Source organism: Vipera berus (genome assembly GCF_964194415.1).
Source record: "Vipera berus genome assembly, chromosome: 2".
Lineage (NCBI taxonomy): Eukaryota > Metazoa > Chordata > Lepidosauria > Squamata > Viperidae > Vipera > Vipera berus.
In genome coordinates, this window is record NC_138203.1 from 73,918,253 (window position 1) to 74,021,626 (window position 103,374).

At 40.5% G+C, this 103,374-nt stretch overlaps 2 protein-coding genes and 1 long non-coding RNA gene across 4 annotated transcripts; 1 reads left to right on the top strand and 2 right to left on the bottom strand.

Annotated features, from left to right (window-relative positions):
* Positions 1-18,699: 18,699 nt before the first annotated feature.
* Positions 18,700-21,518, bottom strand: LOC308664120. Its single transcript, XR_014025607.1, has 3 exons — positions 21,409-21,518; positions 20,669-20,824; positions 18,700-18,930 (listed from the first exon to the last, which is right to left on the bottom strand). It is a non-coding gene; the product is annotated as an uncharacterized lncRNA (long non-coding RNA).
* On the top strand, positions 19,786-26,563 carry MLANA (melan-A; the record flags this gene model as incomplete). Its single annotated transcript, XM_081321124.1, has 4 exons — positions 19,786-19,859; positions 21,474-21,570; positions 23,586-23,690; positions 26,495-26,563. The coding sequence occupies 4 exons, from the start codon at positions 19,786-19,788 to the stop codon at positions 26,561-26,563; spliced, it is 345 nt and encodes a 114-aa protein (XP_081177250.1).
* Positions 26,564-34,601: 8,038 nt separating this feature from the next.
* Positions 34,602-101,696, bottom strand: BRD10 (bromodomain containing 10). Of its 2 annotated transcripts, XM_081320849.1 has the most exons (8): positions 100,928-101,696; positions 63,929-64,129; positions 56,864-58,254; positions 49,055-49,131; positions 47,185-47,274; positions 40,076-40,191; positions 39,778-39,956; positions 34,602-39,178 (listed from the first exon to the last, which is right to left on the bottom strand). In XM_081320849.1, the coding sequence occupies exons 1-8, from the start codon at positions 101,557-101,559 to the stop codon at positions 35,580-35,582; spliced, it is 6,285 nt and encodes a 2,094-aa protein (XP_081176975.1). In that variant the 5' UTR covers positions 101,560-101,696; the 3' UTR covers positions 34,602-35,579. The 2 variants fall into 2 exon arrangements, with proteins under 2 accessions (XP_081176975.1, XP_081176976.1); XM_081320850.1 differs by lacking the exon at positions 63,929-64,129 and having other exon boundaries at positions 100,928-101,695.
* Between the last annotated feature and the right edge of the window lie 1,678 nt (positions 101,697-103,374).

Below are 103,374 nucleotides of genomic sequence, written 5' to 3' on the forward strand. Positions count from 1 at the left end.
ATTTATATTACTGGTCTAATTTCAAAGTTAGCTTACTACAATAAGCTATGCCAACTAGGCTATCAAGAAACTACACCCAACAAGGCTGTTCAAATAACTATGTCCAACAAGGCCACTCAAGTTGTTGTAAGTATTGTTGCCCAGCTAGGCTATACATTCACACAGTACTCATATACACTTTCAACACAGATGATCAGATGCTAAACCAATAAGCACATATTTATTATTGGTATCTTTCTGAAATAGAGAGGTAGGAAAAGCTTCAGGTGACTATGAAGGTCTTAAAAAGTTCTTTAAAAGAAAGGAGAATTGGGGTCCAGAGAATATAACTTAATGGATTGCTGAACCCCTAGCTTTAATTTCTCCAAGTGGTCAAGGAGGTTTCATTCCTGTTGTGTATGCCACATTAACACCAGGTGGCATTGGTCAGGCGACCTGATTGGTCAACCTGTCCGGCGGGAAATGTAGGACACCGGGTTGGGTGTCACCTGTCCGGTGGGAGAATAGAGCCAGCGGGTTGGCTGACTGCGGGGATGCGGGGAATCTATAAGAGGGCAACAGGAGGAGACGAACACCTTCAAAACAGAGTGATCACGAAGCCCACGGGGACCCTCCAAGAAGTGCTAGACGAGCTGTTAACATACAAGGTCACCAGCCAACGCGACTCCCCCCACAATAGCAATGGCGAGAGCAGGTCAATCCACCAGGAGAGCCTTGTGGAAGGTGGGGTGAGAGACTATGACTTTGAGACGGAGATAGACGAAATTACACAGAAAGTAGAAAGAACATCCGTTAAGAATGACCGCCACGACACCACAGACAGACAAAGGAGACTGACAACAACCGCAACAATCAGACCGCAGCGCGACGGGAACAACAGGCGAAGAGAGATGGAACAAAAATGCAGCAGCTGCGGAGGGAATCACCCCAGAGCTTCATGCTGGTTCCGTAACGCTAAATGCCGAAACTGTGGCAAGACGGGCCACATTCAAGTCATCTGCAGGAGCCGAGTCCAGGACAGCCTACACGACCTAGAAGCTTGGGCACCAGGTACTGTAACCCCTTCAAGTCGCGGCACCGAGTCCCTTTGGCCTCAGGCACAAACTTCTAACCAGGAAGGGGGGGTGCAATCCATCGGCCACTCCGTGGTTAATCAAATGCTAGGCCCAAAATTCAGAGTCAATGTCTAGTTGCAAGGAATTCCTTGCAAGATGGAGATCGACTCAGGGGCTTCAGTTTCAATAATATCAGGGGAAACATTGTCCGAAATAGAGAAAAGGAGGGGCCGGCAGATTCACCTCAAACCCACCCCCATTCAGTTAACAGATTTCTAAAGGGCACCGATTAAAATAAAAGGTAAAGTCACCATTGAAGTTTGTTTTAAAAAGTTTAAAGGCCCATTGGAACTGCTGGTAACTGAAGGCAGGAGAGCTAGTTTGGTAGGGCTCAACTGGTTTGGGGCACTAGGAATCTGGGTAGGGGGAGTTAACTCGATCCAAAACAAAAACCTTGAATACGTTTGCAAAAAATTTGCAGACGTATTCGATGGATCGTTGGGAAAATACAGGGGCTCCCCATTTAAATTTAATTTAAACCCCGCAGTACTCCCTATAAGAATTAAAGCTAGGAGAGTCCCGTTCGCTCTCAAACAAAAAATTGAGAACGAACTGGACAAGTTAGTGGGCCAGGGAGTACTGGAACCAGTGGAGGGGGGACCCTGGGAAACACCCATCGTCACTCCCCTCAAACCCAACGGTGAAATAAGAATTTGTGCTGATTATAAAGCAACAGAAAATAAAGCTTTAAATCAGGATGCTTACCCCGTCCCAACGGTGAAGCAGGTCCCCTCCGCCATTCAGAAGGGCGCCATCTTTGCTAAATTGGATTTAACGCAAGTGTATCAGCAATTACCAGTAACTAAAGAGGCTGCGGATGCACAAATGATCGTCACCCACAAGGGGGCATTCCAAGTCAACAGATTGCAATTCGGCATCGCAGCAGCGCCAGGCATCTTTCAAGAAGTGATGGAGAGAACAGTAAAAGGTATCCCTGGGGTGTGCCCATATTTTGATGATGTGTTAATTGCAGGGGAGGATGAAGGAGTATTAGCTGACAGGCTAGAGATGGTCCTAGAGAGGTTCAGAGAAACTGGTTTGAAATTAAAAAAGGAGAAGTGCTCAATAGGAGTGACATCCACAGAGTTCTTGGGCTACAGAATTGATGCTCAGCGTATTCACCCAACTGAATCAAAAATAAAAGCAATAAAATCAGCTCCAGCACCAAAGAATAAGGCAGAGCTGCAAGCATTCTTGGGGCTAATAAATTTTTATCACACATTCTTGCCACATAAGGCTGCAATAGCAGAACCTTTGCACAGATTGCTTGACAAACAAACACCTAAAAAAGCTATTCTCCAGTGACTCCACAGTCAAACATTTCATTGAAGGCAAGCCTATTTCCATAGCATGTAATGCATCTCCTTATGGGGTGGGCGCTGTAATCAGCCACCTGGAAGACAATGGGGAACAGAAACCCATTGCATATTATTCCAGAACCCTGTCCAGGGCAGAGAGGAATTACGCACAAATTGATAAAGAGGCATTGGCAATCGTGGCAGGTGTTAAAAAATTTCACGATTATTTATATGGAAGGGAGTTTACAATCTTCACTGATTACAAACCCTTATTGGGACTATTTACCAATGATAGGCAAACACCACAAATAATGTCCCCAAGGATGTTGAGATGGTCAATATTCCTCTCTGCATACACATGTAAAATAGTCTACAGACTCGGTAAGGAGATGGGACACGCAGATGCTTTAAGCAGATTACCATTACCAGAAACCGAACTGGACCCTGCACCAGTGGGTCAAATCTTAGCCCTACAAGAACTCCCTGAATGCCCTCTCACCGCAAAAGACATTGCGGCTGCCACTAGCAGTGATGCAACACTCAGCAGGGTGGCAATGTGGGTCCAATCGGGCTGGCAGGAAAAGAACCCTGGACCACAATTTCAGGCGTATTTTGTGAGACGGAACGAATGTCCTCACACAAAGGATGCCTATTATGGGGCAACAGAGTGATAGTACCTGACATACTCAGAAGTAGGGTTGTAAGGGATTTGCACAAGGGTCACCCAGGCATTGTGCGCATGAAGGCCCTTGCGCAGAGTTATCTGTGGTGGCCAGGATTGGATAAAGCCATTGAGGAACAAGTAGCTGGATATTATCAATGTCAGAGATCCAGACCGGAACAGACACATGCTCCAGTGCACAGGTGGGAAGCCACACACAACCCGTGGTCCAGGATACACATAGATTACGCTGGACCATTCCAGGGACAAATATTTTTAGTGGTTGTAGGTGGTTAGAGGTGGTGCCTGTGAAAAGTATGACATCTGCCAAGACCATACAGGTGCTGAGGGGGCTCTTTGCCACACATGGGTTACCTGATGTAATTGTATCTGATAATGGCCCTCAATTCACATCTACCGAATTTCAGGACTTCCTCAAGGCCAACTTGATTAGACACACAACGGCTGCACCCTTCCACCCATCCAGTAATGGTTTGGCTGAAAGGAACGTAAGATCAACAAAGGATGCACTGCGTAGGATCATTGTTGGCGATTGGCATCAGAGACTGGCTCAATTCTTGTTGGCTCAACACACCACACCCTGCACAGCAACGGGTAAGAGCCCAGCGGAGATGCGATGGGGAAGGAGGCTGATAACAAAATTGGACAGACTTCATCCAGATAGAGTGGCAGCTGAAGCAGAACAGGCCAACATAGCCAGAACATTGGCCGTAGGGGATTTAGTGTGGGCCAGGAACTATGGGACGGGGAGAAGTGGATGCAAGGAGTTGTGGTGGACAAAATAGGACCCTTGTCTTACATCATTGAGGGGGAAGGAGACAGGCAGGTCAGGAGACATATTGACCAGCTGAGGAGCCGGGCACCAGAGAACCCTCCACAGGAACAACAAGAAGGCCATACACATCAACAACCAGGGATCGGAGTAGTGAACCACTACCAGTGCGTCCACCGCCGTCAGAAGCTCAGGCAGTGGAGCCAGTTCCACATCAACAAGAAATAAGGCCAACAACAACAACAACAACTACACGCGGGTCAATGACAACAGAAGCCAACAATAACGCAGTACCAGGGAGGCTTACCTCAGACCAAGCTACCTCAGGGCAGTCGCGGGATGGAAATCAGACAATTTTGAGTGAAGCAGCTCAAGGGAGTGAAGTTGGGTCGGGAAGGCAACAGGGAAGGTACCCAGCCAGGACTCACAAAACCCCGGCATACCTGAGGGATTATGTGAGAAAGTAAAAGTAGGGGTTAGTAAAATTGTAGGTAGTATTGTTCACGTTGGGGGGGAAGGGGTGTTGTGTATGTCACATTAACACCAGGTGGCATTGGTCAGGCGACCTGATTGGTTAACCTGTCCGGCGGGAAATGTAGGACACCGGGTTGGGTGTCACCTGTCCGGTGGGAGAATAGAGCCAGCGGGTTGGCTGACTGCGGGGATGCGGGGAATCTATAAGAGGGCAACAGGAGGGAAGTTCTTCAGTTCCAGATTGTAATCAATAAAGGTGTAAACTCTGATTGTCGTCTCCTGGTCATTACACGTGGCACCCACGACTTAACAATTCCCAAGGCACACTCTTCTTCAGTTGGTGGTACAGAGGAGCAGTTAGTTCAGCATAATTAGATATGTGGTCTCGGACAAAACCAAAAGCACCTAAAAGGGTCCTCAAAGAATTAATATCAACAGCCACTAGCATGGAACAGAGGGCATGTGCTCTTTGCTCATCTATTCCACAGAGACCCTGATCAATTGTTAGTCCCAGAAACTTTACCTGTGGCTTTACTTACTGGGCTTTTTCAAGATTTACTTTAAACCCAGTATCATGGATCAAGCATAAGACTCGCAAAGTTCATTCCTGTACTTCCTGCTCTGTTTCTCCTTGAACTGGAATATGGTCAACGTAAGAGTAAACATGAAAATGGTCATCAGGTGGCAGTGTTTCTACCATTTATCTCACGTAGTTATGAGCTACTGCAGGCGATTTACGAAACCCTTGAGGAACATGACAAAATGTGCATTGCTTTTCTCTGTAAGCGAAAGCAAAAAGCGGTTTACTTTCTTCAGTCAAAGGTAAAGCAAAAAAAACACAATTGGCTAAATTGATCACACTGAAATATCTGGAACTAGTCAAAATCTGAGTCTTCAAATTGGTAATGTTGGCAACAATAGAATCCTTAAGAGGGGTTACTCTATTTACTTTCCTAAAATCAACAACCATTTGATACGTTTTCCCATAGATTTGAAAACTGGCCAAATTGGGCTATTAAAAGGGCTTCTTGTTTCATCTATAATGCCTTCAGCTAAAAGGCTCTCCTCCATTTATTTATTTTTATTTTATTTATTTTAATTCCATTTATATCCCGCCCTTACTGTCTTAAGGCCCCAAACAGCCGGATTCAAGACATACTGTCTTTGAGAGGGTAGAGCAAGTCATATAATTTCTACCATTGCAGAAACATGTTTTCCTGCTTGGTATTTATTGGTTTGATGGACCTGATTTTTCCACCATTCCAAGGTGTCTCCGTGATTCTCTTTTATTTTCACGGAATGAACCTTCCCTTTAAAAGGGGTTAATTTAAAAAGATACCCTTTTGGGGTAAACCAAAATCCCTTATTAAAGAAAGACAGCCCCAGAATAAGGTTTGCTTTACTCTCTCTGTCTAACAGTTGTTTAATCATAATCCTATCCCCCTGCATCATCAGGGAAAAAGATAAAATCGGAGTAAATCTGGGCTTTCCCCAATACCCTATTACACTCAAGTACCCCAGCCTCCTGCTCCTGGCGGCCAAAATTTAACTATACTGTAGGAAGAAAAGTCTTCATCGTAGTTTCATCCAAGCCGGGGATAAACAACATGGAGACTGCTTTGGGAAGAGGGTTACAGTTTATTGCAGAGGAAAGCCAGACAGGAAAAAAAGGACTGACTACATGTGGGTAGTAGGTTTTTATACCCCCTGGACTCTATTGTTTGGAGTTATTTCTGCTTCCTGTTTGAGGCTATTTCCTGTGTGTCCTGAGTCTAGGTGGGCCCCTCTAGGAATCTTGCTGGTTGTGAGTTTGTCCCAGCCCTTGCTTCCCTGGGGCTGTAGTATGTAGATGTCAAGCCTTTGTCTACCTAAGCTTCTGGCTCCAACCTTCTTGTTGGCTCACATTAGCATGTCTATAGAACTGGTTTTCTGCTTGGGGGAAAGGAGACCTAGACTATTAAGAAAACTGAGCATGCTTTCCTGGTTCTTCAATTTCATTTTAGGAAATATATTTTTCTGCCCTTTTAATATTTCCTTCTCTGGGGAGCTGACTTCCCTCAATCCCCCCTTTGTGCCATATAGTGTGGGTGACACACTTACTGGCACAAGATTAAAATTGGTCTGATCAGGGATACTTGGTAAACAACCTTTTAACTGTTAATGCAAAAAGAAGAAAAACACTAATGGAGGCAGCAGAAAAAGATCCCTGCCCATAAAGGTCTAAAAGTCAGGCTAAAAATTTGGTGGAAAAGAAATTTATAATTACCAATATTCTATGCCAATTATTTTCAAATGTTGGATGTCACCTTTAGCTACCAGTCAGGTTTGCACATTCCTCCCAAAATTCTTCACAGCCATGGTTTGCCTCAATACCTAACCACTGCCTGCCCATTTTCAAGAGTTGTTTCCTGCCTTAGCTTTTAATTCAGTGCATCCAATTTGTAATGTCCAATTGATGTTAGCCAGTATGCAAGCCAGGCTATTAAATTTTCCTTAAATTGCACATAGTGAGCCCAATCTGAGCCCACCAGAGCAAGATATGCAGGGCTTAGATCTCTTTCCTGATATCTCCTCATGGCATATCCCTCCCCCTTGGAATTTTGCTGGAGGTTGTTCCTACAGAGTTTTAAGGACACAGGGCAAGAATCAGGCTGGAGGTAAAGGTAATCGGAAGGGACAAATGGCGTGTGGGTGTGTGCAGCTACTAATACAAACAGGCAATACAAACATTCTGGATAAATTTTCCCTCCCCCCATACAGAAGTCCCAAGGTGTTCAGGACGTGCTGTGCCAACTATTCCCAAATGCCATCTCTCCGTAGATACATTTAACTGGCTTATTACAATACAAATGGAGCAAGAAAGAAAACTTTACAATGAGTTTCCACCCTCCCCCATAGTCCTATTTTTTTCTAAGGCTTCACGTGGGGTCCCATGGCTCCTTCCTTTAGCTTTTCACAGGTATCCGGGGGACTGTTAGAACTTGGGACATCCTCAGGTTGCAGGGTGGCTTTTGTAGAAGTCTGGATTCAAAACTCAATTCCATGGCTCCATGGTATCTGGATCATTGTGTGCTCTGCTTCCAAAGGTTGGGGGAGGGGGCTGTGTAGGGCTGAAAGACATGAGAACAAGAACAAGAACTCCTCCCCCCTTTCTGGGTGGACTCTCCCAGGAAAGGCAGACAAAGGCATGGAGCATAGGAGATACGAAAATGAGAAGTAGATGGGGGTGGGGTAGCTTGCAGGCAGAGTTTTGAAAAGGCATTACTACTGCTGTTATGTACTGGGCTCTTGTGAAATACCACATGGGTTGCTGGAGCAGCTAACGGCTCTCCAGCAACCCAGACTACAAGTCTCCTGTGCTGCAATTGGCTATCTCCATGCAGCAATGGTTGATTCAAACCTATTAGCTGCTGCCTAGGGGCTAAACTATATATTGCAGTTAGTTGCAGGCATTTCCCCAGTACAGTTCCAGCACGAAATAAACAATGAGTTACCCTGTACTCTGTTCAGCGTCTTCATTCCTGTGCCAAACCCCCCACTATTTAACAACTGCAGTTAAAGTAACAGGCAGATATGATCTCAGAACTACTGGACAATATTTTTCAAAGATCCTGGAATGAGGAGGAAGGGGATGTTTATCAAAAGCTAACTAGAACACAAGAGTCTAAGAAGAACACTGCTGGATACATAATATGTCTTTTTCAGTTATGCTCCCTAGTGGTATTTAGAGGGATAATCAAATACTGTCTCTAGCTGATTTTGGTTCATTGAAAAAGCAAATCAACAGGACCTAGGGATGGTCCTTGAGATATGGTCCTGGTGGAGCCTGCCCATTAGAGTCAGAAGTCATAAAATGCACCAGACTCATGTTTATAACATATTAACCTTGCTGATAAGTGAATCATCTGGGTCATTGTGTGAACAAAGATTGGGTTGCTGCTTGCTTCATCTCTGGAGGAACCACTTCTGCCCCCTCATCACTATTTTGGCAAGATGAGGCAGCCCTTCCCCTTCGAACTACAATGCCTCCAGGCAGGTGCCCAGACTTAAATTGGGGCGGGGTGTGTGTGTGTGTGTGTGTGTGTGTGTGTGTGTGTGTGTGAATTTGTAGAGCTCCCCAGTGTGGACCCTCTGGAGTACCCCTTCTTCTTACGGGTTCCTGCGTTTTCCGGATCCTGCTTCAGGCTCAGGGAATGAGTCCACTGAGCATGAGGCCACTAGTGTAGCTTGCTAGCTGGCTTTGAGGGGGGGGAAATACCTCTTCCCTCCGGCGTGTGCTGCCTTTCCCTCGTGGACTTCAGCTCTTTAATCAGCGAAGCAGGATCCCATCCTCGTCGCCACTGTTAAATAGCGGGTTCTTTGACACAGGAATGAAGACGTGAACAGAGTACAGGTAACTCATACTTTATTTCGTGCTGTGACTGTACCAAGGGAAATGGCTGCAACCAGCCACAATATATAGTCTACCCCTAGGCGGCAGCCAATAGGTTTGAATCAACCATTGCCGCCTGGGGATAGCCAATTGCAGTACAGGAGACTGATAGTCTGGGTTGCTGGAGAGCCATTAGCTGCTCCAGCAACCCACGTGGTATTCCCTCAATAAGCCTAGTACATAACAATGGGGATGCTGCAACACTCATAAGAGTGAAAAATGGCCATAAGTCACTTTTTTCAGTGCCATTGTAACTTCAAATGGTCACTAAATGAACTGTTGTAAGACATGGACTACCTGTACCTAGCATCAAATAGAATACATATAAAGACTTTTAAGTTTCATTTGATTTAGTTTACTTGATTTGCCAAGTCTCCGAGGATATTTTTAATTCCTACGCAGATCTAAAAAAGAAGCTAACCGGGCACTTCCAGCCCAAGATGTCTGAGATGGCTTGGCAGTTTAAGTTCGACCAAAGAGTGCAGCTACCCAGGGAGACAGCTTCGGAGTTCATAGTGGGCCTAAGACAGGTTGCACGCCTATGCAAATTCTCAAATTTAGAAGAACAACTAAGAGACCGGCTTGTCTGCGGCCTACAGGACAGAACACTTCAGCACAGAGTATTTGCTAGGCCTAATTCAATGTTTTCTGAAGCACAGGACGAGGTGATGGCCAACGAAGCCGCTGGGGGCACAGTGCAGACAGTTCAGCCCACCAAATCATCAAAGGTCAAAGAAACAGTCCATCTTGTGGTCTCCACATGCACTGGAGAATCATCATCAGAAGAACCTGAAATCAACCGACTCCAAAAGCAACCCAACGCGCAACACCACAACAGCCACCAGCGAGAGGACAGTTACAAGGCAGTTCTCTTACCAAGATGTAAGGGGTACGGCAGCAACCATCTTTGCACCAATTGCAGATTTCGTTCAGCCACGTGTAGAGCTTGCAGAAGGACAGGCCACATTGCGGTGGTTTGCAGAGCCTGCCAGAGAGACTGGCCACCCAAACAACAGTCGGAAGAACCGACTAGGAGAGGTACTGGGGCCCAGGGTCCAGTTAGTGTGGGATTCTTCAGAAGCCATAGAAGCGTATGCCGCACCGGGGCTTGACGCCCCCTCGAGCCCAAACTTAAGCTCATGGTAGAGCTACAAGGAGTTCCATGTAAGATGGAATTGGACTTTGGCTCTGCAGTCTCAATCATTTCTCAAGACACTTTTAACTTCGTGTGTAGGCGCAGTAACAATTGGGCCAAACTAAGACCCTCAGATATAATCCTAACGGATTTTCAGAATGCGCATGTTAAAGTTAAGGGTGAAGCCAACTTGTTGGTTAAGTTTAAAGGGTTTTGGGGGCACCTGGATGTAATAGTAGTAGGGGGCCAGAGAACGAGTCTCATTGGACTTGATTGGTTTGATGCCTTAGGTATTCAGATTACTAGCATAAACTGGACACAAACTGCAGACCTCATGTCAGTGTGCGAGGAATATGCAGATGCTTTTGATTCAACCCTAGGGACATACACAGGCCCGCCTATCTCATTTAAGTTAGATCCCAACATAGTTCCAATCAGGGTTAAGCCTCGCAGGGTTCCCTTTGCCTTAAAACATAAAATTGATTCCAAAATTGATAAACTTATAGAACAGGGCGTATTACAGCCTGTTGATGGGGGGGGAGTGGGAAACTCCTATAGTCACTCCACTTAAAGCCAACAGGGAAATTTGCATTTGTGCTGACTATAAATGCACATTAAATAAGGTCTTCAAGCAACACGCTTACCCGGTCCCAGTGGTCAACCATATTTTAGCCTCCTTGCAAGGGGGTACTATTTTTGCTAAACTTGATTTAGCACAGGCCTATCAGCAATTGCTGGTTGATGAGGCCACAGCCACGGCTCAAACTATCGTGACTCACAGAGGGGCATTCAAAGTTAAACGCTTACAGTTTGGAGTCAGTGTTGCACCGGGTATTTTCCAAGGGATCATGGAGTGTACACTCAAGGGTATTCAGGGCATCTGCCCTTATTTTGATGATGTTCTTATTGTAGGGGAATCCTCAGAAGTGTTGGCTAGAAGGCTCAGGGCTGTTTTGCAGAGGCTTCACGAAGCAGGCCTCAAATTAAAGAAGAACAAGTGTAGCATTTGGGTTTCTTCAACAGAATTCCTGGGTTTCCGCATTGATGCTAACGGCATTCACCTCACTGATTCTAAAGTGAAGGACATTAAAATGTCTCCTAGGCCCAAATCAAAAGGAGAGCTACAAGCATTCTTGGGTCTCCTAAATTTCTATCACACATTTCTACTTCATAAGGCAGCAATAGCAGAGGCCCTCCATAGGCTTCTAGACAAGAAAGCTACATGGAAATGGACTAACTTACACGAAAAAAGTTTCCAGGACTTAAAAGCACTACTGTCAGAAAAGTCCACTGTAACTCATTACAAAGAGTCTAAAACTGTATGTCTTGCATGTGATGCATCTCCCTATGGGGTGGTGGCAGTTTTAAGCCAAATAGAAAAAAAATGGGAAACAGGTTCCTATAGCATTTTACACAAGGACTTTGTCCTCTGCTGAGCGCAACTATGCTCAGATTGACAAAGAGGCCCTGACCATCGTTGCTGGAATAAAAAAAATTCCTGAAATGCCACAGGCTCCAGTTCACAGGTGGGAGGAAACGCACACTCCCTGGTCTAGGGTTCACATAGACTACGCTGGGCCTTTTCAAGGACAGCTCTTCCTTATAGTAGTGGATAGCCACTCCAAATGGCTGGAAGTAATTCCAGTTCCTAACATGACTACTGCTAGGACCATCCAGGTGCTGAGAAAACTCTTTTCCACACATGGGTTGTCTGATGTCTTAGTTTCAGACAATGGGGCCCAATTCACTGCTGCTTAATTTCAGGCTTTCCTCAGAGCTAATCTCATCAGACATGCAACGTCTGCGCCTTTTCATCCATCTTCTAATGGTCAAGCTGAACGCATGGTGAGGACAACGAAGGAGGCACAAGCGCATTGTCACAGGTGACTGGCATCACAGATGGGCAGATTTTTTACTCTGCCAGCATTCTACGCCCTTCACTGCCACAGGTAAAAGTCCTGCAGAACTACGTCGGGGGAGGCATTTGATTACTAAACTGGACAGGTTGCATCCAGACAGAGTGGCAGCAGAAGACTCTCGACCAAAACCCCCAAGGGGGCTGCACATGGGCGATTGGGTTTGGGCCAGGAACTGTAGGTTCCTGGTCAAATCACCAAGGCATCCGGACCCCTATCTGATGAAGTGGGGTTGGAGGGAGGGCGAGTTGTTAGACGACACATTGATCAGCTCAGGAAATGGTTTCCAGAATGGCCACTAAGCGTGGACTGCATCATAGGTCCCTCCCAAGGTCCTCAAACTTGCGGCCAAGCCAGCCCTCACATGGACTACCAGGACTTTCCCTTCTTAACTGAGATGGAACCAGAGGGAGAACCGGGGAGCTCTGGAGTGCAACATGGACCCCCTGAAGAAGGGGGTAAGCCAACCAAGAAGAAGTAAGCCAACCAAACTTCAGCAACCGCTGTGCCTACTCTGCTGAACAGACTGACTCTGGGGTGGGCCAACCTGGAGAGGCCAGCCAGAGTACATTGAATCCCCTTGACTCAGGAGCAAAAAGGGACACAAATCTACCCAGCCCACTGGGTAAGCTGGTAGACCACAAAGTGATGGAAACTCCAAGACGTTCCTCTAGGGCACACAAGCCTCCTTCATATCTTGCAGATTACGTTGTAATCTGCATGGCACAAAAAGGAGGCTTAGGGATTTTTTATGTAAACTTTTTAATGGGTTAGGGAGGGGGGAGGGATGTAAGTTTCAGCAGAAAGATGGGATTTTGCTGGATCTTTCTCAATCCAGGTTGGTAAATGGTCGTGGTGGTGGGGGGGAGGGTCTTGGGGCCTGAGGGGATGGGGTGGGGAGAGTGATACCCATGGTGATTGGGAATGGCAGCAGACGGATGAACAGAGGGCCATATCGAAACTTGGGATCGCGCCCCCGCTATCTCCAAGCGGTGGCACGCTCCGACCCTCTGGCTTCATCCTGCTTTTCCGGGGGTGGGGGAGGACAGGTACCTGAGCTCAGGCTGGTTTATTTGAATGCCAGGTCTGTGGTGAATAAAGCTCCCCTCATTCGGGAATCGATTGAGGAGGAAGACACAGACCTGGCATGCATCACTGAAACCTGGTTGGGCCCGGAGGGAGGGGTCCCTTTGATTGAATTATGCCCACCAGGTTTCTGTGTGCTTCACCAGCCTCAGGCTCAGGATAGGGGCGGGGGGTGGCAGTTGTTATTAAGGAGGCCCTTTGTCTGTGGGAGACCACTGCCCCTCAGATAGGCGGATGTGAGTCCCTTCTCCTGAGGTGGGGTCCTGGGGGTCAGTTGGATCTGTTGCTCACGTACCTTTCTCCCAGCTGCGTGGCAACGGCCCTGCCCGGGCTACTCGACGCTCTCTCGGGGTTGGCGGTTGAGTTTCCCAGGCTTATGGTTCTGGGAGATTTTAACCTGCCTTTCCTGGGTGGTGCGTCAGGGGTGGCCCGAGAGTTCATGGCTCCCATGATTAGATTTTAGATTTTATTAGATTTATATACTGCCCTTTCCCGAAGGACTCAGGGCGGTTTACAGGGCATTTTAAAATCACATCAATATAAAATACAAAGTTAAAAGAGAATTAAAAGATTAAATTATCCCTGAAAATATAACCCCAGTTAAAATTCTCAGCCTGGGTCAGAGAGCTCAAAGAGCCAAGTCTTCAGGTCCCGGCGGAATGAGCGTAGGTCAGGGGCAGTCCTGAGCTCCACGGGCAGCTGGTTCCAGGCGAACCTGGGCAAAAGCTCCCCTGGTCACGGTTCGTATATGATCTTCAAAATTGAGCCATTTCCCTTGGTACAGTTCCAGCACGAAATAAACAATGAGTTACCCTGTACTCTGTTCGTGTCTTCATTCCTGCGTCAAAGAACCTGCTATTTAACACCCATGGTCACATGATTTACATTCGAATGCGAGACAACTGGCTCATATTTATGACAGTTGCAGTGTCCCAGGGTCAGGTCATCAGTTTTTGCGACCTTCTGACAAGCAAAGTCAATGGGGAATCCAGATTCACTTAAGAACCATGTTACTAATTTAACAACTGCAGTGATTCACTTAACAAATGTAGCAAGAAAAGTCATAAAATGGGGCAAAACTCACTTAACAAATTTCTCACTTAGCAGCATAAATTCTGGGCTCAGTTGTGGTCATAAGTCAAGGACTAATGTATTGAAGCCCTTATACAGCATGAAAAAAAAGTTTCTTAGAAACCCATTACTTTATTTCTCACTAAACAAGTTATCAGTCTTTTTCTCTAACAACTTCATGGATGCTGTACACACATCTCCAATACTAGATATAAGTTGGTTGATTCATCCTGGTATGGTAAAAACTGCCAGACACTAATAGTGATGTATGTTAAATATCAAAAGCATTTCCATTTCCTTTTTTAGAATTAAAGGGAATATAATTTTTAAAAAATTAACGAGAGGCTGCAAGGAGATCTTTGCAGGAACACTGGTGCTCTTTGCGATCACAGGAATGCCTCCTTTTGATCTTACTGTAGCTTACCTTAAAATAGGCATGGACAGAATTACCTTGTTAAGCCTACCTAAGATCAGGTTCAATAATTCAATATTATGCTCCCTCTTATGAAATGGTCAACGTGGTTGACTTTGCATTGATAGTGATTTCTCACTGCACATAAGAAAAGCAGACCACTGACATTTAGAATCTTAAATTCTCTGAATGTTAAATCAGCCCCTGGCAAGAGATGAATGTATTAGTTATATTGTCACATGGGTTATTTGTGACTATGTGCTGTTAACATTGACAAAGAACTGTTTATGTATATGTAAACCAAATCTGGTCCACATTCTTTTAAGACAGTTATGAAAAAAAGGATACAAAAAACTTTCAACAGTACCACAAACACTCACCAATGAGGAAGTTCATTTTTGAACATTAATGCCAACTCCCAGAGCTTGCACTAAAAATTCAGGAACTGAAAACGATACCAATTGGCCACTCAGTTGTTGAAATCTTTTGTGCTTCCCTCTTATGTATGATCATCAGTGCAAAGAGACTATATAGCTTCCCAGAGTAACTTCTACAGGAAGTGGCAGCATGTAAATTGCATTGATTAATAATATATAGCTAATTCTACATTACAGAGAAATGTCTGTAGTTCAGTTGAATTTATTCCCATGCAGAAATGGACAGAACCATTGTCTTACAACTTAGATGTATTTGCTTATTTGTTTTGTATCTCACCTTTAATTTAGGAACTACTAGGGCAGAGGTCTCCAACCTTTTGGACACCAGGGACCAGTTCTGTGGAGAGAGGTTTTTCCCGCAGACCGGAGAGTGCATGTTTTGTGTGTTGCCTGCATCCGGCGGATGGGGCTTTGCTTGTTTGTGTGGACAAACACATGCCGGCATGCTGGAGCCCGGTACTGGTCCACAGACCAAGGGCTGGGGACCCCTGTACTAGGGCTCTCTTCATCTATTTTCCCTACAAGAATAGCTCTACAAGGTAGGTTGCTGTATCCACCTGGAATGAAGTCCAATATATTCAGGAAGACTTAATACAAGATAATGTGCACGATCTATCTTCCAGCTTCTTCCTTCCTTGTTGGATGACTGTTGCTTACAACATCCCATATCCATTGTTTTTGTCCAAACTAGGAATCTTGATATTGCTGCTAACTCCTTTTTAAGTTAAAATAGGCTACTATCAGATCATAGTAGCAAACACTAGAATTCAGAACAACAAGAAGAGCCAGACTTCCTTAATACTTACATGGAGGAATCCTAGGGAATGCTGGAGCTGGTGGTTGGAGTTGAACAGCCCCCAAAGAATGAACTTTTTCTTTGCTGTTGCCAAGAAAATGGCATGGCTTTTCCTCAGCTCCAAGGTATCTTTATCTTTTTTTTAACCTCCTCCAAATTGCCAATTAGGTTTATGATTTTGTTGTCTAAATTAGGAGCATGTGATATTTCAAAGCATGAATGGAACTGTGCGCTTGCAGGGAGAAGTAATTTTGTTCTTCGTCTTAGACCTAGATCGTCTTCTTTGTGGCTGTTAATTATGATCTGCTGAGAAGCAACTGATATGGAGAGAACAGTGTCAGATCACAGAACATAATTGTTTCTGTCTATCGATTGATCAGACCCAGTTGGAGTATGGCGTCCAGTTCTGAACACCACACTTCAAAAAGAGAGTGAGGAGCTGGAGCTGGAGCTAGTGGTTATAAAAATTATAAGGGGTCTGGAAATGAAGCCTTGTGAGGATTTAGATAAGTTCAATTTAGAGAAGAGACAACTGAGGGGAGATATAGTAGCAGTCTTCAAATATCTGAAAGTTAACCAAAGATGATGATGATGATGATAATAATAATAATAATAATAATAATAATAATAATAATAATAATAATAATAATAATAATAATAATAATAATAATAATAATAATAATAATAATAATAATAAAAAGTTGGAAGGGACCTTGGAGGTCATCTAGTCCAACCCCCTGCTCAGGCAGGAAACCTTATACCATTTGAGGCAAATGGCTGTCCAGTCTCTTCTTAAAAACCTCCAGTGTTGGAGCATTCACCACCTCTGGAGGCAGGTTGTTCCACTAGTTAATTGTTCTAACTGTCAGGAAGTTTCTCCTTAGTTCTAGGTTGCTTCTCTCCTTGACTAGTTTCCATCTGTTGCTTCTTGTCCTGCTTTCAGGTGCTTTGGAGAATAGCTTGACTCCCTCTTCTTTGTGGTAGCCCCTGAGATATTGGAACACTGCTATCATGTCACCCCTCACTCTTCTCTTTGTTAAACTACACATACCCAATTCCAGCAACTGTTCCCTATATGTTTTAGCCTCCAGCCCCCTAATCATCTTTGTTGCTCTTCTGTACCCTTTCTAGAGTCTCGACATCTTTTTTACATCGTGGTGACCAAAACTGGATGCAGTGTTCCAGGTGTGGCCTTACCAAAGCATTGTAAAGTGGTATTAGTACTTCACTTGATCTTGATTCTATCCCTCTGTTAATGCAGCCTAGCACTGTGTTGGCTTTTTTGGCAGCTGCAGCACACTGCTGGCTCATATTGAAGTGATTGTCTACTAGGACTCCGAGATCCCTCTCACAGTTACTACTATTGAGCAAGGTACCACCTATATTATACCTGTGCAGTTGGGCAAGTAAAAAACCAAGTTGATTCCTCTATACCCCAAAGCAGGGGTTCTTAACCTTTTTTTGTTCATAGCCCCTTCGTTTACCTCTATGACCATCCTTTCATAATTGCTGCTAGCCAGGAAAAGGTACTTTACCATCTGTTTATGAAGCTAAAATGTATCTCATAAAGACTGTGCCCCCCCTAGAAGTATGGCCCATCTTGAGAACCACAATTAATAATTTAAAACAACAAGAACATAAGCTTAGGCTAAAGAGCAGAACTAATAGATTAAAACAAGAAAACAATCTTAGGTTACTTGCAGACAGTAGCAATAGTGGCAACCATATTACAGGGTCAAAACCATCTTCTCAGCTTGTTTTCTCTAGATGTCCCCCAGAATGCCCAGACAGATCATCTGGAGAACATCAGATTAAGGAAAATGACTTAACATTAAGTTAAATTGTTTAAACTAGTGGGGGAAGAAGCTAGACTGAAGAATAAAAGCCATTTTATAGCTAATTCATGCTTATTATAATGATCAAAAGCTGCATTGCCAGGAATTCACTCGTGATAGTCATGAGAGTTAGCTAATCCTAAGGAAAAATGAGAAAAACTTTCGTCGCTCAGCCAGAACCTGGATGAATAGGAACTGGTAAGATTGAGAATGTTTGTTTACTAGGTTTAATGTTAAATTTCAGCTTTATAAGATTCCTTATTTCTGAAAAATATATTTGATGATTTTTTTTAAAAAAAAACCAATTGGTGGAGTCACTATTTTACTTCAGTGCATAATTTACTACTTTGCTATTAAACAATACCACACTTTTGTTTTTAGGCTATTTAGGTTTTAGTGTTTTAAAATTTAGTATTAAAACTAACATGCTGAGAATACTATGTACCCATAAATAGACAGTCATCAAAACCATTTTATGGTGCTTTTGTTTGTTTCTGCTTTTTAACTGTGTGATCTGTGTTTGTGTTTGAAATAAAGTTAAATGAATGAAAGCTGTTTTGCATTCTGATCTTGCAGAATGTCAGCCTGTTTACTGCCTTTAATTGGATTTACATAGCGTAACTGCGGCTAACTCAAGTATGTATATATTTTTCTAAGGCTGAAGTCATATAAATTAAATTAAACCATTCCGCTTGATTTAGTATGGATGATTAATTTTCTTTGGGTATTTATACAAACAACAACAAAACAAATCCAGTAAAAAGTTTGAGAGATGATGACATTAGAGAAAACTTATCTTAATGAAGCTCATTACTACTCCTTGATGACAGGATATATACAAAATGAAATGAGTGTATTTCTGTTCAAGCTATGGATTTTTTGTATGTTCCTTCACCACAGTTTCTCCTATGTCTCCATGTCTGCTCCGGCCACTTTCTGGATCAGAACAGAACATGCAAAATGAGAGAAATTGGTTCTGTTGAGAGATACCATTCTTGTAGCATGGGCATTTAATCTTGTCTACATGTATTTTTATTTCCCTATACAGACACAATTGTTCCGTTCCACATTAAATACATTATGAGATAATGGTTGTAAAAACATCAGTCTGGTGCACTTGCCCCAGATTTATCAGAAGCTTTACTCATAAGATCTGAAATCCTTTTATCTGTTATATCTGTTATCTTCAGTTTATCAATAAAAGGGGTTTTAAATTCAGGTACCATCAGAAACTGAGTAATCTGCTCTTGACAGCAAAACATATTTGCAAGATCCAACCTATAGTCTTGTGTTTGTCTTTCTGATACTGAGTAGAAAGCCTTTGTCCAGCAAGCTTGAATTGATTGGGAGCTGCTGCCCACCAGTTTTCTCGGTAAGTAAAGGCCTTTCACATTCTTCTGTGAACTGTTTCATTTTTAATTGAATTGTTGCATTCAGTGTGCAGATCATATGTTCTATGTGTCACCTCTCTGAAATATATGAACAAAATCAATCCTTGTTTGTATGAACAAGCTAATTATCACATAGCTTTTTCTTTTTTCAAAATGAAAACAGCCTTCTGGGCAGAATCAAATTAGCATTCTCTAAACAAGAGTGTGCAGTATAATGCTTTTTCAAAAGCACAGAAGCCGTCTTTATGAGGAGTCTGCACAAGATCTAACGAGCACTTCAGAAAGCACCGGGCAGAGATGATGGGCGGAGATCTTTCTGTGGAAGCTGTGTCTCTCATTTCTCCTAAGATTCAAGGCAAAATTACCATGAACCATTCTCAAGCAACTGGAAATGAAGAGGAGCAAAAGCCTGAAGTAGCTCTACCACCTCTACTCAAGCTTGCTAGCCGGCCGCTTAATCTCCTTTGTGTTGGGCAGGGCTGCCGCTCCAGGCAGCGGCATTGGCCTAACGGACCTGTGCAAGCTACTGGCGGCGTCGGTGTGCGTGCCCACAGAGAGGGCTCTGAGTGCCGCCTCTGGCACACATGCCATAGGTTCACTACCACTGCCTTATACCATTCCCACTCCTGACCACAGCACCAACCACGACATTGATAAAGCCTGCTAGATCATAACCCTAATAAAAGGTTGTTGGTGAAAAGGAGGAAAACAATACTTTTAAACAGAAACATCTAAAGAGATTGCCTCAAAAGGTTGAGGATGAGAACATGGCATGATGATCCTTGTGCTCTAGTTACATCAAAACACTGTTCATGCTGCTCAAAAGTAACACTGTATTTTTGCATTTCATTTCAAAAACCTTATGGAAATAGATTGTACAGACTAGGCATTGCTCTATTTGTTTTTTTTTAGGTGGGACCTGAAGAAAGCAAGATGCCTAGGGGAGAGCATTACCTAGACGGCAACTTTGGTAGAGGGAAGGGGTATACTTCTCTTTCTGCAGAAGAGTAAGCATTTGGGAAGATTTTTTTTTAAAATCAGTTTGAAATATGTGCTTTTCATTTGGGGAAAGGGCAACAGAAGTGAGTGCTTTTCTTCTTTTTGACTCTCTGGGACTACATATGGTTCACTTGTGGAATTGCAGAGGCATTTAACAATGGCTACCCACCTTGTTGTGGGATTGAAAATATATAGCAAAGTTTATGCTAGATTGTACTATGAACTAACTAGGGGTAAGCCACTTACCCAGCATTTCAGCACCAGGAAATACAACTAACTGTTAACCACATTTGTGTAGGATTACAGGCTATTTTATAGTGGTTAGTTGGTTGTAGAGAGTAAGAAAGAAGAGCCTGATAGAGATATGTGAGCTCTGTTACCAAAGCTAACAGAGGGAAAAACATGTCTTAAGCCCACAACAGGCTGACAGCATTTGTAAGCCACTTTCCTAATTCACAAGAATATAAGAAAGGAGAGGGGCTACAGCACAATCAGATTTGCAAGATTCTCAATTAAGGTAGTTTCAGCCTTCCTGTAAGGTTGATTTCTTGATCTGGCCTACCAAGGCACTGGTACACATTTCCTGATTTTTTTTAATAGTTGATAAATAATTCTATTTAATAAAATAAATAGGTATGCATATAATTTATATACCATCTCATTGGCAATTAACAGCATGTACAACAAAAATACAATAACAGAATATACAATATTATAATAGATAATATAATACAGTACAATAAACTAATACAATAGTCTGATCAAGACCAGAACTCCCAGACACAGGCTGAGTTTCCCTCCACACCTTGTCACACACCTTTTCACACCTTCCTGTAGAGCAGACATGTTAAACTCATGACGTCACGTGATGTCGCACGACGTATTGGAGCTTTTTCTCCATTGACGGCAATGGGGTGGGCGCGGTTTCCTGATGACGCGTCCCGGCCCACAGGTTGGCAGTTTGACACCCCTGCTGTAGAGTTATAGACAGATTAATAGAGATATCACAGCTAGAGGAATTTCAGTCGGGGGTTGCTTCAGCTTCCAGTCTCTATCTTTGAAGGACAGAACATGGAATTAATCACAAATTAACACCCCCTAACTGTGATTGATACATTGGACCAGGAAATAATAAATCTATGACAGATGATGGTTTGTAATTAAGATTAAATTTGTAATTATTAACTACAATTTAACGCATGGTTGGTCTTTGAATGTTGCACTAGTCCTAACTACATAATACCTTAGCATGTTATATGAAACACTGACAAGAATTTCACATTTATAAAGATACTTGAGTTCCATGCATGGACCAATTGCAGTTCCATGAACCAATTGCAATAATCAAAAGTCCATCTTTATTCCTTTGCTCCTAACTGTCGACGAGTTTCTGCATATATTTTTTCATAGATAAATGAAATTTCTGTGAATTCCTTTGAATATTAATACATTCCTTATAAAACTATGCATTTATTAATAACAACTGTTATGCTATGTCCAATTAAATGATAAAGCTATCTTTTGTAAGGTATGAGGTCACTTTTTCCCTGCATGTACCTTTGAAACATAGAGTAGTTATTCAGATCCTTAGCAGGAATTAGATCTATTTGTCTTTTTCACAGGGCTGCAGGTATTGCAATTCTAATAGTTCTTCTTGCAGTTTTACTGATTCTTGGCTGTTGGTGTTGTAAAAGGCACAGTGGTTACACAAGGCTTTTGGTAAGGATAAACTGCCTTCTTATTGCATTATTCATTAGACCCACCTGTTTGAACACTTTTTACTTTCTACAAAATACGCTAGACTCAAGTCTGCTTAGAATCCATACCGTCTGATGTTTCTATTTTTCCTTGATACATAAAAATATTCTGTAAGCGGATCATTGCCAAAGGAATTACACTCTGGAGCTGTTTAAGAAACTTTTTGTAATTACATTCATACAATGCGCTTAACTGGGTCAGTCACAATCTTGTTTGCTACATTTGGACAAGATGGGTAGCTCAGTTAGCATGAAACTTGATTGATTTTTGTGGAGAGCATGTTTAAAGTTACACACGCACATGGTGAATGGTCCATTTGTGTTATATTTGTGTGTGTGTGTGTGTGTGTGTGTGTGTGTGTGTGTGTGTGTGTGGAGCATGCTCCTCTAGTCAACCTGATGGAATTGATAGGAACTGTGGGAATAAGGCAGTCTCTTAAATCTGCTGGCCCCATCCCACATAGGAATTTGTGAATGATAACCAGTACTTTGAACTGCACCTGGAAGCAAATTGGAAGCCAGTGTCTGGAATGGTATAACAAATTAGATTCAGTCACAAATCAAATCTGATTTAATTAAGAATATATTGAAATGACAATTACTTCAATATACTCAATACTTTCTTGCTGCTGTAATATGAAAAATTATAGTTTGCTGGTAAATTTGAATGGCTCTCTGAGAGCTTCACCCAAATTTTAAAGAGAATTGAACCACAGGCCTTCAGGTTGGAAACATTTGATCCACAGCCATGATGCTGAGCCTGAGCATAAATGCAGCTATGAGTTGAGTTACTCAATAGCCATGGAAAAGTTAACCATTTTGCATTAACATAATCAGGAATGTATTATCCCTTCTTGCTGAAAAGCGTTTCTAAAAAATTAGTAAATTTAAAGCCCATCTTTCTTCTTACACATGAAAGTCCCAAGAATTCATCAGCCACAATTTAAAGTCATTTTAGGAGTTATAGTCTGACAACATTTGACTAGAAAAAGGAGAATCTGCTTTTGTATGTGGCACAAGGACTCTTTATGTTAATGTAGAATAAACAGTAGAAGAGAAATTGAATGGATGTTCCAACTGGGATTGTAGACAATCTTATATTTGCCTCACATGCAAAACCAGACTTAGCCTAAACCAGTGGTGGCGAACCTATGGCACACGTGCCAGAGGGAGGCACTCAGAGCCATCTCTGTGGGCACGCGCCCCTTGCTCTTTGGCTAAGTTTTTGCAGGGAAAAGCCATTTCTCAAGCCCCTTCCTGGCAAAAATGGAGCCAAAGTGTGCCTCGCTCTTATTGAGAGCAATCCTGTGGGGAAAAAAGGATGCCAAAGGACAGCACAGTTAGTTCTGAAAATGAAATCCTTAAAAGTGTGGAATTCTCTGCCAAATAATTTTAAGTCAAATTAAGCACTTGGGATTGCTTTCTTTACTTTATTTGGATCATCTTATGCTTGTGACCAGCTGTTTTCAGTTTTTTAATTATAGGAAATCTGACACCTGAAATAGATAACAGATGACCTGAGTGCTGCACGCGTTGCTCTCAAACTTACAAAATATGAGACAAGGTTAGACAAATTATCAGCATGCATACAACAGCAAAAAATCACATTAATTGTTCAAAAGCATGCCAAATGCAAACTTTTACCTTTCAGTAAAAAGTTCTTTATATCACTAAAAACTTTGTTATTGTGTTTTTCTTTCAGGACAAAAGATGTTAATGTAGGAGTTGGTTTTTTTTCTAAACTAAAACTTCAGTACTCAGGTTAAGTTGCCGTGTTGGCACTTTGCAATAAATAAGTGGGTTTTGGGTTGCAGATTGGGCATTTGGTCTCTAAAAGGTTTGCCATCACTGGCCTAAACTGTTCTCCTTATGTTACAATATGTTTTCCTCCATGCATTTCAACAACCCTTTTGTCTCTCCTTTTCTATTTGTTTTCTTAATACCCTGCCTTTTGGTTTATTTGTCTTTGTGCCAAAGAGTAAGAATTTTGGATTGGCCCCTCTGTCCAACTCAGCAGGCGGAAGCTCCTTCCGTGACTCCAAATTGCCTTTGCGCGACTACCCCAGCAGCTATACTCATGTGGTAAGACGATTGCTTATCACTGCTTTTGATAAATGCTTCAGGAGGATACACGTTAGATAGTCAGTTTGAAAAGAGAGTTAGGAGAGATACATGTCCTAAAATGAGAAGTTTGGGCTGGATATAGATTGGTAATAATAATAATAATAATAATAATAATAATAATAATAATAATAATAATAATAATAATAATAATAATAATAATAATAATAATAAAATTAAAATTCTGTCTGCATCCATTGCTCCTAGCAGGCAATACACATATATACCATGTTTCCCTGAAAATAAGACCTATCCCAAAAATAAGCCCTAGCCTGATTTTTACGTTTGTGCCTAATATAAGTCCTACCCCCAAAATAAGCCCTAATGAAGAGCCCACCCAGTCTGGCCCACCATCTGGTTGCTTGCTGCTGCAAAAGGGCAGAAGAGTGTGTGTCGCACCGGTGCCACTGCTACGAGTGAGGCCAGGCAAGTAGGAGGGATGGAGCAGATCCACACACACCACCTGTACACCTCAGGGCCCCTGCAGCCAGGGCCCCCTCGCTACCTGCCTCATCTCACCTTGTGGTGGGACAGAGTGGGCAGGTAGCCATGCGGGCTCCTGCCCTGCCTCACCTTGTAGCAGTGGCATCGGCTCCCCTCTGCGCCACTTTGAAGTTTCCTCCAGGCTGCCCTGAGCAGACCCATCATCAGGAGAGCCCCAGAGAAGAAGGGGCTCCACGGACACCTCTGGCTCCCCAATGAGGCACCCTGATTCCTGCAACCTGCATCTCCTATGCCCCGGGGCCAGGCCGGCACTCACTTTCCTGTGAAGTTCTCAAGGGTCTCCTCTATGCACCCTCTCCATGGCACCAGCAGCAGCAACGGTGGCATCCCCTTTCCTCCACCCCCTGCTTTGCAGACTGCCCCCCTCCCAAGCACCATCCATTCCTAGTACGGGCACTGAGGCGGGTCCTACCCAGCAGGCAAGCTAATGAGCCCCAGCCTTCTCACAACCGCCCCAGTGCATTGTCTGGCTGGGCAGCGGGCAAAGGTGGAGCTTGGGAGGCAGTGGCAGGGGGCAGTCCAGCAGCAGCAACAGCAACACCAGAATCTCCCCAAGACAGCCCCACCAGCACCAGCTGCACACTATTTAACCCTAAGTGCCCAGACTGGAGCCTTGACAGGCTTAAAGGTGATGGGCACTGCCTCCCACTTGCAGCTCCAAGGGGGAAGCGGTGGTGATGGTGGCAGAGCCGCTCCGGTCATTGCCTGCCCTGCCCGGTTGCGGCTGCGATGACCTCTGTTCCCAAGTACCCCATTTGCAAGCATTCGAAGCTTCCAGTCTCCATCAGTTCTCCGTTTGAGCGAAAAGTGTTTGGGTGCCTCTGGGGCATTGGGAAATGTAGCGATTGTTTGGGGAAGCAGGACCCCCCATGGAGGGTTTTCTTTTCAGAATATTCACACACGGTCGTCTTCTATATTCACAGTGGTTTCAGGACAAGAGAAAGAGAAGGGCGGGATGGGAAAAAGAAACAGATTTATCTAAGTAGCCAAAACTAAAAAGTAGTTAGTAAGTCAGACATCCTTGTATTGTCAGTCAAAATGTATAGGGTTTGTTTAATCTACAAGAAATTGTGTTAAATCTTTGAATTCTAATTCAGCTATCTACTGTTCTAATTCAGCTATGTAGTTACTAAATTCATTTTTGAAATTCCTTTTCTTAAGCTGCCACCTTGAGGTCAGTGACAAGATAGTTTGGGCCCTTGAAATATTCTATTGATTTCTGGGCTTCTGTCTTTTTGTTGTCAATTGCATCCAATTAATTTATTATTTTCTCTAGTTTATCCAGTTTGTCCAATGGAAAGCTTAGTAGCTTAGGCCCTCTAAATGATAAGAGATAGATTTGGACAGGGTCTCTATGATTGTACCATAGTGGCATTCTGTTGCTTGGTAGTTGGTTTAAGTTTATTTTACGCAAGCAGAAGTCTACTATCCAAGGCCCATGAAAAGGAAAATCATTGTCCCAGAATGGACTGTTAGCTCTACTGACGATAAATATGGTTTTATGTGGGACTTGTGGCAACTAGTGACTTCTACTGTTGGTTTATTCTGTAGAACAGCAGTCCGCGACCTTTCTGGCTTGGCAGCCTGGTGGGGGGGAGGGGATGGTTCTATATGAGTGGCAGGTGTGCTTGCTCATGCGTGGAGCTCCATTTGTTCAAGTGGCAGGTGCACCCGCCTACCACTCACACAAATGGAACTCCATGCGTGAGCATGAGCACCCGGCGCTTGTGCAAGTGGAGCTGCGTGTGCATGAACATGCTTGCATGGCCCAGTTTCAAACAGGCCACAGCCTGATAACGGGCCGTTGCCTGGGGGTTGGGGACTCCTTATGTAGAAGATTATTCCTGGGAATCATAGGGGTTTTATTTAAAGTTTGACTATTGAACAATGAAATATTTAACTTAAATAACAGAGAAGCATAATTTTATATTAGAAACCAACCAACGGTAGATACACACACACACACACACACACACACACACACACACTTCCAGCTACCATCCAGAACACAAACTATTTCGTACAATGAATGCTTACAACAATTGATGAATACGAATCATGAAATATATGCAATAATATATTACTTGCATAACTCCTTGACATATTGACTACTAAAAGGTAGCTCAGTTGTGCCTCTGGAAATTGATAATGGTGGAGGATTATTATTTGGAAACATTTTTATATTAGCATTGGGAATTTTGAAGCTTTATTTTTCTTTGCATATTATTAACTTGTCCCTTACTCAACTTTCATTGACACAGGTGCCAGATGCTCCACCAGCCTATGACAAGAGCTCCAGCAGCCTGTTGCCACCACCATATGCACCATAGGAGGAATTAATCAAGTGCTTGCTTACTTTAAGTAATTTCTAGAAGCATCTGGGAGGGAAAATGCAAGCTAATATGAATATTTTCGGAAATACTTGCTTAAGAAAATCTGTCCTCTTTTGCATGAAATGGCTAAGATGTTGAAGCTATAGCCTATGTATCTTCATTTTATGTATCTTCATTCAATATAAGATTAACAGTAACATATAATTTCATTTTTATACATGTAATAAAGTTTACAAAAACCAGTCTTCTTGAAATCCATTGTTGTTGTTGTTAGTTGCGAAGTCGTGTCCGACCCATCGCGACCCTATGGACAATGTTCCTCCAGGCCTTCCTGTCCTCTACCATCTTCTGGAGTCCATCTAGGCTCACACCTACTGCTTCAGTGACTCCATCCAGCCACCTCATTCTCTGTCATCCCCTTCTTCTATTGCCCTCAATCTTTCCCAGCATTAGGCTCTTCTCCAGTGAGTCCTTCCTTCTCATTAGGTGGCCAAAGTATTTGAGTTTTAGCTTCAGGATCTGGCCTTCTAAAGAGCAGTCAGGGTTGATCTCCTCTAGGACTGACCGGTTTGATCGCCTTGCAGTCCAAGGGACTCGCAGGAGTCTTCTCCAGCACCAGAGTTCAAAGGCTTCAATTCTTTGGCGCTCAGCCTTTCTTATGGTCCAGCTTTCACTGCCATACATTGCAACTGGGAAGACCATAGCCTTGACTATACACACTTTTGTTGACAGGGTGATGTCTCTGCTTTTTAGTGTGCTGTCTAGATTTGCCATGGCTTTCCTCCCAAGGAGCAAGCGTCTTTTAATTTCTTGGCTACAGTCCCCATCTGCAGTGATCTTGGAGCCCAGGAAAATAAAATCTGTCACTACCTCCATTTCTTCCCCATCTATTTGCCAGGAATTGAGAGGGCCAGATGCCATGATCTTGGTTTTCTTAATGTTTAGTTTCAACCCAAGTTTTGCACTCTCCTTCTTCACTCGCAACAAGAGGCTCTTTAGTTCTTCTTCACTTTCTGCCATTAGAGTGGTATCATCTGCATATCTTAGGTTGTTGATGTTTCTTCCGGCAATCTTAATTCCAACTTTTGATTCATCTAGCCCTGCCTTTCTCATGATGTGCTCTGCATATAAGTTAAATAGGCAAGGCGACAGTATACAGCCTTGCCGGACTCCTTTCCCAATTTTGAACCAATCAGTGGTTCCGTGTCCAGTTCTCACTGTTGCTTCTTGGCCCGAATATAGATTTCTCAAGAGACAAATAAGATGGTCTGGTATGCCCATCTTTTTAAGGACTTGCCAGAGTTTGTTATGATCCACACAATCAAAGGCTTTAACATAGTCAATGAAGCAGAAGTAGATGTTTTTCTGGAACTCTCTAGCTTTCTCCATGATCCAGCGTATGTTAGCAATTTGATCTCTAGTTCCTCTGCCTCTTCGAAATCCTGCCTGTACTTCTGGTAGTTCTCGATCCACATACTGCTGGAGTCTAGCTTGTAGGATTTTAAGCATGACTTTACTAGCATGAGAAATGAGTGCAATGGTGCGATAGTTTGAACATTCTTTGGCACTGCCTTTCTTTGGAATTGGAATGTAAACTGATCTTTTCCAATCCTGTGGCCACTGTTCAGTTTTCCAAATTTGCTGGCAAATTGAGTGTAGCACTTTTACTGCATCGTCTTTTAAGATTTTGAATAGCTCAGCTGGAATACTGTCACCTCCACTAGCTTTGTTGTTGCTCAGCTTTTCTAAGGCCCACTTCACTTCACATTCTAGGATGTCTGGCTCGAGGTCAGTGACCACCTCATTGTGATTATCAGGGACGTTAAGCTCATTCTTGTATAGTTCTTCTGTGTAATTTTGCCACCTCTTCTTAATCTCTTCTGCCTCTGTTAGGTCCCTGCCATTTTGGTCCTTTATCATGCCCATTTTTGCATGAAACGTTCCTTTCATCTCTCCAATTTTCTTGAAAAGATCTCTGGTCCTCCCTATTCTATTGTTTTCTTCTATTTCTTTGCATTGTTCATTTAAGAAGGCATTCTTATCTCTTCTAGCTATTCTTTGGAATTCTGCATTTAATTGGGCGTATCTTTCTTTTTCTCCCTTGCCTTTCGCTTCCCTCCTTTCCTCAGCTATTTGCAAAGCTTCCTCAGACAGCCATTTTGCTTTCTTGCATTTCTTTTTCTTTGGGATGGTTTTGGTTGCTACCTGTTGTACAATGTTGCGAACCTCTGTCCATAGTTCTTCAGGCATTCTATCAGATCTAATTCCTTAAATCTATTTGTCACCTCTACTGTATATTCAACAGGGATATGATTTAATTCATACCTGACTGGCCTAGCGCTTTTCCCTAGTTTCTTTAATTTAAGCCTAACCTTTGCAACAAGAAGCTCATGGTCTGAGCCACAGTCAGCTCCTGGTCTTGTTTTTACTGACTGTATAGAGCTTCTCCATCTTTGGCTGCAGAGCATATAGTCAATCTGATTTCTGTGTTGACTGTCTGGTGATGTCCATGTGTAAAGCCGTCTCTTGGGTTGTTGGAAAAGAGTGTTTGCTATGACCATCGTATTCTCTTGACAAAATTCTATCAGCCTGTGCCCTGCTTCATTTTGTACTCCAAGGCCAAACTTGCCTGTTATTCCCGTTATCTTTTGGCTTCCTACTTTAGCATTCCAATCCCCCATGATGATAAGGACATCATTTTTGGGTGTTAGTTCTATAAGGTGCTGTAGGGCTTCATAGAACCGGTCAATTTCATCCTCTTCAGCACTGGTGGTTGGGGCATAGACTTGGACTACTGTGATATTGAATGGTTTGCCTTGGATTCGAACTGAGATCATTCTGTCATTTTGAGGATTGTATCCCAGTATTGCTTTTCCTATTTTTTTATTGACTATGAAGGCTACTCCATTTCTTCTGAGGGATTCTTGCCCGCAGTAGTATACCTGATGGTCATCTGAATTAAATTTACCCATTCCTGTCCATTTTAGTTCGCTGATACCTAAGATGTCGATGTTCAGTCTTGTCATCTCTTGTTTGACCACGTCCAGCTTTCCTTGATTCATGGATCTTACATTCCAGGTTCCTATGGAGAAAAAATCTTTACAGCATCGGACTTTCCTTTCACCACCAGACATATCCACAGCTGAGCGTCCTTTCGGCTTTGGCCCAGTCGCTTCATTCTTTCTGGCGCTACTAGTACTAGTCCTCTGCTCTTCCCCAGTAGCATATTGGACGCCTTCCGACCTGAGGGGCTCATCTTCCAGCGTCATATCGTTTTGCCTTTTAGTACTGTCCATAGGGTTTTCATGGCAAAGATACTGGAGTGGTTTGCCATTTCCTTCTCCAGTGGATCACATTTTGTCAGAACTCTCTGCTATGACCTTTCCGTCTTGGGTGGCCCTGCACGGCATAGCTCATAGCTTCATTGAATTACGCAAGCCCCTTCGCCACGACAAGGCAGTAATCCATGAAGGGGTTGAAATCCATAGCAATGCTTAAAAAAAGGGAATCCTAAAGGTGCTTTTTCAAGAGGCAACCAGACTTTATTGTTTTTCTTTGAAGACAGAAAAAGCACCTTTGGGACAGTCATGACCTGGTTGACTGAGAATCTCCATAAACAACAAGGGAAGTTAGCTAACCTTGGCTGATCTAGAAAGTTCCTCAGGATTGTGGAGACCACTTGGAAAATCCAGAGTTATGAGCTAAACTGGGAAAATGAATAAAAATTTCCTTGGGAGAACACAATGAAAAATCACTTCTACCTTATGCCAAGAAAACTGCAAGAATTACCAGGAGTTAAATTCAATCTGAGGCAATTTTATATATTAGACATTATATTAAAGTGTTCAGTACAACTTTCTGTGTATTTAAAACTTGTCATCTGATAGTGCCTATATATACTCAATAGCTTTTAATTTTGCTAGTCTTTACCCCCCGTAGATAGGGCTCGCAACTTGGGAGTCCTCCTAGATGCACGGCTTACCTTAGAAGATCATGTAGTAGCCGTGACTAGGGGGGCTTTCGCACAGGTTCGCCTGGTGCGGCAGTTGCGGCCCTATCTAGACCGGGATGCCCTGTGTACGGTCACTCATGCGCTCGTGACCTCTCGTCTTGACTATTGCAATGCTCTCTACATGGGGCTTCCCTTGAAGACCACTCGGAGGCTCCAACTGGTACAGAATGCGGCCGCGAGAGTTGTCTTGGGAGTTTCCTGGTACTCCCATGTTACACCTTTGCTCCGCGAGCTGCATTGGTTACCAGTTGTCTTCCGGGTGAGGTTCAAGGTCTTAGTGATGGTTTTTAAGTCCTTACATGGCATGGGTCCGGAATACCTCGGGGACCACCTGCTGCCGGCGTCGACTCCCCTCCGCCCCGTGCGTTCCCACAGAGAGGGCCTCCTCAGGGTGCCTCCAGTCAGAGAGTGTCGGCTGGTGGCCCCCAGGGGGAGGGCCTTCTCTGTGGGCGCTCCGGCTTTGTGGAATCAGCTGCCGGTTGAGCTCCGGATGGCACCGGATCTCCGCTCCTTCCGGCGCGGGTTAAAGACCCATTTATTTGAACAAGCTGGCCTGGCCTGATGGGGAATTATTTAGGGTTTTAATATTTATATATATTTTTTATTGTTTTTACTGTGGGCAATAATTTAATTCTTTTTTAACTTTTGTATTTTTGTAGTTTTATGATATGCCCTGTTCACCGCCCTGAGTCCTTCGGGAGAAGGGCGGTATAAAAATTTATTTAATTAATTAAATAAATAAATAAATAAAAATAAGATCTGAAATTATAGTCTATCTTCATTCCCATTCAGTCTGGTATAAAATGGGCACAGAATCACTTTCAGGGTATGGAAGTAGTTCTTTAGGGTGCAAAAACTTTTAATGATCCTTACATTTTGTTCTCAGAATGTCTTCTTACTTACCTTTTTCCTTTGGGGCAATATTGCAAGAAAAAATAGCTAGGAGAAAACCTTTGGTTGAGGGTATTATGTAATTTACTATCAATAGTAACCCTATTCAGAATAATTCACAACAAAATATTGATATGTTCCTAAAAATGAAATGGAAAACAAATCAAATATTAATATGAAAGAATTAGTACAATTAATCAGGTATTAAGTCTCCTGAAACAATCATTTGCATTTTATTTGTTGAAAGGATTTTGGAGAAGCTGCTAAAAATATGCTCTTTATCTTCTAGATCAGGGGTCTTCAAACTTGGCATGCTGGCTGAGGAATTCTGGGAGTTGAAGTCCACAAGTCCTAAAAGGGCCAAGTTTGAAGACCCCTGTTTTAGACTGTTCAGGTTTTTCTGCAGTAAAAAGGTCTGCTATTATCGTTTTGTCTTTAAGCAATTAGATTCCCACTAACTCACACCCTTATGTGAGAAAGGTAGGTGAGGGGACCCTTTACGGGTCAGATGACAACATTGTTTTCCTTTGTCTCCATATTTCTCAGCACTTTCAGATCAATGAACTTTCTGTGCAGATGGTATTTTCTTGTTCTGTATTCCATGTTATTTTGCACTGGTGTCATATTGCTGTTGCATGACACATACGCCAGTTAGGGGCTTTTTAAAAAGCGGTATATAAATTTTAAAAATATCTTTATTAAATACGTATGATTTAATTTTGCATCTAAATCTGGCAATTTTAATTCATATTTATTTATTTATTTTATTTTATTTATTTGGATTTATATACCGCCCCTCTCCCAAGGGACTCGGGGCGGTGTACAGGGCAATTAAAACACTATGAACAACACATAATATACAAAAATTAAAATGAAATTAAACCAAATAGCCCTAAACAATAAAACACATTCTAAAATTTAAAATTTTTAAAATTTAAGATCTAAAATCCCAGTCCCTCAGTCCAGGCCGGCAAGTTCAAATAGCCAAGTCTTCAGGTCGCGGCGAAAAGAGCGAAGGTCGGGAGCCATCCGGAGCTCAACATTTAGACAGTTGTCATCTGTTATATATTTAGGGGTAACTGAACTGTTTGATGAAGACCTGTTTGATGAAAGATCTAACTGGTTATATTATAGGAGATTCATAACCTTTTCATTATTTTAAAATTACCATAGAGGATTTGAAATGGGAGCATAATACTCCACTGTATTAACTCTCTCCCTGTTGTGCTCTCTTAAGTAATCTAAAATGGGTCACTTTCAGCAAATGAGCAACAGGTTACAATGTCCTCTACAGCTAGCAAAAATTTTAGGCAACAAATCTGGAAAATTGCATTAGGAAATAAAGGATTAGTTATCATTTACTGGGCACCAGTTTATTTTTGAGAAAAAGACACCATAGATTTGTCTCATCTGACTCCTAGTTATTTGTAAAGAAACTGCAAAGAAACAGTCACAAAGAATGTTATTATCAATTCAGAATAAGTAACCACATCTGCCATACATGCCAAAGAAAAATAGTCTTAAATCTTTTTAGCGATATGATCATAGGATTACAATATATCATTCCCTCTTTTGGGAGGGGGCATTACTATTTAATTTTCAGAAAGACAGCCTGGGGCATAAGAGGCTATCTCTTTCATATACCAGGATTATTATTATTATTTTTAATCCCATTTATATCCCGCCCTTCTCTGAAGACTCAGGGCGGCTTACAATTTAAAGCACAAATCAATGTGCTTAGCAATAGCCTTCATTCTATGTATACGCCTGCTTATTAGGGCTTTCGCCCCCCCCCCAAGCGGCATTATTACAAAGTCAGCTTATTGCCCCCAACAATCTGGGTCCTCATTTTACCTACCTCGGAAGGATGGAAGGCTGAGTCAACCTTGAGCCTGGTGGGATGCGAACCTGCACTAATTGCAGGCAGCTGGTGTTACTTAAGGAGGCATTAGAAGTACCCCAGGAAACAAGTGGGGCAACTGGAACTCCCAAGATGCTATTCCAAATCAGGAGGTAAACCAGGGTGAAGCTTCAGAAGGCTTCTGGAAAGAAGGTTCAAGATCTGCTAAGCTTGTAAGCCGCCCTGAGTCTTCGGAGAAGGGCGGGATATAAATGGAATTAAATAAATAAATAAATAAATCTATATACCCTTCTACCTTATGGAATCAGCCAGATCTACTATATATATAAAATCACATATGAATCTGAGATATTATATTCTAAGGTTCACTTCATGTCCTCTCTGGTAGGAAAATCTTAAGTTCCTTGTTTGTAAAAAGTACACTTTTAAGATTTTTATATATTGTTATGGCATTATGAGATTACATAATCTTAAAGGCAAAATTAAATAATCTTAATGAGTGTTTGAAAAGCATGTACTATGATAGATCTGTGTTAACCACAGTGCCCCCATTTCTGATCGAAGAGGAAACCCTAATTTTGAAATCTGAAAGTATATTTCAGATTAAGAGTGCTTTATGGCCACCATCCACAGGTGTTTAGCCATGAGTAGATCCAGTGATTCCATCCAAGAGGTACAGCCACTAACCACCAGTATGAAGCTTGTTTTCAGAATATGCAATCCACAAACCATGTGTTCCTCTCTGATTTGTTCCAGATATAAATACTTAGTATGTTGAATTTGTAATGATATAATAGAAAACAGAGCAGAATGTGGCTTGAAGTGGCAAAAGCTATTCATTGTGTTTGAAGAAAAGTGGTTGGTAGCTACTGCATATTAATACTATGAGAACTGTAACGAAACGTACATCCACAAAAGGGGGAGGCGGGGCAGGGGAAAAAAACTGTGATGCAAACTGTGCCCCTTAACTACTTGTTTGTGAAATCCTAATGAAAGTATGAATAGTGTGGAACTCACTATGGTGAGGAACAGATGACTAATATTTTCAATTTTGGCAATTCAAAGAAAGTCAACTTGTCTACCGGTAATGATTGCATTATTGTACATCATAGTGTATTAGCTATTTAGGTTCCTTTGCCATTTTAATCAAGACAAACAGAAATGTTTACCTTTTAATAACCCATTTGAAATTGAACAAATGTTCATGTCCTATCTATGGCTACTATATTGTAACACTTTAGGAAGTCTATAAAAGATACACAGAAGAGCTGTAAAAGTTGAAGAATAAGAATCATAATTGTGAGCCATTTACTAAAGGGTAAATGCCATGTGATACTGGACCATGTCAAAATATGTGTGCTTACGAGGCAATATTTTGAAACCTCCACTGATTTCTTAATACAAGTACATAGATATCTTACTGGCAAATATCCTTTTTCCACGGAGTATTATGAAGCAGAAATACAGCAACTTTGTTTATTACATACAGATCCTTCTGCATTATTGCTAAACAGTACACTTATCCAAAATTACTAAAATACTTAAAAAACTATACATTATGTAAACAAAACATAAATAAGACAGAGTAATTCTTTTTACACATGGTTTAGTCCATACTGTTAAGGAATTGGGATTATGTACAATTTTACACCATAGATTGCATTTTTGCAACACATCAATATAGAACATGGGAACATTTGAAAACAAAATAGAAAATTTCTAAATTATAAGAACAGATCCCAGTAAATGTGCTAACCAAGAACCAAACATCGCTTTCTATATCTTTAAACAGTTTTTTTCCCCCCCCACTTTAGTAAAAGCCTTCAAAAGCTTTGCTCTAAAAGATATTTCAAGAAGTGCTTTTTTGAAAAAAGAAAAACTGAAATGATCCTCAATCTAACATGAAATAAAAAAAAATCAATGATGGCTTTGTGCACACAAATCCTTGAGATGTGACGGGTGCTTTAACATGTTAACAGGTAACATTTTGTTGTTAACAGCAAATTGTGTAGCTGCTATCTATGTCGTCCTGGATCCCTTTCACTCATAAATTCTCAATGATATGCAAAAATATTTTTTTGCTTCATTGTTCTGTCTGCTCAAAACATGCCATTACATGCCTTGGGTTCACGGACATAAATCAGATGTTTCAAACAGTGTACTTTAAAAAACAATTATAAATTAATTTTATACACATACACGCACACATACAAATGCCCCAAAATTTCAACGGCTCATTTACTTGAAATTCAAGATGCAGCTGTGTCTGGGACACCTATGCTGGAGTTCAGAAAATTGGGGAAGACAACAGCAGAATTCCTAGTTGTAGAAATAAGGTCAGCAGAGAAGGATGAAGACAGAGATGAAGTTTCTGATGTTGGAGTCTTTATAGCATTCAAAATGGCTCCTTCAGGGCTGACCATCAGTTTTTTAATAGATGTATCTAGGTGCAATACAGACTTACTGTTTTGTAGCTGTGAGGTTCTAATGTGGGTTGCAGGAACTAAAGTTGTTTTAGTTTGAGTAGCAGATGAGGTGACCCCTACCAAAGATGTAGACAGCGTTGTTGCAAAAGATGGAGTGCCTGACTTTGAAGTATTGGCAATTATTTGTGGCGTAGCATGAACAATAGGCACAGGATTTGTAATCCCAAGAGAGTTCACAATTTTGGTAGAGCTTTTTAAAGGCAGTTTTGATGGCTGCCAGCTTAAGGAATTGCCCATCACTTGTGTAGTCTTCTGGGGAGTGGGAGCAGCAAAGGATACGCCTTGAAATCCATAGCCATTACTAACAGTTAAGAGAGGACCAAGTTTTGGATTTGCAGAAATGAGAAGAACGTGACTACCAGCTCCAAGGCCCTGAGATGGAACAATAAAACGGGTACCACTGATCATTATTTGGGTTCCAGGTGCCAAAGGTGTACAGGTGTTAATTATGATTTTCTGCTGAATATTGGATTCATTTAATTGGCTGCCTACATTATTAACTACTGATGGTGAGGCTGGAACAGTCTGAACTGTAGAGGTACCAGGAGCACAGGAGAAAGCTGTCTTTACATTAAGTGGCACTGATGGGCAAGGCAGAGGAACTAAATTAGAAAAATTAATCACTTTACTTGCATTGGGGGATGCTTTTTGAAGTTTCTGACTACTTCCATTTGTTGGCACTCCGGCTGAAATTCCTGCAGGCTGAAACTGAGCTAGTGTGGACTGTTGACTTTTTGAATGGGGCACACATTGTGAAGCAGGTGGAATTGCTGGCAATGGAGGGACTGTTTGCAACATTTTAGGGACACCATTCACTGGTCCAGGCAAGGAAACTGTTACTGGCAGCTGAAAAGGAGATGATAAACTTGAATGAGAAATTGTTGGTTGAGCAGTAGAAATCAGTACAGATGAAGCTAGGTGTCCTGTTTTCACAGTCGATATAGCCACAGTACTTCCAACATTAGAGGAGGACAGACGTGTAGTCAAAACTGGTATTATTTTTGCTGGGGGTTCCATTCCATCTGCCAAAATACTAGACCGTGTTTCAGTAGTAGCTCCACTCAGTGCCACAGAAGTAGTATCTAAACATGGGCTGCTGGTTATTGTAGTGGTATTTACTGCTTTTGCTGCAATGCTTTGACATGCCAAACTCGAACATACAGGAACTAAACTACTACTGGTTGACAATGGGAAAATTATATTATGATTATTTTTGTCTTCCAAATCTTTTGATGCTGTAGACTGCATAATGTTAACTGTTGAAACATTCTGAGCATTACCTGTACTATTTATAAAGGCCTGACCAATGTTAAGACCTATTTTAACATCTTTTACTTGAGAAACAGTTGGTGATGTGTTTACTTTTAATGATGATCCCACAGTAGATGGAAGAAGGACAAGCTGAGGTTGCTCTGTGCTTTTCACATATGTCTTACCAATGGAAGGAGGGAAAGTCTGTTTAAGTGGTTCTGTTGTTACACTTGCATTTGACTGAATACCGGCAAGTGGAGTATTAATGAAAACCAGTTTCTGTGCACTAACACCAGTGGATGTTGGAGTAGGAATTAAGTTGACTCCTGTAGCTCCACACACAGGAAGAAGCGAAGGATTTGTGACTAACATAAGTTTTTGAACTTGAGTACTACCCAGACTTCTGCTGGTAATGGAAGTGACTTCAGGCTGTGCAACAGAATATTTTGCATTATTTACATTGACTTGTTGATTAATAAAAGAAGCCTGGGTAGTGCATGTGGAACTCTGCCCAACATTTTCTGTAGATAAGCTCACTGCATTACCAGAACTGTTTGGTGGAGCTGTCATGACAATGTTTGACAATATGGAAGATAAGAATGGAGAGGAGGATCCATGTAGAGTTTTTGATATTCCTTGATTCACCACACTATTACGAGAGTGCCCAAATGTAACTGTTGTGTTTTTCCCCTTTTTTGGATTTGCACAAGAAGAAATAATTGGAATAGAAGAAGTTGCTGGAGACATTTGAGCAAGCGTTGGCAAGCTAGGTATCGCTTTTGTCACAGCTGAAACAGTAGACGTTGACAACTGTGTGGATTTGGGCATTAAAAATGCTTGAAGCTGAGGTGCATATGTAAAAACAGATGGAGAGAAGTTACTAGCAGAAATTGGCTCTGAATTTGTTTGCACTTTCACGATTCCTGTATTCCCACCACGTGTCCTAACAAGGATAGACTGTGAATCTCTTATGCAGATTGTTTTTAGCTCTTGTTTTGTTTCACTAATGTCAGCAGTATTTTGTGGGAAGGAACTGATGTAAGAAGTCACACTCTGTGATACTGTTGTCAAAGTCTGAATGGTTGAAGAAACAATAGGTGAAGCAACAGGGCAGGAGGCAGCCGAAACAACAGTCTTGGTAATTTTTACAGTCTCACTTTGGTTCATTTTCACTACTGATGGTAATGTGTTACTAGTGGAGGTGACAGAGGGCAGCAGCGAAAGTCTATTCACTGAATCAGCCCCTTGTGGCAACTGGGTAATATTTTTTTTAACATTTGTAATAGGCAGAAGTGTAGTAGCAACATTTATTGAAGATGTTGGAATAGGAGGGACTAAAGTAGTGTTGGTATCTGTTGACAGTGGAAGAGAAATGCAGTGTTGTTCAATCGTATTTTGCTGTAGGGGTTGGTTTTCTTTTGCTCCACTTTTATTTTCTCTGTGCTGGATAAGAAAACTTTTAGGCAAAATAAGGACTTGCTGCATGATTTTCTCTCCTGTGTTTTTTTCTCTTGACTTACCATCAACTAAAGGCTGCATCTGAATCTTCACTGAATTATTGTGCAGGTCTACTGGCATGCAATGGCCAGCTGGCATTTTGTATAACACTTGCAAAGAATTCTTTGAACTGGTCTGGCAGGGCAATTCTGGTTTAATTGGAGAAGAACTCATTGTTGATATAACCAGTTTTTCAGAGGTAAAAGTGCTTCTACCTACTGTAGATAGCAACTGACTTGTTAAGGCCACTTTGTTCCCAATATTCTTAGCAAGCAAGGCCTGGATAGGTTTGGTCCCTTTTATTAAATGTCGTGCATATGCTGTAGAGTCTGTCATGTCCAATGATTCTGAAGCTGAAGATTCTATCTGCTTATTCAAGCAACTCTCAGTTGACAGATCATTTTCAATACTATGGATGGTAGCATCATTTGTGCTTAATTTTAGCTTTTTCCTTGGTAAAAATTCATTTGTGCTGTCATCTAGGTAATAGTTTTGCTTGGATTGGCGTTTAACAGATTTAGGCACTATCTTCTGCATTTCTTTACAAGTCAAATCTTTTTTAAATGGTCTGGATTTTCCTGAACCAAGGTCCATTTCTGGTGATTTCATGTCCTCTAGGAGAAAAAGAAGAACCAAAAAGGGAAGCATTTTTAGAAAAGCAAACAATCCTTCTTAACTGATCAGATTACACTAACACTGTTGTTCCAATCAACAAAAGAAGTTTTGGCAGTACAATTTATAATGTGCTCAAAAATTTAATTATTTTAGTTTTGTAAATCTTCATTTATTTTATACTCAGTTTAATATTTAAGCATTTTCTGAAGTTATTTAATTCAACAGAGATAATATCCCACTGTGTATCCCAGGAAAAGAAAAGAAAAGAAAGAAAGAAAGAAAGAAAGAAAGAAAGAAAGAAAGAAAGAAAGAAAGAAAGAAAGAAAGAAATTCTTTTATCATTGGAACCTGGGAAAACAACATAAGTTGATTTGTCAAAATTACCAGCAGGTTATGCTGTAATTAATTTTGCTTCAGTTTGCACAATACTCTCAAACAAAAGAAATGGTTATTAAAAAGGATAACTATTTCATCTTGTTAAGATAGCTGAAATCTATCATACTCCACCAATCAATCAAAGGGTAACAAATGCTTGTAAGCCGCCCTGAGTCTTCGGAGAAGGGCGGGATATAAATGGAATTAAAATAAATGCACTTACCAGTATCCATATAGTCTCTTTTCAAAACTTCTGTGTGCTCCAAAGTTTCACTGGTAAATGTATTGGAAACTTCTTTGACAGTATTTATTTCACTATCCTCATTAGTCCACTGTTCTCTAGTAAATTTATCATGATCCGGCTGCCGTCTGAAGTCATCGTAGTCTTTTTTTAAGCGAGACCTTTGATAGAATATTGTGGACAGTAAGATTTTTGTTCTTTTCATATTAATATTTAAAAATAAGTAAAAGATTGGTGAATTCTTACATTTTACATTTACCAAAAAGATTCAGTTAATTACCTGTTTCTATGAAATGCCTTCATTAATTTTGGTTCCCATGGTAACAACTCATTTAGCAGTCGTATCAAAGTACAGTGGAGTTCCTTTACAGCTTGCTTTCGATGATACCATCTTCCCTGTAAATATGAAAATGCTTATTACAGAGTAAATTTTAATCAATAAGGATAAAATGTGTAACTTCAGGAAGAACAACACTATGGATCTATTTTGCAGTAGTCAGATTCTCATTAATTACTGCAGGAGATGTCTAGTGTTCCACCGAAAATTCAAGTAGAAAAAAATATATAGAACTAAATTACTACAACATGATTAATCTTTTCTTTCTCTCTCTCTTTTAACTGTAAGATGTCACTTTATTTACCATTGTATGTGCCAATTAATAATTACATAGAACACAGATCAGAATTAAAACTATATAGCATAATCAATGCCTATTTAAATAAAAATGCCCAAGTATCATAAATCATAAATCCAGCTGCTGCTACGGAATGCCAGATTGGTCTATAAAAAGACCTCTCATCCATGATTTGATGGCAGAGACAACTTGAAATGTATTACTGAGACCTGCCTGGGTCTGGAATGGGGTTTGCCCTTTCTGAAATTTGCCTGGCTGAGTTTCAAGCGTGGCATCAGCTGAGATTCAGGGGCAGGGGTATGGCGATTGTTATAAGAGAATCTTGAGATGTGTTTGAATATTAGTAGCTCAGGTTGGTAGTTGGGCTGTTTGATCTCCAAGCTTGCCGATTTGGCTGCAAACGTTTCAGCTCCATTCGGGAGGGACACCTTCAGTGTGCTTTGAATCTCTTAACAGTTTTCAGGGGGCATGCCCCAGAGATCTCCAGTTGTGAGATCTTGTTCATCCAGCTGGACTCTAGGGATCAGTTGTGATTGCTGCTTTTGTACCAACCTCCCTGCTACACAGCAATATTGACTCCTTTTCTGGGTTGGTGGTGGAGTTCCCCAGACCTATGCCTCTGGGGGACATAAATCTGCCTTTCTGAGGAATGGGGTCTGAGATGACTTGGTAGTTCCTGATTTCCATAGTAGCTATGGGCCTATTCCAATACCCAGAGATCCACCTGGGAGAATGGTCACATTCTGGATTTGGTGTTCCTATCAGAGCAGTGACAGTGTGATCTAAAATTGGGAGAGCTTTAGTGTCCCCTTTGAAATGGTCAGATCATACCCCAATTTTGATGGGATTTTCTACTGCCACCACTCACTACAGGAGGTTGGACCTATTGTATTGGTCTGCCCCTGGTGACTGATGGATCCAGAGTGGTTTCAGAATGAGCTGATGATTATTCTTATTGGTCTGCCGCACAATCCATTTGAAGCATTGGTTTCTGCTTGAAATAAGAGGGCAGCTGAGGACTTGGATTGGATCATGCCTATACAATCTCTCCTCTCACAGATCCCTTTACTCTCTATGGTTTACGGAGGAGTTAAGAGAGATGAAATGGGAGATGTCTAGTGCAGTGTTAGTGCTCAATAAGGAACTTAACTGGACAAGGTGAGTGCTTCCATTGAGACCTAATTATTAGAGGTAAAGATGTGAAGCATTAGTGCTTTTTGCATTTGCAAATTGCTGCCCTGCAGTTCTGTTTCAGGTGACATAGGCCCTTTTGGATAAAGAGACCATGGAGAACCTCTTACAGAGACATGCAGAGGAATTGTGCAGCATTTTTTCAATAAAGTTGCTTGAATTCATTCCCATTGGATGCTGGCTATGTTGCAAATCCAGAGAAGCCTAGGGCATAATCTTGTCCAGTTAACTGGGAATGGTTTGAACCTATTGGACCCGAGGAAGTGGCCAGGTCCTTAGGACTATGAGCTTGGCCCCTTGCTCCTTAGATTCATGTCCCTTCTGGTTTGTTAAAGCAGCTGGGGGATGTTGTGTGAATGGGTTCTGGCAATGATTAATTCTTGTTTGTAGAAGAGGGTTGTCCTTTTGTCTTTTAAAGAGACCTTAATTCACTCCCTCAAGAAACTATTGTTGTATCCCACTATACTGAACAATTTTAATTTAGTATCTAACTTCCCTTTTTAGGGAAGGTGGCAGAGAAGGTGGTTGCACAGCAGATTCAGATGACCTTGAATGAAGCAAATTATCTGAATCCCTTTCAGCCAGGATTCAGAGCCAGATATAGAATGGAAACAGCATTGGTCTAGCTTTTGTATGACCTCTGGTTTGGGTAGGATGGGGGTAGTGAATCCATTCTTGCCCTACTTGACCTCTCAGCAGGTTTCAATACTATCAGCAACGGTATCCTTCTGGATTGGCTCAGAAGATTGCATGTAGGCAGCATAGTGTTATGCTGGTCTGCCTCCTTCCTTTGGGGTTGATTCCAGTGATGACAAGGTTCGATGCTTTCCCCTCTCCTCTTCAATCTGAGGCCACTGGATAAGCTCAACTGTCACCATAGGGTGAGGTATCATCAGTATGTGTATAACACTCAATTTTATATGTCCACCACTGAGGAATTAAGCAATGCCATGAAGGTCTTATCACGGTGTCTGAATGTTGTGAGGGTCTGGATGGGGAATAATAGGCTTCAGCTGAACCCTGGCAAGAATGAGTGGCTTTGGTTTTGGGGGCCCATTGTTTCTACAACTATGCCATCTTTGGTGCTGGATGAGGCTGCATTGCCACAGGTAAACACAGTGCACAACCTGGGGGTCTTCCTAGACTATGACTCTTGGTCGACGAGCAGGTAGTAGTGGCTAAGGGGGCTTTTGCACAGCTTCATCTTGTGCACCAGTTGGGCCTGTTCCTGGATCAGCAGGCCCTGCTCACAGTCACTCATGCCCTGGTCACCTCCAAATTAAACAAATGGAGTGTGCTTTCCATGGGACTGTTCTTGAAGAATACTGTACCTGGCAGATTTAGCTGGTACAGAATTCAGCAGTGCAGGCTCCTAGAATACCGAATGCTCTGTGAACTGCATTGGTTGCCAGTTTGCTTTCAATTCGAAGTGCTTGTTTTAATCTTTAAAGCCTTTCATGTACGAGACTGGGCTATCTGAGGGACTGCCTCTCCCTGGTTACATCAGCCCACCCTATTAGATCTGCTAAAGGAGGTATGCTGCAGATACCATCAGCTAGGGATTTACATTTGGTGGGTCCCAGGTGGTGTGTCTTCCTTGTAGTGGTGCCTACCTTAGGGAACATTTCCCTCTGAAATTAGATTAGCTTCACCCCTTTTGATATTTTGGAAGGCCCTCAAAACCTGGTCATTTTATCAAGCCTAGTGCTCCCAGGGAACTGGAAAAACGCTTAAATCACTCCATTGCTGAACTGGCTATTTTTCTCCTCTCTTCTCCCAAGATCTGAATTAAAAACCTATTCCATCCTTTTTTTGTACCTGCATGTAATATCACAACACATGTACAAAAAGGGTAAAGTTTGCATTACAATGACATGATGATTCTTTTGTCATCTGCCACTCTTTAGTCCTCCTCTGATTGTGGACCTCACTTTGTGTGGACAGACAGGAACGTCTCCAGATAAAAAATGATTCTCCTCTAAAACTGTGTTCCCCAATCTTTCCGGCTCCATGGACCAGCAGTGGCATCGGGGGGGGATGGGGATGGTTTTGTATGCGCGCCTGCCACTTACACAAATAGAGCTTCATGTGCTTGCCTGCCATTTGCGTGGACCAGTTCCCAACAGGCCACGGACCGGGACCAGTCTGCGGACCCTGGTCTAAAAGTTTCTTACTGTAACAACAGCAATTATCATTGCTTAGTTTCTTTTGCTGTTGACATTCCAAAGGTGGTTTAAGGAAAAGAAGCAATAAAGTGCAGATTAACAAAGACTTTAAATATGCAAGATATAAATGGCTTTTTTTGTAATATATATTTAAAAGGGAAAGAAAAATCAGATAAACCTGGAACTCGCCTATTTATTTCCCTCAGCTGTTCATCTACTTTCAGTTCTAACTTGCATATTTCTAGTGACGTGACCAATCCTTTACCAGAATTTCTCCCATGATTGATTATTGAGGTTTTCTGCTGTGACTCATTTAAACCCATGTCTACTATTTATGGCTTGTATGCTTGTACTGCCAGTTTAAAAATAAGGCACCAAACTTTAAATTTAACATTCCTTATAGCTATACTTTACAAGTTATCTTCTCAGAATGCATTTCCTTCTTATTCTATCTTAGTTAGAAACAAGAGTTTAATAGGCAGCATATGTTAGCAGACACTATCCCAAAATTTATACTGTACAACATAATTTTAACATAATAATGTTAAATGTTTACAATCTTGTGGGGCCGCGTTAGTAGCTGTCCAGGCATGGGTTGGACACGTTTGCTGTACAACATGATCCTGAACAGTGTATTATCTATAGGACCAATTATTACCAAACCCAATTATTGATCTGCAGTTATCAACATTTTAGAACACAGAAATTATGGTAAGGTACAAGCAGGAATATGAGTTTGAAAAAATGAAGGCAAAATACAATGGCAAATGCAGCATGAATGTAGTCTCTTACACTACTCATACAGCCAGATCCATTCCTAAACAATTTGTTTACCGAGGATTTGGAAGTGGTACCTATTATTTAATCACATTTGCATGTTTTCGAACTGCTAGGTTGGCAGAAGCTGGAGTAAGAATGGGAGCTCACCCCACTGCATGGCTCTTGGGTCTTGAACCTGGGCTTCCGGCTGTCTAGCTGACAAGCCCAGGGTCTTAACCACTGAGCCACAGCACCGCCGTGCTAAGAGGGAGTGCCTTGCTCAAAATCTCCCAGATGATTTTCATGCTACAGGGAAAACTAGAACCGGAGTTTCTCTTGCTCCTAACCTAGCACCATAACACTTTACCATGCTGGATTTCACAAATGAAGAAAAAGTATTTTTTTTAAAAAAAATATCTCACCCCAGAATATATTGATAGGACTAGACAGGGCAATAGTCTACATGATAGGAAACTAAATTTAGGTTAAATAATCTGGTTGATATTTTAATAGCAAAATCTTACATCTATATTCAAAAGAAAAATCCACTACGTTCAGGGTAGCTTAGAGACAGAAAAATGAGCCCTGCAATATATCAAAATATATTCCTGATCAGTTCACAATTGGATTGTTATAGATATGATAAAAGGGCCATGCCTTTTTCATTATTTACAAGAATACACTAAGCGTGCATGAAAAACAAAATGTCTGCTATTTTGTTCCATGGACCATGAAATGGTGGAGCAGTGGGCTAATGCCTCCTTAAGTAACACCAGCTGCCTGCAATTAGTGCAGGTTCGCATCCCACCAGGCTCAAGGTTGACTCAGCCTTCCATCCTTCCGAGGTAGGTAAAATGAGGACCCAGATTGTTGGGGGCAATTAAGCTGACTTTGTAATAATGCCGCTTGGGTGTGTGTGTGAAAGCCCTAATAAGCAGGCATATACATAGAATGAAGGCTACTGCTAAGCTTGTAAGCTGCCCTGAGTCTTCAGAGAAGGGCGGGATATAAATGGAATTAAAAAAATAAAAAATAAAAATAAAAATGGAAGCTACTGACTGTCCGTTTCAACTTATTCCATAGCAAACTAGAATTCTTTGGGGCAAAGTGGAGTTCTGCAATATTTTTGGCCACATCTATATAATATGGGTTGCCCTTCAAACCCATCTGGAAGCTACAAGTGGGTGCAGAATGTGGCATCACAGACAATGAAGGAAGTGTCATTTTATATTCATTGCTTTCCAAGCTGTATTAGTTGGCTCCCAGGTGTTATTCAAAAAGCCGGCTATCGCTGTCATTTAACAAAGTACTTTTGGGTTACAGCCTGGCTATCCGAGGAAACATTTATCTCTAATTGTTTCTGCCCATCCAGTATGATCAGGCCAGATGGATGTGCTCTTGGTCCTGTCCTTTAAGTAATATCCTTTTATAGGATCCAAGAAGCATAGCTTCTCTGTTGCAGCACTTGTTCTCTGGAATGTCATCCCTTATGACATTTAAGAAAGCACTAAACTATAATGTAACGTTTTAACTCATTTATTTAATTGGGTTCGCTTTATCCAGTTTGAGGACTTCTCTGAACAGATTATGTTTTAGGTCATATTAATGCAAAAATGTTGCTTGTTAAAAAGGGTTCACAAACTTTTTAAGCATCACTGTACTTGAATTTCAGTTGCATGTTTACTTGCACAGAGGTAAGTATTACTGAAAGAAAATGTTTACTTATGAATAATCTTACAAGAATTAGCTTATAGTATTAACTCACATCCTAACACATAGCTGAGCAGAAGTCTTGTCTACTTGCTAAGTGAAACATTTGTTAACTGAATTTTGCCCCATTTATAATCTTTCCTGCCACAGTTGTTAAGTGAATCACTACAGTTGTTAAGTTAGTAACACGGTTCTCAAGTGAATCTTGCTTCCCCATTGATTTTGTTTGTCAGAAGGTCGCAAAAAGTGATCACATGACCCCGGGACAGTGCAACCGTCATAAATATGAGTCCGTTGCCAAGCATCCAAATTTTGTTCACATGACCATGGGGATGCTGCAACAGTCATAAGTGTGAAAATCAGTCATAAGTCACTTTTTTCAGTGCCATTGTAAATTTGAATGGTCGTTAAATGAACCATTGTAAATTGAGCACTACCTGTAATTTCCCCCTAGTTTCATGAGATAAAATCCATAATGTAGTAAAGTGATACAGTTATGTTTCCTACTCGGAAATCTTTCAGGAGGCAGTTTTTGATAAATCTGTAGGAGATTGGAAGGAAATAGACAATATTGAAATCTAAAGGTAAAGGTAACATAAGGTGTAATTAGAAATAATGCTCAAATATTGGTATTCAAATATTTTCCATTTAAATTAACTAGAAACCAACAGTGTATCATAGTTAAAATCTTTTACATTTTTTCATGATTTAACTAATTAGAAATTAGAGAGTCAGTTGCCTTCAACATGTTGCACTGCCCCAGTCAATATGTTCAATGGTGGAAGACACTAGGAATTTTTGTTCAGTAACAGCTGAAAGACCAGATCTAATTATTGAGAAACCTTTGATTATCTACCGTATCTAAAAGAAATGATCTTAACAAATAGCTTTAATATGAAGCATTAAGAAAAAACAATTAAAACACATACCGATTTCTTTTTAATATGTTCAATATCTTTGAGTTCATTCTCAATTTTTCTAATTAATTCCCTGAGTTCATCAAGATTAGTGCAAATAAGCTGGAATAAGAGAAAAAAGTTAAACTATTAAAAACCAGAGACATGCGGCACAATCTATTAGAAAATAAGTATCACTGCACTCAATTATTTACAAAATAATTGAATATATGTTGCAAATATAAAGCACCAGTTAAGATTTTGATTCCACTGAGCATACTCAGCTCTCATTGGTCTGCTCAAACGAGTTCTTCCCCTAAACTATATCTGCACTTTTGTTAGGTTTTGATGCCATTTGGTTCCATAAAAAGTGGTGGGCAGACTTTGTGCTACATATTGTCCCTAATGATGCTGAAAGTCAGCAGTAAAATGGAAAAAAATGATGTAATTTTTCAGGTATGAAGGGATTTTAAGGATATGAGTGGTTGTTATTCTGCATCCCAGAGGCCTTCCAACTCTACTGTAACTATAAAATGCTCTCAAATAGTCCAATTCTAAAACCCTCTTCTGGAGGGAATAAAATGTGGGAATGGCAGAATCCTTCCATTCCTATTATACCACATACCACACAAGGGGGAAAACATTATTTATTTATTTATTTTAGCCTACTACCACAAACTCTGAGCACCTATTTTAAAACTAGGCCAGAATATCTCAGTTGTGTCACTGCTGGCTTGTGGCCCCCAAATTATTATATAAGGATTCATAGTTGGAAAACGACCCAGTCCGTCAATATATGTAATAAATATTAGATACATAATATACTGTGGAGTCCTGGTGCTCTCTGGGCTTGGTTGTTTTCTGTAGGTGTTTCACTATCGAAATAGGCAACATCATCAGTGCTAGAAAGGGAATGGGGTTTGTTTTCTTTATAGACAAGTGGCTTGCACTGTCAAGTGTTGGTGGGAATGGTTTGGGGTTTTTTTTTGACCGAGTTGTTGTTTACTGTTGGGTTGCTTGTCTGAGTCGGTAGTTTCTTGATTGGGATACTGTTTACTTTTTGATCATTGGTCTAGTGCAGGGGTAGGCAACCTTGGCTCTTTTATGACTCGTGGACTTCAACTCCCAGGATTCCTGAGCCAGCACAGCTGGCTCAGGAATCCTGGGAGTTGAAGTCCACGAGTCATAAAAGAGCCAAGGTTGCCTACCCCTGGTCTAGTGTTAAACTTGGTGTTAATCTCTGCGCATCTGCGTGTTGATTGCTTTGGCTTTTTGATTGTCTCTTTGAATGCTATTTAAATGTTGTTTATCTCTGTTGGTGCCTGTTAATGGTTGATTTGTCTGAATGCCAAGATTTCAGAAATTCTCTAGCAGTTTTGGACTTGGCTTGGTCTAGGATGTTCACAGCTCCCCAATTGAAGTTATGGTTAAGGAGCTTTAAGGAGTTAAGAGATTGCATCATGGTAGTTGGTGTTCATGGATGTACCACTAGCATATAAAATGAGAACAAACCCCATTTCTTTGTAGCACTGATGATATTACCTAGTTTGGTAATGAAACATCTGCAAGTAAACAACCAAGCTTGGACAGCATCAAGGTTTCCACAGCTTAACCCTGAGTTACAAATATTCTCTTCCATATAATCTTCCTCTGAAACAAATTCTCAGATTATGGTTACATGCAGGGGTCACTGGATCCTAACCAATACAATTCAGAAAAATCTCTATAATTTAGATAAAATATTCTATGATTATTTCAGGACAAATTCTTTTTTTTACTGTTTATTATTAATTTTAATGTTAATTTAATATTATTTAGAGTGAGGGAGGTATTAACCAGTCACTGTAGAAGTTACAAATTTTCAAATCATTTATTGAACCAAATAAAACCCAAAAGGTATTACCTGGAATTCTGGGACAATAGGCTTTGTAATAGATTTCCTTTTCTTTGTAACTGCTTTTTTAGATATGGATTTCTTTCCTTTAAAGGGGGAAAAAAGATTTGCAACATAACTATATAAATTCATGTGTGTAAAAATATGGATTTGAAAATTAATTTGCAACAGTTTGTAGGAATCAAGAATGTTTCAGTCATAGTCTCCAGACAACTACTATTGTAAGGCTTTGTATAAGATTTTCATTCAAATTCAAGATCTGAATTAAAAAAATCACTGTTTTATTCTTTTCAGACTAGTAATATTCTAATAATGTTTGATTTATATTGAAGGACCCCTTAAAAATTATTTTTTTTAAAACCAATATTCTCAGTTTCACTCATGTGTGTGTGTGTGTGTGTGTGTGTGTGTGTGTAATATTTTTTTTTTGGCTTGCTAACAAAGAATAAAGGGAAACCGATATGATCATTTCAAATCATTTGTTCTTATCAGTCAGCCATACCCTTCTGAGATTCGAACTTGGGCCGACTGCGTCTTAAGCAGTTGTTTTAATCCCTAGGCTCTATACCATATATATATGGTATATATGTGTGTGTGTGTGTGTGTGTGTGTATTTGTTTTCTGAGGTTTTCACGGGTGTTTGTATGTAGATCTTTGGTCATTCGGGTTTTTCCCCACGTAGAATTGGAGGTATCAGGGCGACGTTTCGACGAAATCTCATCCGTCATCCTCAGGCTGGTGGCTTCAGCTTCGTTCTTCTGGGAGAAGTGTGTGGTAGTGGCTGTTTTTTCTTCTTTTTTAAACTGCCAGAGGGGTGTGGTCTGTGGGTGGAGGTGTGCTCTGATTGGGTGGGGGGTTAGCTGTGTTCTGATTGGGTGGGAGTGTGTTTTGAATGGGGGCTGTGTTCTGATTGGGTGGGGATGTGTTTTGAGTGGAAGGGCTGGTCTCAGCTGCCAGCCTTAGATCTGAACTGGTGAGTTGTGCTGCTTTTGTTCGGCTCCGTGTTTGTGGTGGTGCCATGTTTTTATAGTGGGTGTCAGTTTGCTTATTGTGTGGTTTGGAGGGGTTTAAAGTGGCTGATGTGACCAAAGATCTATATATATGACCAAAGATCGATCTATCTATCTATCTATCTATCATCTATCTATCTATCTATCTATCTATCTATCTATCTATCTATCTATCTATCTATCTATCTATCTATCTATCATCTATCTATCTATACTTTCTCTTCTTTCTCTATACTTATACAATTCACATCTTCTCTGACAGAATTCAAGCCTAGATTTTTAAAGAAAGCAACATATCCTGCATCCAGAATGTTCAAAGTAGATATGAGCAGAAAATCCTAATTACCCTTAAAAGTAATAACTGACTTTGACATTCAAAAAATACATTTAAGGTCACAAGCTGGCCCATAAATATAGGTAGTCCTCGACTTCTGATAATTGAATCCTCAGTTTCTATTGCTAAGGGAGACGGTGAAGTGAGTTTTCTAGCCACAATTGTGAATTACCGCAGTTGTTCAGTTAGTAACACAGCTGTTAAGTGAATCTGGCTTCCCCATTGACTTTGCTTGTCAGAAGGTCACAAAAGGTGATCACATGACCCGGGGACAATGCAACTGTCACAAATATGAGTTAGTTGCCACAGGTCTGAATTTTGATGACATAACCAGGGGGATGCTGCAATGGTTGTAAGTGTGAAAAACAGTCATAACTCACTTTTTTCAATGCCGCTGTAACTTCAAACGGTCACTAAATGAATTATTGTAAATCGAGGATTATCTGTATTATGCAAACTATTGTATTTGGATTCAGATTAGATAGCTGTTGAGTATAATAGGCTACACTTGATGTAGGAGGTTAGGTTGGTGGTAATTCAATTTCTGAAAAAAGAGATGGAAGATAACTTCATGTCTTCCAGATACTTTACTCTATAAATGTCAAAATTCCTTGTCATTGGGGCTGCATCTGGAGAACATCGGCTGCTGCCTCTTGATCTGTTTAGTTGCAGTTCTAGTTGAATACCCTTTCTACCCATTCTTGATATATAAGTGAATAGTGAATACAGCTGCCTCTGCCTGTTCTAAACATCATGCAGTCAAATTGATGCAGAACAGAAAATTATCAGCAAGCATGGAAAAATCCCATGTTTGCAAAACCTCAGTGCACTTAGGTACTTAGGAATGTTGATTGTTAGACAATGGAAAAAATCATACACGAAACAAGATTGAGCACAGGGTAGGTCATTTTTAAAAAACTTTTCAAGACCATGGAATACTGAAAGAGATCTATTAATTTTCTTCAAACTGTATGGCTACTGAAACTGTGACTGGAAACATGCTTGGTGCAATCCGGCTTGGAAAGACAGGTATCTGTCTTCTTGCTGTGCCTCTACTTCCAACTGCTTTGTGGTCAGAAAGGGGAGGAAACATTTCCATTTACTTTATGAATTGAGATGGTCACCACTTTACTGATCAAAGTGATAAATCAAACTTCTCCCACCGCAATTTGGCAGCAGTGTGGGACCATGTGTATAAGGATGAAGTATTTTTATGAACATTCAGGGCACACTTCCAATGTTTTTATGGAAAACAGCTGTTCCCAGAGTATACATTAAGAAACACTGGAATACTACTAACTAAAAACATTTCACATTGTTAACATTTTATTGCAAGGTCTTCTTACTGTTTGATTTTGGTAGTAAATAGTTTGGCTGGAATATTTTATACTTCCTCCTCTATTACTTATTTCATATATCTGATATCCTATAAACCTATGTCTTCAAAGATGAAACAGTAAATTCTTATAAGCAAATGAATGACCAAAAAAAGCATTTATATTTTTTTCCAATTAAGTGTCATAAGTCATATAGAAATGATACAGCGTGATATTCTTACATTATATACATTACAGGTGTTCAAATTCCTTTTGTGGCCTATTTGATTGATCGAATGGAATGTATATACCCTTAGATCTTGAATTTACTGAAGTTCAAGTTAACTAATGTTGTTCAATTAACTATTGTTTTAAAATAAACTTTCCATTTGAATGTTTTGAGAACATGGGTAATCAAAACTTAACACAATTCTTTAAATTTTTCTTTCACACTGGACATTTTAAGCAAAACCAATCAGACAATCATATCTGCCCCCAAATAAAAACTAATATCAACATTTAGAGGCCAGATAGGGAAGTCAAAAATTTTAAGAGAAACTAGAAGTAAACCTCATGAAGAGCAGAACTCAAAATAGTCGAATTCTGCTTAATTTTAGTCATTTGAGCTAAGTTTACTTAATATATCAATAGCTCAGAAACAGGGACTCTATCTAATACATTATTTGAATAATGAATACAAGGAATGCATTGATTTTACATTGTTGCAAAAAGACAGAAACCCTTTTTATGATAGTAGTAGGGAAGTTTTTAAAAAGAATGATCTTCAAATATTGAAGAAATTCTTTTGCTTTTAAAGGCAGTTCTTGAAAAGAGGGTCCATAGAGACCCATACGTTATTTATTTATTAAATTTATATTTCCTGATAGTTAGAATACTTAATCAGTGGAATGACTTGCCTCCAGAAGTTGTGGGTGCTCCAACACTGAAAGTTTTTAAGAAGAGATTGGACAACCATTTGTCTGAAATGGCATAGGGCTTCCTGCCTGAGCAGGGGGTTGGACTAGAAGACCTCCAAAGTCCCTTCCAGCTCTGTTATTCTGTTATATGCCACCCATCTCACGATTTGAGATGACTCTGAGCAGCTAGCAAGAATGTTGGTTCTTTCGCCTGGAATTTCTGCTGTGTTACCTCAACATGGTGGTGGATGAGTGAAGAGCACTGAAAGTGTATAAACAATATAAAGTAATTGATAATATATTGCCATACGATGAGCTCTTAGGTCAGATGGCATTCAACATAGTACTGAGGAAGAGCTGAGGATCTTTCAGTGTGTTAATGGTGTTTACAATATAGCTACATTAAAGCCTTCAGGAAGTCTAGTTGCTGATGTTGCCATGCAGGAAAAGAAAATCCAAAGCTGCAAAGACAGAATTACAAAGGAAATATGGAATGTAAGAAGCATGAACAAGCTCAGAACAGAGAAATATGAAATGAAACAACTACACATTGCTAGTTTAGGTATTAGTAAACAGAACAAATTGGAATTGTACTCTGTAGGCATGTGGGAAAGACCCTGGGAGAAGGGAACACAGGTAAGAGGCAGCTGGCTAGTGGGTAGGGCAAGAGGCCCAGAAGGGACCCTCCTGAGTTTCTCAGATGATGCTTCTTATCTGGTTTACTGGTAAGGCTGACAGATATTTTCATTCCAAAGATCACAGTTTACTACTCAAGACACAAAAAGAAGTCGGAATGATTTTGCTTTCACAGGAAGAATATAGTAAGAACAATACTTGACTACAGTGCAATCAATGACCAAATGATCTACTGGTTAAGGTACCAGGCTAAAAACTAGGAAATTATGAGCACTGGTCTGCCTTAGGCATGAAAGCAAGTGGGAGACTTGGGCCACTAACTCTCTCGGCCCAACCCACCTCACAGGAGTGTTGTTATGAGGAAAATAGGAGAAAGAAAGTGTCTTTCATACGTTTGCCAGGTTGAGTTATTCATAAAAATAATAAAGGCGGGATTAATGTTTTTTAAAAATATACCAAATAAACTTTGTGAATAACCATATAATATGATTATTATCCAGGTTCATTCTCCAACCACTGATGCAGAAGAACAAGAAATTGATGAATTTTATGATCAAATTCAATTTGAAACTGACAGAACTGTAAGCAAGAAATGCTACCTATGTTCGGCAATTAGAATGCCAAACTTGGAGATATTGAGGTGGAAAATGTAGCTGGCTGTATGGCCTAGGAAATCAAAATAAGGCAGGAAACTTCATTAATTTCTGCCAATCTAATGATTTATTCATTGCCAACACAGCCTTCAAGTAATCAAAATGAGATTTAAATCACCAGAGAGAGTACATAGTAATTGACTATGCTATTGATAAAAGTAGGTGGAAGAGCTCCTTTATAAAAGTAAAGATATGGCCAAGGTCTGACTATGGAATACTTCACTAATTGCTCATGAGCAACTTCCAGGTTAAATTAAATTGGAAGAAAAAATCCAATCATTTTCCACCTCAGTGGTGCTTTTTTCAAGAGGCCACTGGATTTTGTTTTTCTTTGAAGACGTTTCACTTCTCATCCAAGAAGCTTCTTCAGCTCTGACTAGACGGTGGGGAATGGAAAGATTTATATTCCTTGCAGACAACTGGTCATTTGCATTCTTTTCCAGAGTCGTTGAGGCCATTTGGAGATTTATCTGTGTCCTCAGAGTCACTTAAGCAGTGCAAATGAGTGTGGAGCCTTCTTAGAACTGTTGAAAGGACTGTGTAAATCCTTCCATTTCCCACCAGCCAGTCAGAGCTGAAGAAGCCTCTTGGATGACAAGCAAAGCGTCTTCAAAGAAAAACAAGAAAGTCCAGTTGCCTCTTGAAAAAGCACTTTTTGGACAACCATGACCTGGATGACTAAGAATTTCCATAGACAACCCACTTTGTATGATAAGATCTTGATCATATCCAGTTTTGGTCACCACGATGTAAAAAAGATATTGAGACTCTAGAAAGAGTACAGAGAAGAGCAACAAAGATGATTAGGGGACTGGAGGCTAAAACATATAAGGAACAGCTGATGGAATTGGGTATGTCTAGTTTAACGAAGAGAAGGACGAGGGGGGACATGGTAGCAGTGTTCCAATATCTCAGGGGCTGCCACAAAGAAGAGGGAATCAAGCTATTTTACAAAGCCCCTGAAGGCAGGACAAGAAGCAATGGATGGAAACTAACCAGAGAAACAACCTAGAACTAAGGAGAAACTTCCTGATAGTTAGAACAATTAACCAGTGGAACAACTTGCCTCCAGATGCAGTGAATGCTCCAACACTGGAAGTTTTTAAGAAGAGACTGGACAGCCATTTGTCCGAAATGGTATAGGATTTCCTGCCTGAGCAGGGGATTGGACTAGATGACCTCCAAGGTCCCTTCCAACTTTATTATTATTATTATAGACCCAATATTTTCAAAGAGAACATCCAGACTCATTTTGAAATCGTGACCCTTGTAGATAGGGATCCAGAAGAACTTTGGAATGTTAAGGATTTGTGTGAAAAAGAGTGCATAAGAGTAAGGAAAAGAAGAAAGTAAATCTCAGATGGATAGTGGGAACTGCCAAGAAGAGAAGCTAAAGCCATGGAAGACAAAGATGTCAGGAAGAAATTTGATAAAGAATGTCAAGAGAGCTGTTAGAAGAGACATAAAGCAGTATTATGACAGCTGTAAAGACACTGAAAATGGAAACAGACATAGAAAGGCAAGCAAAGTCTTAGAAAACATCATTGCATTGAGAAATAGATTCCAACTTTGAACTGGTATGCTAAAAGATGTCGATAAAAGATAGTAATTGATTCAATTGGTAGTAACTGATTCAACAAACATGAAACAAATATGAAAGTATATTGTAATTCTGTAAAGTACAGTTATTAATATCCAATATACCTTGGAAGATATTCCCAACTTTTAAAAATCTCTAGTTTCAGAAGATCACTAATGAGATCAGTATATACTCTGGTCATTACCAAATCAGAAGGTTATAGGAATAGAAAGAATATCTTCAAAAATATGGCAAGCAACAGAAGAAGAATCAGAAAGGATTCTAACCAAATTATGCAACAAATACATTGTGAGAATACACAGTGGCCAAGAGATTGGAAAAGGTCAGTCTATATTTTAATAGCAAAGAAAGAAAATGTAATAGACTCTGCAAACTATCATAAAATATCCTTAATTTCACATGCTAGCAAAATAAGGCTTAGGATCATCCAATGCAAATTAGAATCCTGTATGGAAAGGGAGGTGGCCAGATTTGCAACCTGGTTTCTGAAAAGGCTGAGGAATATAAGACATTATTGTTGATGTGCTCTGGATAATTAAGACAGCCAAAGAATAGAAAAAAGGAGTTAATATAAATTTTATTGATTACAAAAATCCCTTTGATTATTTTGATCATGTCAAGCTATGGAATGTTGTTTAAAAATCGGAATCCTAGAATATATCCTTTTCCTCACGCAAAACCTATACACAGGACAGGAAACCACAGTTTTGATGGAATATAGCAAAAAAGACTGGCTCCAGATTGGCAAAGGAGTGAGAGAAGGTTGTATACTTTCCCCTTATTTTTTCAATCTATATGTAGTGTATATATTGAGGGAAGCTGGATTGGAAGATGAATTCAACACTGGGGAAGAAACATTAATAGCCTATGTAGTGCTGATGACACTATTTTTTGTAAAAATACAAATAATCTGCAAACTTAATATAGTTAGTCCTCAAAGTATGACCACGACTGGGACCGGAATGTCTGTTGTTGAGAGAAACTGACATTGAGTGAAATGCCCATGTGGCTGCTTCATTCAACAACTGCAATCCTGCACTCCTGATTGCAGTCATTAAGCAATCTCTTAAGCAGATGGAGCGAAAGAGCTGCCTGCTGAGTTTCCCTCTGTGAGCAGAAGGGAACTCCTCTGAATGGTTCCAGGAACAGAGTTCAGATCTTCAGAATCTGAACTCCATTCCTGCAGCCCTTTGGGGGAATTCCCATCTCCTCAGTGTGCGGAGGGATGCTACCTGTACAGTCTAGGTTGGAAAGAAAGTCAAACTCAGAACAATTTTTAGTGCCAGCAATAAATGTTTACACAGAAAAACAATCAGCAAAATTATTTCCCCCTGTTGCTTTGTTCATCTTACCAGATTTGTGCTTCTTGTGTTTGGCTTTCTTTTTTATCATGAGTAACTTATTCTGGATCTCAGGTTTATAAGATTTTAATGAGTGGAGATGAATCTCGCGTTTTCTCTGAAGGCTTTCATTCAAAATATCTTTCAATTTCTTTTTTTTCTTTTTCTTCTTCTTTGCTCTTATTTTACTAAACATTAGTGTTTTCTGTTCTACTGAATTCTTTGAAGTCACTTCTTTAGCAACTTTGTGACAATTAAAGTCTGGATTGTCAGTCTGATTACCATTCACGTGCATCTGGCATGTTTTAAGTGTGTTTTCTTTTAATGGGATTCCATCAATTTTGACAACTGAAGATTCGCCACATTTTTCTTTGTTTTCTAGAATCCTGATTTCTCCTGGGCTAAGAGGTTCCCCCAAACCATCTTCTGAAACAATGCCTTTATCTTGATTTTCTTTACAACAATCTTTTGTAAAGTCACAATCCTTATGTGTTTTCTCTTCACAATTGTATTTGACTTCATGTTCTGGTATAACATTCAAGAGATTCAAGTGAACCTTTGCCAAGCAAAAATTTTTCCCAGGTTCTTGTTTTGCATGAGGCAACTGCTCTTTAGCACCAAATCTAATTTCCCCATTGCTTTTGGTGCCATACTCACATTTCATCTTCTCCAGTTTAATGCGTGGTACTCTCTTAACTTTAATTGGAGGAATGGGAAATTCAGGAGCATGAAAAGGCTTTTGCTTATAAATCCGTACGTCTGCACCGCAGAATTGTGGGAAGTGAACATAAGCATGTTCTAAGTAATCATAACCCAGAATCACTTCTCTGCACTCATGAATAGGTTGACCAAGTACTGCATCCTGTACATCCTTTTGAGTCTCATATGTAAAGTCGCACAGGCCTTTAAGCAACCATACCTTCTGACAAAATGGAAGTTCATGAAATGGTTTTTCCTCCAAAGGACTAACTTCTCCAAGAACTTTGAAAAACTGAGGACAGAGGCCAAGTTTTTCTGCACAACTATCTGGATTATCAGTTTGCCCAACTGCTGTATACCACTGTTGTACTTTTTGTTTAAGTGCTGCTTCCCAAGTCCTGTAAGGAAAACTTGGTCTTCGATGCAAAGTAGATCTTCGATGGGGAGGACTTAACAAAGAAGTCATTATTTTAGACAAAAATGGACTACACTGAGGCATCAAAAGACAGCGTTCCAATTCATAAAATACTATTTCAGGCAAATTTAAAATATGTTGTGCTAAACAAAGAAAATGGCCAATAGCTGGAATTTCCCACATGTTTTCCATTCGAGTAGGAGCTGCTTGAGACAGAAGAGACTTCTCCCATTCTTCTACTTCTTTTTGACTAGCTTCTTCTGCCTCTTTTCTTTCTTGTTCTCGAAGTCTAAAAAAAATCAGGTTTAATATTAAAAGAAGGAAGACAAATTGAAAATAGTTTGTGCAAAAAAGCAAAAGAAACTGTATAGTAGTATAATTAAGATTTTGACCGAGTCTTGGATAACTCATTACATCTGTAATACAAAATTCACCAAAACAGCAACCTGTTTGGTTTGGACACTTTACTATCTTATTGCCACTGGATATTGAGTTATCCTTCAATTAGAACAAGTTTGGTAATATAGCACCAAGGGGTGCCGATGCAGCATATGATACTGTATTTCTTTTGAAGCCTAAGATATATGATCCCTGACATCCTAATTTGCTATTTACGCTTAGAGCATTATGTAATATAAAGATAACATATTATAACAGCAGATATTTGTTCTCAGTGCATTCACCAAAACAAAACAAATAGTCTATTATTGGTGCCTGTATTTAGTGAACAGCTGATGGACTAAATACTAGCAAAACCTTGTTATTTATAGTATATAATATTGCATAATATTATAAACATAATATAATAATTACTAATGTATCAAATTAACTGTACTGAAATCTTATCCCACAGTATTCTATGTAAAGGAAAAACACTTCCTCAGAACACTTGCCCATACAGTATAGTTTCACCTGTTGCAGTCCACATAATCCCACCTGCTACAGCTTCCTGGCCTTTATCCAAGTCAAACAGCCTTTTCTTTTAAGAAAATTAACTGTAAGAAGACAAAGGGTGGGAAAGCCCTGCCATTTCTGCCCTTGTATTTTTGGGACCCAAGTTTTAAAGAAATACACTTTAAATCCTACCAAAGGTTTCTTCATTTATAAAGATCACCATATTGATAAATATGTCAAAATACATTTTAAATCACAATACTTAACTTTGTCACAATCCATATTCCCAATACATCATCAAATATTTTTTCTATTTCAGACTACCGAATACTAAATTTTATGTTCTCTGCAACTGACTCTAATTGAATACTTTCAGTTTATTGTATATTTTATCTTTTGTACCAGCTATTTGGTATCTGTTTCAATTACATTATAGTCTTGATAATAAGGCACCTGGTCAATATCTCAATTCTTTGTCCTCTTTCTGCAACAGGTGAATTTCAATATAAGAAAAAAGATCCTCAACTCAGCAGATCCTCAGCAGCTGAATATTGATACAAGCATGGTCCCTTACCTTCTGTGCTTCAGTGAATCTCAGAGCTGATTGGGTATAAGCCATGGGTGTCAAACTCATCGCATCACGTAACGTGTTGCGATGTATCACAACTTTTTTCCCATTACCAGCAATGGGATGGGTGCGGTTTTAGCATGGCAGTTTGACATCCCTGGTATAAGCTGTAACATTAATTTTATGTATGCTACCTCTAGATCACAGTTTTTACTAAACAAATTCAAGGAAAGAAAACAGTACGTCCTGTACAATGTGAATCATTGAAACTATACTTCCGCATATAATAAAGCCAAAGAATATGTGTTCTATATCTTATACCTGAACACGCCCTTTCCTCAATAGTTCTCTGTCCAATTTAGAAGTTTATTTCATGGATGGGTTTCCTTTTTCATCATAATACTGATTTCTTCTAAACCAAGATAGTATAATCAATTAATTAATATAATTTAGAATAAAAAGATAGGAACAATTTAAAAAGAAACAAATCACAAGCATTCAGTGACTGTCTGAATGTCATCAGGGTGGGAGCGGGGTTCTCTGGAGAGGAGGCTGTTCCTGAAGATGGGCATTAGAAAAGAGAAGACATGCTTTCTAGATTCAAACAATGTTCAACTTTCAGGAGATGGTCAAGTTACATATAAATAGCATATCTGTTGACACGTAAATTAGAAATTCTGAAAGTGCTTCAAGAATAAAAATTGCAGCCAAAGGACCGAATCTCTTTGGATACATTGGTACATACAAATCAGGAATGCTCTCTGACTGGGCTATGTGAAAAATTGCTTCCAAGAATTTGAAAGTAGTTCATTGGGGTATGGATGGCTGCAACTACAAAAAATATGAGAGGAATTAAAGGGAAGTTCAGAAGCAGAACTTTTCTACACTTAGATCTCAACCTACATTTCCTTCTAAATTTGTAGTCCCATCCCATTTATAGGTGCAGGGCATTGATTCTCAAACTGCAGCCCAAAAGTCTGTAGAGGTTCCTTGAGTGGTCTATTGTAACCTCTTTTTTTTAAATTGCCAGATAGCTAGACAACTCCTGCCCACCCCTTCAGTGTCTGTCTTCCCAAAACACTGCTAGTCAGCTGTCTTAGTACTTGCCTCCCCAAACAACCTTTATCAGCAAGTTTGTGGTAAGAGTTGTCATGTTATATAGCATAGCCTGCATAAAATAATGCAAATGACAATTGAATATTTAATATAGATTAAATGTTTTGATAAAAAAATAATTTTAAAAATGGAGAAGGAGGGAAGTCATACACAAATACAATTATAATTGTAATTTTATTCTGTAAAGAATGAGAGCTCCCCTGCTCTTGAAGAACATTTAGGGAGACTGTTAATTGAGCAGTTCTCCTTTTTTTGGTGAATTCTAGAAAGTTTGAAACACAAACAGAGCTTCCATGCTTTCATCCTTGGAATAATTATGTGGATTGGTTCAAAATTGCATATGTAGTAACAAACAAGAAAAGGGTATTTTGTATATTTAAAACTACCTTAGCTTGGTTCATATATCAATACTTGATTATATTGACATGCTTTTGTCTTTACAATGACTGGATTTACAAATCAAAGTGCTTTTTTAAACTGAGGTATTGATAATCCTCTAAACTGTATGCAATAACAATACATAGCCAAGCACTTCTAATACTGCAGCCAATTTTAGTCATCATATCACAAAAAAGATGTTGAGAGTTTGGAAAAAATTCAGAGAAGAGCAACTAAGATGATCAAAGGCCTGGAACTAAAACATATGAAGAACGGATGCGGGACTTGGGTTTGGCTAGTCTAAAGAAAAAAAGAAATAGGGGTGACATGATAGCAGTATTCCAGTATTTGACAGGCTGCCACAAAGAAGAGGGGGCCACATTATTCACCACAGCACCAGAGGAACGGATGAGAAACAATGGTTAGAAACTGACCAAAGAGAGAAGCAACCTGGAATTAAAGAGAAACTTCCTGACAGTGAGGATAATTAACCAGTGGAACAGCTTGCCTCCAGAAATCGTGGGTGCTCCATCACTGGAGATTTTTAAGAAGAGACTGGACAGTCACTTGCCTGAGATGGTATAGGTTCTCCTGCTTGAGCGGGGCGCTGGACTTGAAGACCTCCAAGGTCCCTTCCAGCTCTATTCTATTCTAATTATTCTGCCCCCAGATATATTTGACTCATCTATAATTAATATGCTCCTCAATCACATAGAGGATGATGGAGATTAGACTCACATATATAGAGCCTAATTCAGGGAAATTGCTAATAATTAAATTATGAAGAGAAATACAAATATAAAAGGATTAACATTAACTGGATGCAGACATTATCCTAAGCCATGGTTCATTTAGTAAGCCACAATAGCTGATTCATACAATACTTCAAAAATCATGGCTTGATTGAAAAGCACAATGAAGGAGCTCATATATATAAAAAAACATATTATGGCTTAGAGTGCTATATGGATGAGGCGATCTCAGAAAGGTCCTTTAACAGCAAAAGTGAAACTAACTTAATAAAATAACTTTAGAATTACATGTAAATGTTCAGAAATAGACACATATTTCTGAAATTAATTCTAAATGTCAAATTCATCCAGTATTAACATTTGAGTACTTGACATGAGTAACAAATTACTTTTTGTAGATCAGGTGAATGATTTTCTGGATCCATATTGCAAAGGTAGCTGTAGCTCCTCAAACACTTGGCATAGCTGTCCAAAGCCCTGCCTAGATCTTCTGCCTGGAAACAGCTGCTCTAACCGTCTGCCATCACAACATGGTTTCAGAGAAATTTGCTTGTGAATGAAATCCCACTCTAAAGGTATGCACAAGTCTGCTTCCTTTAGAGACAGGGACCAATGCACCAAATATTTAACATCTCCTAACAAATACTTTGGGCCGTCAAGGCACTTAATGTGTACCTATGGGACTGGGAATGTAAAGTGATTATTAATTATTGACCAATTAGGTAGATTTAATAAATGAATTTTGTTCCTGATAGAATTTTGTCCAAAAATTGTACAAGTTTCTATCTGCGAACAAGCTGAGAAACAAAACATACCTGCAGATTTCCTACTTCAATATAAGAGAACGTGTGAACTCCAGAAATTCAGGAAAAAAGAAGTGGCCAAAATGAAGGAATGGTGTAATATAATGAGGTTTTTTAGAAGAATGGTATAAACTAAAGACAAGAATTGTTTTGTATCCTCTTGTTACAGAGGAAGACTTACAAAAATAATACATTCTTTACAAAAATAAAAATGCATTTATCAATAAAATTGAAGATCTATCCCCTTGCTTAGACTTATATACCTCCAACTAGCTACTTTTTCACAAACTATTTCTTATTTCTATGCGTATGTTTTTCCCTAAACCTTATGTATGTCTCAAATTTGTTATGTAACTTTTTTTAAAGGTTTACTATGTTTGCTATATTTTTACACATTCCAATGGGTTTATTATTATTACCATTTTATATAAAGAAAAACTTGCAAAAGCTATGCCTATTTTTAGCAAAAAAAGATACATTCAGTTTATTAAACTTGGCTAGAAAAAAACCCATAAATTTCAGAGTTTCTAATATCTGTATTTCCTATTGTTGCCACACTGAAACAAATAGAAACTTTTGCCATCAACTGAGATAACCCTACATACCAAAATTAATTTTCATAATTCAAAAGAGAATCTTTCATGAAAGTTCATTTTGATTAATAGTGAAAGCTTTCCAAGCCAAGCCGCTCTACCAAATTATCATTTTCCTTCTTCTTCAGGCTGCTTTTCCACCTTCCTCCTGATTTTATATAACCTCATATATTAATGCTACATTAAACCTAATTGTAAACTATTAATAATGTAAAAGAAATGGAAGAAATGTTAACTACGGTATGTTGACATTTGAACTAAGGTCTAAATTAAAAAAACACCACAGAATAAAATTCTTTGAGATGCTTTGCTATCGAATGGCTTTCAAATAAAAAAAAGGCCGTTTTTTTGTTCCAAAGCAGGGTACTAATGAAATGAACAGTCAAAGCTACCGCCACTGTTATGTGAGTAGACAACTTGATACCCTCCTCTCCCTGCATCCTCCCGTGAACTTCTGAAAGCTGACTGGGAAACATAAAGTGAAGCGAGACTGGGTAGGTGATTCCTCAACCAGTACCATTCTACCAGCATCTAGGCAAAATTGGATGCTACCCACAAGAAAATAACGATTCAATTTTTAAAATTCTGTACTCTTAGAGCAGTTTCTAATTCTTAAGACATTATATAAAAGCGTATTTCATATGTTTTGGTTCTACAAAAATGTCTTATTTTTCTAAATACAGATACAACGGCATAATTATTAGATTACCTAAAACTGTTAACTATTTAGATTTCTTTTGGAAATCCATTTTGAATCAGAAACGAGGGGCAAGTGAAATGTTTGATTTTTTAAGGGGCAAAGCTTGGAGGGACAAAATAAATAAAGAATAGCTAAACACATTCCACTTTTGCCTTTTACCTCTTTTCTTCTTTTGCTCTCTGTTGTTCTTCCTGTCTCAGAACCTGAACCATTACGGATTCAAACACGCCTGTAGTCAAGCCTGCTAAACTGCGGGGTGTAGAACGACGCCTTGTTGAAGTATAAGCTGTTCCCTTCTCATCTTCCAGCCCATAGAACCCTTTAGATGTTACTGCTATTGCTGTCTTCTCTCTTAAATGCCTTGAAAGAAAAATCAAATAAATGCACAAGAATGTTTTTCCTGAGCAGCAGTAATCCAGCAACTACACTTTTTCACATTTACAAAAGCAGCTCAATTAGACTACTCTCTAGGTGTTACTCTGACATGTATTCTGATAGCAAAATATCCTCCTCACTATGCGCATATGTGTCATCATGTGCTTTGAATGAAGATACTTTAATTAAAATGAAACAATTTTTCCTCTAAAACACCAACCTGGATTTTATGTAATGCCAGCTTCCATTAACACATTTGAATTAATTAATTAATAAAACTTCAAGAAAAAATAAGAGACTCTGGAATGGGATAAATATTGCAACTCTATGTAGAACCACTTGATCAGGTATCTCCAGTATTTCTTTTGTGAGCAAATGCTCAAACTGCCCCTTACACTTAAAATACTACTCTGTGTGTGTGTGTGTGTGTGTGTGTGTGTGTGTGTGTGTGTGTGTGTGTGTGTATGCACAGATATATGATTATCTGGATTAGGTGCTACTGAATCTGAATCTTAATTACACTTGCTTATATTTTCACCTTCTCATTTGCACTTCTTTCCTCCAATTCAGAATCTCCCCTGCTTAAATTATTAAGTTATAGAAAAAAAGCATCATCACCAGCACAATGTATTTTGTGGGTACTTAGTAAGAATGCAGATTTGAAATTGTGACTGCTTCCTCTTCACTGTAGTTTTTGTAAAAATCAGAAACATTAAAAGCAAGCATTTCTATTCTGAACCAGTAAACAACTGATTTTTGATGAGAAATATAATTTTATTTCCTCATAAGAATATGCTTTATAAACATTATTGCTCATATAGCCCACACCATTTGTGGCTTCCAGTTCCACTTTTGTGGCAACTATGGTTGTTTTATATGCCCTGATAACTCACAGTTGTGTAAAGCACAATGTGAAACTGAAAAGAGCAAGAGAGGATGACATGAATAAATTCATATTGTTCAATCTGCCAAGTTTTTTATCCCCAGTTGCCTTTTATTTGTAACCTTTGAGTTCCACTAGTTTATTATAATTACTGCTAGAACAACTATTAGTCTGAATTGTCTATTAGATTTTTTGCATTAGTTATAGTTTATTAATTACCCATAATCCCATAAGCATTTCACTCATACACAAGTGATTATGGTTTGCCTTATGGATTAACATAATAACTGACAAGATGCAGAACTTAGTAGACTTCTGATTTGTCTGCATTTCCTGCATGCACAGATTTTAGGAGGAACTATTATTACTCAATCACTTTTGCTTGACTTCTCCTGCCAGAAGCAGAACATATGGAAGCTCCTCCTTATCCCTGATTTAATAAGCCAGAATCTACAGCCAAGAAATAAACATGGTTTCCAGCTACAGAAGAGCAAACTAGAAGTGCTGGTTCTGGCCACATTCTAACGAACAAGGCAATGTGTTTCTTTGATCTGTCTCGCTGTTCCCACTGAATTGGAAGAGCCAAGTGAAAATGGCTGAGCAGGTGTGTGCAACAAGCTTCTAACTAAATCAACTGTAATTCAAAACATTTTTGATTTAGTCTGACATTTAAATACAGCCAATGCTTCTTTGTCCCATTTCACATGTGCATTGAAGCATTCTCTGTTTTTGAATATTAAAATTCAGATTTCAAAATGCCCTTTTATTTGTGCCATTCTTTTGATCTGAGCATAAGTTCAGTAGTTTTTAGCTGTACGCAGATAGACTAAATCTTGATTGAGATGAGGGACCCGTTTACTTTTCAAACTCATTATGCTCATAAGGAATATGCTCTAGTTCACTGAAACCTGCTATTAAATAAATATCCAAATATCTGCAGCCTTTAAAATGCTACTAGATAAGATAATCTTTATTGTCATTTTTTTTTACTGTGGGCACAACGGCACACATCAAAAACGAAATTTAGCTGCCCGCTCTCAAAATGAAACACATACATGACACACACCTAAACATACTATATACAACAAAACAGATTCAAGGTACTGGTTATGACCTACAAAGCCCTACATGGCATGGGTCCGGAGTACCTTAAGGAGCACCTGCGGCCGGCATCAACTTTCCTCTACCCAGTGCACTCCCACAGAGAGGGCCTCCTCAGGGTGCCGCCGTTTGGAGAATGCCGTCTGGTGACTCCCAGGGGGAGGGCGTTCTCTGTGGGTGCACCTGACCTGTGGAACCGTTTACCGGTTGAGCTCCGGATGGCTCCCGACCTTCGCTCCTTCCGACGCGACCTAAAAACCTATTTGTTTGAACAAGCCGGCCTGGTCTGATGCGTTTTGTTTTAATTATTGTTTTAATGTAATTTATTTTCTGCATTTGGGCACTAGGGTTTAATTTGTTTTAAATTTCTGTATTTTGGGTATTTTGGTATTTATGTCCCTGTTCACTGCCCTGAATCCTTCGGGAGAAGGGCGGTATACAAATCAAATAAAATAAATAAATAAATATGTAGAGACCACACCCCTACACATACATAGCTATGGGACTTCTAGGGAAGAAATGGTGAACTGAAGATGGCTATACCAAGAGTGGAGCTGATAACTTGGGGTTGCCCAAAAGTGTTCCACCCAATTGGTCCTTGCAAGAACTGGTGGGTTTAGAGCTCCAGGAGGCAAGGAAACTCCACTTCTGCTCAAACTGCTATTGATGTCTTTATGGACACATCCTCTAATCATTTTTGGAAATTGCTCATGACAAGTTTCTATAGCATAAAGGGGGAAGTCATGTATTCATTTCTTTTCTCTTCTTTTACTATATTCTTATTTTTTTCTGTTTTCTTGTTCTACTTTTAGTTTTACATCCTTTTTCTTTTTCTTAGTTTGCATTCATTTTTATCTTTTTAATGGCAATGTTTAATAAAAACATTATATATTAGAGCAATGCAGCACATCAGATTCAAAGGGAAAGATATTCCACAACACTAATGGGCATGCATACAGTTTAAACCTTTAATTAAGGGGAATTTTTCCTGGGATCTTGCTACAATTCAAGATAGCAGCCAAGCAATCCTAGGAAAAGACACAGGAGGAACTACTGTGACCCTATAAAAGAAACAGTTGCTTCAATGAACTACTGATAAGTGCTTTTTTCCCCTTTTCCCCTTGAATTTGTACCATCACAATCTTTAGTAATTAGTGACAAAAGAGAAGACAGAGTAGGAGCAATTGTGCCAAAAATTAAAATGCATTTTATGTAACATTTCCTTTATTCATAAATCTTCTGTCTACAGCTACATCTATTCTCAGGGGCTTAAAATACGAGGAAAAATAGGTAGACTGATGTTTTCATTAAAACTATGCAAATATGGTACAATGGAAATTAGATGTCTGGAAAAATTGGTAAGCATTTGCAAGATGTGCATAGTTGCACTTAAGTATAATATGCTTAATAGTGAGGAAACACTGCAAGGTGTTTGGGGATGGAAACTTCCTTTTAAGCAGAGATCGATCAAATAGGCCCTATTTGCTAATTTGTTTATAATTCCTGGGAGATGTTTATGGATACGATCAAAGATATGGTTTAATTTCTAAATTTCTTTTAGGTTTCTTGCTGTGCTGATTCTTTATTGTGGATTTGAATTGCAAGAAAATAAATAAAATATCTTTGTGTCTTGCAAGAGTCAATCTGGAAGATAAATCATCCAATTAATCTCTTTTTATTTCAACATACTAGGTTCTCTAAGAAAGTCCAAAAATAATCACAAAATAGTTCTAGGCTGAAAAATAAAGACAAATTACCCTGTAATGGGTTTTTGGTTCATGACTTTTTCCAACTAATTCTATTTCATATAACCCAAGTTTTTCTTCTTTGAGAACTTTTCTCCATTAAGAGTTTTGCCATATTTTATATACAAATGTATACATTCATAAACACATACTAAAAACTACAAAAATACTGAGGTCCTCCTGAAGATGGTTGGTGGTATCATTTTGGTTATAAATGGTACTTAAGATCTTAACGTTATTTAATAATACAATTGTCTGCCCTCCTAAAAGCAGAGGGAGCAAAGTGGAATACAGGGAGTCCTCGAGTTACAAATGTAATTCTTGGCTTGAGAATTTGTGGGAGTGAATCTCATACCTTGAATGAGATCACTCCCTGCTCATTAAGATGCTCGTGGCTCATTTAGCGAACATGAGGTATCTCAGGGTGGGGAAGACCAAGGGGGGGGCCTAGTGATGGAACAAGCCCCCAAGGCCTTCCCAACCCACTAAGATTTCTCATGCTTTCCCCTCCCCTCCTGCCGCGCCAGACTCACCTTGAAAAGAAACTTCTCTCTGCCGCAGTTTCTGCCTTTGAGGGAGAGGAGAGTCGATGGAAGCTCCTGGGTGCCTGTAATATTGTGCGAGTTCAGGCACCCATGCTCTTCTGCAGAGAATGGGAGCTTGAACTCTTGCGGTGTTTGCGGTGCCTATCTCCTTTCTACCCTCCTGCCGCGCCAGACTCACCTTGAAAAGAAACTTCTCTCTGCCGCAGTTTCTGCCTTTGAGGGAGAGGAGAGTCGATGGAAGCTCCTGGGTGCCTGTAATATTGTGCGAGTTCAGGCACCCATGCTCTTCTGCAGAGAATGGGAGCTTGAACTCTCGCGGTGTTTGCGGTGCCTATATCCTTTCTACCACTACCGGAACAATTTTCACCAGGATGGAGACCTTGGAGAGACTGGAAGCTCCATCTGCATGCAAATGCACGCTTAGAAATGGAGCAAAACAATCCATTTCTCAAACGCCCCATTGGCAGCCATCAGGAGCTTCCAGTCTCTGTCAGGTCTCCATCAAGCTAAAAAAAGTTTGAGCACCTATGGGGTGTTTGAAAACGAAGTATTCGTTTTGTATTCAAAGGCCCCATAGGTGCTGAATCACTTTTTAACTGAATGGAAACCTGACAAGAGACTGCAAACTCCATACGCCTGGAATAGGGTACTTGAGAAATGGAGACTTCTGCTCCGTTTCTAAGCGCGCACTGGCAGCCACATGGAACTTGCAGTCTTTGTCAGGTCTTCGCTCAGATAAAAAGTGTTTCAGCGCCTATGAAGCGTTTCAAAACCTAAGCCATTGGCAGCGGCAGCCACCTGATTGGCCATGATCCCCCCCTCCCCAGCCAGCCTCCCCGCCTGACCTACTCCTTGCCTGACCATCTGGCTGGCACAAATCCTGACTGCTCTTCTCCTTTTCAACCTGCCTACTCAAGAGGCGGCAGCAGCCTGAGTTTCTCGGCTCCTTCCGAGTGGAAGAAAACGGAGGTGCAGCAGAAGGATTGCTTTCAATAAGGCTGGCGCACTCGAGCGAGCAGTGCACGGTCTTCTTGAGAGCAATCCTGCTGCTGCTGCTTTCTTCGTTTCAGACAGAGATGAGAAACTCAAGCCGCTGCCGCCCCTTGAGTGGGGAGGACGACAAGGAAAAGATCAGTCAGGATTTGTGCCAGCCAGCCGGTCAGGCAAGGAGTAGGTTGGGCGGGGTGGCTGGCTGGCTGGCTGGCTGGGGAGGGAGGGAGGGAGGGATCATGGCCGCTCAGGTGGCTGCCACTGCTGGATGCAGGAGCAAGGGGCTGGCTCCACGAAGCTTCCCCACTCAGTTGAAGGCTTTGTTTCTACCCTCAAACTAAGGACAATGAGCAAGCAGCAGCAAGTGAGAAGCACACTGGCAACGGATGACATTCGTTCCTGCACCTGGCCAACTCCGATTCCATGCTATGCCCCATAAGCATGCAAACAAAGCAAACAATTCCCCCCCCCAAGAATGGAAGCTTCTGGGGGCCATGTTGTCTTTTGCAGAGAATTTGAGTTTGAACTTGCGTGACATTATAGCTCCCAGGAGCTTCCATTGTCGGAGCGAAAAGCATTTCCAAGCCGACTCTCCTGTCCCTCAAAGGGAAACAAACCGTGGCAGAGAGGAGACATATTTTGCAAGATGAGTGTATCTGGCACAGCAGGAAGGGAGGGGGTAGCAGTTGTGGGGAGTGGGGGGGGATAGGGTAAAAGTTGCAGAGACTCTGCAGTCGTTTGTAAGGGTGAACAACTGCCATGGTACTGCAATTTTGGGACTTGCTTGTAAACCCTAGGGGGCGCTTGTTGGGTAATTTCGAACAAGTGTTAAGTGAATGCTCGTAACTTGGGGATTACCTGTATTGGAATGGGAAAAACTCTGAGCAGTAAACAAGTGTTAAGTCCTCTCCGAGTGAAACAGGTAAATTTTATATATCAGTTTATTACAGGAAGAATTGAATGTCATAGTGATTGATTGTTCAAATGTTTCAGTGTAAATCTCCACATTCCAAATTGGGATTTGTTTAGTACATTTTAGAGAGAGAAGGTCTGGAAGAAGTCTCATTTTTTCCTGAAAGGTCTTATACAATTAGCAACTTTACTACTATATTGATTTTTCCATTTAAATTTCACTATTAAATACACATAAAATGCTTTTATTTTGATTCTGTACCCAGGACCAAATTATGAGAGAAGCTGGAAGCTGCATCAATCAATCATAGGCTTCTCCATTTAATTCTTGCCCTACATACTACAACTTTTAAAGTCAGGTGCAACATGTAAATGTTTCTCTCAAACTTGGTTACAACTCAAAAGGATCTAAAACAGAGATGTATTTTGGGCCTCCTGGTATGGTGAGATATCTAAGCAATGATCTGGATTATATAACAATGTTTTAAGAATGTACCATTTTGGAATTATTGACAAAGCATTTTAAAAGTTAAGAGAACTGACAAAGTATGTAAAAAGCTTCAGCTCAATAGAACATCTTGTGATGTTCAAGAAACTTGTTATGCTTAGTGAGATAAACTAAGGGACTGCATAACTTGTTTTGAAGTCTTAAGACACTTTCTTAACTGTTTTACAATTCCTACAACCTTTAAAAACTGCATTCTAGGGCATCTATTCAGCCATTTGAGCAACAGTTAGTATCCAGGGTACATTCTGAAAATTAATAACATCTAGTTTTGCACTGAATCGTAAGCTAATGTATCAGGGAAATAACTTTTTGCCTCTACTACATCTGAACATTACATGATGAATAGATTTATATGCTAAATTGAGAAAGTGTGACCATAACCAATATAAATCAATTTCATATGCAAGGTACTATATACAGTTCTGGATGATGCATAGTTTAACTAAGACAGATGAAGAACTACAAACTCAGCAGCCATAATTCAGCCAAATTGAATTAATATGTAATACATTTGCATAATGTTTGCTTAGTCTGTTTATAAGACCTATAAAAATCTTAGCAGCTGTAAGCATTAACATTTAATATACATAATATTGTATATACAGTAAGAGATAAGCATCTTACTTAGCACATTACTCAATTATTGGGTATCAGTCTAAATTAATTTACCTTTGCATAAATATAGATTTGAGAAAAATAAGTTTAATATAGCCTCTCAAGGTATATACAGTTACATTTTAATAAACTGTACATATGCATTTAACATTTAAAGACATGGTGCAATAATGCAACAAAGCTATTAAACAGGCAAAAACTAGTAGAACATTGAAAATTCAATAGGAATTTGATTAAATTCACCTCCTACTCAAAAGATCTGCAAAACCTGGAATATATTGCTTTTCAAGAATCTTTTTGTGAAAATTAAAATATTGCCCCCCTTCATGGATTACTGCCTTGTCGTGGCGAAGGGGCTTGCGTAATTCAATGAAGCTATGAGCTATGCCGTGCAGGGCCACCCAAGACGGACAGGTCATAGCAGAGAGTTCTGACAAAACGTGATCCACTGGAGAAGGAAATGGCAACCCACTCCAGTTTCTTTGCCATGAAAACCCTATGGACAGTACCAAAAGGCAAAACGATATGACGCTGGAAGATGAGCCCCTCAGGTCGGAAGGCGTCCAATATGCTACTGGGGAAGAGCAGAGGGCTAGTACTAGTAGCGCCAGAAAGAATGAAGCGACTGGGCCAAAGCCGAAAGGACGCTCAGCTGTGGATATGTCTGGTAGTGAAAGGAAAGTCCGATGCTGTAAAGATTTTTTCTCCATAGGAACCTGGAACGTAAGATCCATGAATCAAGGAAAGCTGGACGTGGTCAAACAAGAGATGACAAGACTGAACATCGACATCTTAGGTATCAGCGAACTAAAATGGACAGGAATGGGTGAATTTAATTCAGATGACCATCAGGTATACTACTGCGGGCAAGAATCCCTCAGAAGAAATGGAGTAGCCTTCATAGTCAATAAAAGAGTAGGAAAAGCAATACTGGGATACAATCCTCAAAATGACAGAATGATCTCAGTTCGAATCCAAGGCAAACCATTCAATATCACAATAGTCCAAGTCTATGCCCCAACCACCGGTGCTGAAGAGGATGAAATTGACCGGTTCTATGAAGCCCTACAGCACCTTATAGAACTAACACCAAAAAATGATGTCCTTATCATCATGGGGGATTGGAATGCTAAAGTAGGAAGCCAAAAGATAACCGGAATAACAGGCAAGTTTGGCCTTGGAGTACAAAATGAAGCAGGGCACAGGCTGATAGAATTTTGTCAAGAGAATACGATGGTCATAGCAAACACCCTTTTCCAACAACCCAAGAGACGGCTCTACACATGGACATCACCAGACGGTCAACACAGAAATCAGATTGACTATGTACTCTGCAGCCAAAGATGGAGAAGCTCTATACAGTCAATAAAAACAAGACCAGGAGCTGACTGTGGCTCAGACCATGAGCTTCTTGTTGCAAAGTTTAAGCTTAAACTGAAGAAAGTAGGGAAAAGCACTAGGCCAGTCAGGTATGAATTAAATCATATCCCTGTTGAATATACAGTAGAGGTGACAAATAGATTTAAGGAATTAGATCTGATAGACAGGGTGCCTGAAGAACTATGGACAGAGGTTCGCAACATTGTACAAGAGGTAGCAACCAAAACCATCCCAAAGAAAAAGAAATGCAAGAAAGCAAAATGGCTGTCTGAGGAAGCTTTGCAAATAGCTGAGGAAAGGAGGGAAGCAAAAGGCAAGGGAGAAAAAGAAAGATACGCCCAATTGAATGCAGAATTCCAGAGAATAGCTAGAAGAGATAAGAATGACTTCTTAAATGAACAGTGCAAAGAAATAGAAGAAAACAATAGAATAGGGAGGACCAGAGATCTTTTCAAGAAAATTGGAGAGATGAAGGGAACGTTCAATGCAAAAATGGGCATGATAAAGGACCAAAATGGCAGGGACCTAACAGAGGCAGAAGAGATTAAGAAGAGATGGCAAAATTACACAGAAGAACTATACAAGAATGAGCTTAACGTCCCTGATAATCACAATGAGGTGGTCACTGACCTCGAGCCAGACATCCTAGAATGTGAAGTGAAGTGGGCCTTAGAAAAGCTGAGCAACAACAAAGCTACTGGAGGTGACAGTATTCCAGCTGAGCTATTCAAAATCTTAAAAGACGATGCAGTAAAAGTGCTACACTCAATTTGCCAGCAAATTTGGAAAACTCAACAGTGGCCACAGGATTGGAAAAGATCAGTTTACATTCCAATTCCAAAGAAAGGCAGTGCCAAAGAATGTTCAAACTATCGCACCATTGCACTCATTTCTCATGCTAGTAAAGTTATGCTTAAAATCCTACAAGCTAGACTCCAGCAGTATGTGGATCGAGAACTACCAGAAGTACAGGCAGGATTTCGAAGAGGCAGAGGAACTAGAGATCAAATTGCCAACATACGCTGGATCATGGAAAAAGCTAGAGAGTTCCAGAAAAACATCTACTTCTGCTTCATTGACTATGCTAAAGCCTTTGATTGTGTGGATCATAACAAACTGTGGCAAGTTCTTAAAGAGATGGGAGTACCAGAACATCTTATTTGTCTCTTGAGAAACCTATATGCGGGCCAAGAAGCAACAGTGAGAACTGGACACGGAACCACTGATTGGTTCAAAATTGGGAAAGGAGTCCGGCAAGGCTGTATACTGTCGCCTTGCCTATTTAACTTATATGCAGAGCACATCATGAGAAAGGCAGGGCTAGATGAATCAAAAGTTGGAATTAAGATTGCTGGAAGAAATATCAACAACCTAAGATATGCAGATGATACCACTCTAATGGCAGAAAGTGAAGAGGAACTGAAGAGTCTCTTGTTGCGAGTGAAGAAGGAGAGTGCAAAAGTTGGGTTAAAACTAAACATTAAGAAAACTAAGATCATGGCATCCGGCCCTCTTAATTCCTGGCAAATAGATGGGGAAGAAATGGAGGTAGTGACAGATTTTATTTTCCTGGGCTCCAAGATCACTGCAGATGGGGACTGTAGTCAAGAAATTAAAAGACGCTTGCTCCTAGGGAGGAAAGCCATGGCAAATCTAGACAGCACACTAAAAAGCAGAGACATCACCCTGTCAACAAAAGTGCATATAGTCAAGGCTATGGTCTTCCCAGTTGCAATGTATGGCAGTGAAAGTTGGACCATAAGAAAGGCTGAGCGCAAAAGAATTGAGGCCTTTGAACTCTGGTGCTGGAGAAGACTCCTGCGAGTCCCTTGGACTGCAAGGCGATCAAACCGGTCAGTCCTAGAGGAGATCAACCCTGACTGCTCTTTAGAAGGCCAGATCCTGAAGCTAAAACTCAAATACTTTGGCCACCTAATGAGGAGGAAGGACTCACTGGAGAAGAGCCTAATGCTGGGAAAGATTGAGGGCAATAGAAGAAGGGGACGACAGAGAATGAGGTGGCTAGATGGAGTCACTGAAGCAGTAGGCGTGAGCTTAACTGGACTCCAGAAGATGGTAGAGGACAGGAAGGCCTGGAGGAACATTGTCCATAGGGTCGCGATGGGTCGGACACGACTTCGCAACTAACAACAACAACAAAATATTGCCTTTGAATCCAATGATTTAGATTATTACTAAGATAAGTCTTCAAGTAGACTTAAAGTAGTATCAAATGTTCTTATCTTTAGGAAGGTTTTGTGAAAGACTTTCCAACTAAAGTAAGCAATGGTATTACCGCAGAAAAGTATAGATCATGAATTCCTGAAGTTTCATGTTAAAGCAATGGAACAGAACACAGGTTTCTTAGATGCTTCACTGATATTAGCTCCACAAAATCTTTTGATCAAACAAGTGTAACTCAGATGCTTTCTATCACATTTCACTCCAGGAATATTACCAACTAATATGTTAAAACCTCCACAACTAATATTAAAAATGCAGATGTTATCAACTCTTTCAGCAAAGCAAAATGGAAAAATCAAGACTGTAAAATGGTAATTAGCTTTTCAGATGCAAGGCATTCTACCCTAGTGATGCTGAATGTTACAATACTGTAATTCTAAAACTTCCAGGTCTTGTGTTACAAAATGAACAGCAGAGGAATGAATAATTTTATGTTACCCTCAAATACTTTTGGTTAGTAGTATTGATAGTATTATAAAGGAAGAAAGACTCTTTAAAAATCCACTTATTCGCTTCCGGTTCTGGACTTTCAGTGCTCCCAGACGCGCGAGGGAATTGCTCCTCGTGTCACCTGGATTTCTTCATTGGGGGGCCCCTGTAAAGGGGTCGAAAGTTGCCCTGGAGGGGCGATGAGCGGGGAAGAGGTCTCTCCAGTCAGCGGTAGAAGGGCAGCGGCCCTCCTGTCAGCTTGGAGCTACTCTCCGAACCGAAGAAGAAAGGAATGGCCACTCCCATGGCCCATCATTTAGCTGTTTCCTGCCGAAGCCAAAAGCACAACAAAGCACTTGAAAGCACTTGAAAACTGGGTGAGAATTGCCTTCTTGTTTTCCTAATTGTCTACTTTCCCTGTCAAAAGCTTGAATTTGCTTCCCTGTGCGAGGAGGGAAGGGATTTTTTCCCCCCACCCTCCTTAAAAGCGGCCTTTGTCTACATTGGGAGAGAAAAGAAAAAACCTTCTACTAAATTATACTGATTTATTGGACTTACTGCCTTTCTACTTTTGGCTCAAATTTCCTATATTTACAGAAATGGACTATTTTACCTATTAGTCTAAAAAAGGGGACAAAAAAAGAAATAAATAAAAAGATACTGTCTGAAAAGGATTTGAAGTATTGTGGGGATATCTAGTGAATACTATTGACAAACAAGCTTGCTTGCATTTTGGACTGACCTTGGCATTAAGATAAAAATCTGAAACAGCTGGAGATGAATTTGGCTTAGACTTGTGGAGGTGAACTCTTACTGATTTTTGTTTGAAACATAGCCTCTACCAAGGACTATTTATAATTATTACAAAATGGAGAAGGATCAGCCACAAACCGTGCTTGATTATAACCTCATACTTGAAACAATCTACAGAGTCACTGAGATGTCTATCTACAGATTTAATAATTTACATGCCAACCTTAAGTCACAAATTGAAACCCAGACTGCAACTAAAGAATTTATACTTCAGAATATAACAAAATTGGAAGATATTACTATTGAGACTGAGGAATATAAACAACAACTATCCAAAGAACCGACAACTCTAAAAGTACAAGGAACTTTCACTATGGCAAATAACCTTAAGGACCAACAACAAACTATGGGAAAACTTAATACTCAACTTTTGACTCCATCAAAAGAGCCTATAACTTTAGAAGTATACTATGTACAAGATAGTGATCCTAACATAGAGGACGTGGAAGATCAACAAAGACAGTTTTCTGAAAGCCTGCATAGCCAAGCATTAATTACAAAATTGGATAAGACTCTTTACTTAAAGCAGATGAACCCAGATGGAAGAGGAATCCAGACCGAACTGAAGATAAAAGTTTTAGAGCAAATACAGAGACTAGAACTAACAGGGCAACAACATAATGATTACAAATGGTTTGGTTTTTGTGGATCACTGATGGCTACATGGCCTCCTTTGATTCAAATAATATGTACTGGAGCGAAGGGAGACCTATCTGGCAATTCAAAGGCCTTGGTTTGGAAACCTGATTGGCAAAAAAAGAAACCCAGAGTTAGATTTAAAAAGTGAGTTCATAGAGAACCATTAAAGATTATCCTTTTAGTAATAAGTGATCTATCAGGATCTAAAATAGAAAATGTTTATGAGATAGAACTAGAATGTGTTTATGTATCTATTAGGCTTATTCTAGACATTATAATTTGTGCACTGACATAATGGAAATTTGGTTTATAGATCCCACTTTTGATGTTAAAAGACGTTTGATTATTCTATTTAAGAATTAAGAATTAGCTAAAATTTAAAACAGAATCTGGTTGTGTATAAATAGTTGTAGATTGATAAACATAGGCTGTGGTCCTGTCAGTAACGTGTGATGTATTAGGATGTGAAACAGACGATGTTTATTAGGTAGAACATAGCTACTCAGCCACTGTGTACATGTTAGATGCTATAGTTTTTGCTGTAATGAAATAAGGGAAATTTGGGTTGTGAATATTATTTGGGATGTTAAAGGCTAAATTTGAATAATATAATTAAAATTAAAATTTGGTAAACTTTAATAACAGGACATAGATATATTTCAATGAAGTTGAATTGACAAATTTTTCAATTGACCATGCTATTTCTAGAAATTTATTAGTTTAAACTGGTTGTATGAAATGTTAAGGGAAATTGAGAAGGATGTTTTGATAATGTAACCTGAATTATGTACTGAAAATTCTGTTACTGAATCTCTGATTACCCAGTCATCATGATGCTTTCTAAATATGTAGATTTTAACTGAAAAACCAATAAAACTTGTTTAAAAAATAAAAATAAAAATCCACTTATCTGAAAGTGGCAGTGATTCCATTATACTGAAAAAAAAACAATCTTATACATTGGTCTCTAATATGTTAATGGGTAACTTTAGTCCATATTTTAAATATAGATTGCAGGAGGTCTTTGATCCTTATTTTTTTCCTTTTGAGATAGAATTCTTTTGTGCAGGTATTTTATTCAAAAATAAAAATGGTTGAAATCTTGCAAATTTTCTGTTTCTTTAAGAGATTTGACTATTTTTTCTTTTTTGGGAGAGGTAATGATAATTTTGGTTACCTACAAATTAGAAGACAACTGAATATATTCTTTGTATAATTTAAAAAAGACAGTAGTAAGCCACTATCAGGATCCTAATAAATGACTCCATCTAGAAGGACTGTCATTTTTTAAAAAAACAAATCAGACATGCAGACATTTAAAGATAGGAAGAAATTATTCAAGATATTCCTTTTCTTCTTTCTTCTGTCTCCCATGTGCCAAATGTTAGATTATACATTTTATAGAATATACATTTCTTATTTTATTATAATGTATTATCTTGGCATCATTTTCATTTTGGAAACAAGTATAATAGTAACTCCAGTAGTATTTGGAATACTATAGGATTTGATTAGCTATTATCATTTGATAACTGTCACATTTTTTTTGGAAAGGATTTATATTTTGTAACATTGTCAGGTAAAAGAATTATCTACAATTTATTAGACTAAAAGCAGAGGATGTAATAAATGTGATTATGAATTTTGTAATTATACCTATAGGAGATGTTTCTTCAGCAGTAAGAACACTAACCTGATGCTGAAATCTGAAAATAGTGTACCTCTATAAAACAGTAAAAAAACAGGACAAATGTTTATTGTTCTATTTTGGTTATTTTCTTAATCTGTCCCTTTTGATAGTCTACATTCTGAAACAGTTATCTTTCCAATTAAGCAGGATATTCATGCATATATTTACTAATATTGGAATAAAATTTCACTATACAAAATAGCAAATTATAGTAAGGTCTTCAACTGAACATGGCACATCAGTAAATAATACAAGGTGTACATTATCCAGCTCACCATTTTTTCAATCTTATTTTTGACTGTTTTTTATCCTGCCTTTATTACTTTATAAGTAATTCAAGGCAGCGAACATACATAATACGTTTTCCTCCTCCTATTTTTCCCCACAACAAACCCTGTGAGATGGATTGGGCAGAGAGAGGGGGACTGGCCCAAGGTCACCAAGTTGGTTTTCGACCTAAGCCATGACTAGAACTCACAATTTCCTAATTCTTAGGCTAGCACACGGGTCGGCAACCCGCGGCTCCGGAGCCGCATGCGGCTCTTTGAGCTGTCTCCTGCGGCTCCCAGTCGCCCGGTGCACGCGCACCTCTCCGAACGGGAGGAGGTGCGCGCGCACCACTCCGAACGGGAGGAGGTGCGCGCGCACCACTCCGAACGGGAGGAGGTGCGCGCGCACCACTCCGAACGGGAGGAGGTGCGCGCGCACCACTCCGAACGGGAGGAGGTGCGCGCGCACCACTCCGAACGGGAGGAGGTGCGCGCGCACCACTCCGAACGGGAGGAGGTGCGCGCGCACCACTCCGAACGGGAGGAGGTGCGCGCGCACCACTCCGAACGGGAGGAGGTGCGCGCGCACCACTCCGAACGGGAGGAGGTGCGCGCGCACCACTCCAAAGGTTTGGAGAAGTGCGCGCGCACCTCTCTCGCACCTCCGCCCGAACACCCGTTTGGAGACCTGCTGATGTTCGGGCGGAGGTGCGGTTTGGAGACCTGCTGGTGCCGGTTTAGAAAGCTGCCGCAGCCAGCAGCAGCTTTCTAAACCGGCACCAGCAGGTCTCGACACAGGTGTTCGGGCGGACCTGGGTGTGCACCTCTCCAAACCTTTGGAGAGGTGCGCGCGCAGCTCTGCTCGAACACCCGTGTCGAGACCTGCTGGTGTTCGGGCGGAGGTGCAGTTTGGAGACCTGCTGGTGCCGGTGGACGCACCTGCACACCAGTGGCGACGGGTCTCCGTGGTGACGGGCGCTGGGTTGCGGCGCCACCTTCAGCCTGGGTGCTGCATCTTCAAACTTTTGGAGAGGTGCGCGCGCAGCTTCGCCCGAACACCCGTGTCGAGACCTGCTGGTGTTCGGGCGGAGGTCGGGCGGCAGTTTGGAGGTCCCGGGGGTGGCTCCGGCGATGCCCGGGCTGAAGGCGGTGCCGCAACCCAGCGCCCGTCACCACGGAGACCCGTCGCCGCTGGCGTGCAGGTGCGTCCACATAAAAAAAAGTGGAACCGCGCGCGTGTATCCACGCGCACGCATGCGCAAAAAAACATTTTGCGCATGCGCAAAACATTTTGTTTTATGCGCATGTGCATGCGTGGATGCACGCGCGCGGCTCCCACTTCTTTTTATGTGTGATGGAACCGGTTCCCAGTGGCTCTTTTGCTTTTTCAGGTTGCCGACCCCTGGGCTAGCACCTTAACCACTACACACAGTTGCCTTTTATCATTTTTGGAATCCCAAGGGCATAGGATTGTATCCTGAATTTCTAAGAGATAGGTTTATTATATGGGGTTATTACTTTATTGCTGAAATGCTTATATTTATTTATTTTTATTTATTTTAATTCCATTTATATGTGATTTAGACAACTTTGCTGATTTTAATTAATAGATCCAGCTACTTTTTTAAAGTGCAAAGAAAAATGGTTACTATGGGGGCCTGTAATTAAAAAAAGAAGTACCAGAAGATAGTAAGATATTACCAAGAAATCAATCTTTCATTTTAGTAATTTTTTGCATAAAGTTGTCCTAGATATCACTTTAAGAAATACTTTGTCTAAAAAAATGTTACGGTAAAGTTCTTTCAGTCTCCTATCTGCAACATAGATGCAATATATTGTAAATTTAGTTTACAAGGCTAGTATAAGAATTTCTAAGTAGGACATACAACATCCATTTCTCTGTTATCTCTACTAGACCCAAGATCTTGCTAAAAGAAAATAACAGATTTTATTGTAATATTGGCTGGGGGGAGTGGGGAAGGAAATAGGGAGAGAAAAAATGTAACATTATGGAAAAAAACAGAAAACTGAAAACTCTTCTACTGTATTTTGAACTCCAGCAATATAATTAACTAAAGTATTATATATAGATCTTCCAAAAGGACCCAGGAAACATAATTTATACTAAGTAAGATCTCCCAAATTTGGTACTAGCTGCAGAGATGTAATTCAAGATTTGGAAAACTGAATCCTCAATCTGCACAAGTGATGGGCAAGCATGCTGCACAGCTCCATTTATGCAAGTGGTGGGCACGCCTTCCCGCCACTCACATAAGTGGAGTATGCTTGCCTGTACTTGCCCACTGCTCGTGCAAATGGAGCATACTTGCTCACGCTTGCCTGCTGCTCGCACAAGTGGCGATGTGTGCACGCAAATGCTTGCCCACCACTTTCATGGCTCGGTTCTGAAGAGCTCAAGGCCCAGTAGTGAGCCATGGGCCGGGGATCCCTGATCTAGGTGACCCATGTGACCACTGGTTCAGAGATATTTCCTTACCTAAATAGAATAATACAATGACCATGGGCAGGCAAAAAAAAAACAATGGAAGTAGGAGAGACTTCTGACTTCCTGCCAGCTTCCCCTTTGATTTTCCTTGTAGGAAACACAGGAAATTACCATCATGTGACCACAGCTGCCTGCAGTGGTACAGCAGCATAGCAGCACTGAAGTGGTCACAACTTTACCAAATTTCAATCCCATGGGAGACATGAGTCCCAGATTTTGGATGCATTCTTCAAGTTAGTTCATCTGAGGTACCTTGGTTCAAAAATATTTTTGTTCTGTGATGCACTGTTCCACCCAATTAAAGATTACAATCAATCAATCAAACAAACACAAGATTTAGTAGTATGTTGATTCTGATTTAGACTACTTGACAAAATATTCTGTAGTTTGATCAAAGGAGTTAATCATATGCATCACCAGCATTTATTACAAATTTACATTCTAATGATTTATACAAAAATCCACTGATACTACAATCGCATCTAATAGCACATAGTTTTGGATAAGTATCAACAAAATAAAGTGAACATCATTATCTGGTACCTTTATAAAATGAAAAGGTAGATGAAAAGGGGCGTTGTCTTACCTGACCGCCTTTTCTCAGCATGATGATGGAGAATCCACGAATGGGTTAACTCTGTCTTCCTGCCCAATTAGACTAAGTCAGTCAAATTTGCCACGCCTCTCCTGGGCCAGGACACCTCCCAGTCACGATGAAGGCAAAGCAAATGACGACAGTCCGACATGTTGGCTCCCATACCCCTGACACAGGACCTGATGGACACTAAGGGGTGGGTGTGGATTCTCCATCATCATGCTGAGAAAAGGCGTTCAGGTAAGACAACGCTCCTTCTCCAGCATGATAGATGGAGAATCCACAAATGGGACATACCAAAGCTGCCCTGTCCCTATGGGAGGGAATCAGTCTGGGCCTGTGTCCCACCCTGTGGCACTACCTGTTTTAGCACTCTCTGGCCAAATGAGACATCTGCGGAGGCAAACCTATCCAGTTTATAATGCCTCATGAAAGGGGAAGGTGAGGACCATGTCGCCGCCCTACAAATGTCCTCAATGGATGCCTGTGTTGCCCAAGCCGCAGAAGTTGCAGCACTACGAGTGGAGTGAGCAGTGATACACCTAGGAACTGACAGGGAATGAGATTGGCACGCCCCTGCAATACAAGCCCTGATCCACCTGCCCCATAATAGAGGGTTGAAAGGAAACAAAGAGGGCTTCCGACTTGCGAAAAGACGCTGTCCGCTTAATATAGTGGCGTAAAGCCCTGCGGACGTCCAGATTGTGCCATTGCTGTTCCAAGGCATGAGATGGATGAGGACAAAAATCCAGCAAAATGACTTCCTGCGCTCTATGAAACAAGTATTGACCTTAGGAATAAAGGAGGAATCCAATCGAAGGACCACCCTGTCAGCATGAAAAATGCATAAGTCCTGTCTGACAGAGAGAGCTGCCAATTCAGAAATGCGTCTAGCCAACGTGACGGCTATCAAGAAGGCCACCTTAATTGTCAAGAACTGCAGAGTACAGGTCCTGATGGGTTCAAATGGAGGAGAGGTAAGGGTCTGCAAGACCCGTGACAAATCCCAAGAGGGATACCAGTGAACCACTGGAGATGTGGTGTTGGTCGCTCCTTTGAGAAATGAGCGTACCATAGGATGTTGAGCCAATGCCTCTCAATTGCCCCACGTAAATACGGTGGAGAAAGCTGCTACTTGTTGGCGGATGGTATTGGGCGCCAAGCCCTTGCTGAGCCCCTCCAATAAATAGTCCAAGATCCTCGGAATAGTAACAGCCGAAAGATCTAACTGGTTATTTGCACACCAACTACAGAACCTCTTCCAAGTGAAGTCATAGATCCTGTTTGTTGTAGGCCGTCTGGAGGCCTGAATCATCATAATTACCTCCGATGAATAAGACTCATGTGTCAGGAGCCGCCGCTCAAGTGCCAGGCGGTCAACTGGAGCCCCTGGGGTTCTGGATGATGCAGAGCTCCCTGGCTGAAACGCGATCTGGAGGAATCCTCCATGGGGGAGAGATTGACAGACTCATGAGGTCGGCAAACCATGGCCGTCTTGGCCAGTGTGGTACAACAAGTATCACCTCTGCCCGCTGTTGCAGTAACTTGTGGATGACTGCCGGGATCAGAGGGAGAGGTGGAAAGGCATACAGCAAGCCCCCGGGCCAAGGGCTGCGGAGGGCATCCGTTCCCTCTGCCCCCGGAGAGGGGAAGCGGGAGAAAAACTCGGAAACTGGGAATTCGCTGGACAAGCGAACAGATCCAGTACCGGCTGACCAAACCTCTCCGATATCTCCTCGAAGAGATCGGGATGCAGGTGCCATTCGGAATGATCCACTGTCGACCTGCTCAGAAAATCCGCCTGCTGATTTGCCTCTCCCAAGATGTGCTCGGCCCTGAGGGAGGTTGGTCTGCCCAGGATCCCAACAACTGGGCCTCGGCCATAACGGACCTGGAACGGGTACTCCCTTGCCGGTTGACATGGGCTTTTGCCGCCACATTGTCCATGAGGACCAGGACATGTTGTCTCGCCACCCTGTTACGGAAGTGGCGTAGGGCCAGATGTATGGCTCTGAGCTCCAACCAATTTATGTTGTGCTGTAGATCGGACCGGGACCACCGTTCCTGAGCCAACTGAGACCCTAGATGCGCCCCCCCAGCCAAACAGGCTGGCGTCCGTAGTCAGGGTGATCCGAATAGGCTCCTGGAACAAAGAGCCCCTGGCTACCACTGGCGAGGTCCACCACTGGAGGGAGTTTAGGGTCCGAAACAGAACCCTTACCCTTTGGTTGGTGGAGCTGGTGCCCAGTCTCTGAACAGAAGCAAGAACCATTGCAGGTCCCTGGAATGTAGTCTGGCCCATGGGATTATTCCCATGCAGGAAACCAACCTCCCTAAGAGTTGGGAAAGAACGGCCAGGGTGACTACACGCTCTCTCTGTACCTGAAGGACCAGGGCTCTGATGTTGTTCTGACGTTCCTGAGATAAATAGACCTGCATAGTTCGGTGTCTATGACCGCGCCCAAATGAAGAGGGAACTGTCTGGCTCACCGAGAACCTGTGGTCCTGGAGAGTCTTGATAGACAAAGCCAGGTCCGAGCCGCCTGGACCAATAGGGACTGGATGAGAATGTTGTCCAGATAGCACTGGATGCGTACAGGGATGGACCTCGAATGCATGGTCAGCGCCGCCAAGATCTTGGTAAACACTCTTGGGGGCGACGAAAGGCCGAACGGTAAGGCTCTGTACTGGAAATGATGATTCTTGTAGCAAAACCAGAGGAACCTCCTGTGGGCAGGAAGGATGGGAATGTGAAGATATGCTTGCGTGAGGTCGATGGACATCAGGAAGTCTCCCCTCCTGATGCTGGCCAAGATGGGCTGTAGTGTTTGCATCTTGAACTTTTTGTATGCGAGATGAGCGTTCAGCCTCTTTAGATCGAGTATTGCCCTCCATCCTCCAGACATCTTCAGAACGACGAAGAGGATGGAATAGAACCCCCTTCCTAGCTGCCTATCTGGGACTGGTTCTATGGCCCTTATTTCTAAGAGGTGCTGAATAGTCTCTGACATGAGAGCCTTCCTGACCGTATTTTTTGATAGCTGACAAGGAATGAAGTGCTCTGGGGGCACGGACATGAATTCTAGGGACAGACCGCTCCTGATAGTGTTGATGACCCAAGCACGCTTAAAAAGGTAGTGGAGGCTTTCTGACGAAGAGCCTCCTCTTGGCCAGCTGCTGGTAAGCTGGAATTCAAAATGGTGGCCCCAACTAGCGTGCCGCGAAAGAACAGCCTGGGGCTTCTGAGAGAAAGATAAGGGCAAACTACGATCCTGAAAAGAACTACAGTGAAAGCTATCTAATTGAGAAACCTTCCCCACGGGACTTGCAACAGTGAAACAGTTGAAACCTCCGGAAGGCTGAAGCTCAATCAGAGCTACAGCTCAATCAGAGCTACAGCTGGAAGGAGAAAGGCAAACTCTGATCATGAAAAGAATGCTATCTAATTGAAGAATCCACGAATATTTTCCTAAGGCTGGCAGCTGAGACCAGCCCATCCACTCAAAACACACCCCCACCCAATCAGAACACACCCACCATTCAAAACACACTCCCACCCAATCAGAACACACCCACCATTCAAAACACACTCCCACCCAATCAGAACACACTTAATCCCCCACCCAATCAGAGCACACCTCCACCCACAGAACACACCCCCTCTGGCAGTTTAAAAAAGAGGAACAAACAGCCACATGCTTCTCCCAGAAGAAGGAAGCTGAAGCCACCAGCCTGATGATGACGGATGGGATTCCGTCGAAACGTTGCTCCTACACCTTTAGTTCTACGCGGGGAAAAACCCGAATGACCAAAGATCCACATACGAACACCCGCGAAAACCTCAGAAAACAAATATCTTACCTCTACGGGGAGGAAATCCACCAGCTAACTAGGACCTACGAAAAACTCGAAGTACGAAGAGCTTCCATTCTGTGTGACCTCACATTCCTACGCAACTGCCGAGATCAAAATTTAATCCCCACATCCTTCCAATTGAAATTCCACTCCAACTCTGCAGGCATCAAACGCATCCTGATAAGAACTGAACTGGCCCTAATCAGAAATGAACTCCACACAAAAAGATTCCTCCTGGACCGAATCAACAGAGACCTCCTCACACTTCACCTCAAACTCAGCAACAAGATCCACCCCACACTTTGGGACAAATTCAAACAAATCGCTGTCTGGAGAGCTGAAACAGAGACTGCCTACAAAACAGACACACACCCCAATAAACTCCGAAGACTAAAGGAACGCCAGAAACAAACCCCTCCTCTCTCACAGCAACACATGAAACAAACTGTGCACAACATCTCAGATAGGATTCTCACCAAAGCCGAAACCAACATCCTGTCTAAAGGATTTAATTTTGCAGTCGCTCCCAAACACATTCCCACGGAAACCATTATATGCGGAGTCGAATCCAGCCTGACCAAAATTAACCCTGATGACGCCAACAAAATCAGACTCGAAGTTACCAACATCCTCTGCACCAGCAAACCACCCAAAAGCAACTTACCCAAAGAGGAACAGACAACACTACTTAACCTAAAAAATGACACCAGCATAATCATTCTGCCAGCAGACAAAGGCAATGCCACGGTGGTAATGAACTCATCTGACTACCATACCAAATTATCCAACCTACTCCGAGACTCCACATACAAACTCCTCAAGACAGATCCCACCACCTACCTGGAAAAAACCACAAAATCCAAAATAAAAGCCACCCCCATCAGTGAAGAGATCCAGAAAACAATCATTCCCAGAGAAAAATCATCCAGATGTCCTAAGCTCTATGGTCTGCCCAAGATACACAAAGAAGGAACCCCACTCAGACCCATAGTCAGCTCCATAGGCTCACCTCTACAAAATCTAGCCAAATTTCTTGCCAAACAACTACAGCCTTACGCAAATTCCATCACCTCACACGTACAAAATTCATTCCAATTCATAGAGATCATAAGTAAACTAAACTTACAGCCCTGTGACCTACTTGTGAGCTTCAATGTCGTATCCCTCTTCACCCAAGTGCCAATCAAAGAAGCCTTGACAGCTATCCTAAATAAATACAACCCCCCAAAACACATCCTAGATCTGACCAACCACTGCCTATCTAACACATACTTAACTACAATGGACAAAGATACAAACAAATGGAAGGAGCACCCATGGGATCACCCCTTTCACCTGTCATCGCAAACCTCTACATGGAACACTTTGAAACCCTTGCTCTAGAAAAATCCAACCACAAACCCAAACTCTGGCTCAGATACGTAGATGACACCTTCGTAATCTGGCCACACGGCAAAGAAAAACTGGATGACTTCCTCACACACCTCAATAGCCTACACCCCAAAATACAATTCACCATGGAAACAGAAGCTAACAATCAACTTCCCTTCCTTGATGTCTTAGTCTACAAGAAATCCAACGGCTCCCTAGGACACACTATCTACCATAAAAAAAAACACACAAACCGCTATCTGAACGCACTCTCACACCACCACCCAGCACAGATCAACTCCGTAGCCAAGACACTCATCTCCAGAACAAAACACCTAGCTGACGAACAACACCAAAAAACCGAACTACACACTCTCACTAATGTACTAACAGCCAATGGATTCCAAAGAAACACGATTACCAACTTAATCCGAAGAGAGACACCCACAAAAACCCAAGACAGAGAACAAGAAAATGGCAAAGCCCCCCTCCCATACTTAAAAGGGACCACAGACAGAATCAGCAAGGTCCTCCAAAAACACAACATCAAAACAGCATTCTACACAGACAGAAAAATATCCACCATCCTAAGAAACCCCAAGGACATAATTGGCTTAGAAAACCAAGGAGTATACGAAATCCCATGCACCACCTGCCCCACCACATACATCGGACAGACCAACAGAAGAATAAGTGCACGCATTGAAGAGCACAAAAACCCACTCAGAAAGGGAGAACAAACTTCATCCCTGGTCCAACACTTTGAAGCCACAGGACATGAAATTGATTTTAAAAAAAACAAAACTATCGCCAAAATTGAACATTTTAACAACAGAATAATCAGAGAAGCCATTGAGATAGAAAAACGCCCCCACAGCATGAACAAACGAGATGATACCTCTCGCCTACCAGCCATTTGGAAACCTGCCTTGATTGACAGACGAGTCCCAACCACCAAGAATGATACCAGACCCAAACTCATGATAACACCACATGACATCACCACCACACAACCATTCAAAAAGCAAATCCGAACCCACAATGATAACGAGGCACAACCACAAAACAGAAACCTAACTACAGCTGCAACATCAGCCACTTTAAACCCCTCCAAACCACACAATAAGCAAACTGACACCCACTATAAAAACATGGCACCACCACAAACACGAAGCCGAACAAAAGCAGCACAACTCACCAGCTCAGGTCTAAGGCTGGCAGCTGAGACCAGCCCATCCACTCAAAACACACCCCCACCCAATCAGAACACACCCACCATTCAAAACACAATCCCACCCAATCAGAACACACTTAATCCCCCACCCAATCAGAGCACACCTCCACCCACAGAACACACCCCCTCTGGCAGTTTAAAAAAGAGGAACAAACAGCCACGTGCTTCTCCCAGAAGAAGGAAGCTGAAGCCACCAGCCTGATGATGACGGATGGGATTCCGTCGAAACGTTGCTCCTACACCTTTAGTTCTACGCGGGGAAAAACCCGAATGACCAAAGATCCACATACGAACACCCGCGAAAACCTCAGAAAACATATATATATATATATATATATATATATATGTATGTATGTATGTATGTATGTATGTATGTATGTACTGTATGTATGTATGTATGTATATGTATATGTATATATATATATATGTATGTATGTATGTATGTATGTATGTATGTACTGTATGTATGTATGTATGTATGTATATGTATATGTATATATATATATATGTATGTATGTATGTATATGTATATATGTATATGTATATGTATATGTATATATGTATATATATATGTATATGTATATGTATATATGTATATATATATGTATATATATATATATGTATATATATGTATATATATATATATATATATATGTATATATATATATATATATATATATATATATATATATATATATATATATATATATATATATATATATATATATATATATATATATATATATATATATATATATATATATATATATATATATATATATATATATATATATTATACACACACACACACACACAAACGACCTGCTCAATTACTCAGAAGAGACGACTCAGCAACATTCTGGGAGCCAAAATTACGTCTATTCTGGGCACAGACTAAGTCGTGACTGGGAGGTGTCCTGGCCCAGGAGAGGCATGGCACGTTTGACTGACTTAGTCTAATTGGGCAGGAAGACAGAGTTAACCCATTCGTGGATTCTCCATCTATCAAGCTGGAGAACCATTAACCTTCAGTTGGATTTGGAAGGCTCATAGAAATCTGGGCCCATTTTATAAAATTCTTTAGTAAATCCATAGTTTGCTAAGTTAACACACATATTATATATTGCCTGTGAATTTTAGTACAGGCTTTTTCCACATCTAGCAACAGAACTGTGATTTTATTTTTATTCAAATCAACTAAATCTACTATCAGCTGAATATCATTTGATCTATATTTAATATCAATACAGCCCTGAAGAGATTACTTTTTGAATTTTATTAGCTAAATAACAGTTAAAATTATAATTGAAAATATCAAGGAAATAGGTCAATAGTACATGATGTATGATCTATATTAAGATTTATTATAACTATATGTTTCATTAAATCAAGATCACATTCTATTCTTAAAAAATTCATCATACAATGGATAGACCCTAGGAACAAGATAACAATAAATGTTTTATATCATTCCACAGGAAAGCCATCCAAATGGTTTATCATTATTTATATTTACCTGTACCTTTTTATCTCATCCATGAACAAAAGAAAATGTAATAATTGTTAAGAAAAATCCAACCACAGAAGATACATTTTAATCAAAGAAACATGTATATCTTTATCAGTTAAAGTTTATTATATAAATCTGAGTAAAATTTCAAAAAGTGAAAATTTATGTTCTTCAGTGAGCTATATATCTTATCATTCCTATTTTGTTTAATATTGTAGTTGTGATAATTTTCCTATATTTCTTTTGCTTCAGACAATTTGATAAGATCCTACCAGATTTGCACAATTTGCCTACATATTTGGAAATAAGTTGTTAACATAAAATCAGTTTGCTCTAATATGTTATTATTTAACTCTTAGTTTTTGTATGTCGCTGTATACTCAAGACTGGTAGTGGGTCAACTGATCATTTGTTTTCACAAAGTTTTCAATTTGTCTTTCAATCAGTCAATTAGAATAGAGCTGGAAGGGATCTTGGAAGTCTTCTAGTCCTGCTCAAACAGGAGACCCTATACCTTTTCAGACAGTTGGCTGTCCAGTTGTTTCTTAAAAACTTCAATGAGGAAGCACCCACAACTTCTGAAGGCGAGCTGTTCTGCTGGTTAATTGTCCTCACCGTTAGGAAGTCTCTCCTTGATTAGTTTCCATCCATTGTTTATTATCTTGCCTTCTGGTGTTTTGGAAAATAAGTTGTCCCCCTCTTTTTTGTGGCAGCCCCTGAAATACTGGAATACTGCTATCCTGTGACCCCTAATCCTTCTTTTCTCTAGACTGGTCATAGAGAAAACCATTCTTCATATGTTTTTGACTCCAGGCCTTTAATCATTTTAGTTGCTCTTCTTTGCACTTTTTCCAAAGTCTCAACATCTTACAGGTGAAACTCAAAAAATTAGAATATTGTGCAAAAGTTCATTCATTTCAGTAATGCAACTTAAAAGGGGAAACTAATATATGAGATAGACTCATTACATGCAAAGCAAGATAGTTCAAGCTGTGATTTGTCATAATTGTGATGATTATGGCTTACAGCTCATGAAAACCCCAAATCCACAATCTCAGAAAATTAGAATATTGTGAAAAGGTGCAATATTCTAGGCTCAAAGTGTCCCACTCTAATCAGCTAATTAAGCCATAACACCTGCAAAGGGTTCCTGAGCCTTTAAATGGTCTCTCAGTCTGGTTCAGTAGGAATCACAATCATGGGGAAGACTGCTGACCTGACAGTTGTGCAGAAAATCATCATTGACACCCTCCATAAGGAGGGAAAGCCTCAAAAGGTAATTGCAAAAGAAGTTGGATGTTCCCAAAGTGCTGTATCAAAGCACATTAATAGAAAGTTATGTGGAAGGGAAAAGTGTGGAAGAAAAAGGTGCACAAGCAGCAGGGATGACTGCAGCCTGGAGAGGATGGTCAGGAAAAGGCCATTTAAAAGTGTTGGGGACTTTCACAAGGAGTGGACTGAGGCTGGAGTCAGTGCATCAAGAGCCACCACACACAGACGGATCCTGGACATGGGCTTCAAATGTCGTATTCCTCTTGTCAAGCCGCTCCTGAACAACAAACAACATCAGAAGCGTCTTACCTGGGCTAAAGAAAAACAGACCCGGTCTGTTGCTCAGTGGTCCAAAGTCCTCTTTTCTGATGAGAGCAACTTTTGCATCTCATTTGGAAACCAAGGACCCAGAGTCTGGAGGAAGAATGGAGAGGCACACACTGCAAGATGCTTGAAGTCCAGTGTGAAGTTTCCACAGTCTGTGTTGATTTGGAGAGCCATGTCATCTGCTGGTGTTGGTCCACTGTGCTTCATTAAGTCCAGGGTCAACGCAGCCATCTACCAGGAGATTTTGGAGCATTTTATGCTTCCTTTCACAGACGAGCTTTATGGGGATGCTGACTTCATTTTCCAGCAGGACTTGGCACCTGCCCACACTGCCAAAAGCACCAAAACCTGGTTCAATGACCGTGGGATTACTGTGCTTGATTGGCCAGCAAACTCGCCTGACCTGAACCCCATAGAGAATCTATGGGGCATTGCCAAGAGAAAGATGAGAGACATGAGACCGAACAATGCAGAAGAGCTGAAGGCTGCTATTGAAGCATCCTGGTCTTTCATAACACCTCAGCAGTGCCACAGGCTGACAGCTTCCATGCCACGCCACATTGATGCAGTAATTGCTGCAAAAGGGGCCCAAACCAAGTACTGAGTACATATGCACGCTTATACTTTTCAGAGGTCCGATATTGTTCTATGTACACTCCTTGTTTTATTGATTGCATGTAATATTCTAATTTTCTGAGATTGTGGATTTGGGGTTTTCATGAGCTGTACGCCATAATCATCACAATTATGACAAATCACAGCTTGAACTATCTTGCTTTGCATGTAATGAGTCTATCTCATATATTAGTTTCTCCTTTTAAGTTGCATTACTGAAATAAATGAACTTTTGCACGATATTCTAATTTTTCGAGTTTCACCTGTATATATTGCAGCCCAATCTGCTTAAATTTAAATTTAATAAATAATAATAATAATAATAATCTTTTTTGTAATGTGGTGACCAAAACTGGATGCTGTACTCCAAGTGTGGTCTTACTAAGGCTTTGTAAAGTGGTACTAATACTTCACGTGATTTTGATTTTATGCCTCTGTTTATACAATCAAGGTTGTGTTAGCTTTTTCGGCTACTGCCGCACGCTGCTGACTCATGTTTAAGTGATTGTCCACCAGGACTCCAAGGTCCCTCTCACAGTTACTGTTTGTGAACCTGGTTTTGCCTAATCTGTATATTTTATATATTTATTTATTTGCGGTCACAGACCAAAGTACAAGTACAACAAAAGAAAAACATGGGGAAAGTAAAATCATAGACAATTTGACACCAGAAGCCTTGGTTGAAGGGAATTGTAACATTCTCCTCTAATAGTTACAGCTCTTAAAAGAAATTTAGAAACGTGAGAAGTGATGTATGAGGGGCCTAGACAATATAAGACCAAATTACTAGCATTGGGACCAGAAGGGTCTATGTCAAGGAAAGACAGTAACCTAATCTGTATTTGTTCCCTTGTTTTTTTCTTGCCTAGGTACAAAACCTTGCTTTTCTCCACATTAAATTTCATTTTGTGGACAGGGCCCATTGTTCAAGTCTGACAAGATCTTTTTGGATCATGAGCTTGTCTTCTGTGGTGTTGACTATTCCTGCCAGCTTAGTGTCATCTGCAAATTTGATGAGTTCCCCTTCTATTCCCTCATCTAAGTCATTTATGAAGATATTGAAGAGTAGTGGGCCTAAGACAGAAACTTGTGGTACCCCACTGCTTATCTCCCTCCATGTAGATTAAGGACTACTCATTGAGTACTGTTATCAGCCAGCTACAAATCCATCTGGTGGTGATGCTGCCACATTTTTCTAGATTACCAATAAGTAGGTTGTGGTCTAATTTGTCAAATGCCTAAAATCTAAATATACAGTGTCCACAGCATTTTGCTAGTCTACTAATTTAGTCACTTTGTCAAAGAATGAAATAAAATTGGTTTGGCATGATCTGTTTTGAACAAATCTGGGCTGGCTACTATTATAACTTTATTTGTTTCTTGATGTTCACAGATCTGTTTTCTTATTATTTTTTCCAGTTTCTTCCCAGGTGCTAATGTTAGGCTGATTGGTCTGTAGTTTCCTGGGTCTGGTTTTTTTCCTTTTTGAAAATGGGAATCACATCAGCTCTTGCTTATATTTTGAAACTTTTTTTTCATTATCTTTAACTTTTGTTGCAAGACTTTGTTCATTCTGAGCCTTAGATTTCCTGACTTCATCTTTGCAGATTTGATCTATATATGCTGGTATTCTGCCTTATATGTCCCTCTTTCCATTTTTTGTACTTATCCTTTTTGTCTTTCAGTTGATCACAGAGATCTTTATGCAACCATGCTGATTTCTTCTTGGATTTCTTTTTCAGTGGTACTGTGTTGGACTGGGCTTTTATGATCATATTTTTCAGAGTTTCCCATACTTCTTGAGTTGTTTTCCCCTTTAGGATTTTCAACCATGGAATTTTTCTTAGGGACTCTCTGAGTTTGTTAAAATCAGCTCTTTTAAAGTTTAAGACACTGGTTGGAATATATTCTATTGTTTGTGTTTGCATTATATTGAATTCCAATATGACATGGTCACTCTCGTCCAAGGTTTCAGTATTTTCAACTCCCTCTATCACTTCTTCTCTATTAGTAAGAATTAGTAGTAAGAATTCAAATTAGTCTTACCGGTATGTTTATTTTGGGGCTTTTTGCTTACATGTGTAATAGTACAACCACACATGTGTGTCTTATAAGTCTCCTTTTCCAAACTGAAGGAACTAGCTCTTCCCACATTAAATCAAAATATTACAATGCTTCAGAAATCTACTTTAGAAATGTGCTGCCATTCAATGAGACATTAAAATACCAACTTCCAGATGGTTTAATAAATTATTGCAGGTGTAAATTTAAGCAGATTGGGCTGCAATATATAAGGAAAGTCAGTTGTGCATCTTTGTATCTGTTGAAATAATGTTGAACAAGCCAAAATATTATCAAGCCTAAAAAAAATCTAATGGTTAAAAAGCATAAGGTATTCCTTGTCTTATGATCATTTGCTTAACAATTGTTCAAGTTATGATTGCTTTGGAAAAAGTTATTTACAAACCTGTCTTCCGTCTTATGTCCATCACATCACCCCACCCCTTTAGTCATGTGACCTTCACAGCCAGTTCCCAAAATATTATTGGGAAAGCTGGATTTGTTTGAAACCGTATGATTTGCTTAATGACAGCAAAAAAAGGGCCATAAAATTGGGTTGGTCATGTGCTGACTCTTTGATTATCATCAAAGATATTCATGCCATGCAGCACGTATGCAGCCATCTGCACCTCTAGTCTATTTATTTTTTCCCTAACAGCTTTTTCTTATCTCTGAATGTAAGAATTAAGAATGGCCACTCCTTCCTTTGGGACAAGCTATTCTACAGGACAAGAGCACTTACACAGAATACTCACTTTCATGCACTTTCCACAGATGTTCTAATAGAAAGGGGCTTTCAACAGTTTCTCTCTAATGATTTGGCATTATAATTACTAAAATAAGTATGTAATGAAGGGATTGTCCCATTTATACACCAGAGGCAAGGGGGTAATTGAAGGCAGAAGTTGGGAGTTAGCTCAGAATCATAGCCTAGACAACCTCAATCTGTCAATGATAGATTTATGAATATATATTTAGTGCCAAGAAAGGCAAGTACTGAGAACCTTCTGATATGTTGAAATATTAAGGGAACTCATTTATAATCATTTCCAGTTATTTAATCAAAATTAAACTGATTCCTTGTTTAAACATTAACAAAATGACTGCTATCTTCCTCATGATTGAAAAAACAATGAATCTTTTAGACATCTCCCTAGGTCAGGGGTAGGCAACCTCGGCTCTTTTATGACTCATGGACTTCAACTCCCAGAATTCCTGAGTCAGCTGACTCAGGAATTCTGGGAGTTGAAGTCCATGAGTCATAAAAGAGCCGAGGTTGCCTACCCCTGCCCTAGGTTAAAAAAAAGATACTATAATTTTGAAAAGGAAAAATAAGAAAAGGTCCTCCATACACTGAGAATATGCAACATACTCTCTGAATGCATTAAATAGGAAGATTCTATCTAGAACAGGTAGTTTCAAAGATACACAGTCACCAAGCAGAGAGATCTTTATAGATAAAAAAACATTTTGAATTGCACACAGAAATATACTGATAGCCATTATACCATGGTATTCGAGAATAGGGCGGTATATAAAATCAATTAAATAAATAAATAAATAAATAATAGGGTCTGGTCATTAGGCAGCTCCATTGAGCCTCAGCTGAAGCTTCCATGTGGTCTCCAATCAACTATGAGTTACTATAGTCCAATCAAGAAATGAAAAGGACATGAGAGACTGGCTGGCTGGGGAATTATAGGAACTGATGTCCACATCTCTTATATGTGCCAAGTTTGAGAAACATTGATGCAGTAATCTATTAGATTACTAATTTGAGTCAGTTTTATTTCATAAAAATGGGAAGAAATGATGGGCAAATAACCAGCAACTCAAAAACTCGATCCATAACTGATTACAGTTGATGGCTCAGTAGTTAAAAGATGTTGAGGTCATCTGAGCTTTGTGTGACAGGGTGAGTCCCTGTTGCTTGCCCCAGCTACTGCCCATCTAGCAGTTCAAAAGCATGCAAATGCAAGTAGATAAATAAGTACCACTTCCGGTGGGAAGGTAACTACGTTCTGTGAGCTTTGGCGTATAGTCATGCTGGCCACATGATCATGAAAATGTCTTCAGACAACACTGTTTCTCTTGGCTAAAAAATGGAAATGAGCACAGCCCCCTAGAGTCATATTCAAATGGACAGTGGAAAACTTTACCTTTTTATACAGTCTACTGGCAAACCCAGTAAAAATTAGAACTACAATAGGTTGCCTTTATCAGTCTGCCCAATTGGGGAGTTTGGGACTTGTCTACTAAGGAGCTGTTCTGTTTTGTTCCAATCTAGGGGAAAAAGTTGTTTGGATTTCCTGCCCAAAGTTCAAAAAAACAAAAATGATTTGTGAAAATCTTATGCATACAACATAAGTATGTAACTATGCATCCCTGCATGTGAAGAAGCTTTTAATATGAGAAATTCTCTTTTAAAGCAATATTGTCCTTGTTTTTCTTTATATATAAAAAGAATTTATTTTAGAAAAGCGGAATGCAACAAACATCTAAATAAACAAGTTACATATCGTCTTCTTGATTTTTGGTTCCTATACAGAGAAAAATTTGAGAAAAAGTGTTTTATCATCTTAAAATGTTGCTAACTAGCCTCCTTCACAATAACATTCTCATAAATTTGCAGTAAAAGTGATTATTTTGTCAAATTAAGTGATACATTTAAGGTCTGATGTCACTGTCTGAGATAACAAATTATGTTATCTGATGGTTGCAACTAGGTTCTTAATAACCTGAAACCAACAACCTGTTCTAACTGGATAAAGTTTTATCTAAAAAGGATAAATGTTGAAAAAAAATAGGAAAGAAAGTATTATTTCTGGTTTGTTCAGGCTTTTCTACACAATATCTGCTTAAATTCTTTCCTCCCCCTCCACTCCCTCCCACCCGCCCCTTCTGTTCAATTGTGTGTCCAATTCTTGGAGACTGCCTGGATAAGTCCCTACAGTTATCTGGGCAAGGTTTTTCAGAAGTGGTTTGTCATAACCTTGTTCTAGGACTGAAACTGACTAGGCTAGGTCACTTAGCTGGCTTTGAGTCTAAGGCAAGTCCAGCACTCATAGTCTTCCAGTTTCTAACCTGATGCCTTAACCATTGTATCAAACTGGTGTAAAAAGGTATTCTTGGGGTCTCTATTAAGCTTTATAAAAATGCAGGCGTCTTTCGCAATAGTCATTCACATCTAGTAGCCATCAATAGTTTTGTCTCTTTTTTCTTTTAAAACATTTTAAATTAACTGCAGCATATTCCATTGCTTAATAATGCACTTATGAATAAATAGTTCCTTTTAGCTGTCTTGAATCTTCCATTTACTGCATTCCTAGAGAAAATTGAGATGTAAATATAGTAATAAATAAGAAATTTGATTACCTTGGCATTTGGAATTCTGAGTGGAAGCTATTTTTTCAACAGTATGTAAAGACTTAGAAAAGAATATAATTTATTTTAAAAATGCAGAGATATGACAGAATTGAATCCTAAAAATAGGCTGGCTATCAATATTAGTGTAAAGTGAGAATTGCTAACTATCATATGAAAGCCATTTAAGATGTTTTGTACAAAGTTTCTGTAAACCAAGAATTAGCTATGAACAATTGTACTTGCTGAAAGTACAGTGACAAAGAGGAACATAAGAACAATTTAGAAATAGCCTCACTGTGTAAAATTAAAAGCTTATCTAGTTCATCCTTCTATTCCCACCAACCAGATGGCTTATAGGAAGTTTACCAAAAGAACACAAATAGCCTCCTGTTCATGTTCTCTAACAATTGGTAATAAGAAATATCCATCTTCTGATGGTATTTCTGGTGTCAGAAATAGTATGTGCATGTCAGATTGAAGTTCAGTATAAACATCCCTTACTTTAAATACTGGTAAACAAACCAAATCCGCTTTCTGAAATAAATGGGATAAGGTAGGGAAACATAAATTGCTTAATTTTCATCCCATCAATGGAAATTCTCCATTGATCAAAACTTTGAATAGTAGGAGCTCCTTCATTTGAAGTATGTAAGACTAGATTCAAGTCCTATTTTCATAGATAAAATTTACATAGTTAATTCTTCATTGTTTCATTAATTTAAACATCTATATTCCATCTTTCAGTTCTAACTGAACAATCTTTGATGGCAATAATTTCCCTGACCTAAAACAATGAGACAAATCTCAATTTCATCCTCATTTTCTCATTTACTAATATATAATATTAAACAGAATCCTCTTATTAATTGCTTCATCAGCAATTACATTGATGTATCAGAGTGTTCAGCTATGGAGATAATGTCCATTTATCCTTGCAACTTCAAAATTGTAAGAATAGCAATTGTCACACTTGCCAGATCTAAAAGTCAACATCTGCTTATAAACAAAGTTAGGGGATACATATATAGATATATCTTGTGTTTGTGAACTTTAATCTACCCAAACTACTCAAGCTCATCTTTTAACATTTTAGGAGATATTTTAAACAATATTGTTTGTCAGATATATTCCTAAAGATATTTGTTTTCATATTGTAGCACAAAATCCAATCTCTTTGGTTTCTGGCTAGAGGAAATAATAAAGTGTTGCATTATAAAAGCAAAAGAGAACATAAAGGTAAAGGTAAAGGTTCCCCCACACATGCGTGCTAGTCGTTTCCAACTCTAGGGGCCGGTGCTCATCTTCGTTTCAAAGCCGAAGAGCCAGCGCTTGTCCGAGGACGTCTCCGTGGTCATGTGGCTGGCATGACTAGACGCCAAAGTTGCACGGAATGCTGTTACCTTCCCACCGTAGTGGTCCCTATTTTTCTACTTGCATTTTTAAATGCTTTCGAACTGCTAGGTTGGCAGAAGCTGGGACGAGTAACAGGCGCTCACTCTGTTACGCGGCACTCAGGATTTGACCCGCCAAACTGCCGACCTTCTGATTGACAAGCTCAGCATCCTAACCTACTGAGCCACCGTGTCCCTTTTAAAGAGAACATAATATTTGCTAAAAAAAAAATTATGACCAAATTAATTGAAATTTCAAGCACTGCTGGGAAAAAGGGTATTAATGAGCTAATGTAGCGTGCTAAATACTGGCTTTATATACTTTGGTATCTGCATCCAACTAGCTCATCCAGTAATTAAACACCATCTAGCTCATCCAGTAATTAAACACCATAGTTATTTGTAGTAAATGAAAAGCAAACATCCACAGAAGTTGTTCATGTTCTTCAATCTGAGTTTTCACTAAGCAGAAAATCCCTCCTTCATCTTCAAACTGTCTTGCTTCATTCAGGCCATTACCAGCATCAGTCAGCAACTCAGAACCTGAACGATTTCAGATTCAGAGTTAAGGAAGAGTAAAAATGTACCATCTAGTTCATGTTTGTCCATTGAGAAGAAAGGGATTGATCTGATAAACTAATTTTGCAAACTTAGGTCTATTTTTGTGACTTAATGCTAATGAATCAGAACAATTAGAAATATAGATTTCTTCTAATGCTGTCTTTATTTAAATAGGTAACTGTGTACAAAAGTTGTAGTTCAGAAAAAAGCATCTAGTTTTAAGAGTATTTTTACAGCTCAAAATTCAAATACTGCAAAACAGTATGCGAGCTGCTGAAAAAAAGATCAAAGATGCTGATGAACAAACAAAAAGAAAATTCTAAATTTTCTTATATTTCATTTCTGTTAATCTCCACCAAGAGTCTTTAGTAAGGTTTTTAAATGAAGAAATGAAGTACTGTATATCTCATTAGCAATGTACAGTATCTACTTCATATGCAGAAAGTCTTGGATTAATCTCTGGTTTCACTCAATCTGGCACCTGTGTAGCTGACACTAGCATAGGCAAAAATAAGACTAAATGGGTCAATTGTATAAGGGAGATTCCGATTCCTTTTCTAGTCCATGGAAAGCTGTTCCCTCATCTACCTTATGATGTTATAAAAGATTTATACAATAAATTTTCTGACCAAAGCTATTTCACTTATAATCTATTTCTCTCACTATAACATTAAGAAGATAGAATGCACCAAAAGAAAATACACAGACATTTTGTGGTGATCCTCATTATAAATTATAATTATACTTTTTATGGAAGTTTAGCCACTCTCAGCAAAAAACAAACAAACAACTTGCAGACATTCAGAACAATGCATTCATAAGTATAAGACCAAATTCTGGTGGCAGTTTGCATTTCACACTAAATTCAAAACAAGTCACTTTGTGGCTCAGTATTATACAAAACCAGGCCATTAACCACATCACTTTACCCCACTTCTAAACTTTGTCATAAATGATCATCAGCTGTGCAGTACAACAAACTCTATATTCATGACTAAGATCTTACTAATTCAGTTGGGCTTATTACTTAATATAATTGTAGCCTCAAGAAAAAAAAAGATGGTATGTATCGTTTTTTTTAAAAAAAAAATCTAGTTAATTTGTACAGGTCTTACACTCTCACAGCCTATATTTCACAAAAGTAGAACTCCTTCCACTCTGCGTAAACTTTTTTCCTTAGTATTCTGATACAGCAGATATATTACACCCAGTGCTTTTTTTGTAAAAGAAAAAGGTGCTGGAACTTATACATGTCATACAACCCGCCTTGCCTATCCTACAAGGTTCCATCCAAAAAAGGTGCCGGAACTCCGTTCTGAGCGTTCTATGATAAAAAAAAGCCCTGAATACACCTACCGAGATAGCAGAGCCAGTTTCTGTTCAAGCATCATCTCCACCTTCTGGGCTTGTTTGGAGAGCCAGTGATCTACCCCATGAAGCCGATAACAGGTCTCCAACATCAATCGGAAATCGCCCACAAAATCAGTAATTCCTCTGTACTGGCCAGAAGCAAATTTTTCTTCCATTTTCAATAGCCACATCCCGGGTAATTGCTGAGATTTGGGGCAAGGCAGACAGCCACTATTTTCTTCTGTGGGAAAGTCGGGAGCACCCGTTTGCCCGGGCTCACTTGTTTGGCTTTCCCAAGGTCTTAAGAAAGGAGCAGTCAGAGGCCGGTGTTTTTCTAAGAGAAACTCGCTCAGGATCCTATAAGCCTGTTGCAATTCCGGGCTCAGGGTCTGCTCCCAATCGGGGTGGCCGCGAGCGCTCCCTCCCTCTAGCTTGTCTCCTGTCAGGAGGCAGCCAGTGAGCGCCGGGTCCGTTAATGCCTCCATTCCGCGCTCCCCAGCTACGGCCGTCGTGGCAGCCACCACCACCACCTCCTCCTCCTCCTCCTCCTCCTCCTCCGGCGGCGGCGGCATCTCCATGTCGTCTTCCTCTTCTTCGCTACCGTCGCCCTCCTCCCCTTCGGGCTGCGCCAGATTCATGCCCCGCCGCCGCCGCTGCTGCGTATGTCGGCGCCCGTGGAAAGCGGTCCCGGCATCCAACAACTTGAAGAACTCGGCGCCGCTTCAGCCGGCCTAGACAGCTCCCGCCTGCCTCTTCTGGTTAGGCCGGCCTCGGTCGAAAGAAGGTACAGCTTCTTTGCTCGCTTTGGCCCCCCGAGAGGCGGCGGCAGAGGCCTCTCGTCGTGGGGAAGAGCTGTAACCTGTGGCGGCAGGTGAGAGCCCCTCTTAACTCGCCGGGGCGGAGGAAGCGGGTTCTGAAAGCCCGCCGAGAATTCCCTCAGAAAGGGCTGCCCGGGACCTCTCCGTCCGTGCGCTGCAGGACCGAAAGGGGCGTGAGGAAGCCGACGCGGAATACCTGCCTGAGTGGAAGGAGCGGCTGCCGGGGCCCCTGGCTCATTGCCTCGCTCCCCCGCTGGACCAAGAGGCGTCCGACCGGTAGGGAGGCCTGCGCTCCCTCCTCGCTCTGCGCCCGGGCCCGACGACGCTTCTCTCCAGCCCGCTGGCTCGGCTGAGGGACGCGCGGACGAAGCCGGCGTGCTGTCAGTTAATGGGGGGCGCTGCCAGACCTGAGCAGTCCCCTCCCCCCCAGCCAAGAGACAGAGAGAAGTAGTGGGAGAACCCAACCTCCACTGCCTGCGCAGGCGTAGTAGCGGCAAACTCGCCAGTAGCGTTGACTGCGCGTTTTGTATTGGACACCTGCTGGAGAGTGACATCATCAGGGAGTGACGAGAGAGGAGGGAGGAGGAGGAGGAGGAGGAGGAGGAAGCCGGGCCGCTCTTCGGCTGGAGACGTTGGCTGCTTGCAACCGATTGGAAACCTCACCGTGGGGTCCAAAGTGTGAAGAGCTGCCGGAGATGTGATTTCAAGTAAAAGCGTAATGCTCACGTTAAGACTCATTGACAAACGTTAGAAACCTTCGGTGTGGCGCTGTTCTTCTACCTGCATTTCGTGAACCTTCTAACGCGACTAACTGCAGTCTGGTTTGTTCACCTGGTGTGATTTGAAAACAGCCACGGAATGGAAGACGCCGATTGTAGCACCTTCTCGATTTGAAGTATTAGGTAGCTTTGTCCTGAATGGTAAACGCGGAAATTCTTTTGAAAGGGAGAAAGAAAAATGGGGCTTCGAGGTTCGTTTGTTTTTTAATTAGCCTCTCATCAGCGTTGTTCCGGGTTTGTGACTGCCGCCGCTATAGCAACAGGAAGAATTGCTCTACTCCAGGGAGCCCTCGGTGGCATGTAAATACTACATGGCTCATATTTCTGCGTTCATAATTTAAGAATTAATTTGAATGCATTTGGAATGAAAGACTAGTTGCTGCAATCGAAGGCTTTTTAAAGTATTTATGTGAATTCATATTTTGTGTGTACAGTACTATATTTCCTATTCACTGTCCTAACCATGGAATTTGTTAGAATGGTAGGATATAACCCTAACAAATAAATATTTTGTTGTTTTGATTTACCTTATAACTTACTATGGGGTCATTGTTGTGAAAAGTGATTTATAAATGTCTTAAATTAGAAGTAAATAATGCTCTAGAACAGGGGTCTTCAAACATGGCCCTTTTATGACTTGTGGACTTCAATGCCCAGAATTCCTCAGCCAGTGTGTCTAGCTGAGGAATTCTGTGAGTTGAAGTCCACAAGTCATAAAAGGGCCAAGTTTGAAGACCCCTGCTCTAGAACATGGGTGTCAAACTTGCCATGTCATGTGACATGTTGCGATGTATCTTGACTTTTTTTGCATTGCCAGAGCTGGGGTGGGTGCGGCATCCGTATGATGAAACCGGCC

What these genes read in the sequence shown, in the direction of transcription:
- BRD10 (XM_081320849.1), bottom strand. Translation starts at nt 101,559, where the DNA reads ATGAATCTGGCGCAGCCCGAAGGGGAGGAGGGCGACGGTAGCGAAGAA. An exon ending in AGAGCAAAAGAAGAAAAGAG is followed by an intron (nt 58,255 to 63,928) that starts GTAAAAGGCAAA and finishes GATTTTTTTTAG; the next exon opens with ACTTCGAGAACAAGAAAGAA. An exon ending in ACACAAGAAGCACAAATCTG is followed by an intron (nt 49,132 to 56,863) that starts GTAAGATGAACA and finishes CCCCCTTTAAAG; the next exon opens with GAAAGAAATCCATATCTAAA.